Source organism: Meleagris gallopavo, chromosome 3 (genome assembly GCF_905368555.1).
Source record: "Meleagris gallopavo chromosome 3, MGAL_WU_HG_1.1, whole genome shotgun sequence".
Lineage (NCBI taxonomy): Eukaryota > Metazoa > Chordata > Aves > Galliformes > Phasianidae > Meleagris > Meleagris gallopavo.
The window spans coordinates 17,774,105-17,918,283 of NC_139406.1; the positions used below are offsets into that span (position 1 = coordinate 17,774,105).

Here is a 144,179-nt window from a genome sequence, read left to right on the forward strand (position 1 = left end):
ATACCCCCTCAGGAGTACCTCAGGCTGGAGCTCCAGCCCATGGGGAGCAACCTGCTGTGGGGTGGGAGGGCTGGATAGCTGCCACCCGTGGAGAGCCATGTGGAGAAGTTCACTTTTGAAAGGCAGGCCCTGTGGTATATAGAGTGATGCTGAGGCAGTGCTTGGAGAGCTGCAGCCCGTGGGAAGCCCATGTGGAATAAGTTTCAGAAGAATGGCATTCCATAGGAGGGATCCCACACTGAAGAAAGGATAGAGAGTGACCATGCAGGAACAGTAAAGGTTATGGACTGGCTTCAGCCCCCATTCCCCACCCACATGCAGCTGCATGGAGTGAGAAGGAGGTAGAGGAATCAGAAGTAATGCTGAGTCTGAGAAGATGCAGGGAGGTGGGAAGGTGTTTTTAGCTTGCTTTTATTTCTTTCTATCCTAGTCTTTCACTAATTGACTATAAATTAAATTCCTCTTCCTTAGATTGAGTTTGTTTTGCCCATGATGGTAATTGATGACTGATCTTCCTGTCCTTATCTCAACCCATTAAATTTTTCACTGGGTTATCTTCCCCTGACTTGCTGAGGAAGGGCAGTGAGAGAGCAGTTTGATGGGCACCTGGCAGTCAGCCAAGGTCAATTCACCACAACATCAAAAGTTTCAAAGGGAATCAGTGAGTGATCTACTTGAGGCGATTAATTTTAAATACCTGGTAACTCTGATTTTTGGCAGGTGGCAAGCACTCTCCTTTTAAAACCCCAGGTTTTCTAATGTTTTCCTCTCCTTTTCTTTAAGCTAGAAAACCAGAGAGATACCATAAATCATTGTCTTAAGTTTGTGGAGAGGTGAAATCTTCACAGTGGGGTATGACTGGAAGAATTTTATTGCTACATTATCATATTGAATGCCACGTCCAGAATAGAAGTACAGACAGGGTAAATATCTTACCCAAAGTAAGAGAACAGTTGATTAAATAGATCACTGGTGCCTTCTCTATGGAGTAATCATCATACTGTTTTTTTTATAGCTAAAGCAAAGCAGTGGAACTATTACCTACTGAAAGCATAAGAGCCGGTAGCTCTTAATTGTTTATGAATGTTACAATTGAAAAAAAAATCCCTGTTGTACCTCTGATTCATTTTCATGATCCATTGGCCAGCTGGTATGAGAAGCATCATTAGTGAAGCATGAGATTTCATGCAGTTTGGTCACCCAGCAGGAGCTGTGCTTCACCTTATGCTGATTCTCTCTTTACTAGCTCCTACAGCCAGGAAAGTCAATGTGTTAAGGACACATTAAAAGTAAGATATGTATATGCTATTCAGTCTTTGGATATCACTGACAACTATCATATTGCTTCTTAGAGTGACAGATTTCAGCAGAGCATTGCCCTGTGAAATAGAGTACAGCCACACACTGTGAAAGGAAAAATGTAAAATCAAAGGAGTTTTGTAACAGCTATTATTCAGTGAAGTTTTAGATATTTTTAACAAAAGCAAGCCAGGTGCTTTTCTCTGTCATAAGAACTGAGTATTGGAAACAAATTTGATTTTATAAAGTCAATAACAGCACTGAAAATGCATTGAAATATATTTTTTTAAGTATTTAAATATGTACATGAACATAAATGCTTGGGCATTTATGGGCAATGGATTTTTTTTATTATTATTTTATTGAAACTCAAGAACAACAGACAAAATTATTTGGGTGAGAGCAGGCACATGGGGACCATGTAGCAAATGTAGATGCACTTTGTAGAAGAGCTGACTAGAGGGTTTCTGTACTTCAGTCGAGGTAGGACAGAAGCAGTTGTATCTCTGAAAGCTTACATGTCAGACTGAGTATTGAGAGAGGCATTCCATTGCACTGCAAGTGGATGATGCTCAAAATTTGGTAGGATGGATACTTAGTTTTTCTAAGAAAACTAGGTATAGAATATAGAAAAGATATGATTTAGATATGGTAAGAGGGACCAAATATAATTTATTGCAGAGATTTCAGTATAAGAGCTTTTGCTTGGTTGAAAACAATCCAAACAGTAAGCACGCACACACACACACACAAATTGTAAAATGGTATCAATAAGTTATATGGAAAGATGTACATAGCCTAATATAATGTAGATGTAATATTTATGTTATTGTGTGGATATCTTCTATTTGCTGATCTTAACATGTTCATCAAAACAAATAAACAAAAAACCACCACCACCAATGACAAAACATTACTCTACAGAAACCTTAACTTCTGGAGATAATTTATATGGAGTAAGATGGTGTAGAGAAAAAAAAAAAAAAGCAATTCCTTTTTTATGAGAAGCTAAAGTTGTTCACATTACCTTTACTGTTTTGAGTTCTACTATGAGGCATAGAAGAAACTTTTGGCAAAAGAAATGATTAATTTGCAAAGCAAAAAAAAAACCAACCAAATATATTAACATCCCAAATTCTGCTTAGGCAACACTAATAGAGAAAATTAATACCCAAACAAACAAAAGCCTAAGCTTAATTCACTGAGAAACTGTAAATAAAGAAATCTAAATTATTTCCAGGAAGTATATTTGGGCTCCTTTTAAAGAATATCTAGCATATTTGAAGCATATGGTCTAAATATTACATTTTAAGACAGTTATGTTATAGAGAAATTATGAGGTCATGTTACCCACCCAGGATCACAAATGTGTGCTGCTGAGCCACTGAAAATGATGATGGTAATTTAAATCAAAATCTCAGGTAAAGATTTCTGAACAGATTAACACTCATGATAGTATTCTAGTCCCTGATACTGATTTTCATTTCTTCCTGCCTAAAAAAGCAATGGTGCCAGAGAACTTACAAGTTCACTGCCTGCTGACTGCAACCCACTCACAGACTGGATAAAGTTTGACTCTTTATTTGTAGGTGTCACTCAACCCTCCAGGGAATCAACTTGTAGAACCAACTAGTGGGAAAAAAAAAAAGTAATAATGAATTATTTTTTTTTCTCTTCTGAAATATCGGGGGAAATAAGGTATAGTTTGGAAACTATGAATGAAATTGAATTCTGTCTAAGCAGCTCAGTTTTCCTAAAAATTATTCTGACAATTTAAATGACCACAAGTAACAAGTGGCTCAGTTTTCTCTTCACTTAATAATGTTATATATAATTATAGTTAACACTATGTTGTAGTTTTCACATCAATTGGAGAATAATAATTGTTTGGTTTTGTTTCAAATTCTTTTCTGTAGCCAAAAAGAAAGGCTCATCACATCTGTTAGAGTTAACAAAAATCTTCCAGAAATAATATTTGAAGAAAATTGATTTTCTGGTTTCAGCTGGCATAGAGTTAATTTTCTTTCTAATAGTATCTGATACAGTGCTTTGCTTTGATTTTAGGATGAAAATAATGTTGATAGCACAACAACAGAAAAGAGGAGGCTCAGGGGAGACTTCATTGCACTCTATAACTACCTGAAAGGAAGTTATAGTTTGGTGGGTTTTGATGTCTTCTTCTGCATAACTAGTGATAGGACTAGAAGGAATGGTCTCAAGTTGCACCAGGGGGTGTTCAGGTTTGGTACTAGGAAAAAATTCTTCTCTCAGTGAGTGGTCAGGTGTTGGAGTGGGCTGCCCAGGAAGGTAGCTGAGTCACCGGCCCTAGAAGTGCTCAAAAAATGTTTGTATTTTGTACTAAGGTGCATGGTTTACTGGGGAAATATTAGTGGTAGGTGGATGATCAGTCTTTTCCAACCTTAACAATTTTATGGTTCTATGATCAGTGTTTTAGCTGTTTCAGAGCAGTGCTTGCACAAAGCAAAGGACATTTCAATTTCTCATACTGCCCTATCAGCACAAGGAGTTAGGAGGAGACAGAACCAGAACAAATGGCCTGAACTGACCAAAGGGATATTCCATACCATATGACATTGTGCTCAACAGTAAAACTGGGAGAGTTGGCACGGGGTTGAGGGATGGGCAGCCACTGCTTGGAGACTGGCTGGGCATTAGTCTATGGGTGGTGAAAAATTGAACTGTGCATCACTAATTCTACATATGCTTTTATCATTATTACTATTACCATGATTATTCCTTTCCCTTTCCGACATCTTAAACCATGTTTTTCTCAACCCATGAGTTCTACTACTTTTCTGATTCTCATCCTATTGAGGGAGAATGAGTGAACTGCTATGTGGTGCCAAGATGCCTGTTGGCTTAAAACAAAACAATTGAAAACACTTTAAAATAAGATGATATTGATAGCATATGATAAATGAATTTCTTTGGAACTACAAAATTTATTTGAACAAAACAAATGCCAAAACAATATACAAGTAAGATCTTGTTTACTAGGAAATGAAATAATTATGGTTTGCCTCTTGCTTAAATTGAAATATTAAACAAGCGATAAGACAAAAAAAATCTTATATGGACTTAAGGATACACCTAGTAATTCATTGTCTAATAACAGCTTTTAAAACAAATGTTAATGACTCCAGAGACTTTCTTTGAGGGAGCAATAAATGAAACTGTCTCGTGCAGTGCTGAAGTTAAGCAATACCATTAGAAGTGTGTATAATTATAGAAAGAAACTAGATATCAGGAAAAAAAAAAAACAAACGTATATATAATTCTGAAAAATCGACCTCAGTACTATTTTCAGTAACTCTGCCATAAAAGTAAGCATATCAAATTTACTGCCTTACTGAAAATTATCTAAATTCTGAACTCAATTAACACAAACATCCCTTAAACATAAGATTCAAAACAGTACTACCCAGATAAAAAGGGCAACTGCAGCAACTCTGCAAGGTGATGTAATGAGCTACGTAAGTGAACTATGAATTTACAGACATAATAAAAAAAAGAATTCTGAGTTATGAAATACCCCAGGCAACTCCCTAGGGTCTTGAAGTAATTGAGAGAATATTCTGGTCTGTCCTTTTAATTTCAAATGTTTCTGTTCTGTAGAAAGACAAGATTTCCACAAATGACATTTAAAAAAAATGAAGTGCTCTTACTGAAAAATTATCAGCTGGTTCAGTTAATATCTGCATGTCTTGCATGAAGACATCTCTGTATCAGGTAAGAAGAAATGAATGCTTCCCAGTTCATTACTTGTTAAAGCACAAGTGAAACAATAATGGGGAAAATGGTAAAAAAAAATTCCCATTATTTCTACAGTAAATGCAGAAAACAAAGAAAAAAACATTGTTTCTGTTTGTTCTTTGAGAGAATTAAATGCTGAGAACAGGGATGTGGGAGAGAAGGGATGCACATTGCTATGTGAGAGCAACAGGTAACCAATCCTGATAAAACATCTACACTGATCTTACTGTGGAAAAAGAAGTGGAAAGAAATTAGCAGCAGATAAAAATAACCAATATGCTTTCTGCATCAAATTATCCTGGAACTTCCCTGACAGACCCTGGAGGAATGTAAATTTAGGAGATTGCCTTTCCACACAAGTGTTCAGAAGCCTCCTTGTTTTGCAGTGACAGGAAGTATTCCACAGTCTTGGATGCTGCTTAGAAATCAGACAGGAGGAAATAAATAACAGTTTTATTGTGTATTTTCATAAAGTATTCATAGAAAATGAGCTACAGAACACAGAAATATGTTAAAGAGGCACCCACATTTTAAACCCTCTAAACCTGGCATGTGGAAGTGAATGATGTGTGTTTCATCAGAGAAGCTGCTATGGCTGTCATTAACAAAGGCCTCTGCTTACATCCAAGCACAAGTTTTTATGTTTTACCTAGATGATGCATAGACACTACATGTGCAACTAAAGCTGGTCAAAATCTCAAGCTCTTAGTTCACTACAAATAGCATTTTTATTCGTAGTTTATTATTTTGTGGTAAATGGAAGGATCTTAGGGCTCTCTTCATTGATGGTATGCACACTTTTCAATGCTAAGGAAAACATCTTCTTTTGCTAATATGACAGAAATCTTTCAGAGGCCTCTTTAAAGGTTAGAAGAAAAAGTGATCAAATACAAAACCTTTCAAATAGCAGATTACAGGTTTAATATTCCTGCATTGCTTGAACCAAACGTTTATCTAGCAGATAATTTACAATCATCTCTATTCACTGAAGACTCAGGCATTATAAATTCAATAACAGTATTAATAAAACCCAACTTATTGAACAAATATTGACTGTAGAATTTTTATATCACTTTTCTATTATATTTTTCTTCAATGCTTAGACTAGGCATAGTATCTGGATTGGATCCTATGAGTACTAGCAGAAAGGGTTGATTTCTCTCCCCAGTGTCCTGGCTGTGCCCCTGTGAATACAGTTCCCAGGACACTGTTGGCTGTCCCTGCAGTCAGGATACACTGCTGGCTCATGCCCCAGCCTGTGCCTGGGTCTTTTCCACTGATCTACTCCCATCTACGCAGGCTTCAGTCTGTGTCCTTACACTAGTGCTCCCTGCCCGGGGGCAGCACTCAGCTTTGTCCATGCAGAAATACATGAGATTCCTGATGGACTTTTTTTTTTTTCCCCTGCACCCTATCTAGATCCCTCTGCACTGCTCTTGAGAGTTTTCAGTGTTTTCTTGCCTGATTTGGTGCCCCCTCCAAATTTTGTAGAATGCCTTCCTGAATCTTCATCAGAACGTTGATAGAGACACTAAACAATTTTCCAGACAGATTCTTGCCACAGGATGACATGTACTGTTAAGAGCTACTCTCTGAGCCTAACCATCCAGCTAGCCATTTAGTCATCTAATTCTCTGCTCATCCAGATCATAAAGTTGCAACTGAGATACAAGAATATTTGGGAAAGATGATGCCTTTCAGCTTTCATTCTGCCATTTACCTTGACTTCAACAGAGCATTAAAGGCTATTTCAAGCCTAAGGAATTTTGAAATTATCTAATGGGAATTTCTATCTTATTTAAACAATACCCCTTAATTTCTTTCAAAGCAATGCTTCAAAGTAAACTTGTACAATAGTCCATCATCCTTGGTACTGAGGAGCAAAGATCTCGTCAGAGAGATTGCAAGATTCTTTTTTAATATGTAACAGAATGTTGTAGCAGTTACTATTCTAGAATTTATCTGTTTCAAGCACTCAGATTAGTGATTTTTAAATGACTAAACCTTATTCATCCACTTTTTCTTTTTTCCCCATTTAGTATGATGCAATTTTTAAGACTGTATTGTGGGCATTTTCCCCTAATGTTAGCTTTCCTATGTCATTCAGATAGCTAGCGGTTTTCTTATTCAAAGCAATCTTTTATTCAAAGCACCCAATCTGAGATGCTTATACTCTAGGCAAATAGAACAATAGCATGACATACAATCTCTATTGCATGAGTAAAAATAAAGAGAGGTGACTCTGACCTATTTTTTTGTTGTTTTTGTCTTTAACTTCATTCATCATACATATTACATACTTAAAACACGATAGTGAATACAAGGAAAAGGGCAATTTTCATGGAGTATCAGACTAACTTTCTAGGCCATAGGCATCCAACCTTTTAGTTTTCCTGGGCCACACTGAGTGAAGAGTTTCACAGAATTTCACAGAATCGTAGGAGTTGGAAGGGACCTCCAGAGATCATCGAGTCCAACCCCCCTGCCAAAGCAGATTCCCTACACCAGGTTGCATAAGTAGGTATCCAGGCAGGTCTTGAATATCTCCAGAGAAGAAGACTCCTCAACCTCCCTGGGCAACCTTGTTCCAGTGCTCTGTCACCCTCACCGTAAAGAAGTTCTTGCGCACATTTGTGCAGAACTTCCTATGCTGCAGTTTCTGGCCATTTCCCCTTGTCCTGTCTCCACACACTGCTGAAGAGTCTGGCCTCGCCACTCTGCCCCCCACACCTTAGATATTTATAGACCTGGATCAGGTCCCCTCTCAATCTTCTTTTCTCAAGGCTAAACAGACCCAGTTCACTTAGCCTTTCTTCATAGGGGAGATGCTCCAGGCCCTTCACCATCTTTGTGGCCCTCCACTGGACTCTTTCCAAGAGATCCCTGTCTTTTTTGTACTGGGGAGCCCAGAACTGGACACAGTACTCCAGATGAGGCTTTACCAGGGCAGAGTGGAGGGAGAGCTCCCTCGACCTTCTGGCCACACTTTTTTTAATGCACCCCAGAATGCCATTGGCCTTTTTGGCCACAAGGACACACTGGTGGCTCATGGCCTACCTGACGTCCACCAGGATGCCCAGGTCCCTCTCTGCAGAGCTCCTCTCCAGCAGGTCATCCCCCAACCTGTACCGATGAATGCAATTATTCCTCCCTAAGTGCAAGACTCTACACTTGCTTTTGTTAAACCTCATCTGGTTTCTTACTGCCCAGCTCTCCAGCCTGTCCAGGTCTCGCTGAATAGCAGCACAGTCTTCAGGTGTGTCAGCCAATCCTCCCAACTTCGTATCATCAGCAAACTTGCTGAGGGTGGCCACTATCCCCTCATCAAAGTCATTGATGAAGATGTTGAAGATGTTGAAGAAGTACCTTGGGCCATATATAAAATGTCTAATATACTTAATGCATTTAAATAACAAAACTTTATATATATATATATGTATACACACACACTATAATATTTTAAAAAGGCAACTGTCTCGCTCCAATTTATAGGAGGGAGAGGAGGTTCTTTTAATATCTGTATACCTGGCGTGAGATTAAGAAACAATGGTTCAAATGTTGGTCCGAACGGTTTATTACAGATCTTAATCAGGGAGATGGGGAAGGAGAGGAACGACACTAATATGAATTAAAGTAATGGGGAAGGGAAGGAGGGCCATAGAAAAGATAGGAAAGAAGAAGAGTCGTTATAGGAAGCAAGAGGGAGATAGTCACCACCATGGATCCAGCATGGTTCATAGTTCAGTCATTGATCTTCGTCGGGCACTGTTGTTCTGTTGATAATGACGGTGACCACGGTGATGATGGCCCATTTTCAATGGTTCCAAAGTGGTCAAGTCAGCTCCCTTTGGAGTGACAGCTCAAATCCGAAGTGGTTGAGCCAGCTCTCCTTGGAGTGGCAGCTCAAATCCGAAGTGGTTGAGTCAGCTCTCCTTGGAGTGGCAGCTTCTGTCTCTGGGATCTCAGCAGAAACTCCTTTGTTCCCATCTTCCGGGCCTTGCCAGTAGATGAGAGGGAGCAGGGATGCCCACCTGCATCCGTTTTTCACAGGACATGATGATATCATTTCCCAATTTTCCCATACTGAGCTGAAGCTATTTAGTCACAGGCAAGATCTTCCACCAGTAAACACTCCTGAGCACTCTCTTCTGGAGGCAAGCAGCTCTGGAGGAAGATGCTTTTAAGTGTCCACAAAGTGATGTTGATTGTCACACAGTAGCACTCATCACTTGCCTTCTCAATAAATCAATCAGTTAGTCTTATCACAAGAAATACCTTAAAAAGCAAACTTTAAGCCAAAAAAACAAAGAAGGATTTTCACAGCAACCAAAAAATTAAATTAGTGGGATATTAGACCCTGTTTTTGTGAAAATAATACATCTGGGTCTGATGGCAGTGGTTGCAATTCTTAGCTAGTTCTCAAAGTGCTCATCAAAGATTTTGAATCTGATATTACTCTTCTTGGGCTTCATTCATGAAAATATTTGTTCACAAATGTGCACGCTGCCAAAGAGCAATGACATGATTAAGAAATGATTGTGAAGTAAGGGATATTTTACCCTGGTAAAATAGTTTATATAAAAATCTAGTAAAAAGCGTTTTTTAGTTGAATGTCTGATTGCAAGTATACATATTCCATTTGAAAATTCATGGGTAATATATTTATGTTGGCTGAAAATGGAATCACAAATATACTAAAATTTGATTATTTTTTCTTGCAATCTTGAAAAGTATTCTCAAATTCCTTTATTAAAACAGAAAGCAAAGCTGCATATTTTTCACTACCCATGGGATTGTGTTTAGCCAATGTATCAAAATGCATAAAATTATTTGCCATATCTTGAGCTTGTCATTATTTAGAATACTTTTACGAATTGAAATTTAGATTGAATATGTCAATTTTCACCTCAAAGACAAGTTTAGCTCATTTAGATGAGCAGTCAAATCCACCACTAATGCTAAATCCTTGAGACACTTTTCATCTTCAAGTTTTGATACGAATTTTCCTTTTGATTTGACAAATGACTTGATTTCATTTTGCAAATCATAAAATCTTTTCAGCATTTTACTCTGACTTAGCACCCTTACTGCAGAGAAGTAAATCATGTCCCTATAATCAGCATCCACACTTAAGAAACTCCCAGATTGATGATGATTCAATCCCTTGGACGTCATGAAATTGACAGATTTGATGATGATTTGCATGGCATTATCCATTTTTAAAGCTTTTGCACATACATTTTCTTGATGTATGATGCAGTGATATTTCATCAAAAGTGAGTTGTCAGTGGCAATTATGTTGTCTTCTATATAACTTGACCCTAAGTTTAATGATTAAATAATAAAGCTTGCATAATAACAAAAAGTGGATGTCCTCACAGGCACACAAAAACGCACAGGTAGGTTGAAATATTATTATATGTAATCACTACATTTTACTTCTCAAGTGGCACAAGAGCATGTAAAGTGTAATATAAACTGGTTTCACTTTGATTGTGTGTGGTAAGTGCAAGAAATGGAGTTAGCACTGCTCTGAGACCTCCCCTCCACAGTATCCACCTACACAGTCTGTGCTTGAGCTTCATGCAAGCTACTCACAAAAAAATATCAGTAAAAATCATATAACGATTTCAAAAGATTATGATCTTGCAGCGCCACATTACTAGCTGTCCCAGACTGTGGGTGGCCTGTGAGCTGCATGTTGCCTGCTCTAGATTTTTTCTGGCTTTAGTCTGCTCTACTCATCAGTATCATTTTCATTCTCCTGCTACAGTGCCATGTCCCATTTATATCACAGGCTCCATTTGTTTCTACTGGATCACATTGGTCTTTTCACTTAGGTAACTTGTATCATTCTCCACTCAGCTTTCTCATGGTGCCTATGTATTTCCCTTCCTTATTCCCTGTTTCAGCCACTGTCCTGGTGTTTAAAGCCATCAGGGATAGTTTCAGTTCCTTCCCTTTCTCATGTACCTCCAGTCACAGCATTTACTTTTATCTTGCCAGACTCTTAACTACACTGTTTATCATTTTTTCTCTGCACTATGCTAAGATCTGTCTATTTCCTTCCTTTGCACTAGCAGTGGTGCATTCATCTCCAAGAAATATAGTTTTCCTGATGTCACTGAGAGCCCAAAGCCTAGCAAACAAATGGGAGACATAGGTACTAGGGAGAACAGAGATGTCTGTTGAAGGGTGTGGCAGTGTTTCTACTTAAGATACACCTCCTAACTCTCTAAAGAGTTTTATGTCTCTGAAGGAAGACAACGATCCAAGGAAGACAATGATCCAAGAAGCCACTGACAGCTTTCCACCAGAAAACAAACTGTATTTGTTAAATAATTAAGGGAGGATGGGTCCTTCATAGTTTAGAATGGATCTGCACTAGTTTTATAGGAGAATCTAAATGAGTACATTAACAGTACTTAACTCAGAGATGAATCTCCCCTGTGAACTCACTCTTAATTCTGAAGAATGCTTGCATGACTCTGTTAGTGGGAGGCTATGTTGCTCTGTGGGAAGACATGACAAGACCAAACTTTCCTTTGTGCTTTATGCTTTGAGGAGATTTATTTATAAGATGTGAGTCAAGTTACATATTTTACACGATGACATATTGATAACAACATATTCCGCAGTGACCTCCAAGCTTGTTTATCGAGATTTCTTTTTTGCTGCAGTATTAGCAAGACTCATCTGCAACTTGCAGCTTTTTCAAAATATAGCATCATGACTGCCTATGAGTTTTAATCACTGTGATAATATTCTCCCCAACCTTGAAACGTGTAGTTTTATGAACACTGGAACTAATGCATAAAATTTATGTCTTGAAGTTAATTGCCTTTACTGCTTGAGTTGCAGGCCCCTACTGAAGCTGATTCCTACTGCTAGGACGAACAGAAACTTTAATTGATTACAAATACTTGCAAAACATTTGGAAAATTGCAGAATTGTGTTCTAAAACTCCCTTTTTGAATCTCAGTTGTGTCAGATGCTTTAAACTTTTGTACTCAAAGAAATTCACACATATCAGATTTCCTTCAGATATCTGATAAAGTTCTATACTTGTTTTCTACAGTTTCTTTGATCCTACCTTGACATTAAAAATATTAATATTTTATAAACAAAAAATAAAACAAAGTAATCTATTCAGAATGTATTTATTTCTTTATTTATTTATTCATTCATTTATTTGTAAATAATCTGATCTGTCTGTACTGGATGTTGTTGAGATGCTGTTAATTTTCTTTATAGCACACTGTGTTGCTGTGTTTTAAATCTATATCCAAAACTGTGTGACAACAGATTCCAGTTTTAGCTGTTGCTGACGAGCACTTGCTCACTAGAAAGGTCTTTTCTATTTCTCACTCTTTTTCCTTAAAAAGTAGGTTGAGTGGACGAAATTTTGGGAGGGAATGCAGCAGACCGCTGACCCAAGATTACCAAATGGATATTCCATACTTTTTAATATCACGCTAAGCATCATGCTGAGTTTTCCAAAGCAGTTATTGCTCAAAGACTGAGAAGTTCTCGGTTTGCTGGTGAGAAGTGGTGTGTGACTGCCTTTGTTTAACTTGGTTTGTTTGCTTTTCCTTTCACACATTAAACCTTCTTTATATTGTCCAAAGAGTTTTCCTTGCTTTTTCTCATGCAACTCTCTCACCTATCCCTAAGGGGGTAAGGAGATAACAAGTGGCTAATAGGTTCTCAGTTGCTGACTGGGGTCAACTCACCACGTTCTGAGGCTGTGCATGTTCTGTTTCTGTAAAATATTAGGCATACATAAAATAGAAGGTATTATTATTCCACAGACAAATGTTTTTAGAATGCTGTTATCTTAGCGTATTCTGATGTTACTTTCAAATGTTACCTCATTTTCTTAGATATAGTCTCTTTCTTTTTTTTTTTTTTCCTCTGGTTTACCCAGAGGTAATTTTTTTTTTTTTCTGCTTCGTAATGAATCTATATATATTTTAAAACAACACAACAAAACCAGATGAGAAAAATGGGAAGAGAACATTTTTGAGTTTGTATCAAGGCAATAGACAGGAGTAAAAATTTCATCACAATCATGAATCAATTAAAGCATAAATTTTGGGACCCTTTATCTTCTCCATATAGAACAAAATCCTATCAACTCTGCAGTTAGAGAAAGGATTCCAACTAGATGATTTACTGTTCTTATGTTCTTATTGTAGGATCTGGCATCCCTGGGATTTTTAATTCCCATTGACCTAAGAGATCAGCTATCAAAATTGTCTAAAAGTCTGGCTACCAAAAAGGTCTACAGAGGATAAGGGAAAACATAATAATGCTATGTATCTTTTTTCACAAAAGTATCTTTTCTTTCTGTTGACTTTTTATAATTGTGTTACTCTAATGTCACTATTCTAAACCAGTATTAAAAGAGGCTGTGCTGCAAAGGTCTAAAACAATTGATTATTTGTATAAGAAACAACTTACAATCCATTTATAAAACAAGAAATAGGAGATGAATAAGACAAAAATATTGAATATGTTGTTCCATAAGGCAATGATTTTGAAACATTAGCTGTCTAAATACTGCCAAATAATCTCCTGTAGATTTTTTTGACAAATGAAAGAAAAAAAGTTTTGACAACAATTAAGTTGCTTGATTCATAGTCATGCTAAGTAAGAGGACAAGCATAATAAAGAATCCTGAAGCTGTTTATCTGAATGTTTAGCATAGTAACAATGTGGGCTATTTCAATTTTGAAGTCGTATGAAATTTTCTGGTTCATGATCTTTGAAAAGATGTGATGGACAGTGCTGAAAATTAAATTACTTCCAAAACATTCTTTCGAGAGTTCTATCTGAGCAAATCCTTATTTTTAAGATTGTTTTATAGAGGGGCTGAACAGGAGTAAAAAACAACAAGCTAGAGGGCAAGGTTTGGGTACAATGACACTTTCTTGGGTTTTCCAGACAAACCAAGGTTTGGACTTACTTTCATGCTTCATAAAACCCAAACTAACAGTGAAATTCAAAAGGGCTTGATTTTCTTTCCTCTGCTTTGTCAGTTTTTCCTTGTTTTACCATTAATTGAGTTAGATGGGGGGAAAATAATTTTGTACAGTCTTCATCAAGGTAATATTTAAGCTTTAGCCTTTTTTTTTTAAGATTAATCCCTCTTTCATTCACATGTCTCTTCTTCCAGTGAATTCTTTTCTGGTCTATTTCCTGCTAGGCAGTTAATTTAGATTGTTACTGTACTTACTCTGCATGCGAAGAACCATATATGTTGTGTCCTCTCCGTCTTTCTTTTTTGGTTAAGGAAAAAAAGTCCTACATTCTCTCTCTTCTGATCCGCAGATGGAAAAATCTACTTCTGTACATTATTGGACATCAATGTGAGCAACCTTTTCAATAAACTATTGTCTGAAAATTAACAGTCACTTGGCAATGTCAGAATTGGTGGCCTGAAGATTTGCCATTTAGGTGGGTTTAGTCTTTGTTCAGCAGTACTGATTATATCAGCTCAGAACTTTGCCAGTCATATATATCAAGGAACATTTGATTTAAATGCAGCAATAGACAGATGAAATTTAAAGGCTAATACAATAATTAGTATGTGCGAAGAAATCACAGCTGTTCTTTGAGGCCTGCACAAATCTCTGAGAAAATAATTACCAGGAAATATATACAGTATTTATCAACTAGGACATATTTTCCTGTAATACACATTTTGTATTTTTCAACATCTTAAGAAAATCAGATAGGAAGTATTTTTGTATTTTTCAATTCCATGATAAATGAGTCATGTTTCCAATTTGGAAGAAAATTACCACCTTGAAGAGCATAAGTATTTTAAAGACATGAATATAATTACAAATGTTTTCTCTATACTTTTTTCTACAATTCAGTAAAAAAAAAAAAAAAAAAAAGGAAATACTGTTTTTATTTTCCAAATATTCAGTTTCAGCCTAATATTAATAAATAATATTTTTTGTGTGTGAAATTCAAATTATATTTAAAAGGAAAATTAATTCTCAATAACAGAAGTAATTTTGAAATTGTTAAACTAAGATCCTTTGTGGAAATTTATACATATATATATATATATATATTTGAAATTTCTTTTCAAAATTTATACTATCCCTTACACCTATAAAATTCAGTTTCTACAATTATCATTTTGTGCCCTCCTCCAAAAAACTAGAATCTAAATTCAGCTATATTTTTGAGCGCCAAACTTGTCAGTTGATCATTCATATACGTACAGTATATCTGCTTTTTTCTAACATACAAAAATGTATTTACCATTTTCCTCAAATTTAATTGTGATGAAACTCACCTTGTAACTGACTACAAAAATTTGAATAAAATCTCTGACAGCACCTTTACTGACAGCTGAAGATGAAGTCAGAATCAGTCAGCTGAAGGAGAAATATTTTGTATTAACTACTATGTGTAATCACTGACAATGCAAGACATAGGTAAACTTTAATATACAGGGGAGAAATGTCCTTTATAGAAATGTAGAAGTGAGTTAGGTGACAACTTCAAAGTTTTTTTCAAATATTGCAATTTTTTATAGCCACTGTCATACAACCTACATGATCAGGCGCTGGAACCGGCTCCCAAGGGAAGTTAACAAAGCATTAAGACTGCCATTGTTAAAGGAGAATTTGGACAATGTCCTCAGTAATATAGTTTGATTTTTTGGGTAGTCCTGTGTGGAGTCAGGAGCTGGAATCAATTATCTTTATTTGTCCTTTCCAACTTAGGTTGTTCTATTCTATGATTCTGTCCTAGAACTTTTGGGAAGACTTTAGAGTTCACTGGGCTATCAAAACAAGTTTCTTTGATATCCCATAATTTTTAATATGCATTTTAGATTTTTACATAAGTGAAAGGAGTTTTCAAGAATCTGAGAGTTGCCAGGTTTTGTTGATGTTTGATTGTTTGATTGTTTTGTTTCAGAATCTGCAAGATCAAATGAAAAAAAAATAGTTAAATAGAAAAAGTGAACAGCAGGTATATTCTTGGACTATCCATTTTCCTCAAGCCATGGTCATCAATATGTATGTGAAATATTACCTTGCAGTGAATTTTTCCTCATTTCTTTTGCTTCATGCAATGAGGTACTCTCTGGGCTCCTGATTGGATTCAGGAAAGTTTATTTATTAAAAATAAATAAAAATGTAAATAAAATTCCTTCGATATCTGTACTATAGATGCCTGTGCACAATTATGGAAAAATAATCATCTCAAAACATGGAACTCTGACAATCTAAAAAATCTTTCACTTTCCTCCAACAAGTTGCTGCATCAATCTTTCCCTGACAAGCAACCTGTTTAGCAAAAAAAAAAAACAAAAACAACCATAAGGTACAACTACTCTCAAACCCTTCTCCAAACATATTTCAGTAAATTAATTTACAATGGAATAAAGTTTAACCTGAAGGGTGATTGGATCTTATCTCTGCTTGCTTTCCAGCTCTAACTGCGTGATTTCAGCAGGATTCAACTAATGTGAAACAAGACAAAGTAAATTGTAATTTTCGCAAGGATAAACTTGTCAAAGTAAACTCATCTCCTTCAAGACTTTGACTGCTGAAACAAACAGAGCCACAAATTACAATTTTCACTGAAATTTTGTTTTAATGAGATTTCTTTGAGCTAAATAAACAACACAAATCATTTTGTATTAATCATATGACGTTAGAGTGATGCTAGGTGTGAAGATTCAGCAGTGCCTTAAGGAGAAAAAAGGCTTCCTGTATTGCCAATTTCTTGATTTTTATTGTGCTTCCAGCCTTATATATGACCATGTAATTTCTATGCAAGCAAAGATTTTTTTCCTAATATAAAAAAATAATTTAACATAAGAGAGTAGCTTTTTAAAAACCTTTTGTCAAGTGACAGCAAAGTCTTAAACTCTGCCAGTGCAGATAATAATAATGCCCTGTACTTATTTAAATAAAGAGGATTCTTCCTCTAATCATCTTGACCTGAGACAACTAATAGCTGTAAACTCTCCTAATTACTTCCTAGAATAGTATTACTTTCACCTGACTGAGTATACTGACACTTAGAATTTCTTTTTTACAGCATAATATGATATGGTCTTTTCAATGCTGTATTTCTAATGTCACAGTGTCCAGCAGAAACATATTGTGAATTTCATTCAAAACACACAGTTTAAATAGATATCCCAAGCCCACAAAAGACAGCATAAAGCTTTGAATAAGGAAGGAAAGGCAAAGAAGCATGTTAACTCATGCAATTCTGAGGAAAGTGTATAATTCAAAAGCTATGTAAAATCGCATCACATTCATGTATCTGACACACAGACCCTGTCTCAGTATAATTTTATTTCTTTCAATTCACATTTTGTGTCAAAAATCACACAATGACTACAGGGAACAGAATCACATGACAGAATCATAGCATGAATGAGGTTGGAAGGGACGTCTGGAGGTGATCTGGTCCAACCTCTGCTTAGGCAAAGACATCAAATGCCACTTGTTCAGGACCATGTCCAGATGTCTTTTAAAGAACTCCAAAGAGGAAGAATCCACAACCTCTCTGGGCAACTTGTGGCAATGTTCCATCACTCATGCAGTAGGAAAGTGTTACCTGATGCTCAGACAGAATTTCTTGTATTTTAGTTTATGCCCATTACCTTGTCTAGTCACCGACACCAATAAGGAAAGCCTGGCTCCATTTTCTTTGTATTCTCTCTTTAGATATTCATATGTATTGATAAGATCTCAACCAAGTCTTTTCTCCAAGTTGATCAGATCCAATTTGTTCAGCCTTTCTTCATTTTAGAGATACTCCAGTTAAATAACATTCTCATAAATCCCAGTTTTACTGGAGAATTAGTGGTTAGAGTCAGCAGAAAACAGAAGGTTCATAATCTGTGGACATTGCAACAGCCCTTTACGAGTCAGTTAAAATACAGGTGGGAAATGCCTTTTATAAGCTTGCAGTCTTGAAGACATAGGTATCCAGGAACTCCTAAGTGTCTAAAATATTAGGTACAGTTTAGCCAGAGACATTCAGTTCTGTGATTTTAGCAATGTCATTCCAATTATGAACAACTGTATAGTGAAAGAGTTCCATGCAGAGCACATAAATTGATTTCCAGATTAATTATAGAATAACTTGTCTAATGAAATGGTTGAAGAAGAGAGCGTGAAGATGCTGTGAGAGGAGTAGAGCAGAGAAAATGTTTTTATAGTGAAATGAGAATGCACATCTCTCTCGTATCATAAATTACTTCTTTAACCAGAGCTGTCTTGTCAACAGAACTCTATATCCCTATCTCTTGATTCATCTGTCAATGACTCTGGTAAACAATGACCCATGGGTGTGCTGCACCAGGGATATTAAAACAAAAGGAAGGGCAAAATCAACACATAAGGCATTGTTGAAAGTATGTTGGGTCTAACTCTCCATCCCTCAGCTGACTTCTCTGTAAACAAGATGTTTTTGTGAAGATCCTAACTGATGAATTGTTAGTAGCCTAAAAAAAACTTTTGAACTTTGCAAAGTTAAATTGCTCAAATTGTCAGGACTGTGAAAGTATTCAATGTTAATTTAGCTTCTGCAATGTCTTTTTTCGATGGACAACTGAAATTATCTTCCAGTTTTACTTGACAAAAGATTTTATTTGGAATCAGAAGTAGTTTCACTTCAGTTTTTAATCATTTTAAATTCTTATTTTATTATTAATTTAAAGAAAATAATAACTTAAGAAAAAAAGAGGTTTAAGAAAAACAACAATTTTATTTTGTTGTTTTCAAATTTTAAATTAAAAAAAACCTTCCCATTTGACTTTCAACTTAAATCTGCCATCAAAAAGTAATCAATTTTCAGGCATGTTTCTGATGGGGTTATTACAAGATGCTCAGGAAGGACTTATTTATCTACCTTTTATTTTTGTGTAAATGAGTTATCCTACTTACGTGAACAAGACCTTATTTCTTTTTGTGATTAGGAAATCCTGCTAATGCTTGTACTGTACACTCAGAATTTGCAAAAGAAATGCAAGTGGTGCACATGAGACATACTGTCCATTCCACGTGCAATTTACCATACTTCAGCAGGTCATATCTGGAGAGTCTTGAAACCAGTATGCACATTCTAACTACTGATCTATCTGTTAAGGAAAAGACTGATTCATTCAACCAAGCTATAGCAAGCATACCTGTCACATTTGGTTTCAGGACATCAAGAAATCATGGGCAAGTGTTTACACCTTCCAAAATGTGCTAAAGGAAAATACAGCCAAAATCTGATACATAGTTGGACTGTATGCAATTGTTCCAAAGTACCCTTAAACTAAGAATAAATATAAATATAATATAAATATATAATAATGTAAATATATAATATATAAATATAATATAATCATCATAGAATGGCTTGGGTTGGAATGGACTCTAAAGACTAAGCAGTTCCGACCCACCTGCCATGCACTTCATTCACATTCAATGTCACTCACTGATATTTTAACTTCTACCATCATGGCTTGTCAGGCTGTATATTCCTAACATTAGGAGTACTGTAGATGAGTTGTTCCAGTGCTTGGTGAGAACAAGGAGCAGGTTGAAAGTCTGGCATTTCCACCAATCTGGACCAGATCTGCACTTTGCAGTCAGAGTATACATCAAAGAGTTTGAGAAAAATCCAAACTTTTCTTTTGGGAAATGTACTTCTTGTTTCACCTTGTAATCCAATGAAAAGCTACAATATTCAAACGTGCTTAGGTGATAAATTGTTAACCATTGAGTAGTTAAGAAAGAATTGGGTGTCAAAATGTCTCAAATTTAGTGAATAACTATCGAGTTTTCACTAATTCTTATATAAGTGAATGATTCTTGAAGTGCATGGACTACTTATGTTATCCAGTGTGAAGTAACTCTGCTTCTTGTACCTGTCTGCTCATTCAGTTTTGTGCATTTGCAGTTTGCAATGTTTTTTTTTTATTATTATTTTTCATTATTATTATTTTTTTTAACAGAAGGTTGTTATCCTTGAGGGGTGTTCCAATCAAGAACATCCTGAAAGCTAAATCATATTGCGCAGTTCAGATCACGGTATGTTCGGACTCCTCCTCATCAGATGCTGATTGAGAGCGTGCCACCTGATTTGCTGAAGTACTAAGACTGCAAAAACACAGAAAAACAAATTTTCCTACCTTTACATTCCCAAGTCTCTGAATTTTCTCACTGAGATATCTGAAATATGAAATGCTCGCTTGCCACACAAAGCACTTCTCAGTCTGTTTTCACTTAGATAAGTTGTTTCATCCTTACAAGCTTGCACATTGTTAAAAGGCTGGTTTGTATGTAAAAAGGCAATAATTCATAATATATTCCCCATAGTTTCATTAGTGTCTTGAACAAGTAATTAGATGGAAAGCAATGATAATGACACATTACTATGTGTAAAAAGGAGAATGAGCTTATCTTTCAGTGGTACAGAAAATTTGTTACTAGGAGTATATTGCCTTATGTGGTATACTTAAACAGTAATATCACAAAGTGAAGTTTACGTTCAATTTTAAACATGTATTTTGCTTAAAATACATTCATTCAGTTAGAATCTACTTACTATATTTTCATCTTACTTTCTAAAAATTGTAAGTTGCTCTGTCATGCATTTCAAATCATCAGAACGATATCCTTTCTTATAGTCTGAAATATGTAAAGCTGACCTTATTAGTACAATTGGCAGGAAACAATTTCCCTGTCCTGTGAGAATTTTTGATGCGTCAAAAACCTTCCCATCTAAAGAGAGGCCAAAGAGCCAAAATCCCTAAAACAAAATTAATTTTTCATTCCACATTCTGTTAAATTTCACATCATCCGTGTCTTGTATGGGCAGCAAAAATACAAACAATGCTTACTTTAAAAAACTTACTTTTATGTCAGATATTTTCTTTTAAATTGTTTTTTTTTTTTTTTTAAATTAACAACATTTCCTATAGAAAAGAGAAACAGTTAGTATTAGATTTAGCTCCTCTTACAAATCACACAGAGGAGAGCCATGGAAAACTAATTTCTGTTCAACAAGGAGATAAGAAGCCTGTATCTGTGATCTTTGAACTCCAGATCCACCAAAATGATAAAGACACTCCCAGATACCTGAGTGAAAAAGAATATTAATGAATTATTGTCTGCTAATTAAAAATGTGCTTTGATTCTGCACTTGTTTTAAGCTCAACTCATGCCTGAATCCTTGAGCTCACAATTTAAAAAAAAAATAAATAAATTCTGAGAAAGATGGAGAAACATTGCTAACTATTCCACACATGAGTAGCAAGCACTAATCACTGTAACAATAAACCCTAGACAGATAATTCCTTATGGGCATTTTACACAAACAAAATCATGATCATATATATTTAAGTGGACATCTGTTGATGGCTCTTTTCATGAAGACTCCACGTCTATATTTACATTTTGTACATTAAAAACCTAATTGTTTATTAAAAATTAATTATTGAAAGCAAACCTTATGGTGACAGAGGTACACACCAGAATGAAACAGAGCCTGTCTGAATAAAGCAAATTTCCCCTGAAGCCCTATTAATCTCAAGTTTTATGATTGCCTGCTGCTTGTGCTAAGATGTCAACAACTAAAGCTGTAGGTTTGGGATATTTTTAATCTCTAAATGGTACAACCGTCAGTCAGAGGAGAAATTGCATTTGAGTAAATGAGTACAACTCTCCTTTGGGGTAAAGGGAAATGTGTCAAAATTATCACAGCCAGGCTGCCTTAGTGTCTGGGCTGAATTAATCTATCACAGAGGTCTTTAAAATGTCTGGAACAGTAGTATGCTTGGACCACTTGCCTCTTATGACACACCTAGTGCTTTTCCTGCAGATCTAAGTTTGGATCACGGTACCGCAGCCTGAATTTGAATAGTGGTCTCATTTCCCTGTAGCTTGAAGCTAATCAGTGACATGTACAATATCATCAAATTCTTTTCTCACTCTTGCTATATCCTTCACTTGAAAGGGTAGCAAGTTCACTTTAATCTTTTAAGAGGCTTGGCAGAAAGTATATACACTAGAAGGCAGCAAGACAAATAATTTAGAAACTATTAAATAGAAGGGAAACTTGAAATAATACCAGAGTGCAATCTTAAGGGAATGAAACCTGCACTTGAGGAAATCCAACAGACATTGGTAAGCTGGTCCCCATCAGTGCATTGATTACAACCAGTAGTGTGAACAGATCAAAGCATTTTCTCTGACATGAAGGACCCATGGCTGCGCCAGTTCTGTAGCTTAGCAGGACAGAATTTATTTTACTGTGCAAGCTCTTCAGGGTAATACTACAGAGGAAAATCTTTTAATTCAGAGCAGCCCTTCAATCATTTGTTGTTTTATGCTGCAAGTTTACAGATAAAGGGCAGCAAAGTGATGCTTAGAGTTCAGACACAGCCAAGAAACGTGGATAGCCTTTCATTACTTCTCACATGAAAGAGGGACAAAGAAGAATAGTAAACAGGAGGCTGTAAAGGCAGGAGAGAGCCAGGGCTCTGGTTTGAAAGAGCTAACCAAAGGGTTGCTCCTCATTTTTGGTCTTACCAGCTGGAGCCATGTCAGCCCCTGAAGACAGAAATTGTTTCAGGCAGATATGGCAAGAGCAGATCAGTGTCTGCATATTTTGTACCAAGACAATTGTTTACTGTACCCCGTCATTAAAACTGGATGCACTGAGATTGAAATATAGGCATTTTTTTCATTATGCTGAGTTCTTACACTGAAACAAAATGTCATTCAGAGTAATTTTTCTAAGTAACTGAATAATGGACTGAACTAACAAAATTAGTTTTGCAATCAAAAAGTCAGTAACTCTTAAATTAAAACAGTAAAATGACACCATTATAGTAATGACAACTATTCCTTGTTATCTAGTTAATAGGGTACAAAGGCTTTAACCAGAAGTTTCTTTATCACAGTGGCCTCAGCTCGCTGCTTGAGTTGGCTTGAGAGAATAGAAGTGAATGCACTGTACTAACAAAGCTTATACCAAATGGCTAATCTATGCTTGAGGCAATACAATAATTTTTGCATATAATGAAGATAGTTTCCTGGTAGCAACTGGACAACATTGTCATTGAAGATTTATAAGAAAAATCCCCTTTAGCAATAGGAATCCTTAGTGAAAAGCCTTAATATCTGAATTGAGAATGTTTTACTTCTAAAATCAAAATTATAAACTCAACTCTCAGAAATAACTAAGCATAATTGCAAAATGATATCTTGTTACTTGTAGGATATGAAATTCATTTGCCAGCAAAAAAAAAAAAAAAAAAGGAAAAATTGAGGAAAACATTTTTCTGTCGGCTTCATTAATGCAACACTTCATTTTGGTTTGTATTGCTTATTCTAATACTTTATCCCAGGATTTTGAGAAAGATACTTTTCTGTTTTTATTTGCCCTACTTCTGCTGCTGATGCAGAAATAGTTTTAAGCTTCCTTCTTTACTTACTCCAAAGGAATTTTAAGGGTCATATGCACAATAGCTAAGCTCAGAAATAACACCTCTCAGATTGCCTGGTCATCTTTCCAAACTCATGTCTTTGAAAATAGTTTGTTTGAATTTCAGTATCTGGCTTCATGAGTTTTCATCTTGGGGCATGAGAGTGCTTCAGAGTGCTCTTGCAATTCAATAGTAAACAATTGTATCTAAAAGAGAAGGGCTACGAAAGGTAAGAAATGGGAAGCTGGTAGGATTTGAATATATTCCTGTAGGTGCTGTTGTGAATTTCAATTTGCCAAAATGTGCAAGCTGATGGAGTTTTGTTACTACTTTAGATTCCTGGATAATGTCTATTGTAGTAATTTGGTCACTCAGTGCATTGGCTAGACCTGAAAAATACTGCATGTCTACTGTCAAGACTGAAGATATCTCAACATTGTAAAAGGTATGCTACATTCCCACAGATGGTGGTCCAATGTCCTATGACAATTTTGAAGATAACCACATCTACGTACAGTTGTTCCATTGGATTTTACAGGTGGGAAAAAAAACATACCAACAAACAAACAAAAAACAATCAACCAACCAACCAAAAACAGAAAGACTGTAAAATTCAGAAGCTACCCATGTCAATAACTGTTGCTGCTGAAGTGCTGACATATGTCTAAGAAAGCAGAAAGTACATATCAATTCCTCCTAATCGAGGCAATATGGCTATGATTAAGCTTTGAACAATTTTCTGTGCAGTAGTCTGAAATAAGTATTGTTGTCTAGGGTGAACACTCAAGTGGGAAGATGGAGAGTCTTTCCTACCCTCCCCAGGCTGCAGTGTGACTGAAAGGGAACAGCATAGTTCTGTATGTGCTGTTTGGTCGTATTCTTTCTGCTTACATTAGGAGGTCTATGGCCATTTAAACTGTACATTCGCTAATACAAAAAGCAGCATTGTTCAGCATGTTTGTAAAGCACCTAACATAATGTGGTGGTGAGCTTTACAAAAGCTTTCTATTCACTACAGAAATAGAAATAGATGATAATAAAGACCAACTGTCACAACCTAGTGTTGGAGACTCGTTCAAACATGAGTGCCTGTACAAAGCTGGCAACGCCTAAACCACTGTGCTGTCCATCTGCTGAAGTAACCTGATTATTTTGCTGTTCAGGGAAACTCAGCAACAAAGTATTCTGCTACTCCATCTGGCCTTCATCCTAAGAGGAGACCTATTCACCCCAGGAAAATGTTTTGAAGCTAGAGCTACAATTCATAGAATAATGCATTTTTGGAGCACGGTATATTGTTTTCCACAAGCATGCAAATGTCTTTGGGATTTTGAATAAATTCTGACTCTGAATAACTTTTGAATGCTGTGTAGATAGCAAAATAAACAGATGATCAGGCCTTGCATTTCGATACATTTATCTAATACATTTTCCTCTCATCTGTCTCCTTTATTTTTATCCTTATTCTAAGCAACTCTCCCTCTTGCTAAATTTCCCCGTCTCCATATCTAACTTAATGGAACCTAGAAAATAGCAGAAAATAATCACTGATTTCAAATCATGTAAAAACAATAAATAAATACTAACTATATCATTTTTATCTAAACCTCTGTAAGTTCATGTATCTCTGTGCTCACGCTTACAGTGTACAGTTCTGGTTTTTCCATTAACCTTCTGGTAATATCCAGGATTTCAATATTATCTAGAAAGTATTGCTATTGATTTATTTAAAGAATGGCTGATATTGCACAGAGCCCCCTTTACTGTGTTTAGAGTAACTTTTACCGAAAGATGTGTGTTCTTAGGGAGAAAAAATAAAATAAAATAAATATATATATATATATATAACTTGGGACTTAAATCAGTATAGTTTTTCTAGTTAAAATAAATTCACCTTAAATCAACCACAGCATTATGCAAAGAAAGGCTAGGGAACCAAGTGCTGTGTGGATTCTGTAAAACAGAGCATAGTGTTTCTCATAAGAGGCACAGAGAAGTGAGAACATACAGTTCACTTTTTTCCTCTCCTCAGTTAGAAAGCAATGCCATTACATTTGACTGAAACAGAATTTTTAAGTACTTTAGCGTGCTGCTTATTTACGAAACAAAGCTAAAGGCAGAAATAATAATAATAACTTTAAAAAATTAAATGGATTAAATATACTCCAAACAACACTAAAACAAATATAAAATCATCAGAATAACAATTTACGTATGTATGTATGTATGTATGTATGTATGTATTTATAATTCCATAAATCAAATGGTTGTTTCACATACTTCAAACTGTCTTCACACTGGGGAACTGTACAGTCCCATTGGTGAAGGCAACAGAAAGGGTTGCCTGCAGAGAATACTGCCCATTGTCAAGTCTGTTCTGATGTTATCAGTATTCCATATTATGACATCATGAAGCAAGCTGTTTTAATAATGGAACTTTGAGCTAGGAAGCTGCATTTCCTTGATCATTCCCTGGCATTGTCAGCTTACATGACTTCCAGCTCTTTGAGAAGAAGATACACTGAGAAGAAAGAGACTACAGTCCCCCAGAAGTCTCTGGTACTTCCCATGTGATTGCTGTTTCCAGGTAAAAGAAGTAGAATAGCATAGCAATGGGGGAGAAGCCTCTCTTCCATTTCTAGTAGCAAAGATAGAAACAACTGTTAGCAATGAGAGCAACTCTTCCATTTCTGGTAGCAAAGAGAGCTGAATCTTCTCTCTCCACCATTTATTTTTTTTTTTTAATTTATTGTCTGTAAATCCTTCTCATATCATATTGTCTTACATTCTTTATCGCTTGTAGTATATTAGTTATCCCTCCTTAACTTGGTTATGTCCTTCATACTACTTTTCCCTCTCAGAGAAGAGGGAAATGTCAGAAAGGGAAAGCCCTGTCACTGGGGATAGAGTTGACTAAACAGTGACAAAATGTCATATATTTTATCTTAAGTCATTAACATAGGCTTCCTTCAGCATCAAAGCTCCAGCCTGGGTCTCTGAGGCTTTGCTACCTCCAAACTATTGCTGAATCCCTGAATCTGAATCAGAATGATTAAGATTTGTCTGTTCTACTGTTCTAAAATATTTTTTGAAAGAAATAACTTAAGCATCTACAGACTTTCTGCATACACATGACTATTAGAATCTATGTATAAATATACTAAGTCAAATGACTTTGGGCAATAGTACTGATTTTCTCTATGTTGTGACATTTTTATGATCTTTACAGATACCCTCCTCTAGGTGAGCACCATGGTAAAAGCAAGCTCTGAGAAAATACTGAGGGGACGTTTCATTTTTGAACAAATAATAACATGCTAAAATCTTTTTCACTCTTTTTTTTTTTTTTTTTTTTTTTTGCATTTCCATTCTTTTCTCCCAGCCAGGATATATCCTTTACATGGAAACATAATTTAAAAACAAGCTAAAAGATGAACATTGAGTAATTGTTGTCATGAATCATAGACCTTTCAGAACTCCATGACATGGAACTTAAGGAAAGAATTAATCTCACCTATTGTCAGCACTTGAAAGTTAGGCAAACATCTGAGCATTTCAGCAAGATCTCCTCCATAGTCATCTGAGAGAAAGAAAAAATCCATATGGGGTTGCTTAGCAACTCCAATTTTTCTCCAATATCTTAGGCAGCTATCTTAAAATGGGATAAGTCCTCCTCTGGAGACATCTTTCTCCTTCCAATGATAGCAGGTGAAATAGCTTAAAGTGGCTGCCTAACTTCTGAACCAATAAAATAAGTTAAGTGAATTTCATCTCAATATTCAATTATAATACAATTACGGATTTTGGTGATGCTCCAAGAACTGTAGTGACTGGGAACTTAAGCATTAACACACAGAAGTTGAAGAAGTTCATCTAAATTATCTGATGTAAATAGAATTGGTGCTTGACAAACTGATGGAGGACAACCTTGGCATGTGCCACAGACTGAAACATGTGTTTATTATTTTGCTATACACATAAGCAAAGGACAACATGGGAAGTATCTAGAATATTCTACACAGCAATAATGTCTGGAATACAAATATTTATGTGTGTATATTTGTCTTAATGTAGAAAGGATGAAAAATATTTTATCTTTGTCATATCAAGGGGCAAAAGGTCATCCAAGGGAGCTTTGTTTCTTAAAAAAAATCTGCTACTTCTGCTATTTATTCTAAATCAGTTTCTGCTTCTATGCTAGAGGAAAACAACATTCCTCCCACATTTTTTTTTCAGTAACTCATCATAACTGTCATGTGTTCTATACTGTAAGAAAATAATTTAAGCATTAAGCTGATGAATAAATGGCAACTGAATGTTTAGCAGCTTATAATGATAAATACTTGAGTATACATACCAAGATCATATGGACTCTAGCTATGGAATTAAGGTTAAACATCTCATGTAGATATACAGTTCCACTGTACTGTTTTGTCTAGCTGCAAGCTTCAGAAATATCACAGTATTTTATCTATCTATCTATCTATCTATCTATCTATTTATTTATTTATTTGCAGAGCATGAATAATGAAAAATCTGAGATTTTAATAATATTATAAAATTCCACTCAAATTCTTTTTATTTTTTTTTCTCTTGACATCAGAATTTGTGTGATTAGGATTTGAAAATTAGTCTTAGTAACTTGGGTTACACCTGTACAAGTAAATATTGGTTCCAAATACAGTAGACCAGCATTACATCTGCCTTGCTTAAAGTTCATTCTATCTGTAGCAAGTGTGTTTCATTCACACTTCACAGCACTTGCATCTCTTACAAGACCAAGGGCTACGCCTTCTTTCCCAAAAACCTTTATTTGTTTATTTATTTATTTATTTACTTACTTACTTACTTACTTATTTACTTACTTAGTGTCTAAGTGTGTGTGTACAAGTGTAAGTGGGAGAAATTTCAGGTTATTTTGTCTGATCTAAGGTAAAGGCAACTAGAGTAATATTTCTGTAACATGAAAGCATGAAAGTGACGCAGTTTCTAAAAAGAGTTAAATGCTTTGTTTATATCCTTCCTGGAATTTCTCATTCACTGTGATTGAGATTGTGTGGAAAAAAGCCCACAAAGATTTCTTGCACCTGAGTAAATGAGTTTTAAAACGTTTTGTACTGAGATGCAAAAACAAACAAAATCAACCAGCCCAACTAAACAACCAAGCAAATAAACAAAAGCTTCAGCCAAAACAAACTAATAAAGTCACGCATAGCACTATATTTAAATCATTCTGAAAAGTTCCATTTCAGGCAGGAATCAAGTGCTCACAGTTTTCTCTCCAAAGGATTTGATATAGGAGATCAACAGGAAGAATCCGGTACCGGTCAATAGTTTTAGTAAGCCAGTATACCCAAGCAAAAATCTTTGTTAAAGATCTTGACAAGCTCTAATTACACATGTATGCAATTATTTATATAAGACTGAGAACTAAAGTGTTCAGTGCATCAGTATATAAAAATGTTATGACTTGCATTTTAGCCTAGAACTCACACTATGTTTTTACAAGACTTTATCATAATTTTCTATTGATGCATTAATAACTCCTATTTAATATTTGTTGTTTATATTAAATACAGTGCATTTAACTCTATGTGTATGCAATAATTTATATTCCTACACTATTTTTATTAAATTGTTTGAAATTTTAGAACATTTTAATTTCATGTATTTAAATTTGTTTTTGAACTTTAAAAATTTTTACCAGCTTTGAATTGATGAAATGCTGAGAAAACATAAAGGCCTTGCTACTACTAAATCTGTCCTGATGTTTTGAATTTTCAGTTATCTCTTAGCAAAATCTATCCCAGTTTTATCTTGTTTTAAAATTTCAAATTATTGCATCTGTAGACTGTAAAGAAAACAAGATAAAAAATGATCAATTTCATTGAACAAGAAAAAAGATTTAATTAAAAAGAAATTCACAAAAATAAAGCTGTAAGAGATCTTTCAATTTTTTTATTTTTATTTTTAATTTAAATAGTAACATCAAATCAGCTTGATTCTGTGGATTAAATAACCTTTGTTCTTTGGGGTAAAAACATTTCTCATAATACTATGTATGTTTAGGTAAATTTACATATATATGTGGGCAAATAACTCCGATCATTTTGTATCATCTTCCTAAAAGAAAATATCAGTAGGTTTTAGCAAGATGGAAAAAAATAATTTATGAATGTAACTGATTTTAAAATACTTTGAACAGAATATACAATTTAAGCTATAGAACTGACTGTTGAATATATTTTTAACTAAAGCTTCCACTGTTATCTTTCTCAAAACATACACACCATTAAGTGTGGGGACAAACTAGCTTAAACCAATGGTCTGTGGGGCATGGTGTTGCCTTGTAAGTACATTTTAGTTTTGGCTTGTTTTAACACAGCTCAAAGTTTAACAACGTTTAATTGCTCTTACCATGTTTTGGCCTTGTTACATGTTCTTTTCCCTCCTACACACACATCTTTCCTTGTCTCATTTCCTTTTTTGGCAACCTGGAGCCAGATACAGTACTGCAATTCTCCCTCAGAAAAGAAAGAGTGGCTGTTTCTTGCATAATCTTTTCAAAGGAAGGGGCTCAAAAAGGGGAAAAGAACAGAAGATTTCAAAGGGGGCTAGTCAAAATCTATTGCTTGTCAGGTCTGATTTAGTAATGTTCTGTCAATCTTTCAAAGTCAGATACTTCATCATATTCTTTAAGAAATAAATCATTTAGACTTTCACGGTAAAAGAAAGTCTGAAGAAAAAACTGGAGAAAAAGCTAATAGTGTTTTTCGAAGTCACAGAATAGGTGAAAATACAGTTGCATTTTGAACTAGTTTTTCAGTTCTTGGTATTTAGTTGCTTGATCTTCCATATGCTTCAGAATCTTAAATGTTCAAGTGAACGTAAAGAGACTTCAAGTTGCACAACCACCGGCATTGTTCTTGTGGAGGAACTTCCCTTACTTGTATGTTTCTTTTCTCTTTCAATCTGTTCAGCTCTGTTCTTTTTATCATTGCATAGGGTCTCTTATTTGAGAAAGATTTAAAATCTCTTTTACTTTTTTTTTTTTACTTTTTTTAATAGAAAGAAGTCATATAATTGGCACACTGAAGTGAAATTTTACTATCAAAATCCCAAGCCATTTTTTCCTTACAAACCATAGGACATTGGCAGGAACACAGATGTGTGAGAATATAATCCTGCCTCAGTTTACCGGAAGCATGCAAAAAGACTATTTGAGAATTCAAAGTCTCACCAGAATATTAGTAGACATCATTCCCTGACTAGATTATAGGTGGTGAAACCTATTTTACAGTGGGGTAGATACAGATGACTCCTTCTGTCTTCTGAAGTTCTATTTGCATTTAGTTTTACCCAAACAAATTAAGTGTAAACCTGCCAGGAAAAGAAAAAAAAAGATGGGAAGCAGTGATTGAACTCAGAATGATTTATCATGGCAATAAGCCCACTCTGTGCACTGCTTGCTGCATGATCTTAGCCGTTGTGAAATAAGGAAATGTTCAGAATTTCAATGAAGATTAGATGTGTAATCACTGCCTCCAATGGATGCCAGCAGAAAAACCTTTAGAAAGGAAAAAAAAAGGAAGATGAAGAGGGGTCAGAAAAGGAGAGACTTGATTCCAGAAAGGCTTCATAAAACATAAAACTGAAGTACAGCCTGTCTTGCAATAAAAACAATATTGCCTTAACCTTTTGGTGCACTTTCTGCTTTTCCGTGTCTTACCTTCTTCCCACTCATTTTCAGAAGAAGCATTTTCTTTTTCCTCCCCTATATGGAGTAGCTTTCTGTGAATTAGAGCATGGCCTCAGATTTCCGCCCTTCCCTCTCTGGTTGCTGTCACACCTACACTTTCTCCTTTTTGTCCTACTTTTAATGTATATTTCATTTACAGCTTATATTGCAAAACCTTTTACCCTAATCATGTAATACTGTTTGTATTAGAAGTTCTGTTTGTGAATGCATAGCATGTTGTTGTTTGTTGTTGTTTTTTTTTCTTTTTTTTTCTTTTTTTTTTTTTGTCTTTTTCCCCTGTAGTAGTCACTGTGCTGTATTTACAGCATGAAAAGTATATTGGAGACAGTAGCCATTATACTGTCTAGTATAAATAATGTTGCCTGTTTTACTACAAAATTCTAGATGACACATGAACAGAGCCTTTCCCATTTATGAGTGCACACTGCCTAGTACTGCACTGGTGTGTATGCCTGCCTTCAAAGCAGAAGACAGACATCCAGCTGCCAGGGAATAGCGCCTACTAAAGCTCAAGGAAGAGTTGTGCAAAGATGCCTTGCATATGTCTCCAGTTTGTGGGATTTCTCTGTACCTTGGTGATCTCCTAATATTGATTAGAATAGAAACAATGTACCCATGGAGTAGCCAGTAGAAAAAGCACTAATGAAGTGAAAAAACCTAGAGACATTACTCATACTTTTTATCATTCAACCATCTTTTTATTAAGAAAAAATATATACTTTTTGGGAATACCCCAAATTAAAGGCTTTATGGGATCACAAGGCATCAAAGATACACAGTTGTCTGTCTGCAGTTTTTCTTTTTGCTTTCCCATGTACTTAGTGAAACAAAAATTATAATAAGCATTTTTATCTATAGATCTGCTAAAGTAGACTGTGAAATGCACATGTTCATTTAAACTGCTTTACACAGGGTTTTTGTTTGTTTGTTTGTTTGTTTAGTTGAGATACAGTAATTGATCCTGTTTGGGGTTTGGATTCTGATTTTTTATTTTCAAAGTATTAAGCTGAATTCTACGTTCAGTTACATATATCCAAATATAGTCATAATGGATGTGCAGCATTCCCAGAGAAGACTAAGTTCATTCAGGGACCGATTTAAGTGCTACTGAAATCAATGGAAAGACTCAGACTGATGTCTGTACGAATTATATCAGTCCCTTAATCATTTCAAATGGAATATAACGATGACATAGTTCTCATTAGAAACAGCATACTGTGAATATGGGCCTGCTGAGCTCATCAGTAGTAGTACTAAAGCAATAATACGGGCATGAAGAAAAAGGAATAATTTACTTAGGTTTCTCAATTGGTTATTTTAGGTAAACACATCTTTGGTTACATTAAGGTTTCTCCACAAGAGTAAAAAAAATTCCTTCTTCCACTAGTTATTTATCTAATGATATTTCTTAATTAGAAACTGGCATCATGATCCATCTTTCTAAGAAGGAAATGTTGGCATTAAATTAATTACATTACATCACAGTTCGCAGCATTTTATGCTATCCTATTCATGCCTACAACAGGCATCTAGTGAAGGTTATTCCCAAAATTTGTTGGTATAGAAAGTGACTGCAAAGTCACTGTTCCTAGCAGTCCTGTTGCAAATTCTTAAGTTATGTCAGTGGCTGAAATAGTTATTAGCAATCAGAAGCCCACAAAAAATGCACAGAACTTACAGCACTTCAGTTTTTCTATTTTGATAAGAAATGTCTTATTCTTTGATCGAAGATGATGTTTCAAACAAAGGATGATATTCTGCAATACTGCACACTGGTAGGATAGTGGGAAGCAGTGGTTACTCCTACCCAAAAAATGTATCAGGAAGCATGAAATTTCATTTGTGTTGCTTGCAAAACCACAGGTTTTTGTGAATGACCTGAACATTATTAACCATAACTCCTGAAATACCCTTTGCAACTTTACATTATGTTCTCCTCCAGATGCAATGACAAGTCCATCGTTATCAATATCTGTCAGTGTTACTGCTGCTGTAAACCCATTTAGTACATAGGGAAATCTCGTACACTGACTTTTTTTCAACTTAAAATAATTTTTCACCACAGTGGTACAGAGTAATTTTACTTTCTTTAGTCAATATATGCACACAAATGGTACTGAACAGCCAGTGTAGATAATTAGGGCAGATCTTTTCTCCAGATAATTCAAAGGTTATGGGCATACCTTTCCCCTTATCATTAAAACTGAAAACAGATCAAACTGAGCTGGTAGCATGAGTCTCTGTATTTCAGCCTCAGTTAATAAGAGGGTCCTTAACAAAGCCCTCCTCTCTGAACCCTCCCCCTGCATTCACTTGCAAATCACTGTATAGCTGGCAAAGTCGGCGTCCCCCCAGCCCCAAACCTCCTCATCTGAGCACTGCGGCTCTATCGGCAGCAACATCTCTCTCAGTGAGGGACGTTCCTTATTAATCAGGACCACTGAATGGAAACCAATCAGATAGAGAGTCCCTTTGGCTTCATCTCCCTGCCTGCCTGAGTTAAAAGCGATATTGGGAGAGAGGCTGCCTTAGTTAGATGTAAGCACTCACAGCACTGGAGATACCGTGCTAGGCAGAAGGGAGGAAGCAGGTAGAGAAGCAGCACTGGATGGGCAGAGCCGGGCTAAAGCTGCCAGACACGGTGAGTAGATTAACTTTCTGTAGCAAAGAAATGTCTATAGCACAAAAAAGCAGACGCTTTCTTAAAAATGGGTAAAATGTTAAAGATTCTTTGCAGATCTCCTTTAGGGAGGGGGTGGGGGTAGTGTCAGAAGAGCACTTTTGAGTGAGAAATTAAAATAATCGCTGAAATATAAACTTCTGCTGTTGCATATATGACAATTCCTTGTGTGCATGAGAAATCTAGCAACGTATATGCTATCTGGTGGTACTGTTAAACAGTATTACTGTCATTCTGATTTTTACAGCAATATAACAGTAACAATGTAATCTAACTTTTGTGCAGAATACTCTTTCACCTGCCCGAATAGAAAGTATAACCCTTTACTGTCTCTCATCTTTATTTTTACTGAAAACATCTAATTATAACAAACTCAGTTAAGAAGAATGAAAAATGAAGAGGATTTTAGAACCAATAGGAAGGAAGTAATGATGCTTTATTTTTCTTTGGTTGCGGTAATAAAATTATTTTTCTTTACATGATGGGGGAACTAAAAGCTCAGGGTTCAGAATGACTGAGATCTGAGGCAGATGTTCCTCTGAATGTTCAGAGCAGTATGTCAAAGTCAACAGGCTTAAAGTGTAAGGCTGTTTTCCAGAAGCACTACCAACAATATCAGTCCAGTGTTTATAAACAGAGACTAAGAGATAAAACAAGGCAGAAAGCATAAAAGGCCAAACTGACCACTTGATTTTGAAGTAATCAGCAGAGAGCAACTGCCCAGTGAATGGCATTTTACTTTTACTTTCCACATGCAAGAGACACGCAGTCACATCCATTCAATTTCACTGACAGATGAGCTTCAAACAAAGAATGATGCATAAGAACCATAAAAGAATTCCATATCCCCCTGCAATATATGGTAACGTGCATACAGTTGTACCCACTCGCCATCTCACAGACAGGTTTAAGCAGCAGGTGAGAACAGTAAAATGATAGTTTGGTTAGGATACTTTCCATATGCAGGAGTAAGATTTGTAATCAATGTATCAGTCTCACTCTGATTAAGCCAGTGACAAACCTAATATTTTACTTAAATCACAGCAAGCTCATGCTCCATTGTTGAGTACTAAACTAGTTTCTTATTATAAGAGAAAATGTGGATAAAAAGGCAAATGTAATACTTGTAACAGTTTTGCCAGTGCGATCAAATGCCTTTTTTAATAAATAATATTGGTGATAAGACTTGCTAAATAGCTCTACAAAGATCACTGGTTCCAAGTCATTTTGCACAGCTAAAAATTTCTTCCAAAAAGTGAGAATGGACTAATTAAATATTTAGGTGTCTCATTACATTTTTTTTTCTATGATTACTATGAATTCCATAAGATTATGTTAGTTTTATAGGCATATTGCTAACTATATGTGAGTTTTGCAGATAAAGTTCATCGTCCTGTCGTTTGTCCTTCGCTATGTAATAATATGAATTAAAGATTAAATATGTTGACAGCTAATGACATTTTCTGTTAGCAAAGATGTAAAACTTTTACATGATCATATTATCTAATCAAATGCTAATGGAAATACATATATATATATATATAAATGTTAGATAAACAAGCTTGTTTTAAAATCATGAAATATGTATGTTTATTGTGATATACTAAAGTTGTACCTAAAATAGTTGTCAAGTCTTTTTAGTTCTGATGGGGATATTTCAATAGTAAAATTTTTTTTGCTTAGAATCATAGAATCATCACAGAATTGCTCAGGTTGGAAAAGACCTTAAAGATCATTGAGTCCAACCGCAACCTAACCATACTACCCTAACTCTAACAACCCTCTCCTAAATCATGTCCCTGAGCATAACATCCAAACCATTTCTAAACACATTCAGGGATCATGACTCAACCACCTTCCTGGGGAGCCTATTCCAGTGCTTAACAACCCTTTCTGTAAAGAAGCTTTTCCTAATATCCAACCTATGCAACTTAATGCCATTTCCCCATGTCCTGCCACCTGTCTCCAGTGAGAAGAGACCAACCCCGCTCTTGCTGTAAGCACCTTTCAGATTTTGGAAGAGAGCAAATAAGGTCTCTACCCTCAGCCTCCTTTTCCCCGGACTAAACAGCTCCAGTTCCTTCAGTCACTCCTCATAGGGCATATTCTCCAAGCCCTTCTCAAGCCTTGTTGCCCTTCTTTGGACCTGCTCCAGCACCTCAATGTCCTTTCTGTACTGAGGTGCCTTGACAGTAGTCAAGGTGGGACCTCATGAGTGCCGAGTACAGGGGCAGGATGACTTCCCTAGTCCTGCTCACCACACCATTCCTTATACAAGCCAGGATACCATTGGCCTTCTTCACCACCTGGGCACACTGCTGGCTCATATTCAGCTGACTGTCCATCAGTACACCAAGGTCTCTTTCCATCAGGCAGCTTTCCAGCCACTCCTCCCCAAGACTATAGAGTTGACTGGGGTTGTTGTGACCAAAATGCAGGACCTGACACTTGGCCCTATTGAAACTTATACAATCCACCTTGGACCATTGATCCAGTCTACCCAGGTCCCTCTGTACTGCCTTTCTCCCATCCAGCATATCAACATTCCCTCCCAAGTTGGTGTCATCTGCAAACTTACTGAGGGTGCTCTCAATCTCCTCATCAAGATCATTAATAAACATGTTAATTATTTGTGTGAGAAAAGTACTGTATTTCATTTTCAGAGGCTACATTACAGTCATTATTTCAGAAAAAAAATGTGTTACATAAATATCACCAGAACTCAGAAAGCAGTTTGAAAATGTAATTTGGAGAGAAATGGCATTGTGAAATAGTGCTGCCATATGCCTTGCACAGATCCACAGTCTGAGTGCTTCAGGCTTTTAACTGAAGCATTCAATTTTCACACTTGTTTGAAGAAGTGACCATTCAAGAAATGTCCTTCTCTCCAGACAGAGACATTTGGGAGGATGTGCACTCTCCCCTTGCCTGGCTTCTGCTCCACTAGGATGCTGCACTCAGTGTAGTTTGTGTTAGGTTGGTAGGGATGCACTCCAATCATTGGATCAGCCAATGGGGATGGTTTAATTCCCTATACCTGCCAATCAAAATCTACTAGTTTAAGTTTTATTACTGACAGTGTTGTGGAAAGAACTACACAACTTAATTCTGACATTTGCTTTTGCCCTCGTGTCAGGAAATTGTTTCTGTAGCCCAACAAGATAGTTTGCAGGTAAGCTGCTGGCAGAAGCCTGAGAGGTAGAGGTCAAAAGTAACAGGGCTCATAATTTCCTTTGAAGATGAGGTTTGCTCAGGAGATAAACTAAGTTGGATGGATATCTTCTGATGCTGACCAAATCGTCATGATAACAAGACACACAAAGGAACAAATACTACTTAAGACTTTTGGTGTAGCATAGAGTAAATCACACATGCGCACACAATCTTTTTCCTATTTTTTAGGGATAAACAGAAATATAACACTGTTCTCCTTTTCTGCTCCCTCTCTCCCAACTCCTTTCATTTATGGTAAATCTTGTAGAGATGCAAAAAGACCTTCCTGGAAATAAAAGTCATCACTGAACACTTCAAAAACAACCTCTCAGTTCCTGCACAAATCTTGTTCTTACGGCAAAACTGGGTTACACAGACCTGGATATATCAGAGCATATTAGATATATTATTTTATAGGTTTCTTTCATTCAGTCAAGGCTATTTAACTGTAGAAGGCAACTGAAGCAAAAGCACAGACAAAAATGCATCTCCCACTCATTTCAGAAAGCCTTCTGAATTTCTAAGGCTTGCAGCAGGTGTTACATGCAAATGTTATCCACAGAAGCACAAATATTTGAACATGAATAGGGATGTCTGAGTGAAAGCTAACTGCATTCTGTGTGTGAGTGAGAGTTTATGAAAAGTCATTTGTGGAAATAGATCCTAAATTTTGCTAAAAGGCAGTGGGAGGGGAAGGAAAATAATGCAAGAGGAAATGACTTTCAGCTATGAACAAAAAGAATTCTCATAAAAGCAGTCAAGCATCATTTTAATAACTTTCTCCTTTTGTCTCTCAAACAAATATTAAATCTCTGAGTGGCAAAAGACAAGTTGCTGTTCTGACATCCAGTGACTGATCATGTTAAAGCCTCCAGTGGCACTGAGGCCTACCTGCCTGGCATGACTTAACAGGAGGAACCACTCCTGATCAGATTTCAATATGTGTTTACAGCAGAAAATTCTAGCAAAACTGGATATGATTTACTTGAAGGAAAACTTGTTAGTAACTTCAGGGAAAACAGAACAATGCTGTGCATATACTGTAGCTTATAAAGAAGTGAAGTTAGAAAGCCAAGTATTATTTTTAACCTTAATTACACAACCTCAGAAATGGAGGCTGATGAGGTTGTCTTTATCCCACAGAGACTACAGCACAGAGTGTTCAAGTGATGAGCTCTCAGCAGGTTTGTGGGTGTGCCTCTGCCTTCCCAGTCCTCAAACTTCTCCATGTGACTGTAACCATGTGCATGAAAATAAATATGCCTTGAGTACAGTTTCTAATATTTATTTCACAAAATATTTTTGCAATTGCAAAATGGTGTGCCTCAAGTGATGGCCAGTGTATGTCTTTGCCAGTTAAATGAAAGTATTTATATTTAAATTTCACACTTTTTAGTAGTAAGAGTAATGACAACACAAAGACGGCTTCAAATTAGATTGTTTTTCCCGTCTCACATAAATGTAAATCTGATATTAAAATCTTCTAATATGAAAATGCAAATATCAGGGATGTTTGTGTAAGTACAAATTTCTAGGCATTAAATATTACTCAGATTTCTTTGACCTCACAAATCCTAGTCAAGAGAAATAACCTCCAGCTTCATGGAAACTCTGCCTGAGAAAATATTAGAGCATTGGGCCATGCATATCATCACTCAGAAATTCCATTTTTTCAAGAAATGCTGAAAGCATTTTCCACAGCATATAATACGTTGAGAAAGATATCCTAAATTGCTTGTCCAAAATCAAAACATGCTCTTTATAAATGATACCTAACAAAAGATTCAGTGAAACAGAGAAAATTGTAGATAATGCTTTTCTATTTGGAGATGGAAACAGCAGGCTTTTTCATCAGTATGAAACAAACTACACAACATTTCTCATAAGGAGGTGGTGTCAGTTTGCTTATTCTTTAATCATTCAATTGAAAGCAATTAATAACGCATACAAGCAATACATCTAGCAATATATACAAACATCATTATATTTATTTGTTAATTTCCGAAAATAATGATCAATTAGATTGATAATCAGGAATGAAGAGTTTGACATTTATTTTTGGAAACTCTTAAAAAAGAATTCAATAAAACATTAAATTATACAAGACAGTTCAGTAAAGGAAATTTAAAATGTGAGATGATCTTCCATTCTCATCTTCAGATCTTACTAAAATAGTTTATCTTTATATTCTTTGTCTTTCAATATTTGCTCCTGAGGAGACACGAAAGAAGTAAAGCAAAAACAGTGTGAGCTGAGAAGGGGGACATTAATCCCATAAGCTCTGTTTTGAAAGAAAATGGTGGCACAGTATAAAATAAAATTTACATGTTAATATCCAAAAGTTATAAATTATACAAGATTTCATCAGTAAACTGCTTGCATATGAATTTAAAAAATCAGAGTAACCTCAGTTCATGAACAGAATTCCTACATATGTGTACATGTGTATGTATACATATATATAAACCTAAACATAATTCAGGAAAATTATTAGAGTAGATTAAAATGACTTTGCTTAAGTTTTGAGTGAAAATTTCTGGCTGAATTTTGTTGCTTGTGTGCATTATTTTTTATTAGAATACTTTCACCTGACTTACGTTATTCTTTATCACAATCCTTTATAATAATGCATTCAGATACCAAGTGGGAACTGTTAAATAAACATTCTTTTTTTCTCTTCTGACTTTAAGGAATGGAAGCAAACTGTGGAAAATCTCAAGGAAAAAATTCTGCCTTTGTAGGAACAGAGAAAATATCAGGCAAATATAGGCATTTCAGAAAGAATGTTTTTAGTTTCTTAAACTATTTTTAAGAACTGCTTCTGCTTGTGCCAAGTTCTGGAGTCCTTACAAAATGAGTAACATTTTGTATTAAGACTAGTCCCACTGAAGTCATTAAATTACTTTTGTGCATTTCCCTTACTCAGAGTGAAAATGAGTGCTGAATCTGTGTTTTTATAATGATCTTATCTGATTAAAAAATATATTTTTCTCAGAGTAAAAATAAGAATGCTGTATTATAGAAAATATTTTCTCATTTCCTGTAAGATGTGCAGTAATCCTTACATTAACTTTCCAAATGTGAAAGGAAATTTCATCTCTAATGAGAATTCAGACTTGTTGAAAAATGGAAATATATTTTAAAATCCATGTAGACTCTTCCTTCCTTGCAATTTTCTGCATTCCGTGGATAATCAGCAAATCATTATCAGCAAATGACTATTTCCAATTTGTGCATCCAAGGATGGGGCATCCACCACGTCTCTGGGTAACTTGTTCCAGTGCCTCATCACTCTCACTGTAAAAGACTTCTTCCTTATATCCAACCTAAATCTACCCTCTTTAAGCTTGAAACCTTTTCCTCTTGTTCTATCACAACGGGTTCTGCTAAAGAGTCTGCTAAAGAGTCTGTCCCCCTTGATATGGAAAGGCTACTATCAGATTACCTTGCAGCCTTCTTGTCTCCAGGCTGAAGAGTTCCAGCTCTCTCAGCCTGTCCTCATAGGAGAGGTATTGCATCCCTTGGATCATTTTTATGGCCCTCCTCTGGACGCACTCCAGCTCTAAAACACAATACGCCAGGTGAGGCCTCACCTACACAGAGTAGAGGAGCAGGATCACCTCCCTTGACCTGCTGATCACTATTCTTTTGATGCAGCCCAGGATACAGTTGACTTTGTGGGTTGTGAGGGCACATTTCTGGCTCATGTTCAGCTTCACATCCACCAATACACCCAGATCATTTTCAGCAGGGCTGCACTCAATCTTTTTATCTCCCAGCTAGTATTGGTAATGTACTTGACCAGGGTGCAAGATCTTTTACTTGAATTGGTTGAAACTCATGAAGTTCACCTGGGCTCACTGCTCATGCCTATCTAGGTTCCTCTGGATGGCATTCCATTCCTCTGGTGTGTCAACTGCACCCTACAGTGTGGTGTCATTCATTCTCTGGAGAAAGATGGAAGGAATGCTTCCTTTCCAAAGTTCCATCAGTGAATTTATGAATATGGAGCAGTAAAAAGATTTGTGTAAATCAGCATAATGTTTAGGGTTACCTCTTGTTTTTTTTTTTTTTTTTTTTTTTTTTTTTTTTTTTTCTTAATATGATTTACTGAACCACAGGCGGGATTAAAATTAACTACTGTTGATTGTTGTATTTTTCTACGTGCTTTCTGTGCCTGTAGCATCAAAATAATTAATTTGTACAGAATGAGAACTGAAATCTGCAAATACATGCTTTTAAGGAATATAAGTAGGGGGGACATAGCTCTAGAACAGAAAATAAATGAGTCAAATTAATTTTCAGCTTGCTTAACCTCAGGTTGATTAGTACGCATTAAATTTCATGCTAGTCAGTCTGTGAATTTAGTAGACAATAAAAAAATAAATAATAATTTTTTACTGCTTGTGACAACACATACACATATGCATACATATACTCATGTATCTATGTAATTATGTATCTATTGATATCAATAGAAATATGCATGTATATGTCTCTACATTTCTATATATCTACATAACTATGTATATATCTGTCTATACCTACCATGACAAAAGTATCCATCTCAGCTTAGGTATATAGATAGGGACATAGTATATATGGAGATTGCATATATTATATAGATTTACACTGTATGGACAGCATCAGTGTTAGGAAACCCTTACTTGCCTTGTAAGATAGTTTATATTTTAGCCAATATTAGGTGAGGTAAGAAGCTTATATTCAGTGGGTTGGTATGAGATTTGCAGGCAGTTTCAAAGTTGTGTCCTTTGACAACACATCCTTTGACAACAAACACATCAGACTGGTAAATATAGAGGAAATCACAGTGAAACTGCTGCTCTGCCTGCACTATCAATGCAGAAGCAAAATCTTGAAAGAATAAAGAATTTCTGTTTCAGTCAATTAATCGATATTGAGGCCAGAATTCTGTGGAAAGAGAATTGAAGTCTAAATCATATAAATACAATAGTGTAGCATTACTGATAACATGCAGTGAAGCATCTGTTTTTACTCTAATACCCTTACAATTTCTACCTGTAACACATATTATAAAATTCCTATCTACAGAAAGTTTAAACAACTAGTTCAAGATGAGATTTTCAGCTTGTTTCACTGTTTCTTAACTCAAGGTGTAGTCATTTGGGAAACCAGGGATGTTATTGCTACAATGCAATTTTCATAACAACTTCAGCCTTACTGCCTGATTATCTAAATGATCAGATGCAAGATAGGAAAAAAATTATCTCTGCTATCTTTTTTTAAACGCCCCTCTACAATGCAAACATAAAGTTGACTTCTTTCTTGTTCAATTATCTGTTTTTGAAGTTTAGCTAATTGACAAATCAAGTGATGATTCTTTTAAATAGAATTTTCCACACCGCTAATGGTTATCTGAAGGGAACAAGGAAAATATAAGCATGCTCTCTCACTATTCTTTTTAGTCTATCATGGTAATTTCTAAGGCATACCACATGAAATTGAATCCAACAGTTATTATCCTAATGATAAATTAGAAAACTATAGATGTTAAGCTTTAGATAAAAAAGTTTGTCATTGTGTGTAATTACAGCCTTTATTTACAAGCAATTTATTCCTCAGATGTGGTAACAAACCAGTACATAGCCTAGTCAAGAGATGAAGAAGAGTTACTTTCTCTGTATGTACAGAGGTGTTAATCTTTGGATTTTTTCTAGGATAAATGGATTTTTTTCGTATAATATGTTTAACTACTGTGTCTGATAATTTATCAGTCTTAATATTTTACCAACCATATTCATTAATGCTGGGAACAGAGGTTAAAACTTGCCATTTATATCAGTTAGAATTCAATAAGAAGTATTTTTCAGTGTTCATTTGGTTTATTTTCTGCACTTTTATGAAATTCCCTTTGAAAGAAATTCAAACATAGAGTAAAAATATTCATTATTTAAATGCAAGAACATATATAGTATAATTTACTATGTATATGTATGTATATGCATAGGTCGCTTTGAAAATAATGTGTCCTATTTATTTCCATGGAAGCTGCAGGAACAACAAAGAGCACAATAATACTATTTAATAGGACAAATTCTCAGCTACAAAAAGCTATTTTTCAATATAGTCACCAACATTAGCTATACATTTTCATCAGCAATGAACTACTGCCTGCATGTCTCACTCATAAAAATCTGCATCACTGAAGATAAATATGTAATTTATAAGTGAAAGTTGATTTAATAGTAAGAGTTAGATACATTATGATTTCATCTACTAGTGAGCAGAAGTAACCCAGGAGTCTAGCAGTCTTAATCTGTCTGATGCTCATTACAAATAATTGTTATCTGTCAGAATTATGGCAGTGTCATATTTCCAATATTTACCTTTTCTCATAGTTTGCAAGGTAGAGGGCCTGGCTTCACTGCCTTCATTAGCATTTGCATTTCTTGTGCGTTGCTGTAATTTGACTATTGATATTTGTGGTAGGTTTGAAGAAATCAATAGACAATGGAGAGTGCAGAGGGTTCTGAATGGTGAGCCATTCTGAGGGAAGTGAGGAAAAAGGGTGACATCCTATGCCATGGAGTGATGTGACAGTGAAAACCTCTGTTCCTACTGCTCTCGAGACAAAATTTATTTATCAAGTGTAGAGAAAGATCCTTTCTTGCGTTCCAAATAATGCTGAGCACTTGTCCAAAATAACTGATGCCACCATCATTTTTATCTTAATACTTTATGGATATTTAAGCAATCAAAGATTCATGTTTATGAACAACCATTAACGTTTGTGCTCCATCTTAAAGAGATCTCTGAGAAAGACTAGGAAAGAGATGAAAGTCTAAGGTACAATCCTGCATAAGTTTACTACTCATCCCATAGCTTGTCATTCTAGTAGGGCAGCCATTGTCCAGCCCACCTGCACTGTAATATATTTTTCAATCACATTTATGTCCACAATAGTGACTTCCTAGCAGAATTAATTACATAATTAATTAACTAATATAAATTTTATTAATATTTATACACTCTTCTAATGTGGAAAATACCGCCTATTCTTTAAGAGAAGGTCAATCTGCAAATTAAAGAAACTGAATTCAGTTCTCAGAAAATAGCACAACACTAAACAGCTGACTGGAAATATAGTGTGGGTGGATTTTACCTCCTGAGTCTGCAGATTTTTCTGCAGAAACCCATAAAAAAGTATGTAAAACAAAACAGACAAACAAATGAAAAAAAACTATTGCAGGCAATTTCAAATCTGTCTTACAGAACCTCACTTTCCTGATAGAAAATGTTTATGTCTGTTATGCCTGTAAAATTTACCTACTGCATTTTTAACAGAGATGAGGTTTTTTAAGAAACAACAGCAACAAAAAACCACATACCTTCGGTAAACATGTTGAAACACAAAAGGCAAACAAATGGTTGTGAAAGGACTTGAGAATGGAGAATTCATTTGAGATTGTGATTTTCATATCATTAATCAAAAAGAATTAAAAAAAATCTGAAAATCTGAAGGACAAGAAAATAGATAGGATGGCAGGAACAGCACATTACTAGAAATGAGAACTTTTAAACATTCTAATTTTAATTCAAAGATGTTCAGAAACTTCTATAAATACAATTCTATATATCAAGTTAAAGTTCACATTTTACATTTGATTTCAGAATAGTTTAAATTTTATATCTAATTTCAGCTAAGATATGCATAAACAATTTTATTAGTGAATTTGAAGATCTCTTAAATTACAGGTACAACAGGAAAATATTAAAGTCTTAGCTTACTGCTCATTAGAAAGAATCACCCTTCTAATTCAAATAGATTTTCTCATTGGGCACAGAATCAAATATTGAAATTAAGTCTTGAAGAGTTACTAAGAACTGAGAAAATGCTATGAATAAATGAGTAATATTTCAGCATTGTATGTAATATCTTCATAATTACACTGTTCCATCTTACTAGGCCTAAACTGAAAGGTCAATGTCATATTAGAGATCAAGTAAATTGGGATTCATGTGATTCCCCTCCAAAACTTCCAATCACCACTCAGAAATTACAGCGAAGCATTTCAAAGCATTCAGCGAAAACAGCTATGTATAAGCCATAGGTAAGATCTGATGGAAAGATTAGCACAGTCTAGAGCACAGTCTGACTATTCTCAAAGACATCAGTAACATTTAAACTCAATCTTTATAAAAGGAAGATATAGAGTAATGATCATCAATGAGTAGAGAACAGGATTTGACAGGTGTACAGGAAAAGGAGAGGCAGAATTTTCCACATGGCTGATCACCAGCATATATAGGAAAGCCTGAAGTGCCTGATCCACATCTGAAGAACTTCAGCCTGTGCTATAGCAAGTGAACTATGGGGGAGATGGTCAGCTGCTCTGTAATCAGGAATATTGTTAAGTAATAACACATTTTTCTTTCCCGCCTTTTCATACTCTTTCTCTGCTATTTGTGCACTGAATCCATGTTAATGTGTATAATGTGTATATGGATAGATATGCATAGATACCGAATATATGGAAGAGTGCATGTGTGATCTGAGGTCTGCCCTAAAAATAATGCCTCCTCTTTTATTATGTTGGCCCTCAGTGTCAGAGGAGGATATTGGTGATATGGCAGTAGAGTTTGAAACTTCCTTTCTCTTACATTTTGTTGCTGAGCGACAGATGACATCAGAAGGACAGTATGACAAAATGACATCTGACATGAAAGTGTGTATGAAGCAAAGGTGTATCATTGAATTCCTCTATAAAGAAAAAATTGCACTCACTGACATTCATCAACGCTTGCTTAACATTTATGGAGACCAAAAAAATGAATGCAAACATGGTGAGGCAGTGGATAGCAGATTTCAGCAGTGGTAACAGCAATGTGAGAGACAAACCACATTCTGAGTGGCCATGCATAGCTGTCACAGCACAAAACAAAGAGCATCTTGATCAGCTCATCCATGTAAATCAGTGGATTATGACCAGGGAACGGTGTGCAGAGGTGGTTGTCAGCTTCAACACATTGGAAATGACGGTGGCAGTACTGGAATATCACAAAGTTTGTGGAAGATGGTTCTCTTAAGTGCTCACAGAGGAAAAGAAGAAACACCATATGCAAGTTTCTCAGGATTTATTGAACCAATATTAGACTAATGGTGACAGTTTCCTGGATTGAGTCATTATCAGTAATGAGGTATGATGTCACCACTAGGAGCTGGAGTCAAAACAGCAGCCTGTGGAAGAAAAAATTCAAGACACAGCCCCCCTCAGATACGCACTGTTTTGTTTTTTTGTTTGTTTTGTTTTTTTGGAGGGCCAGGTAGAAAAATGATGATCTGTCTGATTTTACTGGAACCCAGAGAAACCACCAGTTCTGATCACTACATTTCAGAGTCAGGCCAGAGGAGAAGACAACCCTTCTTTTGCAACAAGATAGTGCTGGGATCTATGTCAGTTTAAAGACCTTGGAGAACACTGTCAATTTTGGCTTCACTGCCTTATCACATCCACTCCACATCTGGATTTAGCACCTTATGACTTCCATCTGTTGGGCCAATGAAAGATGGACTTAGTGGGCAACATTTTCCTAGCAATGATGTCACCATCATAGCAGCTGTGAAACATTCAGTCACCATCACTGATGCAGATTTTTATGAGTGACACAAAGGCTCTTGTTCATCATCAGCAAAAATATATGGTGAATGGTGGTGACTATTTTGAAAAATAGCATTTTGTAGCTGAGAATTTGCTCTACCAAACAGTGTTCTTTGTACCTCTTCTAGTTTCTGTGGAAAGAAACAGTAAGTATAATTGTTGGAGCAACCTACCTACATAAAATACATTTCTTTTAATGAGTGGAACTAAACAAATGAATAGAATAATTCCATACTCCTTGAAAGATAGATGTCAGATGAAAATACTGGAAAATGTCACCAAGTACTGATTTTTTTATACACTGAAGTGTAAATTTATCAGAAAATCTAGATAGTTTCAAAGTACTTCTTTCTCCACAGGGAGAGAAAGGGAAATTACAGCCTTCAAAATCAGATTCAAATATAATTTCAGCATAGCTTTAGATGGGACAAATACAGGATTTTGTATTGCTCAAATTAATCAGTGATTTTATTAGGTAACACAAATAGTTGTAACTGCATACCAAAAGATAGGACAATAAATAAATACACAATACAGATTTTAAAATTATACCCTGAGCTAATAAATATTCCATTTAAACAGAATAAAACACAAATGTATAAATCTGATTAAGAAGCAATTGCTTTAGAAGACATTAATATGTGTATATCATTAATGAAAATTTCATTGAAATACAGAGACTTTGGCAGACAAAATGCTGGAAAAGTACAGAAATGACACAGAATTTAGCAGAAACTTTATACAGGCTTGGAATTAAGTTGTAAAATTTCTTGCAAAGACTAGAAGAGTTAAAAGTAGGAAAAATAGAAATAATGCTACCTACATCTGTGTGACAAATATAGTACATTCAGGAAAGAGAAAGGAAAATCACCTCTACATAAATTAGTCATTTACTGAAATAATATTTAGTGTAAATGATGGAGGGAAGAAGAATGGAAATAAAGAGTCCATTGTTACACTTAGCCTTCGAATACTCACTGAAATAAACACATTGAAATATCTAGAATTTTATAACAAATCTGGGAGAAGAGTTCAATTTGGAAATTAAGGCAGAGTGTTTTGTTTTGGATTATATAACAAAGCTTTCAGTAATTAAATCAAAGTGTTTTTATTTGTTTCACATTAACTAATAAAGCATAACATGTCACAATAGAAGTGAAGTGGAAAGCGCTTAGGTTTTGTGAACCAATATAACTGATACTCATGAAACACTGATACTAAACCTGAAGAGAATAAATTTAAAAATATATCAACTAAAGAATTTCTCTTTTACAAGGTCTTCAGAAAAATACTTGCAATACGATTTTATCATGAAATATGAAAGACTGCAAATAATAATTTCACAGACATAAACATCAACAAAAAAATCTATATTTTTTCTACTTCAGAGTTCAAAATTTTTTTTTTTTAAAACCAAATTTTTGGACGGGCAAGTCAAAAGCTGTTCTAACAATGCATGTTAGAACACAAATTTATCTTATGCTGTAAAGGGAATATGCAAAAACTCTAGAGAATTTCATAGGAAGGAAGTATCTGCCTATACGCTTTGTGCATTGGACTGTTTTAAGTAATAAAAGGAAAAAGGTGGAATGCTTATTCTATTTGTGCTTGATTTAGATGATCGCCTTTCTCAAATAAATAAATAAATAAATAAATAAATTGCAGTCCTTCTGTACTTTGTAGGAATTTTCCTAGAAGTTATCTACATAATGTATTGCAACAGATACTATTAGGCACTTCAGACACCACTGTGGTAAATTCAAATTACCACTTATTCCCAAACTTGTTATCTGAAGTTCTACAGAAAGTAGCAGAGACTTTCAAAACACATAAAGAAAGTACTACAATTACATAGATCTCTGATGATTAAACATCTAGGGACAAAAAAGATATGTGGACTTCAAAATACATGAAAAATTTGACCCTGGGAAAAATAAACAATTTTTGGAGCATCTGAGCATTTGCAAATCAAATGAGCTATGAATGGTATGTTCACCTAGCTTTAAAAAATTCTCCTCTGAAGAACATTCATACTGCTTTCCTGCAGCTTTTTATTCTCAAATGTTTGTATCCTCTCCTCTGCCCTCTGCCCTCTCCTCCTAGGTGAATGCCTTTCATTTTTTTATTTACCAGAAAAACTTACATCATAGTTTATTCTTTGATAATTTTAGATTTTTTTTTTCCATTTTATAAGATAGTAAATGAATTCAGAGAAATTAAGCTCCTTCATCAAAATTTGGTATGTAAGCGTCTAATGCAACCAAGAACAAGGAACATGACTCTATAACAATATACTTTTATGTTGTTTAAGTATATATGAATTTATTACAACTGTTTTATTCAGCTCAAATAATATTATTTGATGGATGCATGATTTAGTCCTGACCGATATTGCTTTTTCACATAAAAAGAACAACAAAAATTTCAGAGCTAGCAGCATCTTCAAGTCCAAGGAAAAGGAGTAAAAGGAGCTAATCAGTTTCATCACCTCATAAAGTAGAAAGATGTAGTATAATACTATGGCTCCCTCTTTTGGATAGCACACATCTACTATTCAGTACTAAGAACACTCATAATGTCCTGATATTAAAAAAAAAATAAAAAATAGCACAAGTCTTTCACTTTTCCTCCCTGCTTAACAGCAATAAATTTAACAAATAAATCTAGATATTATACATTTCTTGTGAAATGCAATTATATGATACAGAATCTGTACATCTAAAAATAGACACACATTTCCCAGTTAGGACTGTAACTAAGATATTTTAGAAAGATGTTAAGCCTTAGTCCATCAAATATGTACAAACCTGAAGTATAAAATTCTTTCACAGATTGATCCTTATTTCAGTTTTGCTATTAATACAAAGTGAAGGAGAACTATAAACAAAAGATATCTAGGAAAGCACTTCAGCTAGCTTACTCTCCAGATAAAAGACCAGAAAGAATTAGATTTTATTTCCACATTATTCCTACTTCATTAGGAACTGACAGTGAAAAATAAAACTATTATTGGTTTGCTTTTAAAAAAATTTCCACATGACTGTTTTCTAGTTGAAAGTCCAATGAATTATATGCATTGATTACAGGAAATTTTGGTACATGTCCTTGAAGAACTAAAACACATAAAACTATTTATAAAGTTAAAAAAATAAATAAATATGTATTTCATTACAAATTTGAATTTTACTTTTCCAAGTTCTGGTACTACTCTTCCTCGTTAATATGTAGGTATAATTCCATATTGTACAACTAATTTCATTTTCTCCATGTCTCGATGTATACTGTGCTGAGTCAACTAGAAATAGAATTTTTGGCAAAAAGTCTTCATGAAAAATTCAGTAGCACTATTCAATGACTTCTGCTCTGTCAGCATGAAGGCAGACTTTATTTCAGTCATATTCCTTCCTATTTCTGTCTTATTATCCTTATATAAAATACAAATGTTTAAGCAGGTTTATATAAATGAATTATTCTTCAGGATTTTTTTGGCTCTTCCTTTTACTCAAAATAGGAATTTCTCAACATTCATTAGGATATTGGGCTACACAACTAAACAATTGGATTTATATGAAGTATTTTCATTTTTTTACATTATGATGACCATCCTAATTATACCATTGCAGCATATTTTCCTTCACAATGTCAAAAATTAACTTTCATGAAGAACTGTATAACCAATAGGATAGTTGTTTTTCACTGTACAGGATCATTATTATTCATTTTATATATTGGTAGCAGTTACTCTTTATTAAAAAATCAACATTCTAATACAGATTTAGATGAAGGTACATTACTTTCAATGAACAACAACAACAAGAAAAGAGTAATTTAACTTTATTGAGAATAGCAATGAAAATATTTCATTAGCTGCTGCTCTCCCCTAACAATCCTACTATGAATTGGCATCAAAATTTGCCACTGTGATGTTTTCAAAGTCACAAAGGTAAAAAGAATGGGACAAAATTCATTGTAGGCAACATAACTTTGTTTTCATTGTGTCCACTCATAAAGAAAGAAAACTGACCCAATATAAACATCCCTGAAAGTCAGCTCTGCACTTTTTTCCTAAAATAAGTTTGTGCTAATTTTTTTCTATGAAGCTAGAGTTGTCATAACATATGGTACATAGCTATAAATTCACTTGTACTCTCATATATTCTCTTCTTTCATCTTTTAGAAACGTGAGAAAGAATGGAGAAAGATGTAGATATTTTAAGTTTATGAGATAAATAAATTTTAATGATTGTTGATATTTGTGGCAAACCATCTGCACTAGAATGGATGACATAATTCTACATTTTCATATGCTTTGCTATTTCAGCTGTTTTCAGACATACTTCAACTTTTTTTTCCCTCTTAGAACCTGGAAACATATTCAATATTTCATCTTTTATATTGTACCAAGTTTCAATGAAAAAGGCAGGAAGATATAGGTAGTAATTCTACAATGTTATCTGGAAAGTACTGTGTGTGTTTTGAATTAATCCAAATAGATCACATAAAAATCTGCACTTTCTGGAAATTCATAATAGCATATAGAGTGTTTAACTCTCAAGTACAGTTCAAAATTTACTAAAGGAAACATATCACATCATTCGAAAGCTAGCTGATATAAATTAGCTACTTTTGTCTCTGACTTCCAGAAACAAAAGAACTAAATAGTAAAACAGTTGGTATTTGCAATAACAACTGATGTCTGATCAGAACACAATTAAGTGATTAAATATATGTGCAGATGACATTTTCCCCTATTTTTGACCCGTTTCCATCTTTCTAGAAGATGTGTAATCTTCTAGAATTGACTATCATTATAGCAACAGTAAATCACATATAAACTGTGGTACAAATTTGCACAAACGATCAAATTCAAGAAATACTACAGAGAATCTTGAAATTCTGGAAAAAAAAAAAAATTCTAGGGAAAGGAAGTGAAGGGGAGGGGAGCGGAGCAGAAGAGATTAATAGATTAATTTTAGAGAATTTTTTTTCCTCAGAGGACTTTAAAACTTGAAGTAATCTAGATTTCCATATAAAATTGAAAATGGAAGCCAAACTGTGAGTTTTGATCAGAGTTTTTGATGGGCTGTTTGGTCCTGTCTGTAAGAATCAAGCACAGTAAGAAATTTAGCTGAAGATATCTAGGCTATTATTTCTTTGGAAAATGCACAAACCTTTACAAAACAAATATCAGGAAGGGACTCCACTACAATAAAAAAAAAGGCATCTAACATCTACTGCCAAATATCTGCAGATTGCCGTTCTTAAAATTTCATTAGAAAATACTTTAAAGAATTTCTACAATTAAAAACTGAAATATACTTGGGAATTTCGCAGAAAACCTTTATCAGCAGTTTCTTGCTTGTGACTAACCACTGACTAATCATTATTCCCTACAATCCTGTACCACATCTTCCTTGACTCTTGAAGGTTTCAGTATGTCAAATATAATGCCCACTTTTAAAGGGAGTTTAAGTTCTATCAAAGACAAATAATTTTAAAGTCTAATGGAGAAACTAACAGTAACTCTTATAAAAAATAAAATTGGTGATCATGACGTAGTGCTGAAAAGTCAGTGGAAAGTGTAGTTTGGCTTCTCAGAGCTATTGCAGTTCCCTGAAAGTGTTATCAAGTATATGGATAACTGACCTCTTTGTTATGTTTCCGTTCTGCTCCTAGTAGGCTTTTGACAGAGTCACTCACCAAAGGCACTTAAGAATCCATGAGCTGGAAGTGAAGGCCCTTGCATATATCAGTAATTGATTAAATGACAAGAACCAGCAGGAAGAAGTAAATAATGGGTTTTCACAGTGAAATAAGGTCTGCTGTGTTGTTTCATGGGGATCTGTACTGGAGCCAGCATTAGTCAACATGTAAATAAACTGAAAACATGTTCAAATATCAAGGTGAAAAATTTTGCAAGTAACATTCAGTATAATAAAGCTAAAGAGCCTTTGCAAACGCTCACAAAATGTTTTTATAGCTATGACTATGCTAATATATTTCACATGACAAGAAAATAAACTTCTGTAATGCAATTGTCCATGCCATTTCATTGTTATCACAGTCCCTCCCTAAAACAACTTAGGCTGTAACAACAGGCAGTCCCCGAGAAAACTCGTAGCTCTGTTTGAGGACCAAGACTGATTTCTCACAGATGACATGGACAAAGTAAACATTCCAGCTTTGCCACATCATCTGGTCTTTACCTTAAAATGGTTTAATAACTATAGTAGATTTTTAATAAAATTGCAGCCTGTGCAATACATACACAGGTCATCAAAATAACAGATGATGAATTTATGATAAAATTATGAAGTTACATAAAGCCACACATATACTAACCCCAGATTTTACACTTAAAATAACAGTCTGCCTATTCTCATCTGGGATTAATGCCCAAATGTAATGATAGATAATAACAGATCTCTTCAGCAATCAAAAGAAACAAACAGTGCTACAAAAACAATGTGATTGACTGTCTCTACATACATGAAGCTCCTGCACGTTGAGTATTGCAATAAATGAAACTCTCCCATCTCAAATGACTTAGCATAAAATACAAAGAAACTCAGAGAAGGGTAAAGGTGTAATCAGAAGTATGACATGGCTTCAAACAAGGAATGATTAAACCAGCAGTCTCAGAACTTTTCATCTTGGAGCAGAGACAGCTGAGGGAGAATTTGATACACATCGATAAATTTGTCAGTGACAAAGACAGTGAAGAACGAATGACTATTCATCATGGTTTACAACGATAGGTCTAGTTGTATAATGAAGCCATCATGTACCTTGTTCAAAATCAAACAAAAAGGAGTTGGTTCATCTCGCAGTAGATTGTTGAACTGCTATTCTCCTTGCTGCACAATGTTGTGACTTCTAGGAGCTTACATGAGTTCAAAGCAGAGGTGCAGAAAGTTGTGATAAAGTCTATCTGTTGGAATTACTAAATGCCTAATAACTGGAGACTAGGAAAATGGAGAAAAAATCATTATATATTTCTCCATTCTTTTATAGTATCATAGATGTTTATCATACTTCTTGAAAAGATCTTGGACTAACAGAATGCTAAGAGAATAAGCAATACATTATTACGCCTGCTAAGAATTTAATCATGTTTTATATTTTTCTTTCATTAATGATGTCAAAGGAGATGTGAGGGAAAAGTTCTTCTGTTTCTTTTTGGGAATATAGGGGAAAGTCTTCTTAAGAGTGAGATTCAGACATAGAGAAGTCATTTCTGAGATGACTCTTACTTGTTTAAGTGGTAGAAATGACACTTATGTACTGCAGACTACTTATTATGAAAATCCAGTCTCAAATCGCAACTCTGTCAGGCTCCTTTCAGATTGAAATAATAAATGGCAAAAGTGGTGTTAAATCTATGCATTATTTCTGTGCACAGATTCCTGTGACTTTCTCAGATCAGTGGATGAGACTTTTCTTGATTTTGCATTCCCCTTGGAGACAGCAGAAGGGTACAAAGGGGGCTGAACTCTGATAAATGACGGCATTTAGCAGCTGCTTCATTTGTTCAGGAAGGAAGACACAACAACAGGCTGCAATTACCACTCCAAATCTGCTAACTACCTTTAATTGGTCAGCAACTTTTTTTTTTTTTTTTTTTTTTTTCCAGTTCACGTAAGTGAATGTATGTATGATGCAGGAAATAACTGCATCTGGTTTTCACTATCCTTCCCTATATGAATGATTTCTAATGACTCAAATATACATGAAGTAAAAAAAGATTAGTATTTTAAAAAATTACTTGAGGTACTATCTTGAAAATGTCTGTATTCCAAGAAATTCTGGCTTATTATCGCTTCCTGGGCTATTATACAAGCTGCAGACTTGGAAAATGTAGCAAGTTCTTATCCTGCTACATGCTACGCTGAGGAGATAAGAAGTGGTAGGAGGCATTTGACATAGAATCTCAGAATGCTTCATTAGGACTTAGCTGTGTGACTGGAGTAGAGAGCCGTGTAACAAGCTGCAAGAAAGAGGCATTTGACAAAAGCACGTAGTCCCAGCTATCAGCATTACTGGTGTGTCCCATCATTAACAGTGCTACCATAGGCAAATCTCATCTGCTTAATGTAGGAAGTCTGATTTGAATCAATATGTCTGGAAAAGAGGGGCTTGCATCTCCAGATACTTCTTTATTTTGTAACAGGCAGACAGAATGTTAAGCTCCTTATGGGAAAAAAAAATAAAATAAAAAAAATCTTAAATAGTGCAGGGTATCAATATTAAAGTGCAGACAACTGGTTTATGAATGAAAGGACTTGTCATATCAAATAAATAGGCAATTCCAAAGGGGAAGCAAAAAGAAGAGTTTTGCTTTGATGACAGTATATATTTATTCTCCTGTCTCTGAAGGCTAACCTTTAAAACCATGGATGTGTTGTATTTGTAAATAAGGTGTGATATAAAAACATATAGTGCAGTTTCATTATATGATAAGAGGAAAATGTGTACCTTGTGGAGAAAAATCGATACTAAAAATCAAAGGAAGATCTTCAAAAGGCCTTGTGTAAAGGGTTTGCAGGAGTTATATTTCTTAGGTTCCCTCATATTGATGAAAAGCAGATCCTATAGAAAGGATCATTATAGGAAAAAAAGGGTCTTCTATTTTTTTAATGTGAAAACTCATATTTTGCTTTTGAAATCCCAATGAGTTGCTGCCTCAGGAGTAGAGGTTTTTAAAGTTTCTTTTCAGCCTGATTGAATACCATTGCTTATGAGTAAGAGAACCTTATACAGGATGGGTCAGAAGAGCAGCAAGCTTCATTCACTGACAGAAGTATGGGTGGGGAGAAAGAGGCCAATGTTTCATTTCCATCCCAGTAGAGAAGAGCAGATATTATTTCACTGCCCAAGGAGAGTTGCTTAACACATAGCTGTCTCTGCATGAGACTTTGCCAGTGGGGATTGTGCAAACACAAATCAACACAATCTCCTGCCAGGTCCATCCACTCGTGGGACTAGCATTTCTCACTGTGTGATACAGAGGTTGACTCAAGCCCTCATTGAATTTCTTCCAAAATCTCCAAGGTATGTTCCCAAGAGGCTGAGAACAGGAAAATAAAAGTTTCTTGAGGTGCAGGGATAAACCATAGATTAATTTACCAATGGGCATTAATTCAGTTATTCCAATATAAATTGTTATCAGTTGATACTCTCTAAAACTTTACTTATGTTCATGTGACTTCCTGATACACATAGCTAAGGAAACACTCAGTAGTGTTTCAGGCAAAAAAAAACTATCTTCAGTAGTTTTCTGGAAAAATTTTCAGCTAGAAAGCTATTCTGAAATTCTGCTCCAAAAGGTTTGCAATGGGAGCAAAGTTTTTATTTTTGTTTTTGTTTTTTACTTTTGCTGTCATTTCTGAGTGAGATCTAAGTGTTCAAAAAATGAGTGTTCATCACTCCAGGATCTGTCCCTTCAGTGTTTGAGATCCCTCGTAACATACTTCAATTCTCCTAGAAATAAATGAAAATACCTTTCTTCATTCTCCCAGATTAAGCAACAGGTGATTATAATGAAGATGCACAATGATCATTTTCTTTTCATCTCTCCAGTGTTGCACCCAACCCTATCTTTACTTATGAATAAGAGAAAAATTAGGAATATATTTTTTTAAAAGTCAGCTATCACTGATGCATCCAGAGTTTATTCATTTATCTAGGATAACAGGACTCAGAAAACATTGACAGCTGCACTTGGAAGGAGAGATATATACATGTACATATATACCTCATCTGTCTTTAGTTAGTCAGGAAATAAATATGACTGAAGCAAAAATCTAGCCCTCTAGGTAAGTCTTGATATTATTGGTGACCATGCGAAGTTTATACTGTAGCCTATGTTAGTACAGCTTCATTGCTCTTGGTATTCAGACTCCATAGATTAAAGCTGTGAGGGGTATTCTGAAAGTAATACCTCTTCCTTTATTGTATCAGCCCATGGCATCAGAGGCAGATGCTGATGTTATGGCAGCAGAGGTTGAACCTTCCTGCCAGTATTCCGTTACATTTTATTGTTGTGTGGCAGATGACAGTAGAGGGGCAGTTTGACAGAATGGTGTCTGACTTAGCAATGCTTATGAAGCAAAGGTGTGTCAATGAATTCCTCTACACTGGAAAAATGGCACCCACTGGCATTCACTGATGCTTGCTGAACATTTATGGAGGCCAAACAGTGGATGTGAGCATAGTAGGTGGTGTGTGCATTTCAGTAGCAATGACTGTGACATGTTCCTCACAGCCATGCAGATTTACAAAAGTACGACATGCAAGTTCTTATTCACCAGTGGCAAAAATGTATAAATAAATGTATAAGAATGTATAAAATGTATAAATAAATAAATAAATGTATAAATAATGGCAGTGACTATGTTGAAAAGTAGTGCTTCGTAGCTGAGAATTTGCTTTATCAAATAGTACTATTATACTCTTTGTATCTGCTGTAATTTCCATGGAAATAAATAGGAGGCATTACTTTCAGAATGACCTATGTATGTTCAAATATTTTGTTTGCAGTACCCGAAGTCAATGAAACTACTACAACACATACAGGCTACAGAAGATTTACATTTGTTATATACTGTTTAAATACATATCTTAGTTTTACGGATTGTATGGATCATTGTGAAGACAGTTGCATCCCTTCTATTTAAAACCTGGTGAGAGCAATATGAAGTGCTGTTGCTGCAGTTTACTCTGCTATTTTTAGATGTAAATGAGCACTGCAGCCCATGTCTTTAAAAACAAATTTTTACTTCACTATTACCAAATGAAACAAACTGATGTGGGCTACATTATCAAGTTGCTGAAGGTTAGCCTTTTTTCATGTCGTGCTTGTGAGTGACTGCATTGTACTAATTAAAAACATTGTCATGGCTATTGCTATAGAAACATTTAAATTGGCATCATTGCTAACAAATCCTTGCTATTGATCACAGCAGGGCTTATTGCACACTACACCTGAAGAATCTAAATAGAATATTTTACTTTCAAAAGGACTTTAAAAAGATACTTTTTTTTTTTTTTTTTTTTTCAGTTGCTAATGTGCTCAGGAGAATCATGTCTTTTATATAGACATAATTCATTTATCTGAAACTCTTGCAGGGTTCTGATATCAGAGTCCTTCCTGCAAGGTGAGACTGTAATGATTCCAGGTAGCCACCATGGATCCCTCAAAATGTAAAAATCAAATCCACACAGATGCTCTGATTTGCTGAGTGGGGAAAGACCAAAATTCTCCACAATCTAAGGCATTAAAATGTGTAGTATAGGAATAGCTGATCTTAAGGAAGTTTCCAGTTTACCTAAAAATAAAATAAAATAAAATAAAATAAAATAAAATAAAGATTTTTCACTATTTAACAAGAGTAATAAATTGACTGTAGTATTGTGTAAATAGTGGAAGCAGAAGTGAAGCAATAAAGATTGTGAATGTAATTTAAACCAGTTACTGAGAGCAAAAATCATTAAAGTTCTGTTCTCCGGTTTCAGACATAACATCTTTTTTCCTCTTGGAAGAAATCTAATTGCTGTAATGTTTAGCAGATCCAGAATCATCTAGAACAATAAATCTCTCTTTACAGCTAGAACATCCTACCATGGGAAAGAATGGGCTTTATTTATTTATGTATTTGTTAGTCATTTCAAAATCAGGCTTTCATCGTTCTTTATGTGTAGTAAGTCCGTCTGTTAATTAGCGTGGAAATCAGTAGAGGGCAGCACTACACAGTAAACCACACTAAATACGGGAACTGATATTACCCCGAGGAGAATTTCCTTGTTAAAAGGCTGGTATTTGAAAGAAATAATTCTGTATAGTGTATCTAGACCACCTATGCACTGTAAATTGTGGCGCCTTGGGCATCTACTCTTACTTTTCCAGACTGCACCAGAAAACTTTTGTTTCAGCATAACAATATACCTACTGAACCTTCCAAGTGTACATCCTGACTCACCTGAAGAGCTGACTGTAAGACAAGATGCATAAACCAACAGCCACTTTGAAGGATTTCTTTGAGTACAATGTAATGCATCTAATGCATTTGAATGAGTATGGCAGACTGATTTTGGACAGAAAGGAATAAGGAGAATTTGAGAAAATGAAACGCTTATTTTGAAATAGCAAAAATTAAACAGTTGAGTTTCTCTGTGAGTTTCTCATTTGATATTATCACAAAATTGAACATACACTCACACATCTCCAAAAGACTACCTGAGAATACAGGCTACTTTGAAAACAGTGCCTCTTATTTATTTCCATGAAAAGTACAACAGATATGAAGAGTATAACAACTATATATCAGTATTACATACTGAAAATTCTCAGTCACTAAATGCTTTATTTTTCAACATAGTCACCGCCATATTCACCAGTGATGAGCAAGGGTCTGCATGCTTCAGAACTGTAAAAATCTGCACCAGGGGAGGTGAGCCACTGTCTCTGCCGTCACTGCTGAAATGTGCCATCTACCACATCACTGTTCACATCCACAAACATAAATATTTAGCCAATGTTGATGAATGGTGGTGAGTGCCATTTTTTTTTTTCCATGAAGGAGTTCTATGTCACATGTTTTCTTCATATGCACTTCCAGGTCAGATGCCCCTCTACTGCCATCTGTCACAAAGCGATAAAATGTAATGGAAACATGGTGGGGAGGTTAAACCTCTACTGCCATACCTACCACCAATATCCATCTCTGATGTTGTGGCCCAATGTAATAAAATAGAAGGCATTACTTTCAGAGCAGCCCTCATATATTGATATTCACATTTTTTCCCCCAGTACTGTTTAAAATTAATTAATTAATTAACAATAAACCAATCTAAAACATTGTCATGTTAGGTTTTTCTATAGTTTTGAATAATGACTAATGAATTCAGAAGATAAATATATTTTATGCTCTTCAATGCCATATTTTTCACAGTAGTATTCCAATACATTTTTGTATTTTTGTATATTTTTGTAAAATATATATTTTCGGATTTCCTGCTTTTTAGGTTAACTATGCATTAAATTTTTGCCATATACATATGTAGTTTTCAGAATTTTACTTTATTATTTTTTAATATAGAAGAGCTAATAAACTCCAAGAAATTAGAGAAATTTATCAGTAATGACTTTAAGTATATAAAGCCATTTAGTTAAGTTTCAGCACATCATTCAGATCCAAAGCAAAAGCAATCAAATCCAAAATTTGATCAATATGAATATTTGCACGTTTTTTATTTCAGAATGTATATAATATGAATCCTTGAACTGCAATCTAACAAATAAATAATATAACACAGCCCTGAAAGAGAAAGCACTGTTTCAAGACAAATCAAGCAATGTTTCCTAGGTTAAGACAGGAACCTTGAGAGTCATTTTACAAACTAGGAGGTCTGCCTTTTATAAAGAGTATTTTCAAAAGTAGCTGCTGTTACTCTTTACTGCTATTTTACAATACCTCAAGCATATATTTGCAGAGTCTGAATTGGCCCTCAGTGGTGGTGTATTTGGTGGTCCAGATAACCATGTTTTATGTGCTACACTGATAGATAGCTATATAAAAATTACTTCTGTCTGTTATACAGGGAATTAGAATAATTAAATTTAGACATTTAAAATCAGGATAAAAGATTGAACTTAATATTGTCCTGTTTTTTTTTTTTTATTATTATTATTACTTGTTGGTTTATTTTATCAATCTCATTTGATCTTTATGGAATAAGCATGGAACAAGGCAATCACATAATGTATCTAATATGAACTATTTCACAATGTCAAAAATTATTGACAGGATTATTAGCCACAGGAGAGTTGTCTTTTGTCCTTGCACACTCAAAAGGAACATATTGGACATTAAAAGATATAAGATTTTGAGCGTACCTACAGAATTCAAAGAAAACACATCCACTAATGTATGCTGAGATGCATGTACAGGATGCATGTGCAGGATTTTATGTAAATTGAATTTACTTTGTGCTCCGATTCTTCAATTAAAATAAAGCAAAATAAAATAAAATTTTTCCTGTATTATATCCATTATCTTCTGCATAAATTTGACACCTATTAAATTGATTTTTTTGTTGTTTGATTTTGAACATATTAGAGAGTGATAAATATTCTAAGCTCTCACTTCTTGCTCAGATAAAACTGTTTGAAGTTACTAAAATGCTAAGACTTTGATCTTTCTTTCAAACTGACAGTTAAGATCCTGAGACCACAAAGAATATCACAATTTTAAGGAGAACTCCACACAACTTTATCTATGAAATCATTAAAGCATTTAGAATATTATTCATGGAATGTTTTTTCTTAAATAACTTTGGCTCTCAACTAATCGATAATTTTCATTTTAAAAAATCCTATTTCCATAAATTCCCATTGAATCTCCATCCCCCAAATAAAATAATTTTTAAAAAGTAAAGGTAGCTTCCATTAAAGTAGAGTTTTGAGAGAAAGTAAGATGGGTACATACATTTTGGCAAATTTTAGAATTTCAGTATTCTGAAATTTCTGGGTGTCATGCTTTCTTGTCACTGTCACTGTCCATGAACTAGATTCCTGATATTTTAGGTGCTGAACTGTTTAACTAGACTTTCTGTAATACACATCACAACTCGGATAAGGATATCCAAAAACTAAAGCAGGTTTTACTGGTAACCCAGGTTATAAAGGAGACCGAAACATTTGGAATCTCACTTGTGTTGCCAAATCAAGACTATTCCATTTCAAACAAGAACAAAAAACCAAAACAATAAGAAAAAAAGATTTTGGTTAAGTTGTATTCTTCTACAAGAAATTAAACTTCTACAGAAAACCAGTATCTATGTATGAATCAATAATAACAATATTCTATGTAATGAAATTTCCCATTTGTTTCAGAGAGAAAAAATAAATACACAGCACATGCACAATTCTGACCCAAAAGTAGAATTTTTAAATCTCAGAATTCCGATCAAAAAAATACTTTCCTAACTAGCTCTTGCAAAGAAACCTGTTAAAGTCATCAATAATATTTTAAATTTCATTTTCTATCATGAGCTCCTTTGTGCAGAAACTGAAATATATTCTCTGGACATTTGACAATAGGGAGTCTTCTTATTTACGAAATAAGAGAAAATTCAGACTTGCAGATAATAAGAGAAGACTCCACTGGACTGAGATGGAAGAAGTTAGACTACAGGTTTTCTTACTATGTGACTTTTTTTATTATTTGAAGAAGAAACTGTTAGCTAAACTTTTCTGACCAAAGGCATTTTACTCAAGTAATGTCTTAAGTTACTGTCTATCTATAGTGTGAGAAGGTATAATGGAAGAGGATGAATGTAGCATCAAAGGACTTAAATTTAAACTCTAATTTCAGTACATAATTGTCTCAAGAAAAGGTTCAAATATACAACTGCTATTTATTCATCCAGTTTTATGTAATTTGCATTGGTCGTTGTCTTGATCACTAGGCTATTGGTAGACTGCAATGTACTCAAATACTTTTCTCCATTCCCTAGGTCCTATTTCCAAGAGGAATATAACATTTGAAAATTTTGTCTGGTGAATTATTACAGAAGTGGAGTCTAGTAGCATCTCTGTAAACAATGAGGGCTTATTCCTTCTTGACAGTTTTGCTTTGGAGCTCTGTGCTTCATGGTATTCGTATGATACCATCACAAAAAAGAACTAACAAGTACTCATACAGTGAAAGGATAACAAGACTGTCAGAGAATGATGGAAAAACACTGCATCGTACCAAGCGTGGATGGATGTGGAATCAATTTTTCTTGCTGGAAGAGTACACAGGTCCAGATACTCAATATGTGGGTAAGGTAAGTCCTGTGTTTAAGGGATTCTTTACAGGTGATGCATCTGACAACCCTGGAATTTCCCCTCCCTCTCTTTGCTTTTTATGAGGCAGTGTTCCCAGTTTTTCATATAAGTAAAAGAAAGTGCCTGTCATGGAACATTCGAGTCTTGCTTGATTTCTCCAATTTTTTCAGGAAATGGAGTAGCTTAGTAAATAAAATAGGAAACTGTTCAGACTAGCATGGTACAGTTTCTTATTACATATGCCTATGCATGTTTTATCACTTAATCATTTCCAGCTTTCAACTGTTAAACGTAAATATTAGATAAGGACATAGAAAAGCTGTGCTTTCGTTCATCTACACTGTGGCATTTGCCAGTTTACCGGGATGTATGCTTCTTCAAGTGAAATGTAAAATCTTATTTATCAACAATAAAATTGCTTCCTCTACACAATTCTAAGCACAGACAAGACGTAAGAGAAGAAAAAAAAACAATGTTTTTCATCATCTATGTGATAAACTCATATCTTTACTTAATGGTTTGAAAGAATTCAGCACTTCTGAATTCCAGCTCTCCAAAGTTCTATCACACAGCTCAAGGGTTTCCATATTTCCAGTCCTTCGTGGTGTCCACCATCTACAGATCTGGCTTGTGTTCTGGTGTAATTGTACAATCTTGATATTAATTTAGAGTAACAACCCAGAATGAATCGCAAACTAAGGAAATGTTTATCTTAAAACAGTAATAAATGTTAATTCCAACTTCTGTCATTCATTCACAGTGCTCTCACTAGCAAGGGTTGTCCTGTAGCTGTCATTTTCTGGTATCTTACTACCATGTGGATTGAGATATTTTTAATTAAAAGACTGCAAATTGTTTTTGAACATTTGTTAACACCTCTAATCATGTGAAGTATGATCATCTGGAAAGCAAGCTTTATTATGAGAGAAATGTCAGAGAAACCAACTATAATTATAACTATGAACTTGATTCTGACCCATTTATACTAAGATTATACTCACATGATTCTGTTGTAGTAAGTAGAAAAAAGATAATTCCAAACAATCCGATTGCTAGATTTATTTATCAGTGTAAAATATAGGTAGATGTGGTATAAGTCAACATTTATTGAAATTATTTTCAATAAAGGGTAAACTAATTGCATAATTTCTAAAATAAAATATTGGTTGGAAGTACATTATGGAATAAGCTTACAAAGAAAACATAAAATAAAGTGCACAGATCTCCACAGAAGCTCTACCTCAACTCAAAGAAATATTTTTTGTTAGAATATAAAGTTCGTATAGAGGACAAGTAAGTCGCGAATATAAGAATTTATTGTTCCGGACTCAATACTATAGATGAATGGACTTCAGACCATCTATGCATTCTAAATCTCAAATAAATTAAGCATACCTAAAGACTACTATCAATATCTTTGTTTCACACAAAGAAAATTACTCAGTGTAAGTCTACGTGGTATACTGTATCAGGTGTTAATTTACTCTGCCCTTCCCAACTAATTAAAAACCATTGGACCTTACTGACAAAGCTGAGTTCAAGAACGAAAACAGATGCCCATGCAGCAGTATAAGTACTTGAGATGATATATTTATTACAACTCAGAGAACGTGTTGAGATTTTTTACATTTCACCACAAAATCTTGTACAGAGGCCCTGAGGGAGGGGCAGCATTATCTAACAGAAATCACCACAAACACTATCCTATGTTCCAAAGAGATGAGCGTTGGTTTGGAGTGGTGTAATCCATATGGTCGTATAAACTTTAGTATAGTTCATGACATGACAAAATGGTTGTGACTGTCCTCAGTAGTATAAAAACACAGCCATTATATTTGAGTTAGATCAAATTTTTCCTACTACATGTGGCGTACACAGCATGCCTAAAGAGAGGCATGCTCCTAAAGAGAGCTGCTAGAATTAGCAACTAAGAAATTTGCTTTTTATAAAAAGCAAAACTTTTTGAAGATTATCTCCAAAAAAGACTTAAATCTCAGATTTAGTATTCTTTTGCTCAAAGTGACGGCAATTAGCAAAAAAAAAAAAATAATAATTTAAAAAAAATCGTGTGAAGAGAAAGCACTTTTGTTCCCACCCATGGGGGAAGAAGTAGTCCCTCTTTAATATGGATATACACAGATAGATTACAAGGACAGAATAATAAATGCTGCACTAGAAATAAAATAAAATGAATTAAGAAAAATTATCAGAAAATAAACATCTAAGGGATTATAGGTACAGTAGTAATAAGTTAGTTTTCCCTTTTTCCCTTCACATTTCAATTTTAAAATAATTTTACTTCATTATGTTACTGCTTGTGTTTTGTTAGTGAGTTTATTTCGCAGATGCTTCATTTTGTTGTGTGTTCTGTTATTGGCAGTGGGGCAAAATAACACATTTCTCAGTATGGCATATTATTATACAATTTACTAAACATCATCAATCCGTGGACAGGAGATGAAGAGTTATTCTGTGACACTCAGACACCTCTCCATCCCATCAGTCAGTCCTCCAGCCCTGGTTTTGACCAGTACCAGGGACATAAGGAACAGAACACTCCCTCCAACCATTTGACTATCCAAATCCTACTGACAGTCTGGCCTCTATGTGGATACTTCTACCTTGGACTCAGCCTTGACGTGTCAGAGAATCCTGGAGAGTGGAAGGTAGCCCTTCCTGCATGCCTGATGCTAACATCTTAACTACTTACTGCCTTTTAAAATTAGATTGTCTGCAGCCAAAGGCTACACAAGTCAAGTAGGCTCCAAACAATCTTTCCCCATATCTAAGATTGAACAGTAATTGTTACCAGGGTTACTGTACCCTCTGGTCTCCTTTCCAAATGTCTTCCAAGAATGGAAAGTTAACAGCTCCATCATCCCTGTTTTTGTTTGTTTGTTTGTTGCTTTCTTGTACATACAAGAGTAGTCTAAGCAGTTAAAGCTGACAGATATAATCATGGTCTCATTTATCTGAGTGGTACTCGGAGACAGGCTTCACCCTGTGACAAGAAGCAACTCAAAATGAGGTCAGGTCCACTAAGAAGGTAGATGACAAAATCAGTCCCTTGCAAAGCTGGAGGATAGCTTAGAGACTGGTAAAGCAGGTAGCATGGTTTTAATGGACTCTGAACAGCTAGAGGAGAGCTTATGTTCCCAGTTACTGCTAGATAGCTTTTGGACAAAAGCAGTGGAAATGGTGATAGGTAACAGTAAATAGACACCGGTAAGTGCGTCCAATGCATTTAGCAGAAGTAGAAAATATTGCTTTGTGAGCAAAAGATATTAGCATTTAACAGGTGCCAAAAGACTTGATGTCTAGAATAACTTTAGTAAGGAAATTACTCAAAGGACAGAGGTGAATCATTGACCATCTTTAGGCACCAGCTGTAAAACAATTACACTGTGAATATTGTAGAAAGAGGAGTAAGAAGAACCTACCGTATATCTGCACACATCTTTCTTCCCTTTTCCTTCTTCAAATGATCCTTCTGTATCAAACTGTTGAATGCTTCTCTATGTAAAAGATAAGAAATTAGGAAGACTTGAAATTTCATACATCCTTTTATTCATTCCTGAAACAATTCAAGAACTCTTTATGGCATCTTTTAATTCATCTTCATTTTAAGTTAATTTAAGGAAGCATCTAGAGAAAACAGTGGTTTCTACATGTACAAAAACCACAGAGGAAGATAAATTTTGCTTTGGAAAATTTGCGACTGGAATATTTGGTCAGATAGAATAAGCAGTATCACAGTCTTGATTAAAAAAAAAAAGGCCTTCCCCATTCCCCATTTTTTTTAAAATGAAAACATAAAAACTTTCATGCTATTTCAAGATACCTGTCACTTAGTATAAATGTTGAATAACTTAGTGAAAACAGCAGCATGAGAAGTTTTCATGGGATACAGTGAGGGGAATGGTACAACTCATTCTACCTACCAAAAATTCAAGGGGGAAAAAAAAAAAAAAAGTGGGCTAAATTATAATACTCAAAGTTTAATGTTTGAGGGCTTTTTATTTTTAATCAAAAAAGGAAATCTGTCAATATTTTATGAAATTTAAAGGGGTTGAGGAAAAAAAAGAAACTGTAATGTGGTATTCTTTGGTTTCACATTGGGAAAGATCATGGATTCGATTTTTCAGCTGCTACTATATTTAATGAGGTAGAAAACTCCAGCTGAAGACCCAGAAAGGACCTAAGAAATGGAATCTAAAACACTGACTATCTGTGAGAGAAAAGTCTATCAAAATTTACTCACTGCCTAAACAAATATATCAAGGAAAAAACTTAAGAAAATGGACATGCAGTTTAAGGATATTAAAGCGTTGATGGGATTCATGTCCATTAATTAAAGAAAAAGCCAATAAAATGCAATGGAGTCTCAAAACAGTAGCCTTTCAGGAATACTTAGATTTACTTTCCAGAGCTAATACTGAATTTATTAGCCTCTATTTCTGAATAACTTAACTAATACTCAGTGAAAGCACTTCAGTTGTGCAAAATGTCAGATTTCCCACATCTTTAACTGTTGTCATTATGAAATGTTTAGTTTCTATAATTTATGTTGGCCTGTGCTGCATACTCATATCCTCATGTGGATCCTGCTCACTCAGAGAAACAGTCACACTCTTTTAACGACGTCAAGGAGAAACATTTGTAACACCGGCTGATCCATTCAGTTGTTGATAGCTGTTTACTTAAGACAAATGCCACTCTACCGCTGGTCAACTTTGTCCATAAAACGACTTTCTTTGCAACACAGATAATTAAAAAACTCAAAGTCAAAGTTGTCATTTAAAACAGAGAATTAAAGAACATTTTATAAAAAGCTTTTATTCAGATTGAGAGTGATAAGCTAACAAAAACGAAAGCTAGAAGAAAAAAAAAAAAAAACAAAAAGGAGACTGTAAAGCCATGTGGACATGTAGGATGGAATTCCCTCCTGTCTCTGGTAGTAACTTTCAGTTGCCCTACGAAATAACATTTTCATTTTAATAAAAAGTAGATTTTCTGAGCTTAAAAATCTCTTGGTCTTTGCAAGCTCCTTATGTTAAAAGACCTATGCAGGTGTGCCTCAGAGCTCCAGCTGGCTCAGGGACCTGCCACGATAGACCTAGTTTCTTATTACAACTTCACAGGCTAGCATTTCCCAGACTTCTGGTGAGAAGAGAAATTTAGACTAGCAGTAATCTGCAGACCTATCATTACCTGTTATGAGGTAATCATTTACTCTGCAGAAAAGGTGGGAGGGTGAAGAAAATGATTTTATCAAGATACTTTTCATGATTCTGCATATTTATTCCATGGATTACTTTACAGAAGCAATTCTGAAAAGGGTAAGTGTTTTGACTATGTTGTGATTTACTGATATCTGCCAGTCTAGTAATAAAAAGAGAGAAAACCCCATCAGAGCAAATCAATATGTGACTACTTCACAAGGCCAATTTGACTGTGTCAGACAGTAGTATTGTGAAAAACCTTGTCTGTTGGAGAAAGGTCTATGTATAGTCAATTTGAAGTAAATAGAGAATATCAGAATACAGTTATCCGAAGTTACAGAAGCAAATGACAACAGTTAGAAAATTGAATAACCACTGCAAAGGCACAAAACTAGCAATTAGCACATTCACATGGCTTATTTGTTTGAAGAGAAAATCAAGGCAGAAATGATAGCACATGACAAGGTTGAAAAATATTTGAAAAAGGAGCATTTTTAATCATTCATTCTGAATATTATCAGATTGTGAAGTTCTATCTTAAAATCTGTCTCCAAATACTCAACATGATGATGGTCAATATTTTATTTCAGATAAAGTCATAGTACAATTAGCAAGAACATCAAATTTACTTGATGTTCCATGTACTTATCCAAAGTACTGAGTAAGTACTAAGACAAAAATGCAATTCAGCAAAGGATGTGATATTTACAGTTAGCATTGAAGACTCTATTTCCCAAAAAAATCTTTTTTTTTTTTTTTTCCCTCCTTAAAATTAATACAAAATTCACTCCAATAGTTTTAGGTTTTTTCTGTGCTTTAAGCAGACGCAAGCACTTTGACTACTCATGCTGTTAAACTAATATTAACTCATTTTTTTTGCACATCCTGATGGGTTTTGATGAATTTCTTTTTCATTAATATTAGCCCTGAGACTCTAGAGAGCAAAAAAAAAAAAAAAGAAACCAATGAAACACACCCACCCAACGAACAACAAAAAAATCATTAGACCTCACTCTTATATAACTCTTGCATTATCTACTGTTTCCATATTCATCTAATTTCATCTGTTATAGCTTGCAGATTCAGCAAGTAAATTAAACATACCTTTGCTGAAGTGGCACTGTTGGTCTGCAGGGCTTCATGCTTGGTTTCAGCCTTATGCTTTGACTTCTCTATGTGCTGTTCGTCTTTTGTGCAGTTTTCATTAGAAGCCCCAGGCAGCTTTACCCTTGCTCTCCACTAAACAACAGTCCTCATGCTTAATCAAACAGGTAAAATCAGCCTGTGGATTAGGTTGAACCTGAAAGCCTGTCTCAGGCTCTTATGAAATGATATTGTACTTATCAGATTTTCTTGTGCCAGGAAAAAAATGAAGTTATTTTAGTAAATGTTCCAGCCACCACCCTGACTCACAAATTCTGGGGGGAAAAATATATATATGTATATATATATTAACTGTGGTTTGAAACTTTTTCTTAGATAACTGATTGAGAATCAGTAAGTATGGAACTCGGAATCATCACTCTATCAGGTCTGATGTGCATTCACATAAGAATAAATATTTTTAATGACAGTAAATAGCTTCAAATATTTTGAATGTTTTTGGAAATGATAGATCTTTGAACAGCTTAGGAAAAATGCACATTCTTGGGTTTGCTTCCTTTGAATTAGTTGACCTACAGTCTGGTCCTTGTTTTTTGGCACTGCAAATACAGAAGGCTGTTTACAGATTTTAGACCAAAAAAGTCTCTTTGATCACACAGACTCACATCTCAGTATCTTATTCTATTTCTCTTGCATAATGTTGTATGATACAAAAACTCCCCCCTTCCCCCTTTGCCCCCATACACAATAATGTACACATTTGTGATTAAATTTGTTAAAGAAATTCCTGTTATTGACACTTTCTTCAGATCATTGTGGATGATCCACATCTGAAAAGAGCAGAACTTAATCAGTATAGTTCTTGTGTAATTAGGACAAAGGGTAACTAGACAAATTCAAGGACATTGGATTCATAGAACAAAATGAGAATGAAAAAGGCACCTCTTAGTTGCATGCTCACATCCCTCTTCCCCATGTTCCTCCAAATTTATCCATATCAAAAATTAATACTTTTTCAATGGACAGAGATTTTATTTAGGCCTATCTCTATGCTCATCTTTTGGAATTTTGAGCCTCTCAAGCTGCAAGATATCACACATGCTGAAAGATTTTACTCAGAAATTTCTGGACAGAAAAAAAATCTATGAAAAATATATGTACTGTCTTGTTGTGAAGTCTTTAAAATAATGATGGATTTACCAACTGCTCCAGGGATTGATTAAAATGACAGTTTTTAATGTTGAGTTGTGATGTGATAATTTCTGATCTGTGGACATAAGTGATGACTACAGTCATTTACAGTAACCTATATATCATGTTCTGGAACAGAAAAATTATAGTCTTTGGCAAACTGTAGCAAAAGTTTGATTTTTTTAATCAGGCTGAAAACCTGCATCTCAGCAGTTGATTTGGATAATCAAGAAAGTAGAATGGACAAGCAAATTCTATATGCTCTGAAATCCAATTCTTTGTAAAAAAGGAAGAATGCAACCACTTTTCCAGATTTGACTACAAACTACCATGTAGGGCACAAGAGATATAGAATGTATGCAAGGGAAGGAGACACTTGAGAAAGCAGCTGTATTCCAGTACTCCAACTCCCATGTATGAGGAGGAGATGTGGGTATTAGGGAAAATGAATTTTCCCTAATTGTTTTTGTATCAGCAGCACCAAAATATACTGCTAAGAATTCTTCCTAACTGAAAACTAGGTTTACCTCTATCCATTAAGCCAAAATCAGCACCTGCAGCTGTTGTCAGTGGTATTTTTCACAGTATCATTCTCTAGAGAATTTGTAACAATAGAAAACTGAACATAAGAACCAGATGCTGGAAAATAGAAGATAAGAAAAGTAAATGTCATTTGCCTTGTTTAATATACAGTCACTTAGGTTACCATCACACACAAAGTCAGGTTGTTTAATTAAGAACTTTGTGCTGATGTCACAGATTCATGTCAGGTAAATACACTGCCATTTAGAACATACATAAAACTTTTGATTAAACATACATGAATAGAAAATTAAGGCAATGCAGATGCTGCTACTGCAATTTACACTAAAAAACAACTGCAGTTATTAAGATGTCATTAGAGTTTTTAATTAGTTGAAATGTTAATGAAGGAAGAGCTCCTGTTGCTTCTGTATCCCAGCTGCTGTAAATCTGAAATAATGTAATGAAGGTACTGGTTAATATCCTACTTGTCACTAGCACTCAGCATATTTTATGTGAGATTTTGGGATTGAATGGAGTGCTGCAAACTCTTATTTCAAGTTCACTTCTTGCATTTTTAATGTGAATTTCATTTATTTTATTTTCAATCCTCATCCATCCACTTCCTCAACTACTCTCTTCTTTCTCACCTGAATATGAATGACTCTTTTGACTTCTAGTAATATATCTAAATAAAAATCTGATGCAAATAGTCACAAGGTTTTGTGAAAGTAACGTATACTGGATTTTCCACTTTCTTCCCTCAGCCCAGAAATTTTGGCTACAGATTGTTATTACTAGATATCTGAGGAGCCTTAGAAACATTCTTTTCTGCCACTTGTTAAAAAAGGATTACTGCATTACTTCACACTTTGGACACACCTGAAAAAATTATCTGCCCTTCCCATTATTTATGCTTCACATTTCAGATAGTGTAAGAATATTTGAAAGAATCATGCTAAATCTGACCATTTAGAACACTTTGCCACTTGAACATGTATGCCATGTGCAGACTACTGAGGTTTCCCTATATATTTTACAGAATCAGTCTGGATATGTTACAGCCAAAATTTACTAACTGTCAAACTATTAATATAATGCTGCATTACGTAAATATTATGGAAAAGTTTTTCAGTCTAAAGTTATAATGACTTAAAAATTTTGCCTTATGCCATAATTGAATGCTAAACTCCAGGAAAAGACTCTCTAGGAAAGACAAAGCTGTGACTGGCATATGGGAATAACTATAACTGTACTGGAAACTAAGCAGCTGAGAATACAGTGCCTTGGAGGGAAAAATTTGTTTCCATCTGATGCATCAATTGCACATGAAATAAAAAAGGAACAGAAAAATGTTTGGACAGCTGCATATGGTTCAACAAATCCTGAAACAGAAATGTATTTGATAAAAAAAAAAAAATAATATCAATATATAAGTCTTGTAACAGCTTTCAGTTTCATAGGGGGAAAAAAAAAGTTCTGTTATGGCTTCCAAGTTTCCTCTGCTGACTCGTGATAGCCTCGAAACAAACTAACCAGTGGCATTCAGACTTCACATTTTCATTGTTGTGCCTGTAGCAGATAGAAGAGAGCAAAACAGCAAGCAGCCCTAATGTCTGCTTGAAGACAGTGGAGATAAGAAATCTGCAGTAATAGCCCTTTTTCTACATGCTACAGAGGCATACTATAAACCATAAAAAGTGTAAACCACAATGTAAACATGGATCTATCCTCTTCTTGAGGCATCTTTGTCCTTCATTTCTTCTCATTCCTCTCCACAGGAGAGAACATACTACCTTTCTGAATTTTGATAAATAAATATTTGCACTCTCTTTGTCCATCTCAATAGTAATAAGTTGCTCATCTTTATTTTTTTTCTCCTTTTTCCTCTACAACAATAGTTGTACAGAAATAAATTATAATCAGAATGAAATGTAAATGAAGTCTGAGGATTTCCTTTTTTCTAAATGGGAAAGTGTATTCATATCACTAAATAATTTGTTAAATGTTTATTCTTCTCTTTTCCATTTATTATATGTCTGCCTAACTTGAAAAGAATTACTTTCTGATACTGTTACTTTCTGCCATACAGTTTACATAAGACTTTGTAAACTAAAATTGACATGTTAAGCAACAGTTAAAAACTTTAAAATTTTGGCTTCTTCTAAGGCAATTTTTTTTCCTCTGCTACTTTTATTTCTTTCTATAACAATTCCTAAATTTGACTATTTATGAAATTTCTTTTCCTTTCAAAATAGGTTTCTTTTCTGCCATGTGTAGTGATAGTAATTTTTGAGGAGTTATGGACCGTAATAATCCTGAAAGCAGGAAGTTATGTGTTATAACTACATTTCATTGATAAATATTGAGTAGTACATGAGGACATCAAAGATGCAAGGTATTAATTTAGGGCAAATAAAATTATGCTACAGATCTCTGAGATCATCTGTTGTCTTTTTACTCATTTACTTATTGTAACATGCACCCATGTATATTTATGTCAAGATTTATTTGGAAAATATCATGATCTTGATTATCACATCAAACAAAAATCAGTTTTGCAGAACTGGATAGAAAGGGTAATTTGAGATGCATATTTTTCATATGCAAATAAAGAAAGAAGATTGAGAGAGCATTTAAAAATATGCTCATATTCCTAAGACATACGTTGTTACAGAGAAAGCTAATTGTCACTGCCATAACCATTACTGATGTTTTTGTCTCTGATGATCCTCAGGAGAATTTGTGTTGACAGTGCATTTAAGCAGCAACACAGGAGACTACAGCAAAATAAATATGTGTGAAAGAATAATAAGAAATTAAGATAATTAAGATACACAGCAGAACAACTTCAATGTTAAATTCATTTCAAAATACTTCAGATTACTCCATGTTGGATATAGAATGGAATGGACATGGTATTTGTTACCAATGTGCTTGCTATACACAGGGTAATATGTTGGATTTTATTATTCTTATTTTTTATTTCATGGTTCTCCTCTGGGCTGCTAGCTCCTCACAGAGATAGTAAAATGAATAGTTTACAGTATCAGAAATGACAAATTTGACAAATTCCTTTTCCTCTTACAAAGAGATTTTGTATACTAAACTATCTCATTTCAACTAGAGAAAAAAAATATTGTAAAATAAAACAAACTATCTCAGCAGGAATGATTTTCTGCTAAAAGTCATTGACGGACTTTGACTCTGGAAAATGCATGGAAAAAATAGTCAAAATTAAATTGCATCACATTCTTATAACTGCATCTCACCTTATATTTATTTTACATAAATACATGCAATAATATTTGGTAGTTATATAAATTTATTATAGTGAGAGAATTGTGTGATTGTTAAGTTCTACATAACTAGTATTTTGTTCAAATCAGATGCATATCAGATATTTTGATTTTCGCAATAGTTACTATTATTTTTAATATGGAAATATACTTTTTTTTTTTTTTTCACAAACTCTAATGCTACAAACTTAAATCACAGCCTAATGAAAATTCATCAAATATGGAATAAGTGGTACTTTGTAACTATGCTTAAGTGGTCTTGTTAATAGAAAGTGGGTAATAGGATAAAGAAATATGTTGCCTGTAGGCCAGAATTTAGTTTAATTTGTATTACAAGTCGTAGAAATTTATATCAATAACTGCATTTGAAAATATATATAAGTTTAAGTAACATTGAGAAAGGATAATGATGTAAGCTTAACTGAGGCCACAACCTTAACAATACTATCACCAGGCCTCATGTTGTCTTCTCCATCTGACACTAACACTGGATGATTTTCCTTCTACTGCTCCATAGGATCGTTGAGTCCGCAGCATCAGCTCTTGTTGGCATATTTTGAAAAGGTTCTACCTCAAGAAAATAAGTGAAAGCTATATGCCACAAAGTGAGGAACATCTCACAAATAAATGTGCAGTGTTTCCAAGTGCACAGAAGTTGTGCTGTATGACACAAGACAAAATCATCTGACCAAAAGTAATACACTGTATTTTGCACTTGATATACACATAAATCTACTTTGATTTTTTTTTTCTTTGCCCTGGAAGCAAGATTAGGTTTCATAATCAAATGCTTTTAATTAACTCTGTTAATTACATAATACTCCACATTCTGTACTAAGATGCAGTCTTTAAATTTACTTTTTCTGTATTCTCCTTAGAGCTGGCAAATTGCACTGAGGATTTTTTGGAGTGCTATATGCATATTGTATTACATTCTTCAAGCATGTTGTATTTAATCCTTAAGAATTTTAATAGAGATTTATTACAGAGGTAGTCTGGATACAGTAGGTATTAAAATTGCTCATACAGTCATATCATCCATTCTTTCCTCTAAAAGAACAAGAGAATAATCAGCTCACATGCGTTAATAGTGTTACATGACAGTGTAAAATCAGTGGAAAAAAATCAAAGTAAAGGAATTTTAACAAAATCCTCCACGATCACCCTTTATACAGGTGGAGTAATGGAAAGATGCAGTGGTTCAGCTATGAAACATGGAGACAAACACAGATTAAGATAGAGAAATGAGAAAAAAAAAAATGGCAAAAAATAACATTTCTGGTTTTACTGACAATCTAGAGTAAAACCTTTATTGATACTGAACAATATATTTTCAGATGAGTGACATACTACATTCTATTCAGAGAAAAGAAAAAAAAAGCTGGATTCTTTCTATCCCTATTGGAAAAACATTCAGGCTATCGGGCTGTGGTCAAATGGGACTGTAAACGTATATCTGAGGAAAATGTACTGCAGATGATTTTAAAAGGCAAGTGTATGCCCCTGTAAATGAAATTATAGGAGTAGAATTCGAGAAAAGAGCATTGTATCAGAATTTCTAAAATCTGAAACAGCCTCAAGGGCTTGCTTTGGCTGTTGTTTTGAAGCACTTTTTCACAATGGTATTGTACAACAAGTAATCAGCAACTTTAAGCTCACAAGCATACTGTTTTGAACTCTTACGGAGAAGTGTAGTAAGAAAAAAACTGTAAAATTCCACTCGATGCTTTGAAAATTTACCTCCTAGTGTTCTTGAGAATTATTTCATCCATGTGGAGAGGACTAGAAGGAAGGTAGTAATAAACTGAGGCAAGACCTTTCGAAAGAAATACGTTAGAAATACAAGTTGCTTAAACCAAAACACTTATGGGTGATTTGGGGAAGTTCAAAAGCTGTAATCCTTAAAATCTATTTCTTGTTACAAGATACTAATGCAAGAATGCATCATCAACAGTCAATAAATGGGAAAACAAGATTTATTCTCCAAATAGAAACCTGAGGATTTTACACTCCCTTTCATCTTTAAAGTCTTCAATAAGGAGACTACTATCACGTTCTTGAGAGACTATTGAAAGAAGTGTTATCTTTTGTTTTAAGGTTTAATTTTGAACATTACTACATCATCTTCTATATTCCCTCATGTCTTTACAGATTTGTTTAGAAATATTTTTTTTGTGTGTATAACTGAGTCTCAAATTTGTAATTTTTTCAACAGTGAAACAGAAGATAACCACTGCTGACCCCAATTACAGTCAAGAGTGTACAGACTTATTCATATATGCTGAATGATTTGGTCTGTAATAACAATACATATATTTATAGAATTCTTCTTTTCTACCTCCCTGAAGCTACACACTGACCAAGATAAAGGAGATGGAAATTTAAAATACATATTAACAGGAGATGGGGCTGGCAGTCTGTTCATTATAGATGAAAATACAGGAGATATTCATGCTGCAAAGAAATTGGACAGAGAAGAAAAGTCCCTGTATGTGCTACGTGCCAAGGCTATAGACAGAAAGTCTGGAAGACAAGTGGAGCCAGAGTCTGAATTTATCATTAAAATCCACGATATCAATGACAATGAACCAAAATTCACCAAGGATCTGTACACCGCCAGTATCCCGGAGATGTCTGGAGTTGGTAGGTAAAAAATTATCCTTATGTAGAATCCAAACATTTTTGGGCTGACTTGGAACTTGCAAATCATTTCTTATCTGAGATACTTAGTTTCTGTAAACATCCAAGTTAAAAAAATCTGTTGTCAGTAGGGTAACATAAATGATTGATTCATGTTTTTATTTGTTTGTTTAGTCTTCATCCACATTTAAATCCTTTTTGCGCATTATAAGCTACTCTTTTGCTCTTTTAAGCCCACTGGACCTGCAAGGAATGTAAGATATACAATTGTTTTATGAGTTTTGTCACAGCTGAGAATGTCATTTCTATAAAATACATTTTCATTATATTTACAGTGTGTAATCTACCAAACCTTTCTGTAGCTTTAGACATGAGCCACTTTTAGGAAGTAAGTATTCAAATCAATTTATGTATCAAAATGATGCAAAATATCTCGCTAAAGTACTGAAGGATTTGGTTTTGGATTGTTGCTTTTATTTCTTTGTTATCAACATTAATATGATGATGATGATGATGATGATGATGGTGGTGGTGGTTATTATTATTTTAGGATACCAAACGTGAATATCTTTCCCAAATAAATAAGATATTTAGTTAAATAAATATATTTTTGAAAAAAAAAATAACTAGCTTTATGCAATTCACAGCTGCATTGAAAGATGTGGAATTACATTAGTAGTTGGGTGAGAAATATAGCCTCAAAGTATAATCAATCTTTGAGCTTTGTAGAAATAATAGCATCATAAATAGTATTCACAATCATACACTCATTAGAGTTAATAATGATCATCTATGTATTTTAATTTTTACAATAGAGACAATCTCTCTGATGAGTAAGTGTAAAATAGATGGGACAATGGGGAACAAATAACAAGGTATATCTCAAGAGTTATTTACTTATCATGAATTAGTGTAATGGTTTCCAAAATCGGCTCTGGATGATGTTATTTCTCTGACAGAAAAAAACAGCACCTATGAATATTTGCAACCAATATGTGTCTTTGCAAAAATAATTTCCTGAAGTTAATAATTATCATCGAGTGTAATTGGCTTTCTGTGATGGATGGCATGAGTGGACGAAGGAAAGGCAACTGATGTCATCTACCTGGTCTTGTGCAAGGCTTTTTGACGTGGTCCTGTATCACATCCCTACCTCTAAATGGGAGACATATGAATTTGAAGTGTGGACTATTCAGTGAATAAGGAATTGGTATGAAGGACATAGTCAAAGGATTGTGGTCAGTGGATATATGTCCAGGTGGAGGCCAGCAGTAATGAGCGGTGTCCCCCAGCAGTCCATTCTTATTAAGATCAATGCACTTTAACATCTTTATCAGTGACATAGATGATGGGGTTGAGTGTATCCTCAGCAAGTTCACTGATGACACCAAGATGGGTAGTGCAGATGATATAATAGAATGAAGGAATGTTATCCAGAATGACCTTGATAAACTTGAAAGGTGGGCCCTTGTGAACGTAATGTGGTTCAACAAACCTAAGTGCAAGATTTTGCACTTGGGTCAAGGTAATCCCAGACATGTGTACAAGCTGAGAGAACTCATTGAGAGCAGCTCTGTGTAGAAAGACCTGGGGGTCCTGGTGGAGGAAAACCATAATATGAGCCAACAGTGTCCAGTTGCAGCTTGGAAGGCCAATGCTATTCTGGGCTGCATCAAAAGAAGGGTGGCCAGAAGGGCGAGGGAGGTGACTGTCCTCCTATTCTTTGCCTTTGCGGGGTCCCATCTAGAGTACTGTATGTTCAAGTCTGGGCCCCCAGTACAAGAAATACGTGGAGCTTTTGGAGAGGATCCAGAGGAGGACCACAAGGATGATCAGAGGGCTGGAGCACCTCTCCTATGAAGATTGTTTGAGGGAGCCGGGCTTGTTCAGTCAGAAGAAGAGAAGGCTGTGGGGAGAACTCATTACGGCTTTCCAGTACTTATAGGGAGATTATAAACAGGAGAAAAATCAACTTTTTACACAGATAGATAGTGATAGGACAAAGGGAATGGTTTTAAACTGAAGGATGGGAGATTTTGATTAGATATCAGGGGGAAGTTTTTCAGAGAGAGGGTAGTGAGGTGCTGAAATAGGCCATCCAGAGAGGTTGTGGATGCCCATCCTTGGAGGTGTTGAAGACCAGGGTCTTGGGCAATCAGATCTAGTACTTGATCTAGAGATTGGCAGCCCTGCCTTCAGCAAACGTTTGGCCCCAAATCCAGATCAGTGAATTCCAGGAGCAGAAATTTTGTACTTCTGGAGTCAGTCATTAAAATGTTAATTAAGCAGCATGATGTACATTAAGGTTGGTAAGAAATACGAAAAGATATTCTTCCTTGAAGTCTCTTTGCCCCATTCCTCCAGATGAGGAAGCAGATGCCATGACTGGAGTAAATGACATGGGAGGAAGAAGGTGAAATCATTCTCCTAAGGGGAATGCAATTTGTAATTGAGCAAATGGTACTCAGATAAACACTTCCATAAAACACACAACAGAAAACATATGATATAGAATGAAAATGATGTAGTTCTTGAACTAACTGGATAAAAGAAACAATGATTAGTATAAGCCAGCAAAATGCACTAAATGGTGCATATAGTGAAATGCAGGGGAAAGAAAGAAAAGAAAGTAACAAAAATCAGACTCAAAACCAATGCAGGTTAGCAATGGGCTTTGTAAGTATCTCTTGGGTCAAAAGTTCCACAGTAGGAGGATATCCTTTAAAAATATGTTCTATGCATTATGGTATTTAAGCAGTTATAATTCTTAATGCAATAGAAAAGATTTAATGAACAACTTCTTACTTTTCTCTTGTCTGGATATGCAGTCCAAATTATATTTTCCATAGAGCTTGTTGCAGAACATCACAAATTTTCAGAATTTTCAATTGTCAGTTATGCAATAAAGTTACTTACACCTCAACACTAAATCTCTTGAGTATTTTTGTCACACACTGCTGTTAGTAAATGAGATAGGTGTTCAGTAGCAAAATTTGGTGTGGAAACAGATTCTGGACTGCAGAATTTAAAATGAGTCTTAATGTCATAGAGTTATGTAAAATAAATGGTGACGGAAGAGCAACCAGCCCAGAGGAATTATAGAGTGAATAATGCTTGGTAGGGATGCTGTTGTTAGGAAAATTAGTATATCTGAAAAGGAAGATCAGAAAACAGTGAAAATGGAATGGAAAAAGAAAAGACTGAGATGACAAAAGTGCATTCAAGAAGATTAAAAGGCTTTAGAACATATTTGTCCAACCTGTGGCTTCCTGGAGAGCTAGTAATGTGGCCTCACATTTTAACATTATGATGTGACTTTTAGCAATATTTTTCATTTTTCATGAATCTATTGAGCATAATTTGAATGTGGGCTCATTAGGTAACAATGGTATGCTATAGAGGGTTGGGAACAGAGCAGTGCTAACTCTACCTCTCACACCCTCCACACGCACTCAGCTGAACTGAAACTCACATGTATTACATGTTACTACTCTTGTGCAACTGAGTCAGTAAAACAATGATTAGTAAGTTTCAACCCACTTACACATGTGAGTGCCTCTGAAGACATGTGGGTTTTGTTATTAAGCAGACACATTTAGCTGGTGTTATTTCATAAAATAATTTAATGCATTGATTAGTTTCACAAAAACACAATCCCACTGGCTTTAAGTTTTTGTTGTTACATTTTTTATGTTTTCATAAAAATATTTAAAAATAAAGGAGGTTTTGTTATTTATATAGATTTAATACATCATATTTTTTATATGTGGCCCAAGAAAATTCCTCTTCACTCAGTGCACCCCAGCCAAGCCGAAAGATTGGACACCCATGCTTTTGAAGAAAGAATTAAGTGCCCCTTTAGGACCCTCTACAACAAATGAAGAGAATAAGAATTATAAAACAAAATCCAGAATCTCAAGCAGAGAATGTAGAATAAAAAAGTCAGCATAGTACTGTGTTACACGCTATGAATACTCAGAATGATGACTGTTATTTTTTATAACTATGTATAAACAGATCCTTGCATGTTTAATCAAATTGTTTTTCTGACTGGAAAGAACTATAGAAATACACTATACCTCTTAAGGCACAAATGCACTCACAATGATGAGGTAAAAAAATTCTGGGGAGTTTTCAATTTCTTACTACTGTTGAATACTTTCTATCAATTTTGTATCTTAAATCTAAAGATTTTTAAAATATAAATATTACATCTATAGTCTTTTTGTAAAGTTAACCACAATGACTGCAGATATTCCTGAATGCTCAGAAAAATGTTATGATTGAGAAGTTGAACTGAAATCACCACTAATTATTTTCCATATGCTTATGTATCTGTTATTCAAATTCTATGTCATACTACATACTTCTCACTGTGTAACTGACTGTTTCTTGGAATAGTTAGATCTAGAGCACACAAGAGAAAAAGATAAGCCAACACCTCCGACAGAATGTGTGATTTTCAGTACCAGTAGGCAAAACTCACTCATGTTTGACTTGCTTGATAGTAAGAAGAATGAGAATGTAACATGGATTTTCAGCATATCCTATCCAAGCCCAGAAGGGATGAATGCTTATTTGTGCATTGGTTTATGCTGATCCTATGCTGCAGTATCTGCACTGCAGCCATCAAGCTGCATTTAAATTAACTTGGCTATGTTTATATCTGATCCAGTCATATCCCCAGCAGCATTATGGGTATACCTAAAATGCTGTGTAGTAAAGTTAGTTCTAGAAGCAATCAAAACTAGTGAAGTGAGCTGACTGCAGTTTAATTTCAGATAGCTTTTATGGAAATGATCATGCTAAATGCTCACAGTGATATGAACTTAAAAAATTAAATTAGAAAATTTAAGAGATTCTAAAACTCAGTAACATGGAATTTCTTATTAAAGTCAGCTACTATACTGAAGAACTGTTGATTAATAACTACTGTAGATACGTTTGTAAGTAGAATGGTAAAAAATTTCAGATTGTTAAGATGAGGTAAATTGATTTAATGAAAAATAATTTCAAAATGAGAAAAAATACTCTAGACAGAACAATAAAGGTTAATCAAAAAAACACAGAAAGTAGAGGAAAACAGGATGTTCACACAAGATGTTCAACATTTAAAATGATTATAATATCAGAACTGTAAGATGAAGTCCTGGTCACAATGAAGAGCAGGTGGATTTTGAGCATAATGTATTCTGAATTGGCTATGTTTTAGAAATATGATAGGTGGAAACTTCTGAGAACACAAATACTTGTTATGTGTCTGGCGAATAATGTCTTCATTCCCTCTTTATGTAAATGAAAAAGTATAGTTCTGATCATGATTGAAATATATTTATTTCAACTTTGAGTCTTTCATCAAAGACAGTCTATGAAGGGCCAAACACGTTACACCAGTACAAAATTTGATCTAAATAAAATGTGATTGCCTATACAAATGACTGAATATCGACAAAAAAGAAACAAGTAAAAATAAATAAATAAAACAACCCCCCCACACTTCACTATGACAGCCAATTTTCTCAGAAAATAAAAAGTTCTTAATTTTTAAGATGTAAGATAGCAGTGTGATGTTTTGTGGATTAAAATCCCTTTTGACTCCTGGGTCAATATTATTATGCTCTCCTGTACCTGCCCTGATAATATTAATGAATAAGGCTTACAATTTTTTTCTCATTAAAAGTCTTTAACTTATGGCTGATGAGTATTTTCCAAAATATTTTTTGTGTTCCAAATGATCCTATTAAGGGAAGGGATAATGCCTAATTTAGTTTAGCATTCATTTCTCCATACTTAACTCCACTGCTGATTTCTGGATTTTATAGATCTGAGGAAAGTCACATCCCCATTCAGAATTTCTGTATGATAAGATTTGTATAATCTGTGAGGAGGGAGAGCCACATTTTAAATAGTTAAACTTAAAATTGAACATTTTCTCATGAAATTACTTTTCTTGAAATGGTGGATAGTGAAGTTTGATAGTGGGATATTATACATGAAATAGAGATATGACCCTTTTAGACTCAGGCATACAGGAGTACAGCAAGCTTATGCATGCCTTGTATTTATCAGCTACTCTAAATTAAAGATACTTGCATAATATATAAATGCAAAGAGAAACAGAAAAAGACAGATCAAAATGAAAGAAAACTCACAGGATCATACTGTCATTTTTACTACTGTACTTCGTATACTGCAATATCAATTACACAACGGTTGTTTTAGAAATACCATTATCATTGTTCACCCTTTCTGTATTATCTATTTATAATATTAAGTATCACAATTACCAATGGATTTTTAATAGGACTACATTCTGATATTTATTTTAGTTACATTGCTTATTCAGTGTCATATAATCATAAAACCACATTTCTCACAAACAGTTTGCTATTTCATATTGAAATACCTTACAAGACCAAATGGAGCTTATAGTTTATTAAAGAAAAAAACAACAAAACAAACAAACAAAACTATCAACAACAACAACAACAAAAAATGGAACAAAACACAGTAACCATCATATTTTCTATTTTAGAATTCACTCATGTCAGTAAGAATTAATCTATAACTCTGTATAAATGACTTAATGGAGGCAGTTATTTTCTTCCATTTTTCAACAGGAAGCAGTTATATTTTCTCTCTGCATCTTTTTCCTGGTTTCAGATGCTTATAAATAAGTGTGTGGATGACGGTCTTGATTTTGCTGTAATCTGACTAAAACTATTTTGCTAACCTGCATTACTATGTTCTTGCTTACATATAATCCTAATTTACGTACTTAGAATTTATTTTAAGAAACATTAATTTCATATTTTCCTCTTTCTTTTGTTCAAAGGGGTATATTTCCTTATAAATATATGAATAAGAAGTAATAAAGAAGATAAATCGTACAAGGGTAGAACAGTATATGAGAATTGTTGGGATATATATGTATGCATATGAAGGTGGAGAGAAAATTGAAATAAAGCCTTCTATAAATTTTGGAAAATTTCCTTGTAAATCATCAGAGAAATCATTGTTCCCTTACAGTTTATACGGAATATATTACTGTTTCATTTGAAAGAACTGAGAAGCACTGCATATTCAGAAAAATGAGGGACAAAAATCAGTGTTAATAAGATTCAAATCAGTGCTTCTAAAGAATTTAAATTATTCTCAAGCTTAAGATGTACAAAACATTTTCACATTACGGATAAGGAGGTCTCAAGATATAAGCAAAAAAAGCAACTCTTTTACTGTATCTCTGCTCCTAATTTCCTTGACTTATGCCTCATCTGCTCTCTAAACTAAAAAAAAAAAACTTAAAGAGCTAATCATCAGAAAAAATGAATGAATTCATCCTCACTACTAGTTTCACTACTTTTGTTCCCCATATCAGTTCAAGTGAGGTTAGACTTGTGTCAGAAACTGTGCTCATGAAGTAACAGGAGTGTGCAAGTGCAAAATAAAGCAGGAAAAACAGGAAAGGCTGCTTCACGAATAAACTAAAAATTTCTTGATATATTCCATTTTCTTTGTCTACCAAATCTTTAGATCTTCTTAATATGTTTTTGTTATGTTATTTTATTTTACTGTGATTCCTTATGATACTACAACAAGGATACCACGTCTTCCCTCACAAGGAATGCAGGGGGAAAACCAAAGCCATCTATTAACTCCCTACAAAAAAATAACTGTCTTGGTGCTAGAAATAGGGCTTTTGTAGAACTGCTGTCAGAAAGGAAAGGTAACTGGCTCTTGCTTTAAACACAGTGAAGCATAGATACTTTTCATATATCTTTTCTGTGAAAACTGAGCTGCTGCCAACTCACTGTGAATTTTTTAACCTCCCCTAAGCTCCTATATGCATCTACTTGCTCATCTTTCATGGTCTAAGTTATTTCTTATAGGAAGAGATAAGATGAGGTCTGATGCAGCAATTAGTAGAATAGACAAATTTTAAAGCACTTCATAGGGCTCTAGGCTTTGTAAATTGCCTGGCCTACACTTAGAAGATGCAATGAAAACTTTAATCTCTGTGTATCTCAATTTCCCACCAGTCAGAGGAAGACTACGTAAGTTCATCTGCTGCTGCTGCAGCAATGAACATTTCTCAGAGTGACAGTCCTTGTGCCAAGGGGAATTTTCAGTCCTGCTCCAAAATAAATGTAGTTTCCTTTTATCTCTCTTTGAAATTATTCAGTACAATACTATTCACCTGACTACTTCATTGCAACCATTTTATTATTTCCCATTATCTACGTACATTAAAAAGAAAAGAAAAAAAAAAAAAAGTAAGCTCAAGACTAGAGATTGAAATTAGTGTTAAAATTGCTTGCATCATACTCACACTAAAAATTGCTTGATGTGTCCATTTTACTTCCATTTACTTCTGTAGTTTTTCAGTGTAACACTCCAATCTCTGAACAAAAACCTAACTGGCCTGAATCCTTGACATCAGTGCTTCTTCTCACACTGCAGCACAGTACAGTAGGATATGTTCTGCATATCTAGTGATGTTTTCCTTTTGGTAGGGTGTTCAATCAAGGTCCTTTCATATATCACGGCCCCACAAGTAAAATGTAGAAATCTCAATGACATTCTGAAAACACAAAGGAGCAACCATGCTGCTTCAGCCAGTATATGTAAAAACGTATGTCTTTTATACAGCATTTAATAAAAAAATTGATCCCAGCCATGTGCAATCTGTTTTCAGAGCTACGGAAAATACCAAATCCTATACTTGATGTCAGTTTCCAGGCACCAAATTTTCTCGTTTATCCGCTGTTACACATACAGATAATTTTGCTTCTTTTAAGACAGGCTGCAGTGTAGCAGGTGCAATGAGACCTCATTTATATGACCATACGGGAGCTTGCAGCAATTGAACTGCTTTTGCAAAGGACTGGCATAACTAGGATGAATTAAAATGGCTAAGATTAGGAACACTTGTGTCTCTATCAGAAGCAACACATTAAATAGAACATAGGTGTGCAACAACCTTTATTGAAACTAAAAGACAGAAAACATTAAAATAAGCAAGTTAAGAGTAGAGAGATAATCTGTTGTTTAAACGTAGGTTTCTTTAAGTAGAAGTGACAGCATTAATACCTCTATTTACATCACACAAATCCACAGGTTTCCTTGTTTTTTCACGCCATACAGTTAAGCTAATTAAGTAATCCTAGGTACCCCAAAAATATCTTCCTTTAAATGATTTATGAGAATGAGATTTCTCAAATGGACACAGATCTAAGTCATGAATTGGAGTTGACTAGTTCATAGTTAAATCAGCTTGAGAATTGTCTATATGCACCATTAAACAAATTTACAAGCCGTGTTTAGAAGTATTATTTCATTTTTTATTCTTTTAAAGCACAAGGGTAAACCTCTGGGATGTTCACTCAGTCTAATCTCATGAACACAGAAGCTTTGAATCCTTTTTAGAAGCAAAGACAGCTTTCTGGATGCTTGAGTATGCATTTTAGTTGCTAATGCTATGCAGCTGAGTGTAAAATGTCAGGCTTAGTTTTTGAAATAATGCTAACACGTGGCTATCTTTTGAAAGTAAAACACAAAGATAGTTGGTTGTTTTTTTTTTTTTTTTTTCCAAGAGACTTCTCAAGAACTGTTAAATATTTCCAGAATGTGTAAGACTCCACAACCTCTTTGGGAAGCTTGTTTTAGTGTTCTGTCGCCCTCAAAGTAAATTAGTTTTTTTCTCATATTCAAACAGAGCTTCTTGTGTTGCAGTTTGTGCCCAATTACTCCTTGTCCTGTCCCTTAACACCATTGAAAAAAAGAAGAAAACTTCTGCATGTGAATCATTTGGCAGACATTTTAACTTTTTTGAAAATAAATGAAGTGTCTGAAAATGATAACGTTAAATTCTTGTGACTTAGAATCTCCTAAAACTTTAATTTTGAGGCTTTTTATCTGCACGTACACACACACATACACATTGTACTTACATCTATAGTCACTAACATAGAATCATGCAGGTTATAGAATTGAGATTAACACTCAGTTTTTGATCACATTTGTCTGTGGAACTGGAAAAGGCAAGAAATTGCTAAGATTTTTATCTACTTGTACTGCAGAAGTATTTTGAAGATACACATGAGATTCTCTTCCTCTAAATAGAAATCTACAGTAAAGAAGTTGCAAAATCTAATAAAGAGAAACAAAAGCCAAGCTCAAAATGAGAGGGCAAATGAAAGATAAGTACAGGAAGCTAAAGAGATTCTTCCTGAAAAGTTACACATCTGTCTGCACTACAGTGTAAAATATAGAAATGTACAGGCTTATACATAGGAAACTCTAAATGTAGTCCTAAAAAGTGACAAATCTTGAAACCTGTTTCTTTTAGGTCTGATTTTTGACTTTTAAGTGAAGACTGAAACTATAGACTTAATGGAGGTCCCCAGGTAACTTCTTTGTAGGAGAAAAAAAACAGTAAAGCAGAAAGCTCTTCATGAATAATTAAATTAAGGGCATTCTTTAATCTGTGCTTCATGGAGAAGGTCTTGACAGTAGAGAAGAAATAGAACAAATATTATCCTTATGATTATTTTATTATTTTATAATTTAGAAAATATAAATAGGCTTGAATACAGGATTGAAACTGCTACTCACTATCAGGATTTTTAATAAATAGGTAAGGTATTGTAATATTTTTGAACTACAACTACTACTACCAGGATCAAGGGGGAGACAGCTCTTCCCAAATGTCTCATATGAACAGCTGAAAAAAGTTGTTTCTCCCTTTTGGAGTATTCCAGGAATTAAGGTGAGGCAAAATGGGCAAGATTCACAACTCTAACTTTTTAAAAAAAACAGAACTTTAAGGAATTTTTAAGCGAAGAAATAACTGTTTGACTTGCCATGGATGGCACTTGTTAGTTGGTAAACCTAGCATCTTTTCACACACTCTGTAAAGGCATTCCAGACAGACAGAAATAATTGAGGTAATTATCTGGCATGTTATGGTATTACCTGTTGCACATACTAGTTTCATTAGAAATTAATTATAACTGGAAAACTTAACATATGCATAAAATTGCCAAGCCCAGAAACACACAGCTGATGAGTTTCATCTTCATTTTGATTAGAAATTTTAATGATAATATTGAATTTGTAGGCTTATTTATTTATTTCCTTGGTTTTTTTTTCCTTTTTTTTTTTGGGGGGGGGGGGGGGGAAGGCGGAGGAGATTGGCATGAAGTTTTTTTGTTTTTATTTCTTGGACTGAAGGTACTTGCTCTGACTGAATGTCTGCTAATTCACTGTAAGTACATAAAGTATATTGAACAAATGAACAAATGTAAAAGAGTTCTAAGAAGCAGTTCATTAATTATGGGTGACAGATCACTTTATCTCATTATTTTAGGAAATGCAGTGTAAGAGGAAATCAACATTAACACTTGAATGAGTCTAACTACTCATCACTGTCATTTGATGACATCAATATTGTTTCAGAAATGATTTTCTTCATGGTGAGAGGAAAAAAAGGATAGCTTCCTCAAAGGGTAAACATCCACAGTCTTGTTCACCCACTAATACTTCAAACTATTTCTCATTCTTTTTACTATTTTCCACTTCTTATTTTGTCCATAAAAGTTTTCAAATTCTCATGCAGAGCATCTGGTGCACTTTGCAGTCACAATTACTAGCAAAGAAAAACTAAAGTTACTATATCAAGATACTGAACAGCAGGAGGGCAAGTGCTAGAGGCTTTGTTCAGCTTTCCCATTCTTTCCAGCTCAATTTCAGACATTATTTTGCAATGGTATATGTTTTGTATTCACTGTCAAAGGCTTGTAGCCCACACAACATTTCAAAAGATTAGACAGAGTAGTTTAGCAACATTGCATCTTTCTGTGCAGTCAAGCAATCTTTAGCACGTACTTTAATGCAAGTCCTGATAATGCACACTAAAATGTGAATAGATTTTATTGTAGAAAAGGGAGCATAGAATAAAATCCCGAAGCATCAAAACACAATGCACACAAGAAATGGTGACAATATCCTTCGTATGTTTATGTAATAGAAGGGATTGTTTCAAGAGTAAAGCTGTCTAAGGATAGTATCTCATATTTTGGAAACGAGTAGAAAGGCCCATTTGTCTTACTAGTATGAAAGGAGAGCGAAAGGAAAATATTTCTGAGAAAGAAAGCTATTCTTCTTATCATACCTTGGTTTTCCTGCATCTCTCAGAAATTGCTTTTAGTGACTCCAGAACGGATTACTGTGTCCATGGGAGATCAGTATACAGTCAAATCAAAGGTAGAGTACCCATCTACTGGAGTTAGCACATCAGCTGACTTCTGAATCAATCATTATGTGAGATTATTTACACGATAATATGGGACAGCATATATTCAATGTAATGAAATATCACCTCAAGTCCACTATTGGACTATTAAAAATAATTAGCTGGGTAAAAAGAAATCTGCATCTTCTTTGAGTGGTTTTGTAGTTATTGTTGTTATTGGTTTGCTTTTAATACATATTTTGGCTCATTAGGTATTACTGAACCACATTTTGAGTTCTTTCTTAATTTTCCATGTAATGTTATTGTTGCTGTTGTTCCTTTGGGTACAGTTCCACAGTTTCCTTATTTTTTCTAATTAGTTTTGTTTGTTTTTCTCAGTTATGCCCATTTATTACTCTTCTAACTTCAGATCTTTTATATTTTTTCCTGTTGACACTTGCTCTTTTTCTGCTTATACTCTTTCATTCCTCTTGCTTTGACAAATCTTTCATGCTACTAACCTTTTTGCCCTTTCTGTATCAAAGAAAAAGCAGTCTAGCAGAATCTCTCCTAAACTGCGGTCATGTAGTAAAGAGCAAAGTTCACTTCGCAATTCCCTGTTCCTTCAGCTTTCTACACAGTGTTTGTCTTCCAGCCAAACATAAAGGTTAGGTCTCAGCTGTGTTTATTCCTAAAGGAATTTGATGTGATCCACTCCAACCGATGATCTAATGAGATCTTGGTGATAAATTCTGTGGATCCATACTTTTTTAAGTCATTGTTATATGACTGCTTGTAGTTCATAATTTTTTCCAGTATGTTGCCTACACAGAGATTCTATCTATTCAAGTAGAATAACCTGCTCTCAAAACTGAAAGTTGTTTATTATACTTCAGTATTTTTGTAGCTCACTCAAAATAAAAATTTTACTCATGTCTTACAGTAGCGGAATTTCTATCGCATGTCCAGGTGAAAACAGTACCTGGATTCATGCTGTCTGAGCAAGCTATCTATCCACTAATCTTCTATAGGATTTTTATGAAACAAAATTCTTACTTTTGACTGCAGAGATTTTCCAGGCCTTTCCCAAATCTTTTCAGCTTGTGAAAGTTGTCCTCCTCCTCTAAAATCTTATCTCCATGAATAAACTTGATGAAGAGCAGGCTGTCATTGTACTTGAAAACAGGAAGCATGCACAAGAACTTCTCCTTTAGGGAAACAAAGTCTTTCCTGCCTCTCCACTTACTCCAGCTGACCTTCTATTTCTGAAAATGAAACAGCCTTTCTGCTTTGAGTGGAGCTTTCTTTTGAACATAGTTAGGGGAAAAAATAATAATAATAATAAAAAATAAAAAGTTCTGTGTAAAAATCAGAACCATCTGATAATGTAAAAAATATTCTTTTTCAGCATTTTCAGGTTTTTTCATGTGAAATGACTTTTTATTGGAAGATAAAACTTTATATTGGAAGATCAAATTCTAAACCAAACACTATATTTTTTTCCTTGTAATCAAAAGTTGGAATAGATCCGAAATCATATTTCCATCAAAAAAAGTCAAGAACTAAAGAATAAAAGAATCAAAGTGAAAATGCACTTTGAAGCTACAGAATTCCTTTTGGAAATGAAATTTCCTCCTTCTGAATGATATTTAAAGCCCTGTCTATCACTTGGATTCTGCATTGATAGAGGAGTCTTGAAATGCATTGTATTAAGAATATGATGTGCTCATTTGCTTTGTCCAAGATGGAGAATATTGTTCAAAATGAAGGTCACAAAGAAGTTATCAACTAATTAACATTTTCAAATACACACAGATACATTCTTCTGATTGTCAGAAGTTGTTTTAATTCATATCAGCAGAGCCAAGCAGGAACAAGGGCATATTGAAGAGTAATATTCTACTTAAAAATAAAGTTATACCTATCTCATTTAATAGAAGAACTCTTGGACTACAGCAATCCTTTGTGGGATGTGTACACACACCATGCGAAACATTCCGGTGTCATGTTATGAGACCTTATTTAACAGGAAATCTTTCAAGGAGCTAAGACTACATGGACCCCAAACACATAAAGGATAATTCAGAAAAGCATTTTCACTTCAACAGCTTTTTCAAAGTTATATCTCATTCTTCTTGAGTTTTGGCCATCTGTGGAACTCTGTTCAGCCACTGTCCTAGATGTGGAGTGATGCTCTCTCTAATTCAGATTTCTTTTTTGGACTCTACATTCTTACATGCACACATATAAGAACACACATGAACACATGAACACATGTTACTGTTATTATTTCTTAGATTACTACTAAAGCAATTTGCACACTTTGTCCAGTATCTTTGCTGTGTTGTGGGTTTCACCTCGGATAGCTGCTAGACACCAGCCCAATTACTCTCTCAACTCACTATTCCTCAACAGGGTACGGAAAAAAGAAAAATACTGTTTGTCAAAATAAAGTAATCACCAATTGCCATCACAGACAAAAAAAAAAAAAAAAAAAAAGACTGTACTTAGGAAAGGGTAACTTAATTTATTGCCAATTAAAAATGTGTAGAATGATGAGAAACAAAACCAAAAGCCAAAATACTCCCTACCCTCTAGGATCAATTTAATTCCTTCATTCTCTGTTCTGTTTCTTCCTCACTGTGCTCAAGCTGGCAGCTGTGGAAGCATCTAAAAAAATGTCTAATATAGCAGCCTGGTTTGTATTTTATTCTTTTGAAAAATGTGAGGAAAAAGACTTCTTGTGAGTTAATCTGGACATAAAAAAAAAAAAAAAATCCACATTCTATGGGTATCATTTGGGTGAGGATGAGTAAGGGTCATAACTGATTTAGGTCAAAAAAACATCCAAACCATTTTTACAACATTGCCAATTTATTCATAGATAGCTTTGAGTTACTTCAGTATAATGCCTTTTCGGTTTGAATTTCTAAACATAGAAACTGAGAGAAATTTCCTTCCTCGGAAAAATAGCTATGCAAGCATTGCCTACAGTCTATGAATATTCTCTTTTCTAACACAACATAGTGTTGGCAGAGAAGAAAACAAACTGCTTACTGATACTAAATTTTCTGAGGACATTTCTGTTATTCATGTCCCTTAGTGGTACTGTTAGCTTACTGGCAAGCTGTAGGTGTTTTAACACTATTGTTTATTCACTCCATGAATTCAAATAAATGAAAGAAAACATCAATATTTTGTAAACTGAAATAATATCTACATCAGATATGCTTGATTTGTTTATAGTGACCTCTAAATTTTCTATAGAGTTATAGCTTTTGTGTTCTCCTCAGCAGCCTTCCTACATGGCATTTGAGATTCAGCAAAGAAAAATATGCAGTCCACTGTGAGAAAGACAGAAATTTCCCCAAAACTAACTAAAGCTGTGGAATGCCTTTGTTGAAAGAAAACATCATCCTCATAACAGTCTTCAGCATTCTACTTTTTTTTTTTTTTTTTTTTTTTTTTTTTTTTTCCCAGATGAACAGGAAAGTAGGGGAAAAGAAGTTAATGTGCATTCAGTTTTTATGACCGTACTCTGTCTCAGTCCCAAGACTGGGACTAGGCATGAGCTTTAATTTATCTGTTTTTGTTGTTGTTGTTGTTGTTGTTTGTTTTTGTTTTGTTTTTTAAAGCAGATAGATCTTACGGAATTTTGCAAAGAATACTTTTTATTTTACACCCAGATAAACAGTTCAGCTGAACACTATTAGAGATAAAATTGTCCATAAATATTCACTGTTTCAGGATTATTTTTGTAGTTCACCTTGGCACACAGGAGACCTCTGTAAAACTAGCCAAAAATAATCTAGATTGCTAACTGCAAAAAGCTTCTTCAGTGTTTGATACATTGTGACAAAGCCTTTTTACAACCTATTCTACTGATTTGTTGCAGGGAAAAGTATTCCTCTCCTCTAGTTATGCTGTTCAGATAACCTAAAATAGAAAGGACAGTTTAGGTAGTTTATGTAGGTAAAATTATGTGCAAACTCTTGTTATGTACTATGAGGAAAGAGATACATATAACAGGACTTAACGTGCTCTCATATTTCTTCTTACCCTAGCCAAAGTAGAAATCATGCACTTCAACATCTCACGTGACTGAACACCTTCCAGTTTTATAGCTCAGGAAGGCTACATGACCAGAAGTTATCGGAATGAACTGCAATCTAAAGTATCTAAGGATAAGCGAGAAAAAGAAAAAGAAAAAAAAAAAAAAAGAAAAAAAAAAAAGGATAGGAAGTGTTTTCATTTAAGTGGACTGAGCTCACTTGACCTTTTTTTTTTTTTTTTTTTAAATAAGAAAAGTGAGATATACCAACAATACTTATCCAGAAGCATAGTAAAGAGCTTTTTCTCAGTCAGCCATCAGCCCTTGATAAAAAGTTAAAAATCTTTACGGTTTTAGCTGTTAGACTGCCTGCATTTATGCCGAAATTTGTCAGCTCTAGATTAGGTTAGCAAAATGCATACTGATATCTTGAAAATTGCTTAGAAATAAAAACTTGAGAAGAAGATTTATATATATATAAATTATATTTTAAAAATACTATATTTTAACTGTTATTATATAGGGCTTTACAAAAGCTTCCATTTGCTTCTAAACCATGAATTGTCTCAGGTTGTTTTTTTTTTTTTTTAATCTCATATAGCCTATACTCTAATTGTGATCAGAGGACTTCGGGAAACAATTTTCATTCAAAATAAATATTTATTAAAAAAAAATGTACTTATGGTTTAACAAAAGTTATTTGCCAGATAGTTGGATAATTTTAATAAGGATGAAAAAAAGTACGACATCATATGTTTTTGCAAAATGTAACTAATTTTTACAAAATCATTTTAAAAATTAGATTGAGACAGAATATTTTTTTAAGTTTGACTTCAGATATTTTGAGGTTGTCTTCTAAACAGAAAATAAAGTTAGTGTATTATTTAAGCCAAACTTGAAAGTCATAATAGCATTTTTCACATAGCAGATTCCTAGTTTTTAAGTGTACAGTCTCTACTGAGGCCATGTTAGCCAAAAGCCCATCTTAAAAACTATTTCATTTCAAGAAAAAAATTAGTACTTTACTGTTTTTCAAAGGCATGTGCCATTCCTTGTAAATTTCTAATGTTTATCTGAATCATGAAGTTTAAGTGATACTGATTTTAGTTTTAGACATAGGAAAGATATGACTTATTTTACTTTTTGCCTGAGGATGATAATACTGGATTTATCTATCAGATGTTGACTTTTTACTGAATCCAGTTCTGAAAATACTATATATGATTTCTAAGAAATATGTGCCTTCTTAGAATTCTTTAATTCCTTGTTTGGTGCCCATTTAGGTACATCTGTTATTCAAGTGACAGCCACAGATGCTGATGATGCCAACTACGGAAATAGTGCCAAAGTGGTGTACAGTATTCTTCAGGGACAGCCATATTTCTCAGTGGATCCAGAAACAGGTTAGCAACTCACAAGGTTCTGGTTTTTGAAATGACAGAGAGTAGATACAAGGATGAAGATATTTTTCACTTTTATTTAAATATTGCATGATATAACTTGACATAAAGCAGACAATCTTTTTACAGATGGAAGTTGTGATCCATGAAAGTATATCTTTTCTGGTAAAATAACATTGTTTTGGAAGAATAATTTCGTTGTTTGATATGAATACAGCTTATGGAAGACAATTATTAAATCTAAGGTCAATTGTTTAGAGTGTAGATTATTGAAAGGAGCCCAAAGATTCATGTTTTAAAACTTTATTTTACATCAGTTTCTGGGATTTCATCTGGTTCATCTTTAAGTGTATGTATATATATATAAATATGTGCATATGTAGATATACATATGCATATATACACATGGAAAATTTCAGACCATGAGATAAAAAAGTATCTCCAGAGATAAATAAACTATCTGTAAAAGTTTATGACAGATTCTTGTTAAATTACAATTTTTATGTCAAAACGTTTTTGAAGCTATACTTCGACTCCAGCAGAATTGAAGTAAGAACCATTAGTACATTACTTAGGGCCTTAAAGCATGAAGAGAAATCCTTTTCACTGTTATGTGGGAAATGGTCAAGCACAAGGAAGAAAGACCAGTGTGAACTTTGGTTAATAACTTTGGTTATTAACAAAGATCAATCTTTATTTTATTTTATTTTATTTTTAATTTCAAGAAGAATACTAATACAGTACTCGGTTTCAAGGCAGTTTCAAGAGGCATGCACTCTTCCCTGTACTTTTACCATGGGCCACAAAATTGTGCCCCATAAAACATCAAATCAAAAAAACATAAAGCTACTGAAATCAAAAAGAAACAGTTCATATTAACACATACAAAACTTTGCATCCATTGCACTACCATGTCTCATATTATCAAACTCATTCTGGTATAAGTATCCAAAATTTAAGTGAAATTTTTTCCAGAGTCCATGAAGTTCCTAGTCTAATGGGCATACTCAGATTATGGCTAATTTATTTTTGAAACAATTACTTTTTGCAATTCAGCAAGGACATTATATATACAGGAAATTAAGGGAGAATAACTCCTAATATGGAATGAAGTTTCTTTCTTTTTCTCCATATCTTCTTAACTTTATCATACAGAAGCAAGGAAGAGGGACAATGATAGTTCATTATCCAAGGTTAGCAGGTTTTGAAGAAGGTAGAAAGTTTGGGGAATATCTGAGAGCTCATCTTTGATTTTGGGATTACCTTCATTTTTATCCATTTTTCTTTTTAATGTTGCACTCATTAACATGCTGAGTTACGGTAGTCAGAACCCAGTAACTCTGAATCAGATATAAATGCCAGAACTACACTAGAGAATTTTGGGTTTTGTTTTTTTTTGTCTTGTTTCACTATCCTTTCGGGAGGGGGAACTCTGTAGATTTAAAAGCAAACAAACAAACAAACAAACAAAAAATACATGTAATGGTAATGAGTGTCTTCCTCTGAAAAAGAAAAGGCAGGCATTTGAATCCCCCAAGGGAAAAAAGAAACTATTTAAATTCTTCCACTTCAACGGAGAAAGTAATCACCACTTCAGTCCTGCAAAACCACTATATTTTAAATAAACAAAACAAACAAACAAAAAACAAACAAACAAAAAAACCCCCACCACCCAGCAACTCTGCTTGTATTCTAAAATGTGCATATATCTACTTTAATGGAAAGACTCTTTGTGTTCTGGATCTCAAGAGGATTTATTATCTTTCTTCAGGGTAGGAGATTTTTATTTTATCACCTGAGTTTTTTGTGTGCTATGTAAAAATGTTTTCCAGCATTAGCTTTATAGTCTTTTCCAATTCTTCATTAGCTATAGTCCTGGTTGACTGTCATCGCCCCCACTGGTCTTTAAAATCTATGGATCTATTAAAGTTTGAAATAATGAAACCGGGACATGACAGAGTTCATCATTATGCTATAATATCAAACCCTCTACAGGGATGGAAATTTTATATTGCATTAAAATAATAGCTGTGGCAGCTGAAAAAAAGTTTATTAATTCAACAAACATAATTTTGCCATTGAAAGAATTAGAATATTAGAAACAATGAATAATATATTTCTTTTATTTCTATACATTTGAAAAATCAGAGTTTAAAGTGTGCCTTCTACTCTGTGTCTCTTTTTTCTCTTTTCTCTAAGGCATAATCAAAACTGCTCTACCGGATATGAGCAGAGAAAACAGGGAACAGTATCAAGTGGTCATCCAGGCCAAAGACATGGGAGGCCAGATGGGAGGACTATCAGGGACCACCACAGTTAACATCACACTGACTGATGTCAATGACAATCCACCTCGATTTCCTCAGAGTATGGAGCACTAAGAGTTCTGTTGCTTTCCAATGAAATTCTCTAAATCATTTGCTTCACTGTCACCTTCTGCGAACTTTTTTCTCTCCCTTTTATTTATTTATTTGTTTATTTGTTTATTTGGTTAATTGATTATTTATTTGTTTATTTATTTGTTGTTTTAATATAAATACCGGCCCACTGTTGTGTTTGTTTTTTTGTTGCAGTGTCAAAAAGGCAAAGTGAATCTTTTTTTTTAAATGTCAAAATATTTTCTGCAACTATAAGTTTATTCCACCTTCTTACTCTGCTCATAGGAACATTAGCTGTAACAACAGACTTGGGTAACTGTAGTGTTTTCACAACCTTTACTGAAATTTAATAACAAAATCTAGGATTGAGTTTACATGCCCTTAATGTTTAGCCAAGTAGTTCACCAAATTTTCTTATATACCACCTTGCACAGGCAGAGTTGGTCAGGAGACATGCTTTGCTGGAAGTATTTGCTTCAGGTACTTGTAGTCTGTACGTAATTCCTGATATAAACTACTTTGTATAATCTAGTCAGTATTTGACACACAACTGAGGTTTTCAAAACTGTCTCTGTGTAATGAATTTGACAAACAATAGAAAAATGCACAATATAGAAAGCTTCATGAAATACTACAAATCCTTTCATTCTAGGCTAGTGGTTTAAATCCAGTTCCTTGTTGTTTCAGTCAGTGTCTACTAACTGCTTGACAGGCTACAAATATAATAAATTTACAGCCTCAGTGTCTTCTGGAAGAATGTCCATGTTGTAAAATTTGAATTGCTTGTTGGCACTGATTAGAGACCTGACTGACTCTCTTTACAAATTCACCAAAGAATGAACAAACAAGGCTGAACTCTCTCCCATACTTACAGAAACTTGAAAAGTACTTCAGCACTATGGCAATAAGTACACTCAAAACAGTATAAACACGTCAGCCTAGAACAGATTCTTTAAAATGTTAGAAAACTCAGAGTGGGAGAAAGGAATCTTGAAGCTTGCTTCCATTCTTCCTACTTGTGTTTGTGTTTAAAAAGAGAGGGGAAAGAAAGTACCATGGGTCTTATACAGAAAGATAATTTGAATTCATAATCAGTACAGTTTTCAACCAATTTTTCTGCTTGATTTTAGGAGAGGATACTACTTTACAGCCTACAGTACTTTGGCAAACAGGAATTCCTGAACCTAAATTAGAGTGCAGTGTAGCCCATTCTAAGCTTTGTTGCTGAATAAAATTAAATAAAATTAAACAAAACAAAATTATATAAAACAATAAAATGAATGATGACCAGAACTTCAAAATGATGTTAGATTCTCAGTCTCCCTAGCCTTCATTCCTTAACGATGCTCTTGAAAGATTAGCTGAAGCCTGAAGTCTATAGAAGTTCTGATAATTATTATTACCTCTGGTTCTGGTACATAACTATAAAGAAATTCACACAATTTGATGCTTCATAGAATATGCCATGTAGCTTTCTACATAGAATATCACTGAAGAACATAGATTGGCCATACGTGAATTGCTATGGGATGTCTTCAGGGGAGTAAATTTCATTTTCTTGATGACCCTTCCTTTCTATTTTCTTTCTCCTCAACAGGGTGATTTTCAAAATTTCTAGGGAAACCAGATATATAGAAATATCTGAAGAGCACTGTGAAGTACTGGATATTTGGATTGCAATAACAAGAAACATTTTATGTTTTGTTTTATTTCCTGAAATGTTCAATGTTATTCACACTTGAAAAACATAAGCAAATTTAAATGCTGAATGTATATGTATATGGCACACTAATGAAAATCTTACATATCCTGAATTCAATTGTACTCTAAATCAAACTAGCCATCTCACATCTCAAAATTATATAGTACTTAGGTGGAACCACAAAAATAAGGAGTGTTTTCAGATGCAAAAACAATTGAGGGAGTTGTTTATTCTGGAAGAAGCCATAAGTGGAATGATTAAATCCATTCTTACAGTATTCTCAGCTCACCTGACAATCCTTTGAATTTGAGTAAGCCTTCAAACTTATGTTTAGCTGCCAAGAGTCCTAACTTTCTTCACATTTACAGCTTTCTTTAAGGGAATAACGTTTATTCTAGTCTGTGTGGATTGCAGTCTAAGAGTCTATTGCTGAGCTTTCACTTAAATAGCAATTTTGTAACAATAAATAAAATTTAGCATCAAGCATCAGCTTCCATGTTGTTATACATCTATATAATTATAGGGTATTTCCAGAGACAATGTTTTGTACTCTGTACATTTTGAATCAGCACTCAGATGTCTACTATGGCCTTTTTGCATAAAATAAACCTTTAGGACTCTGCAAGGATCTTTAATGAAAGCAAAGCATGTGTCAATACAGGAAACAGCTAATAGGCTAATTAAAAGAAATATACTTTTCTGTACTGTACTTCAGGTTAATACAATTTTTAGACCCTTCAAACAATATTTTTGCATTTTGCCTAAGATAATTTGTCAGATCAATAATTTTAAGCTATTTTTTCCAGTATTATTACACAGTAATTTCATGTTTATTTACATCAGAAAATAGCTCAAAAAACCTCAGATTCTGGAAATTTGCATGGAAAATGCTGTGTGTATATATATATATGTGTGTGTGTGTGTGTGTGTGTGAAATATTCTCTAGCAAATAACAGAAAATATTGATTTAGAAATGCTTATGTCTTGCCAGTGGTGAGGAATCTTCATTGTCTAGTTCTTACTGGTCAGAAAACCATCTGATTAATACTTTTTATGCTATAGCATGTCATAATAGTAAGATTTTTATGGTGAATGTTGTCAGAAAATACATATATATTCACATTTCATATACATAGGAAAGATTAAAATGTCTGTGTAATCAGAATTCTTTCTAGCAAAACCTGATTATGAAAACATTAAATGACACCAACCACTGAAAGAGTACAAAAAGTATGTGCAGAGTAAATTAAAGAAAATCTAAAAGTATCTGTATTTTAATTAACTATAGCAATTAATATGAACATGTATCCAAATTCTCTTTACTGTGACTCTTTATTATGTATTAACAATAATGGATAAATGAATTGTTTTAGATAGAACACCTGAAATGAATATAAGTTTCAAAATATCAAAAGAGGAAAAGTATAGCCTATTCTATCTTAGCCTCCTGCTTTGCTACAGCTCTTCTGCCTTGAGGAAATAAAACAAAATCTGCTACTTACAGATATATCTGGCAACCTTTCTGGAGAACTGAGGAAGAAGAATAGTTAACGAATCAGCATTAGAATCACTGCCATATTATTGAGCTTCTCTGTTCCAGTATTAAAAACATTAAAAACACAGTACTAAATGGCTTTAAAGAATCATTTGAAATTTTTGTGACAGTTTGTCAATCAACTCCAAGCCCTGTTTTGTATAAGTTTAGTATAATGACTAATGGCATTTTTCTTTGTGTAATTTTAAAAAATCGAGGAGAAATTGAGGGTGTTTATTATTCAGAAGAACAAAGTTTCTTAAAATAAAAAGTTTGACTTTGCTCTTCCAGGCACCTACCAGTTCAGCTCTCCTGAATCTGCACCACCCGGGACTCCTCTTGGCAGGATTAAAGCCAATGACCCTGATCTGGGTGAAAATGCAGAGATTGAGTATAGTATCTCCAATGGGGATGGATCAGACGTGTTTGATATCGTCACTGACAAGGATACACAGGAAGGGATTATAACTGTCAAAAAGGTTTATTTTTTCTCCTTCTCTTTTATATGTACTTAGCTCTCCAGGTGTTGTGGTTATTTTTCCAGGGTAAGGGAGGGTAGATCTCACAAGGGGTCAAAGCTGCCAAGGAGTTGTTCTATTAGTTTTGTTCTTCTCTTTCTTCAGCAGATATCTGTTATTTTCAAGTCTCGAGGGAAATTTACTGGCATGTCGCTTCACATAAAGCAATATTTCAGTGGCAGCTGTCTGCTCAATATATGTAATCTCACACAGTACTTTCAAATTAGGGCTGTGTGAACCTGGAGGGGTTCAGTTTGCAGTGGGGTTTGTCAGCTGAATGGTGCAGTAGTACTCACAAAGGTTGGAGGCTCACCTGCAGTTTGATGATCTTACATCTACAGCCTGTTACTCTGTAATCTGTTTGAAAATCCAGTACACCCAGAACCTTAAATCTGTTTCGGTTTAAGTCCAGCCTTGGTGAAACTTCAATTCCTAGGTATTATGTCAACTGAGGTCTTAAGAGCAAAGAGAGAGAAATTTAACTCAAAATGCCATCTCTGACAGATTAGTTTGGTGCTTTTTATGGTTCAGACTGTTGAAATATGAACATTGTTTTTAGTTCTGTTCTTAAATGATCAGTAGCAGTAAATCGCTATATGTATATGTAATACAAATATACTTATATGGAAACTGTATATGTGTTCATTTCTGTGTGCACGTGTGCATATATCTATGTATATATATGTATACATATAAATATACACATAGGCAGGAAATCAGATCTTGCATTTTTTCTTTTCACTGTGGAATATGGAGGGTAGGAATAAGTTGTATCTGAGTTGCTCCCAGATACAAGCAGGAGTATGATAATAAGGGAGGAGACAGGAGAGTGGTAATAGGGCAGAGTGACTTAAAGAACTGAGATAAGTGCTTTTGTTCCATAAGGATGAGAAAAATAAGGACATTTGCATCTCCTACTTGTGGAAGGAGTACATCTTGCCTGTTTCTTTCTCTCTTTCTATTTTTATATAGATAAATCCTCCGGGGCTTCTATGAATCTGAACAAGTTGTAGGAAAAGGGATCATAGTTGTCTTGCTTTCCTAAATAATTCTCATTTTTTCTTATACTTAGAAAATGCCATCTTCCCCAAGATGCATTACAATTTTGAGACTTTTTTTTCTCTGAAAAATGCTTAAACATTTAATCCATCATTGTAAAGCTGACTCACATTTCTTGTAAAATGACACAATTTTCTTTATTAATATTATTTGCTCCCTAGCAGCTGGATTTTGAAAAGAAAATATTATACACCTTAAGAGTGGAAGCAACAAACACTCATCTGGATCCTCGTTTTCTTCAGCTGGGGCCATTCAAAGACACAGCTCTGGTCAAAATTTCTGTAGAAGATATAGACGAACCTCCAGTGTTCAGCAGATCCTCATATTTAATAGAAGTAGATGAAGATGCCAAGGAAGGAAGCATTATTGGGCAGGTTGTAGCCCAAGATCCAGATATAACAAAAAATACAATAAAGTAAGTCATGACACGTTGTTAAATGCTTTAAATATTGGTTAAATCTCATGCAAAGCGTGATGAGAATGCAATAGAACAGTGGCGCAGCTATGTAATTAAGCTCATAGGAGTAATTGAAAAATGTTCAACAGAGAAACATCTATGGGAACTTGTGATGGCAAGCAGTTATGAAGTGATAACTACACCTGAAATGTATGTCATTTGATGGCTGGATTCTCCAAGAATTACACTGCAAAAATATTATCTAAGAACACTCATTTTTAGTTTTATTTCATCGTTCACTTTGCAAGTTCAAACATAATTTTGAATAACAATCTAATAAACAGTCCACATAATTAATTTGCCCTTCATTCCACTCAATTAGTCTTAAAAAAGATTTTTCTCTGTATTTGTAACACACTGCATTCCTGTGGCAGTTACAGAAAAGCTTAGGACTACCTGTATAGAAAACATTCTTGATTAACTACAGTTAAACTCACAAAATGTTTATAGGTGGCTGTAAAGTAAACTGGAGACTGTATCAAGAAACAATGAAGCTCAGTTGTAACATATCTTAACAGATATTCTGTGGATCGACACACTGACCTGGATAGAATATTCAACATCTATTCAGGAAATGGATCCTTATTCATCTCAAAGCCACTTGACCGGGAAGAAGAGCCCTGGCACAACATCACTGTCATAGCAACTGAAATCAGTAAGTTGGAGTAATTTGCCTAAGAAGCATATTGGATCTGAACAAGACTGGAATACTACAGTATTTATGATGTAGGCTTGCCCTTCCTCAAATATTGTCAATACATAGAGTATCTTTATATGTGTATCAACTTAAAGATTATCTTTGCCCATTTGTGGAAAGATAGTTTGGAATTCTCAGACTGAACAAAACTGGTTTCCTGAGAATTCCCTGCAAACCATTTACTGTAGAAGCAATGTATCTCAGCCAACAAATAACAGGCATCAGAGGAAAATTTTCTAATTTTTAGAAAGATTGTTACCTTTTCCTCACACAACACTCCTTCACTGTAAGATCAAATATTGCCTCCATTTTCAATAAATATAGCGCATGAGTCATCTCCGACTATAGCCTGGTGTCAGATGTCAAGCTTGCCAATACTAACTGCTTTTAATATCTACACAGATCCACTTTGTGATTTTACTTTTTGAGAAGGGACAATACCTTTTTTCTCCTTCTTTAGTTGACTCTAAATGTTCTTGACAGCTCTGTCTCGGGAAACAGCCCTTGAAATGAATCATTTGCTTCACCAGTGTATGGAATACAAGTCAAACGTCAGTAACAACTCAGTGGCCAATTATGCAAATCTTTTAAGCGGACTTACTATTATTTCAAAATTCAAGTAGTATAATAGAAGAAAAATTTTCAAATATTGTTAGGGCTTTTAATCCTATGCAAAATACAAGAGTAGAAAGTTAAGGATAATTGTTTTCCTGTTATGAAGATGAGTATTTCCAGTGTCTATTGGTGGAAAAAAAAAAAAAAATTCAAGTCTTTTCACAAATTCTGTTGTACAAAACTTTGCATTGTACACAGTACATTGTAATCATGTTCTTGTTCCAGATAATCCTAAACAAAGTAGCCAGATACCTGTCTTCATCCGGATTTTAGACATAAACGATCACGCACCAGAATTTGCCAAATACTATGAAACATTTGTCTGCGAAAATGCAAAAGCAGGACAGGTAAGTGAATATTTTTGTTATTTGAGAATTTTATTGAAACTATTAAGGAATATCATAACAGAGACTTCATAATGTCTACATTTCAACAACTGCAAATCAAACCAACAACCTCTTTATTCCCTGCCTACTACAGTAGCTACCACTTGTTTACAAAAAGATTTTAAGGGATAAAGATGGAGGAGTTTATGTTAATATAATATCACATAATATAAAGAAATATTTATTTAGAGTGTTTTTTCATCCTTAATATCAGAAAATATTTTTTGGATCTACTTATGCATAATGCTACAGAAATCTTTGTACTCTCTCATAACTCCATTTCCTTTGGGAAGTTTTTCAAAGCCTTAGTTGACATAGCCACACCTTCAAGTACATAAACACAGGAAAACTTTTTACTATGCTCTAGTAAAGGAGATGTAGAATAAAAAAAAAAAATCTTTTAAATAAAAAATGCATAAGTACATGAATAAATAAAGCTAATGTAACTGTTTTCATTGCAAGTTTTATTAAATTCTGAATTGAGCTGAATGTGAGCAAAACTCATGTACATCCCTTTTAAAATTATTTGATAAACTCTGTAATTATCTAAAAAGATGATAAGATTTATGAAAGAAAATTAGAATCAATGTCTATTTATGATAACATCTGTCAGCTTTTCTGTTTTAAATCTTGTGAAGGAAGATAACGTTTTGCTAATTTCTAATTCTGAAAGTACTTACCAAGTTCATACCAAATAACTGGATACAGTATCAGATTATGTACCCTGAAATTGTCACTCTAGCTTGTGCTTAAGTCCACATTTGAATCCTGACTTATTTCCTCACTCATCTTTGAAAGGAAGAAAAGACTTCAGATCATTATTTTCCCTAAAGGAAATTTGTGTTTGTTTGTGCTGCAGTAGAGAGGCCAGGACAGAATTCTGGATCTTTCTTTCTGTCTTTTGAGCATACTAACTACACAAAACTCAAAGACTTTACAGGACTGAAAAACATGGACATGCATCAGAAAATATATTATTTTTAACTTTGTTCTCTGTCCAGAGTTATTCGTATTTACCAAGGCCACAATGACTGTACTGAAAACAGCGTAAATGATACTTGGTCTACTTTGAGGTGTCCCTGCCTATAATAGAGAGGTTGGAAATAGATGATCTTAAAAGTCCCTTCCACCCCAAACCATTCTATGATTCTATGATTTTCCTTTGATACGAATGATGTACATAGATAAATATGCATATCAAAGGCAGCGGTGAATTTAATTAAAACAGCGGAGGAAATTAAAATATCAGAAAAATGAACAAGGTACATCTTTCAAAACAACTGAAGCTTATGATCAGAACATAGTCGACAACATTAATTGTCATATAAGTGTATAGTTCAATACTTATAGAATGTGAAAAGCCTTTCTCTCAACTTCCAATTATTGAACCCTCATATTTTTGTTTTATGAGCTACAATCTCTTTTTTTTTTTTTTTTTTTTTTTTTTTTTTTTTTTTTTTTTTCAGATTGAATACATTCAGATAATTCTAGTCATTGATTTGAATGGCTGGCATATGACCTAAATTCTGTCTGTGCAACAAAATCTCTTTGCACAAGATGAAACTGAGACAAAGAAATCTTAAAATCTTAGTATAATGGCTGATAGCAAAGTAGGTCATATACTTTAATTGAATAACACAAGGCAATCTTTAAAGCTTAGTAGTTACTATTTCAATGAAATTAATCATGTGGAATATTATCAGTTAGCAAACTCTGGTTTTGTCATATATGTGAACCAAGTTCAATCCAATCAAAACTCTTGTCAGTTTTTCTTTCACCAAATAGTCTAGAATACTTGATGAATTACCCAATAACATATAAAACTGCATTTACTTTTCCAATGAATTCAGTGCCTTTCTAAAAATGGCCATGAGAAAATGAGAAGACCTGTTAATTATGTATTTTATTGTTAGATATTCCATCCATCTACTGTATCATTTTAATTCCAGATATTATATTCCTTAATTGGAAAAATCTGCAAATACTAGAAAGAGAGTATGCATCAAATGTATATGCAAAAGAATGAGAGAACTAGAACTTTCTTCTGTTTTTTAACAGTTAGTTTCCTCATGCAGGCATCTGAATTTACACCTGGACATTTACCTGTATTTGAAACTGTTTCAGAAAACAAATAATCTTTAATACATGAGAATACTTTTATTTTGGGACCTAAAAATAACAGTGAATATAGAGATGCAAACTGGAATGTTTGGGCTATAGATGCTAAATTCCAGATAGCTCATGTTTAACAGTAAGTATTATGAATATGCATTCAATTACTACTACACTTTATTTTAAATACCACCTAAAAATATTTTCTTATTAGAGTCATTATTGCTTCTTCACACATCACAGCAGAGCTTCAACATCTGGTGCCCATAACAGAAGAGACAGGCTGAGAAGATAAACATATTTATTTAATTTCTAAATGATTATTATTTTTTTTTAAACGTGCCCAACTATTAATCACCATGCTCTCTAAATCTCAGTTGCATAGTGAAGCAGTCAGAATGATCAAATATTGTTCTCTACTGTCTAGTGATATTACTCATTCTCTACATCAGCTGATATTAGAGGCCCTGTTTGTTGTGTTTTCAGAAGAAAATCCTACAGAGTGTCTCCTCCTCCTCTGCCACTGTTTTGCCTCCAGATAACAGTGGTATGATTAGGGAGAAATATTGTCACTAGAGATGCATAAACAATAGCATTCATAAGGCTGGAATAGATCTGTCACCTTGCAAGTCCCACTCCCTAATGCACAAGCTATAGAAGAGTATGATGCAGCCTTTCCCTTGCAGAATTTAAAAATTTCTAATCCTCTGATGGTGTGCTGGAGCCCCAGGGACTGCTGTAGGGAAGGCTCTGGTACAAGTTCTCTCATGCCCTTGTCACAGGAATTAATTGTGTCTTTGTAGCTGGATTAGAGGATGAATCCTCTCCATGGAAACCAGGAAGATTTACTTGAAAAGGAGGTTGAATAAACTGAGCAAGTTAGTGACAACAATTCAGTTAATTTCAACATCTACCAATAATATTTAAGAAAACAACCTGAGTTACTTTTTAGCATTGATGCTATATTCTTTCCTGCCATTCAGGGGCTCTCAAGCATCAGAGCAGGGAAAGAATTTGTTTTCTCTCTTGGAAAGCTGGCAGATTTTTCATTTCATTATTCTCCATACACTCCTTCCTTTATAAGATGGAGAAGACAGATAACGCATTTTTAATGTGGTTGTTGCTAATTATCAGTCACAACTAGTTGTATGTTGTCCCTTTCTTCTCCAGGTAGAAAGCTATTGATTTCGTGAGAGACACAAATTCCCTATTTGTCTCACTTTTAAAATAAAAATAGGAGTTTAATTAAAATCTTTCCAACTTCTGTAAAGAATTCAGGCCTGCTTTAAAACTGTCAGCATATGGTTGGCCCAGAGCCAACGAGTAAAAATTGTTTTGTTTTAGCAAACATGAAACTTCATTAAATGGTGGGTATTTTAGAACATTTCTGAAGACATAATGCACCAGGATCAAAAGTCTATTCAATCTTACCCGCATGTGTCTGAGCCATCACTGTAGTGATGCACATGCTAGAACACTACCTGAACACATGAGATTGCACAAGCACTACATTGACAAGCTAGGCATCATCCACTTAGGATTTCACTGATTTTGAAATAATTATTCTGGGGGTATTTGATAATTCTTTGGGGTGTATATCTTTCCATTATTCATACTTCAGGTGGGCATTGATGAAAACGCTCAGAGAAGCCTAGAAAATATGAAAAGAGGTTTTATATTTCAGGGGTTTAGGGCATTTAGTTCAAGGTACAGGAGCGCAAGTGATCTTTTGTTCTATACCTTCAGGGGCAGTGAAGGACATGGGACGGGCTTGGAAAGCACAAGTAATGACTAATTGGTTCAGAGGTTGGTGTCGAGGCAGAAACATTGGGTTCTTTGATCATGGGGCAGTTTACTCAGCGCCTGGCTTGTTCCGTGCATGGAACCCACCTATCTCAAAGGGGGAAACAAATCCTAGCACAGGAGATAGCAGGGCTGATTGAAAGAACTTTAAACTAGCTACAAGGGGGGAAAGAGACAAAACAGGGCTTACCAGAGATGAGACCAGGGGAAAAACGCTTGAGCTAGGGGTGAGACTGATGACTACTGAAGTGTATCTATACTAATGCATGCAGCATGGGCAACAAGGAGGAGGAGCTGGAAGCAATTTTGCGGCAGGCTAGCTATGGCCTTGCTGCTATTACTGAAACATGGTGGGACCACTCCCATGACTGGAGTGCTGTGATGGATGGCTACAAGATCTTCAGAAGGGATAGACGAGGAAGGAAGGGTGGTGGTGTGGCCCTTTATATTACAGAGTGTTTCAATGTTGAAGAGCTTGGGATTGGGAATGAAAAAACTGAATGTCTATGGATAAGAATCAGAGGGAAGGCCTATGGGTGTGATATCTTGGTGGGGAACTGCCTAATCAGGATGAAGAGAAGGACATAGCATTCCATGAGCAGCTTGTGGAAGCTGCGCAATCACCAGCACTTGTTCTCATGGGAGACTTCAACTTCCCTGATATATGTTGGAAATATAATACAGCGCAGAGGAAGCAGTCCAAGAGATTTCTAGAGTGTGTGGAAGATAGCTTGCTTACACAGCTGGTACGAGAGCCTACCAGGGGTGGTGCCCTGCTAGACCTGCTCTTCACTAACAGAGATGGTAGGAGATGTGAAGGCTGGGGATTGTCTTGGGCAGAGCATCCATAAAATTGTAGAATTCTCTATTCTTGGAGGTGTCAGAAGGGTGACTATCAAAACTACTATCTTGAACTTCAAGAGGGCGGACTTTGACTGTTCAGGATGCTTGTTGCAGCGGTCCCTTGGGAGTCGCTCCTTAAAGGTAAAGGGGTCCAGGAAGCCTCAAGATGCTCCTCAAGATGGAAATCTCAGAGACAGAAGAACAGAGTGTTCCTAAATGCTGTAAGGTGAGCAGTAGGGGAAGAAGACTAGTGTGGATGAACTGGGAACTACCGCTGAGACTCTGGAAGAAAAAGAGAGTCTATGTCCTCCGGAAGAAGAGACAGGCTACTTGGGGAGATTGCAAGGAAGTTGTTAAGGTATGCATGGAGGAAGTTAGAAAGGCAAAAGCCCAACCTGAACTCAGATTGCCCACTGCAGTAAAAAAGAATAAGAAATTATTTTACAAATATACGTACAGTAACAGGAGAACCAAGGATAAGTTCCATCCTTTACTTGATGCAGCGGGGAATGTGACCACTGAGGATAAGGAGAAGGCTGAGGTCCTCAATGCCTTCTTTACATCTGCCTTTAATAGGCAGATCAGTTATCCTCAGGGCACTTTAAGTCCTGATCTGGAAGCCTGGGATGCTATGCAGAATACACCCTGATCATTCAGGTGGAGATAGTTAGAGAGCTCCTCCTTCATCTAGACTGTCACAAGTCCAAGGAGCTGAGGGGGGTGATTGCTGAGCTGCTCTCTGCCATCTACAAGCGCTCCTCGTTGTCTGGGGAGATCCCAAAGGATTGGAGGCTTGCTGATGTGACTCCTATCTTCAAGAAGGGCCATAAGGAGGATCTGGGGAAGTACATGCCTGTCAACCTGACCTTGGTACCAGGGAAAGTTATGGAGCAAATCATCTTGGGTGAGATCACACAGCACGTGCGTGGTGTCCAGGGGATCAGGCCCAGCCAGCACGGGTTCATGAAAAGCAGGTTGTGCTTGACCAACCTCATCTCCTTCTATGACTGTTTGACCAGAGTGGTAGATGAGGGAAGTGCTGTTGATGTAGTCTACCTAGACTTCAGCAAAGTCTTTGACACGATCACTCACATTATTCTGCTGGGGAAATTGGCTACCCGTGGCCTGGACAGGTATATGCTTCTTTGGGTAAGAAACTGGCTAGAAGGCTGTGCCCAGCGGGTAGTGGTTAATGGAGTTAAATCCAGCTGGCTATCCGTTACAAGTGGTGTCCCCAAGGGGTCGGTAGTGGGGCCCATCTTGTTTAATATCTTCATTGATGACCTAGACGAGGGGTTGAGTGTACTCTCAGTAAGTTTGCAGATGACACCAAGTTGGAGGTGGTGTTGATCTGCCTGAGGGTAGGAATGTCCTCCAGACAGATCTAGATATAGTGAATCGCTGAGCTAACGTGAATAGGATGAAGTTCAACAAGGCCAAGAGCTGGGTCCTGCACTTTGGCTACAATAACCCCATGCAACACTATAGGCTTGGGGCTGAGTGTCTAGATGATTGTGAAGAGGAAAGGAACCTGCAGTGTTGGTTGATGCTTGGCTGAACATGAGTACCAATGCCATCCTGGTCTGTATTAGAAATAGAGTGGCCAGCAGGAGCAGGGAGGTGATCATCCCCCTGTACTCAGCACTGGTGAGGCTGCTTGAGTACACATTGGTGAGTACCTTGAGTACTGTGTTCAGTTATGAACTTGTCCAGAGAAGGGCAACAAAACTGGTGAGGGATCTGGAGCACAAGTCTTATGAGGAGCAGCTGAGGGATCTGGGGTTGTTGAGCCTGGAGAAGAAGAGGCTCAGGGGAGACCCCTTTGCACTCTACAACTTCCCTTCAGGAAGTTGTGATGAGGAGGGGTTTGGCCTCTTCTGCCAAGCAACAAACAAGATCTAAGAAAATAGCTGCAAGTTGAGCCAGGGGAGATTTAGATTAAGCATAAGGAAAAAAATTTCTCTCAGAGTGTGGTCAGGCACTGGAATGGCCTGCTCAGGGAGATGGTGGGGTTGCTGTCCCTGGCAGTGTTCAAGAGGTGTCTGGATGAAAAGCTACGAGATATGGCTTAGTAGTTTGTGGTAGTAATGGTGGTGGGAAAACGGTTGGACTAGATGATCTTGTAGGTCCTTTCCAACCTCATGATTCTATGATTCTATGGTTCTGTGAACAATATTACTTTATTCCTGGAGAAATGTAGCTGCTTTAGGTCTTCCACAAGACCTTGAACCCAGTTACTTCCCACTGTGCTGCATTAGCAGTGTATTCAAGGTTAGTTCGATTGTCCCTACCAGATCACATAGGCAGAAAAAGGGGCAAGAAAAAGAAAGGACAGGAGAGAAACAAATTTCTCTCCCATCATTTCACTACAGTATGTGTGAACTGTTACTTTCTGATCTTTCAAAAACATAGACTCTCTTATGTATTTTTCATAGTTTATTGCAGATATATTTGTGAGATCAAACACCACAGAATTATTTGCTGCACAAAAGAAGTTTAATACATTTCAAGAAATGACAAAGCCAGTGCTCTAAGATGCAGGATTTATTCTGTTCTCTACTAAGTCACTTCAGAAAAAAAGTGTCAGACAAAAGCAAAGAACAAAATGTCCCTTTCTCAAGTGTCTAGTGATATTTTTAAATCTTATTTCAGAAGCAGACAAAAGTAGAAAAATTGCATTTGAGAAATTTCTTAGTGTAGTACAATATCCAGGTTTATCTAAGAATGTAATGTAACAAGAACATAAGCCCAAACATTTCAACTGGATTCAAGGCCTATTCCTCTGCCAGTCTGTAATCCCACAAAAGAAATAAAAGAAAATTCAGCAGATCCTGCTGTGAAGTCTCTCTCCTAATAATGTCATTCGTCAGAGGTCTTGTTTCTCAGTCACTGGAGGTACAAATTTCATGTTATATGACAAATGGATTGTTAAAAATTCACAAAGGTGCTGGCTAAAACAGCAGAGCATCTTTAAACTCCTCTGCAAGTGACGTTATTTTTCACAGTCTTGTTTAAAGAGAATTTTAAAAGAAAAAAATTTGAAAAAAAATTAAAACATTTTATACATATTTTCAAACATGACAGTCATCATCAGTATGCTTCTGTTTGAAGAAAATAATTAGCAGCAGATTACTCAGTGGACACTCAAATTGTCTCAAATTTTGTTTCCAGGGTAGAAATTTTTAATGTGAATTCATCTGTTCACATCATCTTGTTCAGCTTTCTTCATTTAACTTTCTAATAATGCCTGAAGCATGTTGCTGCATTGTTGAAGTGTGGGCTCTGGAGCCAAGCTGCAACTGTGCTTTATTTGAATGAAGTATCAAACCAGCTCAGGCTGGAAACTTCACCTAAAAGGTGGATAGCTGATGCTATTTATTAAAATATCTGTATTGATGAAGATGTACTGTTAGCCTAACATTTGCTTTAATGGTTCTTTTCCTTTTGAAGACAATCCCAAGGGTGAGTCCATAATCCAAAACTCTTGCTTGTTCAACTCTGTGTCTAGATGCATCCTCAGGAACATCTCTGAAATGCATAGGGACCCTTACTATTTCAGAATGCTCCACCTAGCTTTTACATACTTCCTGTTTTTGAAGGAGCATGAATCAAACTATAGAGCAGTCAATGTCTGTGGATGTACTACATCTGTAGAATCTGTTATGAGGCAGTCTATTCATTCCTGATCATTTTTTTTCTCTTTTTTTCCAGAGCTTAATGCGAATAGCTATAAAATAGCCAGAAGAAAAACTACAGTCACAGTTTTGAATGTTGTGTGAGTCATGACCTTTGAAAAATGGTATTCTGGAGAAAAGAATAAAAAAAATGAAAGCAATACTCTAACCAAACCATTGTCATATTTAAAAAATAGATTCCAGTAGGAATGGGCCCAGATATTTTAGAAAGATTCTCTGGTCTCATCATGAAAAGAATTCTCCAATATATTCTCCCAGTAAGAATATTTCATCATTCACAACTCATCTTACATTGTCAAGTTAGTAGAACCATTTTGTCCCAAATATAAAAGAGAAATCATTTATTAGTGTCTAAGTTTGCATTTTTAGTACCCTCAAAGGAAACACAAAAATGTCTGTTTCTCTACGTGCAGGGAAGTGCACACAACACTGACGTTAAAATAGTGGCAATAATGCTGTATTTCCAAATTAGGCCCATTCTCTTGGAAACAATGGAAGAAAAGGCAAAATGAGAATGCTTCTTTTCTCCTCTAACCCCGATAAGCTTGACTCATTTGAGTAAAAGGAAATTCCTGAAGTAAGGCTTCCCTCATAAATCTTACAAAGTTGAAGAACTTTCTCTGAGGTCTTGCAGAAAAGTGACCATACCTCAATGTCAATAACTGCCCTAAAATGGAAGAAGAATATATTTTCATCATAAAATTGCAAAATATAAACAAATTAGTATTATTTATTTTTTTAAATAACTGATTTAATGAACAATAAAAATAGGCTCATATTTTTCATTTCTGTAGTGATTTTCACTAACATCCATTTTATTTACAGTTTTGCAAACAAAAAAAAAAAAACAAAAAAATCCTTAATTAGATAACATTTCTATTTTTCTTTCACCTTCTCTTTTTGAAAACAATCACCTGCATTCACTCTTTTTCACTGTTCTATTCTCAAATCTTTCCTGATGGAAAAACAACTGATTCTCGATTTATGCAGCCAATAGTTTGAGCAGATGAAAAGATTTTTTCTGCTGTTGTTGTTGCTATTGTTTTCTCCTTCAGCCTTATCCTCAACAATAAGTTTTCAATGTAATTAGGTTTCTCTATGCCTGGCATAATTGTCCTCCTCCATGTCATTTGCACATGAAGGGAATAAAATCCAGATCCTATAAAAATCCCACTGATTACATCTCAAAAAACTCCAAGATACTCAACAGTAATTTCTGGTAGCTATTATATCAGGATTTTTTTTTTTATCCTTGAGTTTTTCATCTAGTAATTGCACAAATATTACCACATTTTAATTCTCACTCATCTCTAGCATTTTTGTGTGTGTGTTTTTAAACTTGTAAAAATTTGAGGGAAAAAATATTTTCATTTTGATTTCTACATCTATCAAAAGTGTGTTTTGTTATAATAATATTCCACTTTCACTTAAAGCAAAGAAATGTCTTCATCTTACTCCCTCTGTGGCCACTCTCAGAAGCATATAGTGACAGGAAGAAGAGGAACAGGCTGTACATTGGAAACAGGAGACAGAATCAGAGACACAGGCAGGATACTATGTCATAAACAGAAGTTTGTTTAATCTTGAGAAATTGATTAAAAAACAAACTAACTAAAACACCTAAAGTGAGGTGCAATGATCATCAAATGCTCTAAAAGTGAAGTGGCCTTAGTATGTAGTCATTATTTTAATCATGCTTAAATAGACAGCATAATCTTACCTTCAGCATACTCTTTTCCTTTTGTACAGAGCTGATATTTGCCTTTCAAGTCCATTTCTGATGATAGGATACTTAGGAACATAGAAATAAAATAGTCATAATAAAAAATCTCTTTTAATTATTTTAGAAGGAGATCCTAGGAAATGAATTAGCCAAACTCAGGCTTTCTCTATTGTTTTTGCTGTTGTTGTTTGTTTTGTTTTGGTTTGTTTTTTTTTGTTATGTAACAGTTGAATATTATTATATGTAATTAAAGTATCCCAAGGTTTACCAGAAAAATAGGTGAATACTCATTGTGTAGAGATTTCTGGTTTCTGAATATTACAGCCCTGTGATTTTGTTCATCCAATAGAGTTTCATCCTAAGAAATGCTAATACTCACCCAAATTTCATTATGCTCGAATCTCATTCAAGGTGATGCTTGTAGCAGTCTGGAAGAAAAAAAGCTGCTCCTTACTTTATTGCCACAAAGCTTAAAAATCATATCAGTGTTACTTGTCAATTACTGTATTTCTTGAAGGACTCATGCTGTACTCTTCCTGGAAATATCAGAAAAACAAGGCATGAAGTAAGCCTTTGATAACAAATGGCTTTGATGTCTGCAGAATTTCAGGACACCATATGCACTGGAAACTCTTGAAAACCTCAAATCAGGCATTGGCTCCCTCACAGCTTTAAAAGAAACAAGTCAGACTGCTGAGCTCCTTCTGCCTCTAAATTTAGGTACTACAGGAACACAGCTGTACTGAGTTGTAGCATCCTCGGAGGAAGCTTACTTTCATTCTCACACCAATGAGCTTTGTCGTCTTTAGACATCTTCTGAACTCAAACACACCCTTGAAATCCAAGGTGGAGTATGGGCCATTCTCCAGCACGGTACCCACTGGAGAGTGCAAGGGGCATAGTAATCACTTGAACTTGTTGCGTTGTTACTCCTCACACAGCTCACACACAATACTAATTGCTGCAAGTCATAGCTCTGCTCATGGATGTTCTCAGGTAGCTTCTACTTCCGCAATTCTGCAGCTGTATTCCTTAGCCTCCAGTAGCAGCTAGATAGAGGGGAAAAAAAAAAAAAAGACAAATTGCTAATGTGCATGTGTGTCTATATATAATCAGGTTCAAATAATTGAACTTATTTTTATGCAACAGGAAAACCTGTGCAACGTGGAATCACTGTTGAAGCCCTTCTTTTTCAATCTTTTCTGCTCTGATGCTGTGCTGGGGCTGTTTCCACTGCCCCCAGAAGGCTTGAGTGCCCTTGTTTACAGCTGTAAAACTTCACAGCCAGAGATTTCAATTTAGGAAAGAGTAAAGTATCTCCCTTTATTACCTCAGGAGAGCTGAGCATCCTGCCAGTGCAGTACTACAATTTATCACCAGGCACAGATGAGGTGGACTGGGAATTAGACCCACTTAACAATTGGTTTACACACTGCTCTGTGTCGTTGCTATATGAGGCCACAGGAGGTTTATGTCTTATTTAGAAGGGCAATTGTTTCTGTACCACTGCAAGATACTGAGTACAAATCAAAGCAGATGGCAGTCTCACAGTGAAGACTTGTCCTTTTTTCATTCTCTGTTATATGTTTAAACAACAAAGCAACAACTTGTTTATTGGAACCTCTCCTGTGCTTATGTGGGGAACATTTGGCTTAGGACATCAGTTCGTGCCTACTTATAGAGATTCATCAGATTTTCACTGGACATGAGTAGCAGAGAGTTTATTTAAAACAAACACAATCTCTTAAGAAAGAAAAAAACATGAAATACTGTTTTCTTTATAGCTGATACAGACTGTGAGTGCAGTTGACAAAGATGAACCTCCTCGAGGACACAAATTTTTCTTTGAGTTGGTGCCAGAATTTGCTGTTCATCCAAACTTCTCCATTATAGACAACAAAGGTAACTGCTGATCAGCACCAGCTTCCCCCTCACCCCTGCCCCAATACCATCCTGTGTTCATCCTGTAAAAATATTTATTCTGTTTTTCCATTCTAGACAACACAGCAGGAATTATAACTAGAAGAAATGGATACAGCCGAAGTAAGACAAGTACTTATCACCTTCCAATCATAATATTTGACAATGACTACCCAGTTCAGAGCAGCACTGGCACCCTGACTATCCAAGTCTGTGCTTGTGACAGCCGAGGGAACATGCAGTCCTGCAACACAGAGGCCCTGCTCCTTCCTGCTGGCCTCAGCACAGGGGCACTTATTGCCATTCTCCTTTGCATCATCATCCTGCTGGGTATGTACCTGTGGGGTGACATATGATTGACAACACAAGGACTGGTTGCTTCTAGGACCCTGATATTCTTCAACCCCTTATTCATATGACACTGCAGAGGAATATTTCATATCTAATGCAATCTTTTATTCCTTTATAAGGAATCTATTCTAAGATGGAAGAGGAGGTGGGAGGGGAAAAGGAGTAAATGTGGGCTGTTATTCATCATTATAATTTGTAAGAATGAATAAAAATGAAACAATGAGACTATTGATGTTATCTGGGGAAAAGAAATTTAAAAATCTAGGTTCAGTTTCAGATACTGTGCACATCAGAGTAATATTTTGCGTTATAAACAGGTTGTCATTTTAATCCAGGGCTCTGAAAGTCGTCTTCCTGAAGATGAGTGATATGCTTTTCCATGATTAGAAAAATATCAATTATACCAGCTATTTAATCATGAATGATTTGTAATTTTTATGCTCAGGAAATATTTAGCTCAAAAGCACAGAAGAGAAATGTTCAATTGCTTGCAAGTGGTAGTGAGTACAGCTGATTAAATAAAGTTTGAGCACAGAAGTTAGATGGGTAGCTGGACAGCAGCAGCATTTGAAAAAATAGGGAATATCTGAAGGAATTAGAATAAATGGTAGCTCATAACATGTTTTTAAGATCATGTAACTTGTTAGTTTTGCTGGCCAAAAAAAATGCCTCCTTAAGAGATCCATTGTCTCCACATTCCAGTCAATCTCTATGATAGATCTCATCTGCTTCCCACCCATCTCAACCAGTGCAGATTGCCAAGGGGGGAGTGAGAAGTTAACAGGTGTAAGGTTATATGATTTTGTCAGTATTTGGATTGCTAGCAAGATCAAGTGGATTTGGCCTACCCCCAGTAAATGTTCGGATGACCACAGAGGCTGTTAGGAGACAGAACTATGTATTTGGGAACTGCATCTGGGAAGGGAGAGTGCTTGAGCTCTGATAAGCCAGTTATTCCTAATGTTCAGGTTTGAGCATCACTGCTTTCCTGTTTTCAGCCTGATACAAATTTACTTCCTCAGGACATTGTCCAAGCACAGTCTGAGCAGCAGAACTTGCAGGGCACACCTCCCAGCAAGCAATCTTGATTCAAGCTCTGTCAGATCTGGCTCTCCAGCTTCCACAGTTCTTAACACCATGTCTATGGGCTCTGTACCTTCAAAGCCCTCTCTCATGTGATAACACAGAGCAAGAAGCATATACCACAAAACACATACTCTCTCACTATGAATGCACCACTCTGGTGGGTTTCAGTGCGTTAGTACAGAAACACTGAACTAAAAATAAAAATCAAGATCATAACTGCTCCTTAGGACCACAGCAACACCACATGAGACAGAACAGACTCAGGGACCTGCACTGTGCAAAACAAGCGAGACCAAATTGAATCTTGTGGACCCAGGGTCAGAGATCCTGCTTTACTTAACACTACAGACATAGTTGAAGCTGAAGTAGAATAAGGCTGGAATGCAGCTAAACAAAATTCTTAGCTTACAGCTGATGTAGTTCTTGTAACTTTATTTAAATACTGTTCACCAAGAAGTGTGTTCAGACAGTAGAGTGGCATGACTGTGCCTATTACAGGAGAAGCTTTAAGTACCCAGCTGTGATGCACTTTTTCATAATAATTTTTTAGTGTTCTACCCTCACAGCTGCCCTCTTTTATATGAAGTTACTAAATTTATGTATAGACTACTCCTTGTCTAGTACTAGAAAAAAACTTGAAAAAGATTCTTTCTGTACACTCACAAAATCACATACAGAACAGCCTTTATCTTTGCAGCTCTGTACTATGACACGCAAAGTATCTTTGTTCCCCCCTCTGGCCTCAGTATGTCCATTCTTTTTATTCACCATCACTCAAGTCATTTAGAGTAAAAAACTTTGCTCCAAAGGCTTAATACACTGCACTAATGCCTTTAGGTGTGGTTTGGCATCCGCTGTTATGCCTCACTGACAGATGATTTTGTTGGCCTTTCCTATTTACTTCAGATACTGGAGCAAGGGTCAGATTTTTAAATGCATTTAAGTATTGAATTCCTACAATCAATAGCATTTAACCAGAAGAATGTATTTACAAAGCTTGACTTTAGTTTCTCATCTACCTCTGTAGAGGATCAGCTTAGTGCCAATTCTTACCTCTCCAAAACGAAGACTTATTCAACTAGTATTTCTTAAACTACCAGAATCATGCTTTCAGTGAAACAGTAACAGAGATCAGATTTCAATTCCTGCAGTCAATGAAGCAAAAAAAATCAGTTTAGTCAATAATATTGATAGCTGAAGATTCTCAGGTTCTTATTTTTAGGAGAACTTGCAGATCCTGCTTTCAGTAGTGAATCATGCACTTAGAATACCTATATCACTAGCTTTCAAGAAAGAGAATTCTTTTTGTTTAGGAGACTCAACTACTTTTGATAAAATTACCCTTAGTGACTGCCAGCAAGGCAGTACTTCACAAAAGTAAAGTCGAAGTCAAATGCTTGTAAGATGATCTATTTTAAGACATTCTCCAGTTTTAAACTTCAGCTTAATAGTAACTTGTACATCTACATGGAATACATAATATTTTAACCATTGCTCCCATAGGTTTAAAAGAACATATACATTTGGCTTGCACAAGTGCTAATATTTTTACTTATTAACCTCAACTTCAGCTTTTGTACCTATTTCTCTATTAAAAATCCTTTGACATTTCAAGAACAACAGGTAATGAAAATATTTTCTCATATATTTCATTTCTAACTCTACATTTCTTCTTTCGTCTTTTGTTTCTTTTCAGTGCTAGTTGTCTTGTTTGCAGCCCTCAAGAGACAGAAGAAGAAAGAACCCTTGATCATCTCGAAGGATGATGTTCGAGACAACATTGTGACATACAATGATGAAGGGGGTGGGGAAGAAGACACCCAGGCTTTTGACATTGGCACATTGAGAAATCCAGAAGCAAGGGAGGAAAGTAAGATGAGAAGAGATGTCTTACCGGAAACTATATTTCAGATAAGACGGACTGCACCGCTTTGGGAAAACATTGATGTTCAAGATTTTATTCATCGAAGGCTAAAGGAAAATGATTCAGACCCAGCTGCCCCTCCTTATGATTCACTAGCAACGTATGCTTATGAAGGAAATGATTCCATAGCAAATTCACTCAGCAGCCTGGAGTCACTCGCCACAGATGGCAACCAAGACTATGATTACCTCAGTGACTGGGGACCTCGGTTTAAAAAATTAGCAGATATGTATGGTGGAGAGGAAAGTGATAGAGACTGAGGAAGTAATCTGTGACCTGGTCAATGTTAGTGGAATTCATGTCTATGTTACTAGATAAAGTGGCCTACTCTCTATTACTCGGGATTTTCTTTTTTTTTTTTTTTATTTTTTACTAAAAATAGTTGCTGTCTTAGTAAGGGTTTGCTTAATCAGTAAGTCAACGTAAATTGTTACGAATGATTTAGATAAAAAAAATCTATAATTCACCCTTTCTGCCTAGAAATTTCTGAAAAAAGGTTTTCATTTACAATGAAAACACAATAAAAGGCTTTCTGTGCCTTTAATAATGAGGTGGATTTTTCTTTGTTTTATTACTTTGCTTTAGCTTTCCTATTAGCTGGGACATTGTGAACCCACACTGTAATATAATCTCTAAAGTATATTTAAATTATATTAACATTACTGCCATATTTATTGAGTTAAAGAATGTCTGTGTGTTGATTCATCATGATATTTTTATATATGTATATTTATATTTTTGTATTTTTATTAAATAAATTAGTATTTATAAAAACACTACTTATGCACGTAATTTGTTAATCACAAAAAAACTGTTCAATTTTTCTGAACATATAAAAATGCGTATCGTGCAAAACTTAATTTTCAGATGCATCTTCTTATAATGGATCAATAGTTGAAATGTGCTGTGCAAGAACAGTATGGAGAGTACTTTGTATTGGGAATGTAGCATAGAAAAAAGATAAATGATTTTGAAATTTTAATTATAAATAAATGCCATTTGCCTTGCAATGTGTATTACTATATGGCATAAGATTACTGGTTTTTTGTTTGTTTGTTTTTGTTTTGTGAAACTCCTCTACACCCCCGCTTACCTTCGTTTGTGACCAGGTAACAAGGGACTGGATTTAATAGATACATGCCTGGGGTTTAAAGGAACCGTGAAGATTTATTTTGGTAGACATAAGAAAAGGGAAATAGATTGTATTCTAATATTATTTTGTGGTTTTAGGACAATTAGACTTCTCTTACTAATAGTGCCTTTCTAAATTAAAGTAAGACATGCAGTAGAAACAACATTCAACTTTGTTCATGTTGAATATTTTATTAAATAGTTTAGTGTGTTCTCTTCTTTCAAAGAACTATCTACATTTGCATATATTTTAAAGTGTTAACAACAGTTATCTAATTGACATTTAGATTTCTAATATGTTTGCTTCCTCACCTTTCATGCAATGCACATTTTTCTTTCCAATACAGGATAGGAGGAATTTACCTGGATCAGCTGTGATCTGACTGAGAGTTAAAAAGTTTTTGTTTACAAAACGAAGCATTAAAAGAACCAAATAAATTAACAATACAGGATGCATACCATATATATTACTACAATTTTTAGGGAAAACTAAGTGCATCTGGATGTCCAAAATAACCTGTTTTTAAGATTTTCTCTAGATTATTAGATTTCATAATCTAGATTTACATAAATTAGGTATTTTTCAGATTTTTTTTTTCAGGAAAAAAAAAATTAATAGGCACCTTCAAATTAATTCTGTCAGAAAGCCCCCCAAAATATTTTAAGAATATAATTCTTGTTCATTATCATAATTTTTAATAATGGAAAATAGTTGTATTTTTTCAGAAACAAGTACATTCTATATTTAAAAGGATATTTGTCATTTCCCAGATGCTCAAATTTTGATTAAAAAAAGGATTCCACATAAAATTAACTGAAATCTGAGATAGTGGATCTCAAACAATTTCATTGTGTGTGTTCGTACATATTTTATTGACTCTACATTAGCTAATTTTACCTCTTATATACAAAAGATGATATAACGTGCCCTACTGAGGCACCCTTCTCTTACTAAAGAGCTAATAGAGAGCTTACACATAAGATCACTTCAGTCAGGCATAGGAACACAGTCCTGCCTCATATTTTCCTTTCTACTAAGTTTCTCAAAAAATATCTCTTTACTGTATCTTCACTTTATCCCTGTAACAATTTCTCCTGCTAGTTTCTATAATGCATCTCTGAACTTTGTTCTCAGAGGGAGGTCAGGGGGCCAGGGAGCTGCAGGCAAGCACCTAAACAGCTCACTTTGAGCTGCATGTCAAGTTTGCAACAATATATTGAATTTAAAAAAAATAGTGACAAAAAGTCAAGATAGCCTGCAGATGCTGTAGTAGCAAGACACCTACTTAAAGCTTGATGGTATATTGATGCATATTTCTTTTTTGTGACTTCTCGAGGTGAAAAACAGATTTTCAGAATGCATGTCCTAAACAGTGTTGTCAGTAAGCAGAGGAACTGCTGGGAGAAAATATTCAAACCAAACCAAACCAGAACAGGACCGTAGGAAGAACTTCCTTGACACAAAGAAATTGTTAACACAAACTTCAGTGACAAACACAGTATACTCGACTAAGAGGCAAGCTTTTAGCAATTTTGTAAGTTGTCATCAGAAATCTGAATATTAGACAATGATGTTGTGTCAGGAGAGATGAAAACGAGAATACGTCTGTCCCCAGGCAAGGCTGCATACAGACAAGGTAAACACCAGTGGAGTTGAATAAGGCTTTTAGATTCTAAGAACTGGAACGAGTGCATCAGTTGTCAGTTTGATTTCAGAGAGGCTACTGGTGAAAGTAGAATGAAGGAAACAGAGTGCAAGGCATTAATCTTCATTACATGTATGCATTTAATTTATAATTTATATTTTCCATATGGAAATTATCTGTGTATTGTTACTATTCATCTCCTGCCTTTCCCTGCCCAAAAGAAGAGAGAGGAAGAAGCATTGCAAAAGTCTCCTCACAGAAGTCTCTGATGCAGGCATATACTTGATGTCAATATATCATGGCACCTCTGCAGTACTTTTGGAAGAGCATAAACTCCAGGAGATCTTAAAAGAAAAAAAAGGCACAAGCCCCTCCTTCTCTCAGTCTTGGATTTCTCATTCCGTGAGTCATTGCCACTAAAACAAAAAGCGAGAGTTTTAGACTTTGTTTTCAGCATGGGAATGAGACTACACTTTCCCATGCTTTCCCGTTATTTTAACAGTGAGTACAAGAGCCCTGTACTACTTAAAGTATTATATGTTGAGAGTATGACCTACATAGATCTACAGCTTACAGAATTTCACATAGCTGATGTAGCAAAACAAGAAGTTTCTAGAAATTACTAAAAATTTCAAGCATTCTTAAAATCATTAAGACTTCTTAAATCATTAAGACATTCTTAAAATCATTAAGGTCAGTATACTACCTGATATGCTTAATTATAGCTATGTGTGTTTATGCATTCAAATGGGCCACAAATTTTTTTTTCTATTATATATGTCCTTTTTTATTCTTACTCTTACTCTTCTGTATAAAGCAACACAGTAAATACTCATTATGTCATCAAAGAAGCATTTGAATTCACAGTAGAAATTACTGTAATATTTCCATTTTGCTCTGTATCATTTTTAACTGTTTCCATCTACTGAGATTGTTTTTTGCTTTTTTGATTATATGTAATGCAGTAGAACTAAAATGTCATACATATGCAATGCAAAGAACATCTTCTGGTGTCATAAGTCAGACTGTTTCCCAGTGTACTTCCATGGAGGTGTTCATGGCTATCGCGAGCCTTAACATGGTAGAAGAGGCTGACAAGCATAGATTTTTATTTTTATTTTTTAATTTTTTTGAATGATTCTAGTTGGTACCTGTGAAGCTATTGGTTTCTTTTGGCATTTTGGCAAGGTGATACACTGATAGGTGCAATAGACAAAAGGTCCAAAGAAGATTGGTCTTCTTCTCAATAGGCATATAATATGTGTCCCAACCTTGGCAGAATTTCTGATTGATCCTTTGGGATATACGATATTGACTAGGTAGCAGAAACAGAAGAGAGAGACAAAAGAAGGAACTCCTTCTAGCAATATTTCTATAGAAAATTCTGCATCTGCAAAGGAAGTGAGAGACAGAAGTTCTGGTCACTTCACCACCTTTATCATATATGAAATCTACCATATCTAGTGAGGCTACAGATTCTTGGGGTTTCCTCAAATCTCATATATGTGTCACCAGGAAGTTAAAGGTTGTGAGACTTTAGAAGAGTATCAAGGAGAAGAAATATCATTTTTATGATGATATTGTAAGCAAGGATCAATTTTTCTGCCACTCAGAAAAAGGAATGAAAGCAGGTGGGAGAGAAGTGAGGTGAAGTTAAAAAAAAAAAAAAAAAAAAGTCTAAATGAAGGAATATTCTAAGAAAAAGAAACAAATCTATCTCAATACAAGCAAATATCTCAAAAGCTGAAAAAAGATGAATGTATGACGAATGTCTAGTTTTGTAATGCATATATATTCTTTGTATTTTTATTTTGAATTTCATAAATTGATAAACTGTTTGATAAGCTCTTTCATCAGTAAAAAAATAACCGCTGGAGATGATTTTCCACGGAAGGTTATAACCTTCAGCAAAATATTAACATAGTTTCTCCTTATTAAATTGGGTTAAATAACCAAACTATACTCCCACCAGATGTAAACATGCCTAAAATTTTTAGTTGCTATGATATAGCTGTTTTCAGAATAGAACCATGACAGATAGAGAACATACATAGAACCCTTTTTCAGTATTTTTCTTATGCATTGGTAACAAAAGATATAAAGATGCTCTTTTCTAATGAAGACACTTCAACAGTTAATGGCCTATTTCACACTGAAACTTGTATCTTAAAGTCACATTTACACTTCAATTGTGCTAAGCAGAAAGACAAAAAAGTCATCGGGTCATTGGATACTGGAGAATTGTTACATTCTTAATGCTTTAGAGTATAATTTATTTATGAATTTGAGTTCCAGAAAGAAAGATTAAAAAAAAATAATGCAGTGGAATAGGAAGCATTTTTGCCTCTCCCACTGGAAGATGTATGGGGAAGAAATGCATTTTAGAAGCTGTTTTCAGGAAATATAACATGAGTGTTTCTTTGTATGCACATGACTGTGTACATACAAGGCCTGCTCAGAAAGTAATGTCTTCTGTTTTATTATCCTATTTTATTATGCTGGCCCATGACATCCGAGGTAGATGTTGGTGGTATGGCAGTAGAGGTTGGCCTGTTCTCCTAAGTTTTATATTCCAAGAATATTCTCCTAAGTTTTGTTAACATACAACAGATGGCAGCAGAGGGGCAGTCTGACAGAATGGCATGAGAGTGCGTGCAAAGCAAAAGTATGTCACTGAACTCCTCCATGAGGAAAAGATGGTATCCATTGACATTCATTGACGCTTGCTGAACATCTATGGAGACCAAACATTGGATACGAAAGCAGTGTCGTGGTGAGTGTTTCAGCAGAAGCTACATGAAAGACAAGACACATTTGGATGGCCATGCAGATTTTTACAAACGTGACATAAGAGCTCTTCCCCATCGCTGGTCAAATTGCATAGCTACTGGTGGTGACTATGTTGAAAAATAATGTTTTGTAGATGAACGTTTATTCTAACAAATTGTGTTATTGTACTCTTTCCATCTTTGTAGTTTCCATGGAAACAAAGAGGTATTGCTTTCAGATTGACCCAGGTGTGTGTATGTGTGCGTGTTAGTGTGTATATACATATATATATATATGTACGTATCTATATATAAACTAATTATCTGTACAGTTAGCCAATAGACATTGTAAATGTCACTTAGTGATATTCACTGAAGAGATTGAAATCATGTCAGAATACAATTCAACTTTTGTTTTCACACCAAAATACATAAAATAATCTGATTTAACAGTACAGGATATATTTTACTCTTCAGTTCATGAATTTCAGTTCATGAATCTTAATTCAAACTACAAGGGATTTGGCCTGAACTCTACTGAAAGATTTACTTTAAATTTGGGATTTTGAATCTTTGTTAAGATTTCACATAAATAAAAATGCAGAAAAGTGGGCTGTGAATATCATTGCTCTTGCCTTCTGAAAAAATCATGTTGCTGTTATTTCTGCAGGGGAAGGAAATGTGGAAATAACCCACTGGCTATCACAGGGCACTCTGTAACAGAAGACATTCAGAAATATTCACTTTTCTGCCTTTATTCCCTTCCACCTGTCATTCCCACCCAAAGCAAAGCAAACTGTGCAACACCTTCAACTGCTGTACCAAAATTAATTAGAATACTTTTTAACAAATTTCTGATCACCAGTAAAAGCTCAGGAAGTGATAGTCTTGTCACAACTTCAGTGACTTCAGTGTTTTTTTTTTCCTCTTGCTTATGTGCACTGTTACAGCAAGAAATACATTTTCATAGCAATCCCATGACTTGAAGTATGAGCATATTCCTGATTTTGTTCATTTTACCATGGAACTTGACACAGTTTCTGTCATAACACATATTAATATACCTTCATCAAGCTTGGAATGAACTCCATAATTTCAAAAAGCATTTGCTTTTAGAGTGAGCGCGCCAAGCTTTTCTCCCATCACTTCTCACAGGGGAATGACAAGCTGTACAAAGTAGTCCTGCACAAACAGATTTATTTATTTATTTATTTATTTATTTATTTATTTATGAGTAAAATAATAATAACACTGCTCACTACTTATAGTTTTGTCCTTCAATTTACCTTTCAAATAACTGGCAGGCATTTAGACCACATTAGAAGCAGTTTCATTATCTGTTAGCATAGTGAAAGAATACCTTTGGAGCAGCATAGGATCCAAAAAATATCTTATTTTTAAAATATAAATCAGGAGCCTTGGAGCCTTCCTCTCCCCAAAGCAGCCGGACACCGCACTCCAGTCTCAGATACTGCACCACATACTACTGAAAGAAGAGGTGAAAGCTGAAATTTCACAAGTAGAAATGGGGAGAGGGAAATTAGGGTTGGGATTTTTGGCACTTGAGAATTGCTCTTGTGGCTGTCAAGAAGCAGACTGCTTGTTGCTAGGAGCAACGATAATAATACTTCTTTCATAATACTTTTCATCCCTAGTTTTTAAAGCTTTTTATAAAGAAGGTCAGTATCATTATCACCATTTTACAGGTAGGAAAAGCACTTATTTGTGCAACAGTTTCCCTGAGGACACCCAGCAGGACAGTAGTGGGAGCAGAAGCGTGCTCTTCACATGCCACACTACCTCGAGAAGGACAGCTTACTATTCAGGAGGCTATAATTTTTGTACCCTCACTGCTTAAACTGATGAGAAATATTGCTTTTAAAAGAGTTTTTACAGCCACACAGTCTTCAGGCATCTTAAATTAAGGTGGCCTTCCATGGGATCCCACAAGTCAAATATCCTTCCCAGGATAATAAAGTTGCTCTTTTTTTTGAGTTTTTGAGGGAGATCTCGGATACCTGCAAGAGAAAGTGATGTGCTTTCAAGGGCTTGCTTCTTGAAGGAAGAACGGAAGAAAGGAGACATGAAGAAATGCAGAATAAGCCACTCTCTAGAAACTGCAGTGACCTGGTCAGATTTGGCAAAGAAGCTTTAACCCACAAGTTAATCTTTAATCTAAAACAGATGACAATGGGACAGAAGGGGCGGATAGGTGAAGAATACCAGGTTGCAGTACTGAACACCAGCTGGCCTTCACTTCTTTAGAGTTAATTATTTTTTATTACAAAGGATTCCTTCCATGCTTTCCCATTTGATTTCTTGATAAGACATTATCTTTTGATTGCTGATAAAAATTGCTTTTCCCACAGCAGTGTCAGATTTGTAATTTAATGACAGATTTTTAGGAACAAGCTTGACCAGCACTCAGCAGTGATGCAGAGAGAAAACAAGGCATGAAGAGGCTCTACAACCACATCCCTTGTGGAAGTGAAGGGCTCTTTTTCATCTAATGCTCAAATTAGGATACAGAATGGACACTAGGCAGCATGGCACCATCTAAGGGATGTGGACTGAGAGCCAAAGGGACTAAACAGCTTCCCCACCTGCTAACACATATGCTGCCATCTGCAACTTACTGACCAAGGGAGAGGCTTGATCTTTCCCAAAGAAATGATAGTATGATTTCAGCTGTGCATGGCTGCGAGCCTTCAGCCATTCTGTCTGACGGTGCCAGAATATTTATTGTCACGGATACATGGCCAGATCTGTACTGTTTTACAGCCAATTTTTGTGCAGCACTACCAGCATGGGCCAAATTTCACCCACTGCAGGTCACTGACCTGCTACTATTCTTCGCATCACAAAATAGTTACAAAGTACCATGACAAATCACACACTATAATTTGTTAGAGGAAACAAAAATCTTATATTTGTGGCCTTTATCTTGATTTTATGAGAATTCCTTAAAAAAAAAAAAAAAGAAATAAAAATACATTTACATTGTTAATACTAACAGATGCAGAAACAAGTACTGTAATCTGACAAAGTTTACTCATCAAATGATATAATCTCTTTGAGTGTTTCAACTAGATAGTTGCATGTACTTCAAAAGCTGGGAAAAAAAACAGTTTAAATAAATTTTAAAGATTTAGGTAGAAATGCTGCAGAATTCTATTTATAATATTCAGAGAGATTATTTGAATAAATTTTAAAATAACATTCAGATAACTTTGATTCTACATTGTGTTTCATAAAGTAGTAACACAAAAAAAATAAAGGATATATGTTTCTATCTAGCAAATAGACATTTCCCTATAAAAAAATTTGCATACTTGTAATAAAGAAAAAATATGAAAGGAAAGGTGATATCTTTTATCAAACAATATTAACTCAAGTTAAAAAAGAATCCCTTTGTCAGGATTGAGAAAAAAGTCTCCAGTGTGTAGTATAAAATTTTTAAGTCCAAATGCAAAATTGTTTTTTAAATTCTTCATTAACAGAAGAATTCTCACAAATTTCAAATGCTGAGTATTTTGTTAGGGCAACATTCATAATGTATACATGCTGACATTCTTTATACCTACATTTAGGACTACCCACCATTTAGAACTTTTTCCTTTTCGATTCAGCTTTTATATATATATACATAAATCACTTTATGAAAGAATAATCTTCCAATACCATTTTTCAGACAATGGGGCAAGACACTACTTGAGTTTTGTAGGGTAGAATCATCAGCATACCCAAAGGAGGAAAAGAAGAATAGAATTTTGAACTAGTTTGAAACAAAAATGAGTAGTAGATGCTTTATGTGTGTAATAAATACATACTCAGAATATATTTTCCAGTGTAATTAAATATCAGTTTATCCTGAGGATCTTAAAAAATATGCAGTTCTTTAAAGCATACTGCACAACATTAATAAAGCCTGCCATATTGTGGAAGCAGTCTGCCATGTTGTGACTACCTTGCCAAAGATGGAAACACTGGAGGCAAGGGAAGCAAAAGATGAAAAAGATCCCTGCAAAGATGGTGCAACCGTGGATGGCAAAAATCAAAAGCAAGTATATAACCTTCATTCTTCCAAAGTCAGTTACATTTTTTATACAGTGTCACATGGATCCAAGCCTTCCTTTGCAGCAAAGATCAGATGTAGAGTACTATCGCATGCAAAAGTCTCAGGTTACTCTATCATCATAGAATTATGATTAAATGATTTTATGGATCCCCACAGTTCCATTTAGTAACGGTATTGTTCTAAACAACTGAGACAATGAGGACACTGCTGACGTGGGTGAATACACATGTGGAAATGGCAGTTCAGTTGATAGAGCTTCAGCAGTTTCCAGCTTTAAGAGGAGCACGGTAAAGTGATTATCACATTATATTTAGCTGCTCCAGATTTTATTCTCAATCTCTCCAGAGCAAATTATTTGGGTCTTGGACAGAATATTTAGCCATCTGTCCCATAGCATCATACCTATCCTTACAACATATATTGAAAGTGCATGGTATTATGCCACATCTGTACAAAGTTCCCTTGATAAGGAATATTCACTGCTTATATCATTACGTATTGCATAAATGTGTGTGTACTCTGCATATCAACAGTTGTGAACAATGCTGTCATCTCTTACTAAGTTTAAGAAAAAATTGTTTTTGCCATTCTTTTTCTTTACTATTAGAGCAGACTAAGAAAACTTTTTTTCCTCTTCCTCATGACATAGAAAAATTCCTTCAATAGTGCAGCTCTTTTAAGGTTGATTTTCATACTGAGGAACTAGCACTGATTCAGTACTCATTCTCCCCTGTTCTGGACTACCGTTTAATAGTCATTAATATGTACTTTCCACACAGCTTTTAATCTCCTTTGACTTCATTTGCACTTTGAATAACTTCTATTTAATTATGATCTAAACTGATTTTCTAAAGAATCTATGAAATCAAGTTGAACAGATTCTTAAAGTAATTTTTTGAAGTTTTTTTAATATCTGTTCATGAATACTTGTGAATAGTTGATTTGGAAAAAAAAAAATGGAGGTTAAATGGCACTGGCAACTTACTGAAGTTCAGAAGGCTACCATTTCATTCGTAAAAGATTAATGTAATATTACAATTTCCTGAAAAGCTACATATGCTCATTAGAGGCTATAAAGCATCCTTGTGGGAGCTAATTGCTTAAGAATGAAACATTAATAGAAAATAGATTTATTTATTTATTTTACTTTCATACAATGAATGGACTCTTCTACAAAGAGCGAGACAAAAAGATAATCTTTACACACAGGTTCTTCACTGATTAACATAAACCATAGATCAGATTAGAATTTGGGGAAAAAAATAGCATGAAAAAAACATATACAGACTTCAGAATGATAAAAAGAAATAGATTACATGTTTAAACAGACAAATGAGAATGGAACTTTTGGCGTAAAAATTAGAATAAAAAATTCTGAGCATATTTTAAATAACTGAACGTGGCCAGACTGAGAAAGGGCCAGACAGAGGTGTGGTCAGTGATCAAGAACAAGAATTGGTTAAACAGAAGTCTATGAGCCTGCATGATGCTATTAGTTACAGCAGGGGGAAGAATCAGAGAACTGGAAAAAGTTACATTGGTAGATTTTTAGTTTTACTGTTTATTTCACTGTATCAGCAGTGATGGCTTTCAAACCTCTTCCAGCCACAAACACTCTAATTTATTATGTCACTTGTATTCAAAAGATACATAATTTCAATGCTTGAGTTTATTTTTCAGTCTAATTTAGCATTCTCAACGTAATTTCAGGTACTGTTTCTAAGAGGTGAATTTACATGCACGTTGTGGTCACTAACAGACAATAAAGTCCTGGCATAGTGAATAGCCTAGCAGAAATGAGGATTTCAAATGTATTAACTGTCAGTGACATCAGGATCATATTTGCTCAGTTACTTGGTAAAAATTTTTTTTTCAGCAGTTCTTAGTAGTGCTCAAAAACAGCATGGAAGCAGGAAGTCAAGCTGTGTTTCTTTCCTGTTCATGCATCAGCCAACTCTGCAATTAGAACTTCTGGAGGGAAAAGGGAAACAGAAAGAAGGAGAACAGTTTATGGTATCAAAAACTTGAAGGTTAAATCTTGTTATTATATTGTTTAGATTATATAAGTAACCAGCCAGTTTGTGAGCTACAGGATATTTTACAAAAGAAAAATGAAAACAATACAAAACAACAATAACCAATCAAACAAATAAACAAAAAAGTTTTCCATGGTAAAGATATACCATATAGATTTGAGAAGATCTAAATACTAGCTATGGCAAAAACATGTTTGTCTTCAAAAGAGAAGGTCTGCAATTTAAAATTAGGGATACTATGAGAAAATTCAATATTCAAACATTGATATCTGTTAGATAGGAGAATTATCTCCCCAGGACAAATGTGAAAGCTCGTTTACTTGATACAATTTAAATTAACTAAGGGAAGAACAAACACTAACATAGCAGAAAAGCATTCTGCTAAAGCATAAGGGATGGAAAGAGAATTAAGGGATAATTACTAAGACAATCTTCCTCTTTTACAATGTTAACATCTGCAATATTAAATAGTTGTACATATATTCCTTTTTTTTTATGACACAGTATTAAGATGCAGTACCAAGTCCTGCAGAGTTTCTCCACTGCCAAACCTTTGCATAGCTGCAAGATACCATGATCAAATTGTCTTTATATGGTCAAGTTCTATTTTTTGGAAGAAGGGTCTCATTTCCTAGCACAGTTATATAAGTGTAAATCTTTTAGGGCATGGTAATGCCAAATTCACAATCCTGCTGTGATCTTTGTGCGTGTGTTTTCAAAAGAAATGTTTATGCTAATACAGGAAAATTCTTGAATCAGCCCAGTATGTGTCATTTATATGTTCTCCTGCATTTCTGAAGAATATATTTAAAAAAAAAAAAAAATAATAATAATAATAAATAGAAGTTCTCCACTGGCCTTAATTTCAGTATTATACAGAAGAAATTAGAAGAAAAATATTAAATATTCTGAATATATTTGAAAATTATTAAACATTACATCCAATGTATCAGCTGTTAACATCACACGTTCCTGTGCTGCTCCTTAGGATGTAATAAAAGAAAAACAAATCATCAATGTGTCAGATATGTAAATTTAAATCTCAGTAGCATATGAACATTTTGTATGCTATGTTCATATATAAATATTAACAGTCCCATGTGGCCCTTTTCTTTTTCTTGTTTTTTAATAATAAGCCTCTGAAATTTATTTTATATATTTCCATTCTTAAGTGGGATATTGTCTCGCTCCGATTTACAGGAGGGAGATGAGGTTCTTTTAATATTATATATCTGGCGTGAGATTAAGAAACAACGATTCAAATGTTGGTCCGACCAGTTTATTATAATCCTAATCAGGGAGATGGGGAAGGGAAGGAGGGCGATAGAAAAGAGAGGAAAGAAGCAAGAATTGCGTAAAGCGGGGATAGTCACCACCAGGATCCAGCAGCAGCAGCGGTCTCGTTGCATGACGTTTCGATGGTCCGAGGTAGAAGCAGCAGGGGGGGAGAGGAAAGCAGCGTGGCCGGCCTTGGGCAGCAAGCAGGTGGCAGAAAGAAGTCGCGGAGCAGATCCAGGAGGAAGCAGTAGTTGAACAAATGAAATTTTATTCTGCTTACATAGAAGTTCAATAAAACTGACATGATAGAATGTAAAATTAAACTAAATTATATAAATAAAGCCTGACCAAATGCTTCTTTTTTTTAAAAAAAAAAAACAAACCTTATGTGTAATTAAGACGCTAATGAATTTTTTTTTTTAATACTGTGCTTTGTCTCGGTAAACAGCTGTTCAGCAATAAGAAAAAGCAGCAGTTTTTACAGTAGTATTATGTGTTTCTAAATTTAAGCCTTATCAGTGTAGGATTTTTAATATTATTTAGATGGTTGAGAGGAAAAGGCTAGAAAAGTTATTTTACAGAAGATACCACTGAACAACTGCACGCTTTCTACAGATACAGTTAACTTGAAAGAAAAACAAGACTTGAATTGTGCAATACATGCTTGTAAACTTTCCATTTTCAAATATATCAAAGAAACTGCCACACAGAAAAGCACAAGAGGCCTCAGACCCCAGCTCTGAACTGGACTGATGTATTTATGCAATTTCAGTGAGCTGCTGTTTTAAATGGATCTCAAGTCAAGCCTGTCACTTTTCCTTGCCTTTTCCATTATTTCTTGTAATGTTTTTCAGCACGCTCTTTGTACCAGACTTCCATAGTAGAATCCATGATATTGTACGCCAGTACTGCTTCACATCTGAGAGAGCATTTAGATAAGAAGGCAACCTCAAAAACACACTGCAGAAGCTACTGTGCCTGCTGTGCTCTGCAGAGACACTTGGCAAGACAAGATCTTTCCTGCTGCCAGCTCCCCAGCTTGACGGAGGAGGATGTAGTTGCACCTGATAAGGCTGTTCTGTCTGCCTGGAGCTGCTTGTCTGAACACGAGGATACAAGCCAAAGAAACCACTAGATAGCACCATGCAACATAGGCAAACAGAATATACTTGGTCAATTTAGGGTTTGGTTATATTTTTCAGATTGTTAGTTCAAACCTGTTGCCTAGCTCTGGGATTCTCAGGTCAGTTCAAGACAAGATTTTAAAGCTAGTAATTAGTGGAAATTTGATAAGAATGTGATACTCAAACTGTCTATATTCTTGGAGTACAAGACATTCAAACTTTCTGTCATGCAGATAGCACAGTTTTATGACAAGGTTATCACAACTAAATATTCATGGATTGCTTAGATGCAGAGAACTTAACTTTTCACAATATCGTACATATAATAAATTATTTTGTAGACAGTGCTTGTAAAAATATGTAGCAGTTTATCCTGCATTCATCTGAATTACAGGTTTCCAGCACCTTTCATTGAAAAGATTTTTCTTTAGTTCAGTAATGATATGTCAGAAAACATGGCTTGTTTATGGCAGCTTAGAGATCTGAAATGAATATCTTTTTTTCTCTCATTTCAAAGATCAAGTGTGTCCATGCTTTGAATGAGAGATTATACTTCAAAATTTTCATTATTAATCATACCTTCTATTTCATTTATCTATATTAAAATATGCTCAACCTTGTCATTAAAATTCCATCTAATTAATCAGTTATGCTCACAGAATAGCTAATAATTTAGAAGCAATGTCACTGGTTATTGAAATGCAAATATACATATGTCAAACACAGGCATGCTCTGAATCATCTCTAAATTATAGTTAAGATTTTATTAAAATTCAACCACAATTAATTGTGCTGTTGCCTCTTCTGTAACGTGAAAAGAGGTAAAGAAAGAATGTTCTAAGTTTATATTTCTCAAGTAAAGGCTGATTCCAGGTTCTATTTTTCTGTGAAGTCATTCAGTGCTCATCTCTAAAAAAGAGCAATATTCTTCTGTTTATGCATCAGAGGATGAAATCTTCCAAATATTTATTCAATATAGATTTACACTAGCTTTACTATTATAGTAAATTGAATTTTATTCTCTACTGAAAAGGACAGTGTCTCCCTGTACATCAGGAAAAGATCATAGATGCAAGAATGCACTAATAATTTTTTTAGTCTTTATCAGTTCAGCAATAATTCCTCCAGCTTCCTTGGTGATTTTGTACCATTGCCAAGAGTCTTTCATTCAGCCACTGAAAATACTAACTCAGAACTATCATCAATGTTACTGCCAGATACAGCTTAATCTAAAGAGCATGCTATCAATAATGATATACTTTTGCAGCAAGTCTGCTTATCTAGATTAAAAAAAAAATAAAAAAATAGAAAACACATTTTGGTTTGCAACCAGCATTTAAACACAGCTATGCTAAAACTATTATTTTCCTTTCAATTTGTAAAAACAAAGCAAAACAACCTAAATAACTGTTTTATTATAGTTACTTTACATTATCTGTAGATCCACTAATATACCAAACTTCGTGAAGTCATGCTTCAATAATAATTTAAATGCCAGCAATTAAATCCTTAACTTGCTATTCCTCTCCTTAAAACATGTAACAGAAACTATTTACAACGTGTTATACTCAAATAATATTGGTAATCTACTTAGTGTAGACAAAGAAACAGGGAGACTATACATGTAAATTTTGAAAATGGAAGATCACGATTTTAACACAGTTATTTTACAGGTAGAAGCTTTATCAACATGAAGTAGTCAAAATTTGAAAGACAGAAATTGAGAGTTACATTTGTAGAAAGCTAACTGCATGATAACTAGGATTGCTATGGCGATAGTTCAGAAGATGGGATTATCTACAATGTCAAGTAATGAAATGAGATTGAGGACCTTTCATTAGCAGAGTGTAAGAGGATACTAACTACTTCAGGGAAAGCAGTTTCTATGGAAGCCACAGCAGAAGCCACACTGAGTTGGGACAAGTAAATTGCTACAGGGTAAGAAAACACTTCTAAGAGATGTGATGAGCAATGATAGGTTTCATGCCCCTGTGGAAAAAAAAAAAACAAAACACAACAAAACACACGCAAGCACAAAAAAAAACCAAACCAAACCAAAACAAATAAAACCCACCAAACTACTAGAGCTTAGCATTAGAGATCTGACTTCCATGTTACATTGTTTTCTCCTTGACCTCCCTTGTCTTGTCCAGAATCAAGAGTGTATGCTGGGAAAGGTATCGGTGGGGGAGCAAAGACATTGTTAAGCTAAAAATAAATAAATAGGAAGAAAGAGGAAAAGAGATAAGAAAGAGAAGCAGGTGGGAAAGTAAAAAGATGCAAGCTCCTTATATGTTTGGAAGAAGTATCTATGAAGGAAAGTTAGGGGAAGAAACCAGTTGCAGGAATACAGGATGTTTCATTTCTTTTTCATTTTCAAAGACTTGTAAACTAGATTTTGTAGTTCATAGGATATACCTGTGGGAGATTCTGGTAAAACATCCCACACTGCTCTCCGAAGGTAGTCTTTTCATGGCAGTATCAAAAACTAAAGGTCAGAAAAGCCATATATATTAAATAAGTATTACCCATTTTTGAAGCATAACACAGAACAAAAACAAAGCAAAATAAGTACATAATTAGTGAAGCTGCACAATTTTCATGTACAGTTTAATATTTACTTTATAAAAAGTAGGAAAATTTAGAATTGACATAGCAAAAATGCTTTCAGTTTCATGATCAAGTAAGTTCTTTTGTGCACTCACTAAGGAAGTAGCATAAAGAAAATGTGGGATTATTGGTAAAGCATTGTGGGAATATTCTCAGATATTGTGAAAACTTAAATTACTTTATGCAGTTGAAAGGCACAGTTTGTATTTGCTGAGATCAATCACAGTACAAAACTTTGTTTCATTATCATTAATATTATTGGCTAGAAGAAGAAAAAGAACAGTAAAAAGATGAAAGAAAATCTGCTACATTTCTGAAACCATAGATAAAAGACTTGCATTCTTATTGCTTCCTCTATTAAGTAAGTTAAAAAGGGCTAACATAAATATACACTGCTAAACATGATCTAATTTTCTGGTCTACTCTGCTAACTGGCAGCGTTTTCACTGATACTTTTTATTAAACTATGATCATTATTGCAGACAGCTGTGAAATTTGATGAAGATATTGAATTTATACCTTATTTGTCGATGTTTGTTCTTCATGAATTAAACTGCTCTGCTTTAATAATAGAAGGAAAAAAATTTCCATACTTTTGATAGAATTTTATATTTATGAAAAAGATACATTTCATCAATATATTGAACAGACAGAAGGTTCAGATTTCAAACAATGTTAAGTCTGAAGATTTTTAGAAACCTATAATTACCTGGAAAGCAACTTAGTCATGATCAATACATTGTTTTGATTGCCTCTGAACATTAAATTCTCTCAGACTTTATTTAAAACCGTTAATCTGACAGAAATTTGTTGCCGACATTTAACCAAATTAATTATTTTATTAAACAGCAGTCATCAATATGTTTTTGAGAGAGCTGAGTTCTCTTTTCCATTATATATATACTATAAAACTAGAAAACACAGATAGTTCTTTGACTTTAGCAGAAGACATTCTAAAATAATACTGAAGCTGTTCTAAAACAAGATGTATTTACAAGCATCTTGAACAACTTTACACACTGCACTTTGAAAATTAAAAAAACAAACAAACAAAACAAACAAAAAACCCCACACCTTTACTTGCAACTATTTTGACTTCAGAGAACAAGACAATAGAGATAGCTACCATTTAATTGGAAGCATTTTATTCCACCATTACTTTAATAAAATGAAGGCAAATCTATTATGTGAAAAATAAAACTATTTCAGATTATTCTATAATATATATGATATTCTGTAACATACAGTGACACAGAAATCTGTAAACCAATACATACTATGCAGGCAGTAATATCTGCAATTTTGTTTCATAAACAATATCAGCATATAATAATAATCTATTATTTTGTGAATTTTGCTTTTGGTATCATCACATACAGATTATTCATTCTGTGATTTATTCCATCTGTCTTAAGCTCTGGATCTTTTATTTGGATGGAGGGATTTTTTATTATTATTTTTTTAACAGTCTCTGTGTTATCTGAGCCTCTCTGGTACATTTTAGCTATGGAACTAAAATATTTTCCCTGTTTCCCAGATACAGTAAACTCAGGAATAGAAAAAGAAAACGAGTATCTAAATAAGCTCTATACTTGTGAAGATCTTCAAAGTTGAATTTCATCTCCTTCTATACATCCTTTTTCCAAACTCAGTTTTTGCACAGTTTAAGTACTCTGTGCTCTTAATATTGACTATTAGTTGTGTGGAAGCTTCAACTTTGCATGTAATTTTTTAACTCAAAGATAGTATACACAAGCAACTCACCAAACCTCATCTAATCATATAATTAACCAAATATTTTGCAACACCTAGCTTCATTGAGCATTTACCAAGCTTTGGTTTGTTTGTTCATCAATTACATCATGTACTTTTTTCCCAAATTTGCATTTCAATTTCCATCCATTGATGAATAAAAGAGAATAGATCACTGGTGGGGGCATAAGAGTCATTAACCACACCCAACCTAACTAATGTATGCCTAATTCAAAGGGCCACAGAACATTTTACCCACATGCCTGTCCACTCCATGGTTCACAATATGATTTCCAGATACTTTATCATAACCTAAATCAAGACACTAACTTACTACTATAGTGTGCTATAAGAAGAAAAGAGACATCAAGAGCACAGTTCAAGTTTATATCAAGCCTCTTGATATAAAAAGGATGTTAAGAAGGAAGGCAGAAAATCTGGTATTAGGGTGATGGTTTGTCTTTTGGCTGAGGTATTGGAGTTATCCAATCTGAAGAAGGTTGAGAGGTGACCTCATCATCCTCCTGCAGCTCCCTGAGGAAGGGAAGAAGAGGGACCTTCAAGGTTCTGCTCCTTACCACTAATAGCAGAATGGGAACTGCACAAAAGTACATCGGGGAAGGTCAGGCTGGACATTAGGAAAAAAACCTTATTTACAGTGGTTAAATAAGGGAACAAGTTTCCTACAAAGGTGGTCAATGAACCGTGCCTGCCAGTGTTCAAGAGGCATTCGGACATTGCCCTTGGTAATATGCTGTAACTTTTGATGAACTATGAAGTGGTCAGGCAGTTCGACTCAGTTTTTTGTAGGTTGCATCCCACTGCACTATTACATCTCTTTTATGGTGGCATCACAGGAAACACAAAAGCACAAGTAATTGGTATTTATTTACCTTTGCTTAAAACTTGTAAAATTGTAATATTAACAGAAATATGTACAAGATTTTCTTTATCTATATCCTTAATATACAGCAGAAATACAAATCACGCTGGAAAGTCAGCAGATTACAACAATTGTTAATTAGTCTGGAAGAAAGTCAGGCTCCCAGGGAGCTAGAAGACGTTAAAAATAAGTATGCCTGCAAAACTCTTTTTTTATCCCCTAGTATATACGCATTATAATACAGTCTTTAATTGCTGTTTACTTACTCCTTCCCCAGAAGACCTTCCCTAGCCCCCCATTCCATGCACAGCATGACTCTAGTCATAAGAGAAGAGTTACTTTACATTTTGCTCTACCGTCATTACTTAATGTTTGTCACATAAATTATTTACTGTAGACTCTGCAGATAAAGCACTGAACACAGAGTTATCAATTTTCTTTCTGTAGCTCTAGTAATTGTATGAGAGAGAGCTGACACATCCATCAGACACTTTTATTCAAGAATTCTTCCAGAGTGGGAACCAATCCTGTAGGGTACATTAGACAAAAGATACATTGTACATATTACACACTTTTCTATCTATAGCATACTAATTGCAGTCTACTTCAGGTGTAGAAATGATCTTGCCAAAAAGCTTTGCATAAGCAGTGGAGTATGCAGGAAAAAAGATGCATTACAGCATGACATTTCTGTGAAGGTAGTTACTAGATATTGTTTTATCCATTTAGGGGTACAAAGTTGTGATCCTTGAAAAGAAAAATAATTTAGATATTAAGCATTACCACCTAATTTAGAAGGCTTTCAGATTATAAAGGTGCTAAAGTCTATGATTATAAAATCCCTTTTCTAATATAAGGTTATTTTTCATGAATTAACTGAAACAAGATTTGGAGGAAAAAAAAGAAAAAAAAAAGTAAAAAAAGTTTTGAGAGCACAGAAACGAATCGGCAATTCCTTTGTTTCAAACAGATGCTCTAAAAAAACAGCTTACAGAATTATATTCACTTTGGAGCTCACTTTCCATCTCAGAAAACTTAGGGTTATTTTGCTTGTTTGTTTGCCTGTTTTTGTTTATGTTTTTTTCTATTTTGTTTTTGTTTTTTTTAATGCTTACTGACTTTCAGCTTACAGCATTTTCATTTAGCTTATCCTCTCCATCTCTTTTCCACCTTCCCTTCCCACACTGGCTAGATTCTTGTGGTTAGAGTAGGAAGTAAAAGACACGAATTTGGCTCATTACTGGCAATTATCAGAAGCAGAGATCTCAATTGAACTTGCAGCCTGGGAAAATCCTCCATTACCTTAAATATATATATATATATATATAAAATGACAGCTAATAGTGCTTTTTATATATATATTTAAGGTATATATATATATAAAATATATAAAATATATTTTATATATATATATAAAGCACTAATAGCTGTCTTTTAGGGCAGAAGTGGAACTCTGATCAATTCCCTAAAAGAGAATTTTAACAGGTACTTGCCTTCTCAGCAGGGACAGAAGTAGTTGACACCTATCAGCTACATATTTATTGGAGCTGTGCAAGGTCTCCATGCTGAGATCATCAGAATCTTTGACCGGTCACTGTATGGTTAATGGTTATAGACACACCAAGTTCTTGGCATGCACAGATCTGGGACATCGAGGTAAAAAGCAACATGGCATTTAACATTCAACCATCAGGATGCTTAAAATCCATTTTTCAAGAAACATGGATTTTTCTTTTCTACCTCTGAAAAAGAGTTCCAAACAGAAAATAGGACATACTTAAAGCAAAATAAAGAAGTTGACAATGTCTCAGTCAAGAGCTGGGATAATAGCCCAAATATCAGATCCCTAAAAGCAGTGACATTTAACTGGAATGTGTCTCAGTCATTCACCAGATACAGTCTTACTCAAAGTCTAATACAGAGGTTTTGAATACCTGGGAAGAAGAACAGCTAATCCAGCTGTTAAAAAGTTCCTTACTCTTTGTAGAGGCTATTAAATAAAGATTATCATTATTCAAATTACATGATATTGTTTTTCAACTTTTTTCCCCATGAGTAGACACGAACTGTGGGCCCTAACTGATTATTTTCTTTTAGAAATGTTGAGGAAAAATAATTAAAAAATCTGGTATTGGATGGCAATTCCAGATAAGGCAAGAGATTTTTTATTTTTTTCAGAATATATATGTTAATTCCTTTTCCATATTCAGAGTCAAGAGGACTAAAGTGTGCAAACACAAGTGGAGACCAACAATCAAACTGTGTGATTAAAATAGAATTTTAAATTTAAATGTTTGAAATTATAATCACAGGATTCTGTCTGCAAAACTACAGTGTTTTTCTTGCATTTTTATGGCAAGATATACATCACAGAAATACGTGAAGTTTCTTAGCATGCTTGTTGGAATGGAAACTTTAGCACACAAATGAAAATTTTGTATGAATAAAAATGTTGGATTTACCCTAATTCCTGCCATATTTAGAAGGACTTTAGAACTACAAGCTTCACAATATTTTATTGTTTTTTTTTTTCTTCAGTATAATACACTTTACATAGTGAATATCAGTGATTTATGTTTTCTTTAAAAATAAAAAGAAAAAGATTTGTGATGGCAAAACTTCCCCTTACAGGTTTTCTGAGATTATATAATATATATTTAACTCATTAGCATCCACTGGTGTGATATTAACCCTACTTGGCATTGTATAACTCTGCAAATTGTCATCAACTTATTGTGCTAATAGATTTCAAACATTCTCCATTATCTTGCACTCTCCATATGCAGATAATGGATGCTACTTACAGAAATTTGGCTTGATAAATGTTTCATGAATTTAAGCCAAAGTCTCCTTATTCTTCCTATCCACTATACTACCTTTCACTGAACAGGAGTTTGTTACCCTAGTTCACACTGGGGGGAAAGCCGCTAATCTGCTGTCCCCTGGAGGGAGAAGAGGAAGAAAAAAAAAAAGCATTTAGGTTGTCTTCTTTATGCAACAATGTTACGAACCTTTCAATTTGCCATATGTTGAGAGGAAAAGCTCTGAGCAGCTATTCAATACTTTTCCAAAAATGATTGTAATGATGTTTAATTCTCCCCACCCGCCAAGATGTTGTTGCTATGGCAACTAACCACTCTGATCTGGTGAAGCCAACATTGCTTTCAGAATTAGAAACATTACAATAGCTTTTGTTTTAGCACTGATCTTCGACTTTGCGAGGTGAGCTAACTGAATGAATATTTAGGCCAGAATTCTACATGGGTGCAATAAACAGACAAATGGCAAAGTTGGGTCTGGAAGGAGTCTCTGATGGTAATTAGGACATTCAGCAAAGAAGAGCACTTGCTCAAACCCAGACACAAGAGAGCACAACTAGCTTGCAAGCTTCATAACTAACAGTGGTCAAGCTGAGCAGCTGAAGCCACACCATGACAGGGTGTATAATGTTTTCCTTTCTTTGTTTTGCTCATCTATTTACAGAAAACATACCCCCCCCCTTTTTTTTTTTCTTTATTTTTGGTGAAATTTTGTTTGTTTGTTTGTTTGTTTGTTTGTTTTGAGGATTGTGTTGAGAAGTGAATAGACTTGTTTATGCAGAAAAACACTATTTTATTGTTCATTGGGCTTTTCTCCTCTTATAGAATCACCATTGCTTGCAGATTCAAAACTTGATTGTAACTTTACAAGCAACTCAAAATATTCTCTCAGCATCCCTGGCTTGGTCTATAACATGAATTGCTCACTTTGAGTAGGAGTCTGCATTCCTTGTGAAAATAACATGTTTGATGGCTTCAATGGCATTCTTAGTTGTAGAAATAAGTCAAGATAGAGCTTATAAATTTGATGTGCATTGCTTCTGTGTGCTTCAAAGCACATATAGAAATGTAGACCTCTACATACACGTACCCATATTCCCTACTTAGTAGGATTATTGTGAGTTTAAACAAACTCGAAATATTCAGTAACTCCTAAATCATTCGTAAAATATGTTGGGAACTACCATGGCAAATATAATGAGTTCGATGTAAGATAAGGTTGAAATTAAAGGAAAGGAACAGAGCTACATACAAATAAATTGTCTTAACATCATAAGATAATGCACTCCTCTTAGAAGAGTTCAGTAGATCATAGAAAGCCTCATGGACATCATAGGATAAAGCAGTTACGTATATAAGGTCCTGAAAATCTTTAATAAGCATAGTTACTTATTTGCCTGCTGTGGTAATATCAAAACCTCAAAGTATGGTTCTTAAATATAATTTTATTTTTACATATATGTATTGCAAACTGAGACAGTGAAAACAACTGATTTCTGTTGTATGTGTTTAGTTTCAATTTCATGTTGATTAAGAAAACACTATGCAAACAATCCTCTAGCTCACAATATAATTAGAATTGAAGCTAATAAATCAAATGTAATGAGAGAGTGTGTCCAAAAGGTGGAAAGGCCTCACCATAACACTGAGGTGCAATGCACAGTCTGGTTGAGCAGCAAGGAAGAGAGCCTGACAAAGAAGAGCAGGTCAGATGAAATACCAAGGCCTTATATATGTTCCCCCTGAGTAGAAATGATAACAACACAGTGAGCAGTCTTCCGGGAAATGTAGTATTTCTTCTCTTCTGGGACAAGTGCCCAGAAGTGGAACACTTAACACTTTAACTCCCAGTGCACTACATGATGTTATGATGTGGAATACCAATAACTAAAAGTCATAAAACCATGACACAGACACCAGGCAACCACATCTGTAAAAAGCAGAGGGAGAAGAGGCACCCCACCAATGTCCCGTGTGGTTGGCTGGAACAGCTGAAATAGTACTGTTGCTTTTTAATCACAGAATCATAAAATAGCCATGGTTTGATCAAAATGCTGTATGCAAGTACAAGAAAGTCTATTGTGGCAAGATGGGAAGTGTTAAAGAAGAAAAAATGATAGTCTGCCTTAGCATGACAATGACTTCAGCAGAAGAGAAAATATCAAATGACACCAATTTCATTTAATGTAGAACAAATTTTGAGGGGTTAAGAACTGAATTTGTCTCTGCAGAAGATAAACTTAAATCCTTTTGATTATCTGAGAACAAACCACATGTGGTTATGGAAAAATCATGAAAACACCAAAATTGCAGAATGGAAGTGAAACAGTACACAGAAATGGCTTACAGTGAGAAACTGTGACTTGTGGGGACAGTTAGTTACATCTATCTGCTTCTTCAATTAATGAGGATTTTTTTGCTGTGTTGGTTTTTTATCGGTTTATTTTTCCAGCACTGAAAAGACAATATAATGTTTCAGTTGCAAACACAAGAATTTCAGGAAAAATTGTAAGGTCGTCGCTTTCTTTCACATCAATGATATATCTGTATATATAAAATTATGTATATGCATTTGTATACATATATTTACGTTATCATATATGATGATACTATCTTAAATAATACTATATATCATTACATGTATATTTTTTTAGAAAAAGCTCTGTAAATTTAAATTGCAAACAAAATTTAATCTGACAGCACAACACCTCTTAAGGGTGTGCTTGTGTGTGCATGCGGGTATTGCAATCTCAGATTTGGAAGCTTGCTTGCTGTAGCAAAACCAAAGGAACTCTTTGAACTGTTAGGTGCCACTTTTCAAGCCTCTTGCAACATGCTGGATGAAAGATTTCTAAAGGGCACTTTAGAAGAGGACTAAGTTTTATGTATGGTATTAGCCTAAAGGCAAAGGGTATTCTGT

The 144,179-nt window shown here is 34.8% G+C and overlaps 1 protein-coding gene across 1 annotated transcript; it reads left to right on the forward strand.

Annotated features, from left to right (window-relative positions):
- The first annotated feature begins 62,432 nt into the window (after positions 1–62,432).
- CDH9 (cadherin 9) lies at positions 62,433–119,802 on the forward strand. Its single transcript, XM_085220391.1, has 11 exons — positions 62,433–62,669; positions 76,357–76,651; positions 94,215–94,334; positions 96,531–96,698; positions 100,237–100,424; positions 101,684–101,937; positions 102,498–102,634; positions 103,517–103,638; positions 115,638–115,755; positions 115,852–116,103; positions 118,907–119,802. Exons 1-11 carry the CDS (start codon positions 62,442–62,444, stop codon positions 119,392–119,394), a joined length of 2,370 nt encoding a protein of 789 aa, XP_085076517.1. The 5' UTR covers positions 62,433–62,441; the 3' UTR covers positions 119,395–119,802.
- The last annotated feature ends 24,377 nt before the right edge of the window (positions 119,803–144,179 follow it).

Bases quoted from the DNA above. Each gene is read 5' to 3' on its own strand.
- CDH9 (XM_085220391.1), top strand. From the start codon at position 62,442: ATGAGGGCTTATTCCTTCTTGACAGTTTTGCTTTGGAGCTCTGTGCTT. The intron at 76,652-94,214 runs GTAGGTAAAAAA...GTGCCCATTTAG, and splicing joins CCCGGAGATGTCTGGAGTTG to GTACATCTGTTATTCAAGTG. The intron at 116,104-118,906 runs GTATGTACCTGT...GTTTCTTTTCAG, and splicing joins TTGCATCATCATCCTGCTGG to TGCTAGTTGTCTTGTTTGCA.